We start from the raw sequence: 144,179 nt of genomic DNA, 5'->3' as shown, positions 1-144,179 counted from the left end.
AAAACGAGGGAAGCATTTTTAATAAAGATAGACATTCTTACTTACATTTTATCACTTGTGTCTTTTTTCACTGGGTTCTCTGCATTCTTCCTGTCCTGGTCTGGTTCATTTTCCGCCGTCGGTGTTTCCAATTTTTGTCGCCCATTTTCAGAAGATTCTCCCAATTAATTTACAGGAGCGCCATGTAATAAATAGTGTGATGTTATGCCTTCTGGTCCCAATTAATTAAAACTGTATTGTTTGGTTCAAATACATTATATTTACAATCACCTCCATCAACGACTAACCATAACAATATGTTTACATTTAACAGTAACGACCTACTACAACAATAGTATCTATATCATCGGGCGTTCACTTATATAAGGATTAAGCTATTGCAACATCACGCGCTGGCCTCGGTCATGGTCGATCAATAATTATATTATTTACTTTTCAATAAAACATCTTTTTGTACAGGGTGATATTATAATACCACAGTGGGACCTAACGTTCCAAAATAATAGGGAATTAATAAAAATTTATTTTTTAATTTAAAACGGTAAATTTCAACAACACTGAGAGGGGTCACGTCTCTGAAGGTTCGACCTGGACGGCGCACTTAGCGCGGTGTATGTATAACGCACAATTCAAAAAGAACTGGTATTGATAGGTGGATAAGGGTTTCGTCTCTGAGCGGACGAAGCAGAATATACTTTCTACGCTAGTTTCGATAAACGACTTATTACTGGGGGGAAGCGGAGCAAAAATAAAAAAGGTCGTCCGACGAACTGAAGGACGAGGGCAAGAGAATGCGAAAAGGAGATGAAGAGGGGGAGAAAGGGGTCGTGAAGAAAAGTAGACAGATGGATACAACTACAAGAAAAGGAAGCGGAGTCGAAAGAGAAGATGAGATGATGGAAATAATAAAACAATTGGCCTTGGATGTGAAGGATATTAAAAGTGAGCAAAGAATTTACGCAGAAGAGCTAAAAGAGTTAAGAGCTGAAAATCAAAAGCTGAGGGAAGAAAATGAAGCTATTAGGAAGGAAAGTGAGCAGACAAAGAAGCAAGTACGAGAATTAAGTACTAGACTAGATTACCTAGAGAAAGAGAAGAAAAAGGATAACGTGATCGTAACCGGTTAGGATATAGATACTGAGGAGCCAGAGATGCTGAAATTGGCTATGGGAAAAAAGATAGAAGAAACTTTACATATACAAGTAGGAATTAAATCAGCTCTTAAGATAGGAGAGAGAACATGCCTGCTGCAGCTAGAAAACCAAGAGGAAAAGGAGAAGCTAATGAGAAACAAAAGAAAATTAAAAGATTATAAAGAAGAAAGAATTTTCATAAACGATGATTTGACAATAACTGAGAAAAGAATGCAAGAGGAAATAAAGGAAAAAGCACAAGAGGCCAGAAGGGAAGGTAGAACAGTAAAAAGGGGGTTTCGGAAGATCACAATAGATGGCAGAGTATGGAGATGGAACCGCACAAAAGGAAAGCTGGACCCACCAGCAAACTAGAGCTGAGCAGCCGGGATGGATCAAAGGATAATGTAACTATGGCAATGAATGAGGACACGAAAGGATTATTAATAGGGGAAGCAAAAGTAAGAAAAAATAAAGGTCATTTAAGCACACTCCGGATAGGTTCCTGGAACATGAGAAGTACTTATGAAGCAGGCGCCCTAAAACATATAGTGTCAGTGATGAAGCAGTACAAACTGGATATCCTGGTAATACAAGAAACAAAACAAAAGGGAACTGGGGTAACAATGATAGACAACTACAGCTTTTTCAGTAGTGGTGGCCAAGACCGGATGTTGGGAACTGGTTTTATAGTTAGTGACCGGCTGCAAAGTGCGATAGTGGAGTTCGAGCCCATATCTGAACGGATTTGTAGGTTGAGACTAAGAGGTAAGACTAGAAAACTAAGTCTAATAAATGTGCATGCTCCCTCAGAGAATAAAGACCAAAATGTTAAACAGGATTTCTATGGTAATATTGAAATTATATATAATCAAATTCCAAAATATGATATTAAAATTGTAATAGGTGATTTGAATGCCAAAGTGGGGAATGAAGAGATGTACCGAAAAACTACTGGAGGTAAAAGTAAACATGACGAAAGTAACGAGAATGGGAAGATGCTGGTAGGCTTTGCGCAAGAGAACAACTTGAGAATTATGAGTACTTACTTCGACCACAAGAAAATCCACAAAGAAACATGGATCGCTCCAGACGGCAGAACACGCAACCAAATCGACCACGTCCTAGTGGAGAGTAAGCACGCGAAATTAATAACAGATATTAGAACTTACCGAGGAGCAGACGCAGATTCCGATCACATACTAATGATTACGAAATTAAGAGAAACTATCCCAAAGGTCAGAGAACAGAGAATAATAAATAAAAAATATGACGTTGCCAAACTAAAGAAAAAAGAAACCGCCGAAAACTTCCAGACAGACGTGACAGCAAAACTACTTCAGAGCGAAGAGCAAGGTGACATTGAAATGGAGTGGGGAATAATAGAAGACGCAATGAAGGAAGCAGCTCAAAAGCGGTTGGGTCAAGTTAAAAAGGGGAGCGACAAAGAATGGTTTGAAACCGATTGCAAGAAAAGTCTTAACACACGGAATGAGGCAAGACTAAAATATATGGATAAACCAAGTGAAGAAAACAGGAATGAATATGAAGCGGCGAGAAGAAACGCGAAGAAAGTGTGTAGGAGTAAGAAAAGGGAGCATATGGATAAAAAGCTTCAAGAGATTGAAGAGCATTATATTAATAAAAATGTAAGAAACTTCTACCAGGAGGCGAAAAGGAGCAGTGACCAATGTGTAAGAAAACAGAACTACTACAAGAGCAAGGAAGGGCACCTAATAGGAGATAAGCAGGGGAAGCTAAGTAGATGGGAGGAGCATTTTAGAGAGATACTTAATGAAGAACCTGATGGGAGTGATGAGGAGCAAGAGGAAATGGTAGAGGAAGTCAGAGGCCCGGCGGAAACAGTAGAGACTCCAACCGTGGAAGAAATAAGAGAAATCATACATAGTATGAAAAACAACAAAAGTGCATGCAGCAATGGTATTACTGCAGAATTAATCAAGCATGGGGGAGAAGCACTTATAACGCGAATATGTAGCCTGTTGACGAAAATCTGGGAGCGAGAGGAAATGCCGGAAGTATGGAGAGAGGCCATAGTATGTCCCATTCATAAGAAGGGAGATAGAGCAGTGTGTGAAAACTATAGGGGTATCACTCTCCTAGACGTAACATATAAGGTACTCGCCAGAGTCGTAAGAAGCAGACTGGAAAGGCACTTAAACGAGCAGGTGGGTGAATACCAGGGAGGATTCAAAAAGGGCAGATCCACCATTGATCAAATATTCGTATTGAAAATGATTCAAAGCAGTACATACGAGCAACAGTTAAATTTAAACCTCCTCTTTATAGATTACAAACAAGCTTACGATTCTGTGATAAGAAGGCGTTTGTACCAGGCCCTAAGAGTACTTGGAATTCCGGAAAAGATGATCAGACTCGTAAAAATGACCTTAGTGAAGACCGACAACAGAGTAAGGATAGAAGGAAGCCTATCAGGAAAATTTGAAGTTAAAAGGGGATTAAAGCAGGGAGATCCGCTGTCCACAGTACTTTTCAATTTCTTGTTGGAGGCAATATTGAGAGAGAGTGGAATACGAACGAAAGGTATGATCTTTGACAACAGAAACCAGGTTCTGGCCTTTGCGGACGATATAGTGCTAATGGCAAGAACGGAAAGGGAACTGCTGAGGATTTTCAAACTCTTTGAAGTAAAGGCTAAGCAGTATGGACTGAGAATTAATGAGCAAAAAACAAAGTATATGGAAATGGGACAGACCTCAAATGATGACACACAACTGAAAACTACCACAAACAATGAGAATAAAGAGTATTGCTTCAAAAAGGTGACGGAGTTTGAGTATCTAGGAGTAACGCTAACAAGTAAAGGGGAAGAAAGCCAGGAAATCGAAAAAAGAATCTCGAGAGGAAGAAAGACAGTCGGAGCCCTACACAAACTACTAAGAGCCAAAAACATCTCCAGAGAGGCAAAATTAAGACTTTATCGAACAGTGATCCAGCCCACAGTTCTTTACGGGAGCGAAACATGGGTCATGAACAAAAACCAAGAAAATATGCTGAACATCTGGGAGCGGAGTGTCCTAAGGAAGATATTCGGGGGAGTAAAAAACGATGAAGACATTTGGAGGAGACGAACAAATGCAGAGATCAGAGAGCTGTACCGGAAACCAGAAATAAGCCAGATGGTCAGAACAAAGAGACTAAGTTGGTTAGGTCATCTTGCGAGAATGGCTGACGGAAGGAGGGCAAAGGACTCGCTGCTGAGAGGGGAAGGAAAGAGGAGAAGAGGACGACCCAGGAAAAAGTGGTTAGAAGCATGTAAGGAAGACCTGCAAACAATCGGGATATCAAATTGGAGATCTGCGGCCATGGACAGGAGAAAATGGAGAAAAACCGTGGAGAAATTCCAAGCCATGGGCCTTTAAGGCCTGTTGAGCTATATTATATATATATCCTTTTTATCTCGCCTGCATACCTTTAGCCATTTTAATCGACGTTTTGGTTCTACTGGTAGAGTAAAAAAATGTTTGTTGGATGTTCTGACAGTTGTGCTTTTGCATCCCGGCACTATACAGTACTTATATTGCGCAGATTTGTTTTCCATTTGGATAAAGTATATTACACACTAAATACACAAAACTGCACTAAATACAATAACATAAATATCCAGCAAACAACACAGTTATTCGACACGCACAACTGGCAATGGCAAACTGCATTCAATGCAATAGCCCACTGAACGGGCGAACGATACGAGTGGTCTGTGACGTCAGACCCCAGCCCGCGGTTTTGAAGTTGTTTGAAACGGAAATTTTAGGCGCGGAACTTTGATCAGATGTTGTACGTACACTATTCATTGTTAAGACGTAATATTTTGAATATAACATTTTTAAACACAAATTAACCATTTTATGCAAAAAAAATTTTTCGTGCAAGTTCCCTATTGAAGGTAATAGTTGATTTTTACCTTCAGTGACTGCACCGTACAAAATAAATTGCAATTTAATGATCTATGTGCGCGAATTTTGGGAGCTCATAAATTATTAAACGAATTGTAGTCCCCAAATAATTAATTAATTTATTTTCATTTTAAGTACAACTCTCTCTAAAGCCGGTAAGTTGGGGTGATTATCTTGCGAAGGGGTTGTAGCTCAATAATCGAAATGCGCGTGATTTAAGAGTTTATTCTTAGAATATATAAGCTATGGGAATTATTTCCGCGATACGATATATTTTAATTTTTTTTTCAGCATGTTTCAAGAGCTCATAAATAGCTCGTAATTCTGCCGCAAAGATCGATTCAATATCCCTATTTTTAAGTAGTGGGGGGGGGGGCTGAGTCAGCCCACCCAGTACCGCTGAGAACAGATATCAAAAGTAACCGTTAAAAGTCCGCATTGATTTAACCCGTCTCTACTTGCCACAGCGACAGCTGTGTGCAGAAAATGGTTGGGTTCAATATGCGGTCCGCTAGAAAAATAAATGCACAGGTCACTTGCCCCGCTGGCGCAGGTTGTGTCTCGGTTCGGTTCAATTTGCGCCAGGCCTAAATGATGTCCATAGAAACACAGTTTTCGTTTTATACCGTTCGAAGACGCATGACGGTGGTTTAAGGTCCTGAATTCTGAATTGAATACCTTTCACGGGACCTAGGTATATTAACAGCAGATCATTGGAGGCAACGTTTACACTTAATGGGATGCTGTGCTTTTCATAGATGAATCAAGATCAGATTGGACGGCCTAGGATTTGGAGAAGAGCTGGTGAACGTTATCAACAATGTTGTTTTATCCTGTGAGTTCAATTTGGTCAGTGGCGGATCCAGTATCGTTAAGAGGGAGGGCCGATTTGCTAAATTTCTATGAAAAATAAATGAATGTGAGCAGGCATTTCCCTAGAGGCTCATACAGAACTTGTTACAAATTCAAGAGAGCAATTTGAACGCTCATAACGGTATATTGAGCAATGTTTGAAGACCATGTAGTGTCATTTGTTGAAGACAACTTTCGTCTGATGCAAGATAATGCTCGTCCACACATCGCAAGAATAACACGGGATTACTGGGATGAAGTTGGGGTTCGTTTATTACCATGGTCCCCAAAGAGTCCAGACTTAAATCCAATAGAGCGTGCATGGGTTATTTTGTGGACGACGTATTCGACACGTATCCATGGTGATTTTGAAACCATGAATGATTTGGAGCAAGCGGTTCGTGACAAATGAGAGCAAATCCCTCAGGCAGACTTTGCTGCCTTAATCCGAAGTATGCCGTAATTAGGGATCGTGGAGGTAATATACCCTACTAAATATCGTTTTTCATAAAAAATGTTTATATTAAAAAAATTATTTTTGTTTCTTTGCAGATTTTCAATTTTTTTTTAATTTCTTATTCTTTTGTTATGTGCTGATCTACGGCTTGAATGCATATAGGGCAGTTAATGAGGGTATTTGGCTCCGAATTCCATCCTACTACATCGATTTACTTGATATTTTCAAAGTAAGTAGGGAATAGCTCAAGAAACAAAGTCTACCCTATGTCGATGTGCGCTTTTATCTTGGGGGTGGTTCTCACCCCTTCTCGGGGGTCAAATTTTATTGGATAAAATAGCCACGGAAGAGGCTAGAGAATCTAATTCTAAGCAAAATCTGTTCCATAATTATTTTTTGAAAACTCAATACTTTTTGAGTTATTCGTGGTTGAAAATTGGCAATTTTCATTGAAAAATGATACCCTTTCGGACGGATTTTTGAGAATAACTTAAAAACTACGCATCTAACAAAAAAACTATATAAGATATTTTTGTAGCTTATAAAGAAAACAAAGAGATTCATTCCTTCATAAATCTTCTAGTTATAATACAAAAATAGATATGGTAGGTGAGAAGAGTTTGTTTTTTGGTGCATGCTCAAATCGGTGTATTCAACTTGAAATAACAGAGAAACGGTTGATTTTAGGTATATAATGGTACTAATAACTTTTGTAATGCTTGAAGAGGGCTTTAAAATGAGCAGTATTACATGTCGATTACATTAAAACTAAGCGAGATATGCTGCAAAAAATTTGATGACTAATGTATTTTAAGAAGAAATGAGAAGTATATTTAACCTCTCATCCATCAGAATTTAAATACATCGTTTTCCTTCTAAAATACTTTTTATTATAGTGTTATTTCTATGTTCAAAAAGTTGGACTGGTTTAACATGAAGGATTTTTGAAAAAGTAAAATCAAATTATAGAGCGCATTTTTAAATTTTCTTAAAAAGCTTCCTTTTTCTCCATGTAACTCGAAATGATAAGAGATGCGAAAAACAGATATAACACAAAAATGTAGAGTTTTTTTAGGTAATAATTTCTTTTTTATTTTTCATTAATGTATCTGCAATCATTTTCAAGTTACATTGAGAAAAAGGAAGATTTTTAAGAAAATTTAGAAATGTGCTGTATAATTTGATCTTATTTTTTTTCAAAAACCATTCATTTTAAACTCGTCCAACTTTTTGAACATAGAAATAACACTATATAAAAGGTACTGTAGACATAAAATGATGCATTTACATTCTGGTGGATTAGAGTTAAAATTACTTCTCATTCTCTCTTAAAACACATCAGTGTTATCAATTTTGTTTGCAAGATATCTCGCTTAGTTTGAATGTAATTTACCTTTAATATTGCTCATTTTAGAGGTCTTTTCAAGCACTACAAAAGGTATTGGTGGCATTATACACATAAAATCGACCGTTTCTCTGTTATTTCAAGTTTAATACACCAATTTGAGCATGTAGCAAAAAAACAAACTCTTTTCACCTACCATATCTCTTTTTGTATTATAATTAGAAGATTTATCAAGGCAAGTGTGTCTTTGTTTTTTTATAACCTACAAAAATGTTTTATAAAGTTTTTTAGTTAGATGCATATTTTTTTAAGTTTTGGATAAAAACCGTTCGATATTTCAATGAAAATGGCCAATTTTCAACCACGAATAACTCAAAAAGTATTGAGTTTTCAAAAAATAATTATAGAACGCAGTTTTTGCTTAAAATTAGGTTCTCTAGCGAATTCCTTGGCTATCTTACCAAAAAACTTTCCACCCCTGAGAAGGGGTGGGAACCACCCCCAAGATAAAAGCACACATCGGCATAGGGTAGACTTTGAATTAGGAGATAAGTAGAGGCTATTCCCAAAATGTTATTAAAATCCATGCAGTAGGATAGAATTCAAAGGTAATATCCTATTCTTGCGCCCATTGACTGGCGTAATAGACATAATACCTATACTGCGCGCTGCAATCTAAACCCGTTCCTCATTCCTCATGTGCGACAGTAAAATTGCAAGCAACCTTTCTAATGGGGGGGGGGGTTATCGACCACGTGACCTTCCAACTACCAAATAATTACCAGTGTGGTCGATAAACTCCTCTCATTAGAAAGAGATGCAAGGACTGCTCGCAATCTTTTTTCTCTGTCACACATGGGGAAGCCAGGAATTGCGGCGCATCATTATACCGGGTGTCCATTTATATTTTCCCCCATTTTAACAGCCTATAACTTCTAAACGGCTCAAGATAGAAATATGCGGTTTTCGCTGAAATGTTTTATTTTAGTAAAAGTTTTGTCTGAATGGATTGAACTTTTTATATCGTTTTCAAATACAAAAACAAAAATAGCGGATTTTTGAAAAAAACTTTGTTGATTTTTTTTAATGGAACACCCAGTATATTTTTTTGCAAATTGAAAGAAACGTACTTCACCTATTCAGCGATATAAAGTTTTTCAAAATCGGTTGTCAAATCACTGAGTAATTAATTTTTAAAGTGAGAGGTGCAACATGGATATCACATAACATAATATCAATTTTGTGATTTCCACATTGCATCTCTCATTTTAAAAATTAATTGCTCAGTCATTTGACAACCGATTTTAAAATTTTTGGATCGTGGGATAGGTAAATAAACGTTTTTTCAAGTTTTTAGGGAAATGACCATTTTTTATAACGCTTTTAAATAAAAAATGGCGGATTTTAAAAAAAAAACGTTGTTGACTTTTTTTATTAAAACACCCAGTATCCTTTTTTGTAAGTTGAAAAATGGTCATTTACCTATCCAGCGATAAAAAAAAATTTTAAAATCGGTTGTCAAATGACTGAGCAATTAATTTTTAAAATGAGAGATGCAATGTGGAAATCACATAACATAATATCAATTTGCTTAGTCATGTTATTTAGGTATGTGATATCCACGTTGCACCTCTCATTTTAAAAATTAATTACTCAGTGAGTTGACAACCGATTTTGAAAAACTTTAAAGGGGTGATACACACGCGAGTAAGTTCGCGAACTTATGGCTCGCGACCATTTTCGCGCGTGTATCACCGCAAGTACGCGTACTTTAAGTCCGCCGAGTAAGTACGCCGTCGATCCAACAAGTTTGAAATCTTACTCGTAACCCGTACGTGTATCACTGCCACGAGCCACGAGCCTCGAGCCATCATGTTATTGCGTTTAAAGTTACACTTATATTTTCACTAATTAAGCAAATTGCCTAAAAATAATTCAATCGTTTATTGTTGAAAGGAGACAAGTTACATTTTATACGTTTTGAGAAAACCGTAAAACACTATTTTAAGCTATACTAAATTATTATTTTTTATTTGTTTTTGAGTAAACCTAATTATTTATAGGCTGTTTTATCGTCTCCTGATGAAAATATTACCATCTTATCTATGGTATTTTGTTTGTTTATGCCTACCTTGTATTAAATTAAAATAGATCAAAAACAAGTGCTATACTTCACATCATGATTTTGACAGCTTACCACACTTATAAAAAATCAAATTACTCTTCTATTTAACAAAACCTGATCAAAAAAATAATCAAACTCTACTAAAAAACATAAAATTTCAGCAAAATTAGGTACCTACACAGAAAATAAAAAATTTAACCACGAGGACAGTTTCTAAATTTTTTGCTACCGACGGCGACCGCGATCTTTAAAACCGCGTACTTTAAGTCTGCCGTGTATCACCGACGGCGAGCCGAGTAAGTCCGCGAACTTTAAACCCGGGTACTTAAAGATTGCGTGTGTATCACGCGCTTTATATCGCTGGATGGTTGAATGACCTTTCTTTCAATTTACAGAAAAATATACTGAGTGTTCCATTAAAAAAAAGTCAACAACGTTTTTTTCAAAAATCCGCCATTTTTTTTTCGTATTTGAAAGCGATATAAAAAATTTAATCCATTCAGACAAAACTTTTGCTAAAATAAAACATTTCAGTGAAAACCGCATATTTCTACCTTGAGCCGTTTAGAAGTTATAGGCAGTTACAATGGGGGAAAATATAAGTGGACACCCGGTATAGGCGCGACGGGTGTCCACTTAGGATGTCCGAAAAACGTCTCATGTTTTGTAAAATAATGAATCTCATCATTATTGCTTTTGAATTTATTGTCAACAGTATTTGGAAATAGTGAACAGAAATCTGTATAGGCGGCGTTCAAGTACAGTGGAACCTCGATAACTCGGATTAATCGGGACCGCGGCCGATCCGGGTTATCGAAAATCCGGGTTAGCCGGAGAGCATTGTAAAAATTAATAAAATACGGTATACTTATAGATAAAGTCCGTTATAATTAAAATAACATGAAATATATATGCACAGTACACCATCTAACTTACCTATTATAGTTGTATATTGTATAGAGTATAGTATAGACAGTATAGATAGAGTATTGTTCATTTCTAGGTAAAAAAAACTCAGTTTCGGTTGTGTCAATTTCGTCTGCCATCGGAACGATGTTATGTTATTTAAGAATAGTGGCTCTTTCATTGTTTAAAGTTTAAAAGACCATTGTTCTAAAAATATTTTTTTAAAAGACAGTTGAAAATAAATAAAGGAATAAAAGGTGCCTGTTGTTTGCGATAGCCCGATAATGGATAATGAACATCGCTCTGCTGACGCTGCGTGCCATAAGTCATTTTTACCGTATAGTTCAAATTACATACACAAATACCATAGATAAGGTGTTTTCATTAATCTAAGACAAATACCCATTATCTCTCAAATATTATATTATGGTCGAAACCAATTATATTAACTATTAAAAATATCATTGAAACTCGATATTTTTAAGACATTCCAGAAGCGGCTACAGATAAAATGTTTTAACATAATACATACATTTTTATTGTTGAAATGTTTTGTATGATGAAAATCGGTCCGGGTTAGCCGGACTTCCGGGTTATCGGGGGCCGACTTATCGAGGTTCCACTGTATTAAGTAACGCAATTTTTGACCCTCCTCCTCCATGTTACATAATACCCAAGTGACCATTTTTACCTAAAATTAACAATTATGTTGCGAAAAGTACCGGAAAGTATAGTCCAAGTAATGAAGCTTAAAATAGGACAAAATCTCGCAATTTTTACAGAATGGATCGATTTGCTTGAAAATTTGAGAATAAGTAGTGGATAGTTCAAGGATTAAAATCTATTTGATTCTGAAAGGCGCTTTTACCATGGGGGTGGTTGCCACCCCATCTCGGGGGTTGAAATTTTTTATTATATTTTGGCCGCAAAAGTTCATAAAACCATTCATTCTAAGCAGAAAACGTTCTATACATTTTTTTGATAAAGTCCAAGTAATGAAGCTTAAAATAGACAAAACCTCGCAATTTTTACAGAATAGATCGATTTGCTTGAAAATTTGAGAATAAGTAGTGGATAGTCCAAGGATCAAAATCTATTTGATTCTGAAATGCGCTTTTACCATGGGGGTGGTTGCCACCCCATCTCGGGGTTGAAATTTTTTATTATATTTTGGCCGCAAAAGTTGATAAAAACATTCATTCTAAGCAAAAAACGTTCTATACATTTTTTTGATAAAGTTAATAATTTTCGATTTATTCGCTATCGAAAGTGTTACGTTTTATATCGAAAAAATCAATGGTTTTAATCAGTGTTCTGCTAATATAACTCAAAAAGTTTTTGTTTTATCAAAACAACTTTGCTTAACAAAAATGTACCCTTTAAAAAAATAAACAAACTCGTTTTTTTTTAATTTTCTATAAGACCAATAGCGATCGAGCTAAGCTTTATTATATGTTAGCTCTTCTTCGTCAAATGCTAAATATTGTAGTTTCAAAGTCAAAAGACGGGAAAACTATGCATTTTTCGAGGATACTTAACTGTTAAAACTAATTTAAAGTATTTAAAAATGCCTATCTATAGAAATAAAAAACTCTTTAGTTCAAAAATTAAGTGACTTATAATGAAAAGGATGTCAGTCCCTATTTCTTTCAGCGAAAAAGTTATCGGAAACAACCCCTTAATAATATAATAGTCTCCCGTTTTATACCACTGTGGCTTTGGGAGTATAGCAGGGTAGTCTGCTATATCTAGGGCCTACGGTATACAAGGAAGGTAACAGGACCAGTGCTACGCTTCAACCGCCTATTATTACCCCTGGTTTTACCCAAATTACTCATTTTATTCAGGCTGAGTCGACCTGGGGTCTATAAACATTTTTAAAAATGTCTAGTTGTTCTTGCCGGCGGTAGGATTTGAACTCCGTACCACCGGCACGCGAGCCAAGCACACTACCACTTCGCTACGCCGGCCCCAATTAAACGCCGGCCACCACCCTAATTAAAATTAGTCATTGATCTTATTTCGTCTTCTTTAATTATGTATTGTCTATAGGTTCTAGAAGTTTCACCGGATTAGAATGATTAGTTTTTAAAAAATGGAGTTAAAAGCGAATAACGAATTTTTGTAGTTTGGTAAAAATGCCCTTTTCTTCAGAATTGAAAGATTAGCATCAGATATACGAAAAAATGTTTAAATATGAAATTGTAGCTTATCTAATTCGCAAGAACTTGGTTTAAAAAAAATTCTATGGTAAAAATTGAGTGAGCTATTGACTTAAAACTTGTAATAACATGCAAAAACCACCTTTATTCAGTGAAATTTCTAGAAGTCTAGTTTAAGTCAAACTTCTAGAATTTATTAATAATACATAAATAAAGAAGAATGAATAAGGCGAATGACTAAAAACATCGCTAACTTACATTATTATACTTCCAATTAGATTTCTCCTTTTTTTTTTTCAAAAAAATATATTGATTTTTTCGGTATAAACCTAACACTTTCGGTAGCGAATAAATCGAAAACTATTAATTTTATCAAAAAAAAAATTATAGAACATTTTTTGCTTAGAAACAACCACCCCCATGGTAAAAACGCCTTTCAGAATCATATAGATTTTGATCCTTGGACTATCCACTACTTATTCTCAAATTTTCAAGCAAATCGATCCATTCTGTAAAAATTGCGAGGTGAAAAGCTTCGGTTCCTGGACTAGTAGGTAAAATTACATTTTTATTATTTTAATCGCACTTGCGTTTATTACGTTTTCCTCACTTGGCCTCTTGCTTACATAGATTTTTGGTTTAATTCCCTATTGTTATTCTCATGCAGTCTTCTGTTTTAACTTGTTTTAATAGAAAAATCTTAAAATAAAATAAATACTTAGTTCCTCATTTAGTAATACATGGCAATACATTAAAAAAAGGATACTCTTAACAAAATTAAAAATAAATTCACGAAGTGCGTACCTATAACTTATTCTTTCGGTACCATAGGTCTTCATCTTCAGCTAATCGAAATAGTTATTCGGCACCAGTGGTGGATCTAGAAATTTGCCTTGGGAGGGGAAATTTGTCTTAGGGGGGAACTGCCAACGAAACACCAACCAAAAGACATAAAAAGATAAACTCGAACTACCTGAAAGACATAATTAATAACTTATTATGCATTAATTTCCCTTAATTGTCCTAACTAATTTCGTTGAATTGTCTATGGTTTAAGTTTCGTGTTTCAACAATTTTTTTCTTTAATTTTGTACCTTGTTAGGGAGGGAAGAATTTCCCCATTTTCCCTTCCCTCCCACTGTTCGGCAATGAGTACCTATTCCTATCGTATCACGAGTTTTCTTGAGCCACATATTCCTTCCAATTCCGCTGCGGCCCTCGATTTTACCTTTTATGACAAGCTGGAGGATTTTGTACCGGTCTCATCGAAAAAACGTGTCCTAGGTAAAAAATCTTATAACTCACGTTACTCACGAGCGCCATTTGCTATTTAACACAGCTTCGTTGACCTGTATCGCTGTCCATTCGTCTGTATTCGGGGCATTCTTCTATGCAATCACATCTCAAACGTATCCAGGCGATTAATCTTATCAGCCTTCAGATCTCAGTGGTATGTAACACCTACCAAATATCATTTGATCGTTCTTTAACGTAATTTTTGGATTTAAGCTAGGGTCACAGAAGAATGGTTTTATTTTTTGTTAATGGAAGAAACGTTGTTCGAGCTACTTAAATTCTGTGCTGGATCTCTACTTGGTTCTAGTTGATCTACAATGTAGCATCCGAAATATTTAAAGTGAGTAAAAAAGTCACATATTTTTTAATCTATCTATAGGGAATCTTCGGACATCTTCGCGAAGTTGGCGTCTGAAATAATAAATAGGCAACTTGGAATCTCTTATGTGAGGTTTACCCTCTGTACATTGCAACCCACGTGGGAAGGGTCCTGTGATGCCTCAGGTTAAATCCAGAAATACTTTCAACATCACATCTTTTTAAAAACATTATGTATGCAGAGGCGGCTCTAGCCCATGTAGCGCCCGTGTGCAGTCGATGCCCTGCCGCCCTTTGGCAGACGCGCAGTCAAAATGGAATACTTGAATAGGTACCTACCTAGTACTAATACATTGAGTATTAAAGGGTAAGGGTATTAGGTACGCTTATAATGTAAACAAAAATCCAGATGCCAATACTGCAATATTAAATGATGTCGGGAGCCAATAGGTACGTGTTGTCTTTTTAGCTTTGCATAGAGTCATGGAAACAAAAAATATATATACTTAGAGCACTTCATTGCTTTTCAAAATATGTCCCACTAAGATGGATATACATTTGCATACGTTCAAACCAATTGGTAAAACAATTATTCCAGTCTTCAGTTGACACCTGCAAAATCGCTGTTTTAAAGACATCGATGGCTTATTCTGGCGACTGGAGTCGCCGCCCACGCATTTAATTATTGATCTTTGGGAACGTGAAGAAGTCGTTGGGACTTAGGTCGAGGCGATACGGTGGATGGTTTAACAATTCGATGTTTTGAAGCTCCAAAAACTCTATTGCCTTTTGGGCAGTGTGAGCACTTACATTGTCATGATGTAGGATGATTCGCCGTTGTGTGTTGTTTTGTCGGAGTTTCGCGATAACTTCTGGTCAACAAACGGTTATATACCAATCAGAAGTAATCGTTCTTCGATCTTCTAAAGCTCAAGCAATTGTTGCCACATGATCAGATTTTGACACAAAAGTTGCGACCATTTTCTTTGACACATTTCAAGAACGGATCACTTTTGTTGGTTTTTCCTCATCGTGAAACACCCACACAGCGGATTGGCCTTAATTTTCCGGTTGGTAGGAGTAAATCCAAGATTCATCGCCACTAACAATACTATAAACGTTTTTTGAGCTTTCTTTGTTGAACCGTTCCAACTTTTTTCGACACAAATTGACGCGAACTGCTTTTTGCTCTTCTGGAAGCAAAAACAAAAAAGGATCCAATGGCAAACCAACTTCCTAACACCCAGGTTCTTGAGGTAGGATCTTTTGGATCGAGGTCTTTGAAATGCCCAAAGATTCTATCTCCCGGTATGTTACACGACGGTCATCCTTAATTAGCTGACGAATCGCATCAACGTTTTGCTGTGTGACTGATGTTTTGGGTGGACCTGGCCTGGATTAGTCACTGAGACTGGAGCGAACACGTTGAAATTCGCAATACCAGCGGGAAATAGTTGACTTGTGTGATTCTTCATTTCCAAACACAGAAACCATTTCAGCGTGACATGGCATTTGGGATAATCTTCTCCAAAAATTGTAAAAAATTATTGCTCGAAAATGTTCTCGGCTAAGATCCATTTTTCGACCCACTTGCTACTTTCAAAAATTCAATATATCTACACGACTTGTTGTATCGCAATGAAACTCTCGATTTATATCAACAAAAGATTGAGGTTACGTTTGTGTCGGAAAATTTTATTGGTGGCTCCGTCTAAGCGGTTATATGCAAACTTAAAAGACAGCCTATCCTATTCACGGCGTTAGAACAACCCACCCAAATCTGTTAAAAATATTTTATTAAAAACGATATTTTTTATCTATGAGGTAAGGTTGAAAATTGGTTGAGGAAATTTGACAGGTTTGAGTACACGAGTAAATGTACTTTTAGGAAGGAATTGGTTAAATTGTTAGATGAATAAAAAAGAACAACTTTGTGATTATTAAAAACAATATTATTAACGAATTATTACAGGATGCACATAGTACACAACATATAATTGAGGCCATGAGAGCCAGAGTGGCCTAACTGATCAGAACATTACTTTACATAATCAAAGAAAATGATCAGAAGCTACCAATGTCCGATTGTTTTAGTAATTGTATGTTGACCAAGAATCATTATTGGTCATCATACAGTTACTAAAACAATGTGACATTGATAGCTTCTCATCATTTTCTTTGATTGTGTGAATTAATGTTCTTATCAGTTAGGCCACTCTGGCTCTTATGGCATCAATTATAAAAAATATACTTTTCGTGCTTTTGCATTAGCAAAATCTTGAATAATATCACTTAATCAATTTTTAGTCCCAAGAAATTTGACCTTTATAGGTTCCACAACCGATTTCGAAATCATTGGCGGTATGTCTTCAAACGAATCAAAATATTGGCGCCCGTCCGATGGACGCACAGCAGGGCGAGCGGCAATCTATAACTCGCGCTGAGTGCCAACGTAATTTTTCATTAATCGTTTTAAAGCATATTTTATGTTGAAACAAAGTAAAGGACCCGCTCTTTGGCGCTCGGCACCCCCAACATCCCGGCGCCCGTGTGCACCGCACACCCTGCACAATAGGTAAAGCCGCCTCTGTGTATGTACTTAGCAAATTTTAAAACTTTATAACATTTAAAGGGTTTTTATCCAAACATTTTGGTAGCCTATGCATGTACATTTACTGGAATTAAACACTGATGATGAAATTTAGTATTCCGAAAACGATCCGTACTGTGATGTAACCATTCTTATAGGGATTTTGGTGGCTCAGGCACGTACATTACTGAAATTAAACACTGATGATGGAATTCAGTATTCCGCAAATGATCCTTTCTGTGATGTAACCCTTTTAGGAGTTTTTTAAATATATCTTTTTCAAAGGATTTTACTATTTTTATTATTTTTCCTATATTATACAGGGTGATTCATTAAGAATGTCCAATCTCTGAATTGTAGATTCTAGACCTCAAAATATTAAGATTTAACCCAAATCACTTATATAAAATGTGCCTCGTTATTGAGTTACAGGGTGTTCTATTTAAAAATTTAATAACCATTTTTACCCAGTACTTTAAAACTATTTGACATATCCTTGTTATACTTTCCAGAAAGTGTAGTTGCCGTACACCCTACTAAATTATGATAAACAAACGTTTCTGACTACTACCAGAGGCGTACGACAGGGGACAGTGCATGGTTTACCCTTCTCAAATTCTACGCCACTAGCGAAATTGCTATTTTAGCACAATATTTCGATTTTCCAATACTTTCTATGTAAATAATATACTCTTCATTCGTAACGTTAAAGTCATTAGTTTTCGAGATATTTGAAGTTGAAAATGAAACTTTACATCTATTTTGATTAATGTATTGTGCCCCTTCATTTTTACTTCAAATATCTCGAAAACTAATGATTTTATCGATACGAATGAAGAGTATATTATTTGCATAGAAAGTATTGGAAAATCTAAAAATTATTCTGAAATGGCAATTCCATCAGTGGTGTAGAATTTGGAAGGTCTCAACCATTCATTTTCCCCTGTACGCCTCTGGTAGTAGCCAGAAACGTTTATTTAACATAAATTAGTAAGGTGTGCAGTACCTACAGTTGTTGGCAAGTATGATACGGTCATTTCAAATACTTTTAAAGTACTGTGTATAAATAATTTTTAAATTTTTAAATCAACATCCCTATTACATAATAGTATATTGTGCAACAAGTGCAGAAAGGTACTAATTTCTCACGAGTTTGAAAAGTTGCGGTACGAGCGCAAGCGAGTGCCGCAATTCAAACGAGTGAGAAATTACCTTTCTGCACGTGTTTCACACTATACTTTTTCTACAAGCACAGTTTTTCCTAAAAATAAAAATCACAATTTCCAAACGACGATTAATTATAATAGGTACCTACGTGATAAATTTTAAACTGTATTTAATTAATACCTACTAATCAATTTAAATTCCTTATACCTAAATAAATTGCACAGAAATCAGTTAAAAAATTAATGCACTGCCTTAATTTGTTTAAATTTAAACAATTATTACACATTATTGCCATTATATTTATGCAGTCACGTTTTTACACAAAACCTACTTCATTCGACGTCTCTTGCACAGGTTGCTAAATCCTTATTGGTTATTTGATAATTATAAAATGTTTAATAAGAATAAAATTGTAAAATAAAACAGTTGTAACATCCATAATTTAGTTTCTATGCTATAGTTAAATATAATAATTGTCTTATAGGTTATATATTTGTCTAAAGTTTAACCACGGATGTAAACAGAATATAACGTTACTCAGAATGCGGTAGTCCACGGATTTAAACAGAATATAACGTTACTCAGAATGAGGTAGTCAACTGTGCAGAAAAGAACTTTGCGGCACAGAAACGTCACTTTGCGGCACAGAAACGTCACTTTTCTGCACACTAGTGTCAAATATCTTATACTGTGAGAAAATATCAAGTTTGCTAACATAAAACCGTGCAGAAAAGTGCACTTTGAATAGTGGTTGTAGAAAAATATTATAACTATTTGAATCCAGTATTTTAAAAGTATTTGACATATCCTTATCATACTTAGCAGAAAGTGTAGATACTGTACAACCCACTAAAATATGTTAAATAAACCTTTCTGGCTAGTACCAGAGGCGTACGAAAGGGGAAAGTGAATGGTTGACCCTTCCCACATTCTACGCCACTGGCGGAATTACTATTTTAGTACAATTTTTCGATTCTCCAATACTTTCTATGCAAATATCTTTATCCATACCGATAAAATCATTAGTTTTCGAAATATTTGAAGTTAAAAACGAAGGGACACAATACATTAATCAAAATAGCTATGTCGTTTCATTTTCAACTTCAAATATCTCGAAAACTAATGACCTTAACGTTACGAATTAATAGTGTGATATTTACATAGAAAGTATTGGAGAATCGAAATATTGTGCTAAAATAGCAATTCCGCCAGTGGCGTAGAATTTGGGAAGGGTCAACCATTCACTTTCCCCTGTCGTACGCCTCTGGTAGTAGCTAGAAAAGTTTATTTATCATAATTTAGTAGGATGTACAGTACCTATATTTTCTGCCAAGTATGACAAGAATATGTCAAATAGTTTTAAAGCCCTGGGTAAAAATAGTTATTAAATTTTTAAATAAAACACCCTGTAACTCAGTAACGAGCCACATTTTATTTAAATGATTTGGGTTAAATCTTAATATTTTGAGGTCTAGAATCGACATCTCAAAGATTGGACATTCTTAATGAATCACCCTGTATAATATAATAATAAGACAACACTTCCTTGTTATCCTACTTTTACTGATATGTAGAACATAAATAATGGTTACATTAACTTTCTCCCCCCCCTTTATATGTTTGTTATTAGTTCATCTTGTTTTTATTTGTTTAATTACTCTTATTACCATCTTTATATTACCTTCATGTTAAATACATGTTATCTTCGCGTCAAGATATAAGAAATTTGGCCTGGCGCTGGTGGGATGTCCCTACCGATTTAGTATCATAATAACAAACAACAAACCCTCCAGGAGCGGATTCTCTAAAATTAAGGGGAAAGGAACAAATGCAAAATTTTGACGCCTGTCAAAATTTTCAATGTGTTTTAAATGTAATCATTTTTTTCGAATCCTGAGAAAACTAATATGTAAGTATTTTTGAAAAATTTAAACGCAGAATGAAAAATTACTTTATTACCGAGGGCCGAAAGTCCCTTGGAATGAATTAAAAGTTTCTTTTGAATGAGATATTTGAAATTAAAAATCACACTAAATTTTCTCTTAGTTTTTCACCCCTGTAACTAATTAAAATAAACATTATAGAAGTTTTCAGGGACTTTCGGCCCTCGGTAATAACGTAACGGCGTAAAGCCGAAAGTTCGTACCCATCCCCTTAACAAAAAAAATTCAAGTCTTCAAGTAGATATAATATTTTAATGGGGTTGGAATAATAAATATAAATTTAAATATTATATCATTATATTTATTACGTATTTATATCTATGTAGTTATAGGTATATTATTATGTACAATGAAATAAGAGAAATGAACAAATTAAAGAAATTAAGGAAATTAATGATAATAACAATAAAAGATTAAAAGAGTGGTAGCAAAAATCAGAATTAAAAAGATAACATAATAAAAAATAACATAGAAAATAACATAGAAAAATAAAATTTGAAGTTTAGACGGAAAAAAATAAATACAAATTACAACTCTATGTCACTATCGCTGTCATCTTCACTAGAATCGTTATCTAATGTTATAATTATTGGTTTAATATGTGAGGTTAATGTTCTGTAATGATCTTCCGTTTTTATAACATGTGAAACACAATTTTGCCACAGTGTTGGGGAAATCTTTTTTATTTCTTCTACAACATGTGACACAGATTCGCTACTAAATTTGGGACAGCAGTTGTTTCGCCGTAAACTTTCCTTAAGTTGGCTCCAGATTAATTTAATGGGGTTGAAGACACAGCAGTAAGGAGGTAATCGCAATACATTATGACTATCACGTTTGGCTAATTCGTCTATAACAAATTGTTTCTCAAACACTTTTGTGTGAAGAACTTCCAACATTTCTTTTTTTGTATATGTTTCTTCAAAGTACAAATCATTGTCATACAAAAAATCAGATAACTGTTTTTTTGTCGAACCTACACCGGGGATTTTTCTAATTTGTTCGCTGTGATAAGTTGCGTTATCCATTACAATTACACTTTTTGGAGGCAAATTTGGCAACACCTTCTTTTCAAACCATTCCTTAAACAAGCTACTCGTCATATTTTCATGGTAGTCCAGCTTTGAATCTTGAATGTTTTTTGCCGATAGTAAAAAACTTTCCCCTCCAAGCCAGCCATTTTTGGATCCAATGTTCAGAATAATTATTCGCTGACCTCTATTAATTGGATAATTGGGTGCACATTTAATAGAATCGTCTGTCCAACCTTTTTGAGCAGTATCGTGGGTATCGAAACATGTTTCATCTAGATAAAATATCGGTCTTCCTTTATCTCTAAATTTAGATATAGCATCCAAGTATTCATTTCTCCATTTAATTAGACGAGGAGAATCCATTATTGATGATCGCTTATTAATTTTCTTGTATCGAAAACCAATGTGATTCAAAAATCTTGATAAAGTTGAAGGCGAATACGTAATGGAATAGTCTTTAACACGTTGATCGTAGATCATACTAACCGTTGGAACTAAGTTCTTTGAATAGAAATTGTAAATTGCTCTTCTAATTACCTCAGCATCTTTTTCATTTACTGCTTTATGTGTAGAAAAATCACTCCGCTTTTTACGAGGTTGAATTCTATTCGTAACAATTTTCCACACTGTTGTATATGGCATCCTTGTCAGTCGAGATGTTGTCTTGATGAGGAATTTACCGTCTTCTGGATTTGGATTATCTTCTTTCACAGTTTGATAAACATTCCTAATGATTTCTTTGGCATCATCAGATAAATGTACACGTGTTTTACACTTATTACTAGCTTCACCGACTTCAGACATTTTACTTGAATACTCGCGATCTAACCTTCTATCTAAATGCAAGAAAATAACTGCCTGAATGTGCAAATGTCAAACTTAAATATGTTTGCCCCCCTTTCATAATGTTCCATAATGTATGTTTTCTGGATAAATAAATGATACTTAATTTTACCTAAATACCTATAAGCACGAGAATTATGTGTAAAGCTATAGAATAATAATTAGAGGTATATCTTATCTTTAACTAATGCTCTTTCTAATGATCCTTTAATTTTTTTATTTAAAGATAGAAACCTGGATTATCGGAAGTCCATTTTGTTTAAAGTGAAAACGATATAAAACACATTATAATCTAACTCCATAAAATTCACGTAATGAGCGCATTGGACATAAAAATTGTTTGTGATCGTTTGTAATTGATTCCAAGCAAGTTAATTTCAAATGACTAAACGAATTCGTCTACAGTAAACAAAATTTTTAATACATTGTCTAGAAATTTTAATTTTAATAATTTATTTGCATTGATAGGTAACGAGTCAGTTCTGTAAATAATATAAAGTACGGCCCTAGTAGCTGTTCCAAAACTATTGCCACCCGTCGCAAAGACAATTGAGGGATTAGTAACGTCAACTATTTATTATGATACTAAATCGGTAGGGACATCCCACCAGCGTCAGGTCAAATTTCTTATATCTTGACGAAAAGAATATTATTATCGTGTTAATTATGTAATGTAATTGCAATTAAAGCACTGAAACGTAAGATATTTATTTCATATACATCTATCAAATAATTGTTTTTCGAACTTTAACTTTATATTTTTACCGATTAGAGGTAATACGATTCATCTCTAGGTTTTTTGCAAGGTGAATAATCAATTATTATGTTTGCGTTGATTTGATTTTTTTCTACTTGAATACAGTTGATATATTATGTTTCCCAAAAATTTTTGAGGCATTAAATGCAATGGCCAATTATAATACCTACGTCAAAAATGGGACTGCAGGGAAAAGTTTTTTATTATCAATTTAAAACAGAAAGGTATTCTTCACAAAAAGTTCTGCATGGTGTCCATTCACAAATTAAACCCTTAATTTGTAATCTCACATTAATCTTAACTTCATAGTTTCACTGTGTATAATAATTGTATACTGAATTCGCTCTATCGAGATTCACTTTGACACTGACGTTAGTAATTTCTTTTTTGGGAAATTCAGTTGTCAGAAGTGACTTGAAATTACTACACAACCAACGCACCTGCTCATAGCCAATATTATTAATAGTAAACAGACATAAAAATAAATAAGTACTGTCAAAGTATAAAGACGTATTTAAAAAGTTCCTCAAAAAACTTTAAATATTTCGAAGTTTTAAACCTTTTTGAAGGATCAGACAGGCTGCCGACGAGTTTGTACAACATCGAATATCTCAAAAATAGGTATACATTTCGTAGGGCAGAAAAGTAAGTTACATTTACTCTGTGTGGAGTATGAAGGGAACCAGTCTCGTTGGAACTTTACCGCGCTGAGCAGATGTGACGTGAATTGTAAATTGTAGAATTCCCTCATCTTCCTTAGTCTCAGCATCCGTATGGCTTGCAAATTGTAGAAGCCTCGGAGGTGTAACCAGAGAAGGTTCCCATTGTTTTCATTCTGGTGGGATATGTTATATGCCATTAGAGTGAAAACTTAGTCTTTTGCTAGCAGTTGCCGCTAGGGCATCTATGCCATTTCGTTCGTTGCAATTCGGGACTGCACGCTGGGGTTTGTTTTGGTTGGATCAGGGAGAGCAGCATATGTGCCTCCTGATGAGAGACTAATAAGTTTCGAAACCGGTAGAGGTGCTTGCAGCACTCTCTGATTGGACTGGAATATGGTTCGGCTGTATTTTCGTTTTGCAACGAAATTGAAAATGGTTATTCATTTTTGATTTACATTTACTCTGTGTGGAGTATGAAGGGAACCAGTCTCGTTGGAACTTTACCGCGCTGAGCAGATGTGACGTGAATTGTAAATTGTAGAATTCCCTCATCTTCCTTAGTCTCAGCATCCGTATGGCTTGCAAATTGTAGAAGCCTCGGAGGTGTAACCAGAGAAGGTTCCCATTGTTTTCATTCTGGTGGGATATGTTATATGCCATTAGAGTGAAAACTTAGTCTTTTGCTAGCAGTTGCCGCTAGGGCATCTATGTCATTTCGTTCGTTGCAATTCGGGACTGCACGCTGGGGTTTGTTTTGGTTGGATCAGGGAGAGCAGCATATGTGCCTCCTGATGAGAGACTAATAAGTTTCGAAACCGGTAGAGGTGCTTGCAGCACTCTCTGATTGGACTGGAATATGGTTCGGCTGTATTTTCGTTTTGCAACGAAATTGAAAATAGTTATTCATTTTTGATTTACATTTACTCTGTGTGGAGTATGAAGGGAACCAGTCTCGTTGGAACTTTACCGCGCTGAGCAGATGTGACGTGAATTGTAAATTGTAGAATTCCCTCATCTTCCTTAGTCTCAGCATCCGTATGGCTTGCAAATTGTAGAAGCCTCGGAGGTGTAACCAGAGAAGGTTCCCATTGTTTTCATTCTGGTGGGATATGTTATATGCCATTAGAGTGAAAACTTAGTCTTTTGCTAGCAGTTGCCGCTAGGGCATCTATGCCATTTCGTTCGTTGCAATTCGGGACTGCACGCTGGGGTTTGTTTTGGTTGGATCAGGGAGAGCAGCATATGTGCCTCCTGATGAGAGACTAATAAGTTTCGAAACCGGTAGAGGTGCTTGCAGCACTCTCTGATTGGACTGGAATATGGTTCGGCTGTATTTTCGTTTTGCAACGAAATTGAAAATGGTTATTCATTTTTGATTTACATTTACTCTGTGTGGAGTATGAAGGGAACCAGTCTCGTTGGAACTTTACCGCGCTGAGCAGATGTGACGTGAATTGTAAATTGTAGAATTCCCTCATCTTCCTTAGTCTCAGCATCCGTATAGCTTGCAAATTGTAGAAGCCTCGGAGGTGTAACCAGAGAAGGTTCCCATTGTTTTCATTCTGGTGGGATATGTTATATGCCATTAGAGTGAAAACTTAGTCTATAGATAAAAGATTCGACGAACTTAAAAACGAAAACAAGACAACTGATATACAAATAAATGAAAAAAAAATCGATGACAGCAATCCCAAAGAAAAAAATTGAAGATACTAATAATAACATCGCAAATACAAAAACTATACCCATAACACCCACAACAAAAACAAATGAAGATTTCCCTTCCCTGCCAAAAAAGGTCGGAAAAGAAAACAGTGTGCCATCAACATCTAAGGTACAAGAACTATTTCCTTCCCTACCAAATAAGGACAGGGGAGAGACAATAGAAACAAGCGAAATTGATAATATCCTAATCACTGAACAAAACAATGAAGAAAGCACTATAAAAAGGTCCAAACCAAAATCACCCGTCATAAAACTACAAACAGTAAACAAAACAGGAACAATATTGAAAATTACTGAAACTAAAAAGATATACATACACAGACAATAAAATCTCCAAAAACGGAAGAGAAACACTCATTCAAACAAAATGCCATGAAAATTATAGAAAATTTACCCATATCTTGGAAGATTATAACAAAGAAATCAAAATTCAGTGGATCGCCTTCCCATTAGACGAAGATATCAAGCCCAAAATGGTTATTAGAGGACTTCCCTCAAATACAAAACCTTTAGACATACAAACGGAACTAACAAATAAACATGAAATAAATACAATTAACGTAACAAACATGAAGTCTAGAAAGGCAGACAAAAAATCTCTGCCAATGTTTATAATTACAGTGGAAAAAGAAGACGTGCCCAAAGCCAAGAAAATTACCAACCTTATGTACATGAGAGTAGTAATAGAAGATCTAAGAAAGAGCAACGGACCAACTCAATGTTTTAATTGCCAGGGCTTCCACCACGCCCAAAATGCATGCTTCAAAGACACTAGGTGCGTAAAGTGCGGAGAAAATCACAAAAGTAAATTCTGCCAAATTCCAGCAGAACAAAAAGCAAAATGTGGTAATTGCCAAGAGCAACACCCGGCAAGTTATAGAGGATGCCCAAAGATATCTGCCTGGGGAAGACCCAGACAAATAACAACAGAAAACAGAACACAACAACCTAAAAGAAACAATGGTCAATCGTACGCCCAAATCACCAAACCAACACAAAACCCAACAACAGATTCGACCATATTAATTTCAAAAGAACAACAAAAGGACTGGCCACGATGATAGAAGAGCTAGTCATAAAAACGGTAAGTGAAGCGATTAAAAATGTAAAAATAGCACTGAACTAAGGCACGAAACTAGGGGATACCTGAAGATAGGCTCCTGGAATTCAGGCGGCATAAGAACTAATACAAACGTGCTGGACGAACTAATAAACAGATATGAAATGGATGTCGTAGCATTGCAAGAAACTAAACAACTCATACCATCAATATCAAGTTTCCAGGATACGACATCTACAGGAACGACCATAGAGCAAATTCAGGAGGAACTGCTATCCTAGTGAGAAAAGGAATAATTCATACATTACAACATACGCCACCACTAAACACTATGGAAGCAACAACAATAAAAGTCCAGATGAGACAAGGTGAAATAAGGATCACTTCAGCATATGTAAGGCCAACAGATCCTTTAAACGACGACGACCTGAATGCGTTCCTGAACGCCAAAGAACCGACCATAATAATAGGAGACCTAAACGCCCGATCCCCTAACTGGAACGATAGAGCTACAAACAGAAACGGTAGAATACTGAATAATTATCTAGTGAACAACGAAGACACCATGGTGATTGGGCCCATCGAACCAACATACTTTCCTGGAAATGCTCTACCAACCCATTTAGATATAGTAGTGGCCAAAAGCCTAGGACTACAAACAGACATCCGAACCTTAAACGAATGATCAGCAGACCACAACCCCATACTCATAGACATAGGTACAAGGGAAGAAGATAACAAAACAACAAAGAAAAGAAAGAAAACCAAGTGGTCTAACTTCAAACGCCTAGTGAGCATAGGAATTGGAAACATTCCTACAATTGACAATCCACAAGAAATAGAGGAAAAAGTCCTAGAGCTCGAAAACATCATAAAAGAAGCACTAAGAAATAGCACTACTGAAGAAGAATATGAAATTCATATGGGAAGATTTAGAGACATAAATCAGGAAATAAAAGAAATGATAAGGGAAAAGAACAGAGCCAAAAAGAGAGCCAGAAGAACAAGAAACCAGGAAGATAAAAATAGGGCAAATCGACTGAATCGACAAGTCAAACAGGCACTAATAGACCATAGAAGCCAAAAGTGGGAAAACTACATAAAATAAATGGAGGAAAGGAGCCAAAATATGCAAGAAATATGGAGGCTCCAAAGAACTTTAAGAAACGATAGAAAACCTATTCCCCCACTACATGGAGAAAACGGGATCGTCTACACAGAAGAAGATAAAGCCGAGGTGATGAGAAGGACACTTGAAAGAGGGTGCACACTGAATTATCACCAAGACCAAGATATAGACTTTATCGAAGAAGTCGAAGAAACAGAACTAGAAACGCCCGAAGAACAAGAAGAAATAATAAATCCCACATCACCAAGAGAAATCAGTGAACTGATTCGAAAAAGTTCACCAAAGAAAGGACCTGGTCCAGACGAAATCACTAACAGAGCTCTGAAGTATCTTCCCTCGAAAGCAGTTGTGTATTTGACAAATATAACAAACGTAATACTAAGATACAGGCTCTTCCCAAATCGATGGAAGGAAGCCCATGTAATTATGATACCCAAGCCAGGAAAGAACCACATAGTTCTGCAAAATTACAGGCCGATTAGCTTACTTCCAGCAGTCACTAAGATAGTGGAGCGAGTCATCCAAACCAGGCTCCAATCAGAGACAGACAGGCTAGACATAATCCCAGAAGCACAATTTGGATTCAGAGCTCAACATTCCAGCGAACATCAAATATTAAGACTTACCGAATATATAGTAGCTGGATTCAATGACCAACAATATACGGGAGCAGCCTTTCTGGATGTAAGCAAAGCCTTTGATAGAGTGTGGCATGAAGGACTGACATACAAAATGAGAGATTATGGATACAGCGGGGCCATGACGAAACTCATCTCCTCGTACCTAAGCGACCGGAAGTTCAGGGTCCGGATAGGACCAGTTCTGTCAGAACACGGAATGCCGGAAGCTGGAGTACCACAGGGTGCAATTTTATCACCCCTTCTGTATAGCATATATACAGCAGATGTTCCAAGAACACCCGGGACATTGATTAGCCTTTATGCAGACGACACTGCAATTGCTGCAAAACACATGAACCTAGATATAGCTGTAAGAAATCTACAGACGGCATTGGATACAATAGAAGAATGGAGTATCCAATGGAAAATAGCAATAAATCCAGATAAGACCCAAGCGGTTATCTTCAAAAAGAGAAGAGATAACCCAGAAGAACAGCTAACATTGCAAGACAGACCCATCGAATGGCAAAACAAAGCTAAATATTTAGGAGTCACAATGGACCAAGGTCTAACATTCACATCACATGTCAACGCAACAGTCCAGAAAACAGCAGCCGCCAGAGCGGCAATAAGAGGACTCACAGGAAGAAGAAGCAAATTAGCTATGAAAACAAAATTAAGACTTATAAATAGCATTATACTGCCAATAATTACATACGCATCTCATGCATGGGGTCACACGAGTCAAAGTAACAAAAAGAAAATACAAGCGGCACACAACAACTGCCTCAGAGAAGCTGCAAACGTGCCCAGATATGTCGCCGAACGGTTCTTATTTAGAGACCTAAAACAAATAAGAGTATTGGATATTATGGGGGAAAAAGCCAGAACAAAATTTGCTGAGCTAGAAGACCACCCAAACCGGATCCTGCAAGAGATATTAAGGTATGATGTGTACCATAGATGGAAACACAGGAGACCCAAACAGCAAATATTAGTAAATATACAGGGTGTAACGAAAATACAGGTCATAAATTTAATCACATATTCTGGGACCAAAAATAGTTCGATTGAACCTAACTTACCTTTGTACAAATTTGCACATAAAAAAAGTTACAGCCCTTTGAAGTTACAAAATGAAAATCGATTTTTTCGAATATATCGAAAACTATTAGAGATTTTTTATTGAAAATGGACATGTGGCATTTTTATGGCATTAGTATCTTAAGAAAAAATTATAGTGAAATTTAGACACCCCATAAAAACTTTATGGGGGTTTTGTTCCTTTAATCCCCCCCAAACTTTTGTGTACGTTCCAATTTAATTATTATTGTAGTACCATTAGTTAAACACACTGTTTTAAAAACTTTTTTGCCTCTTAGTACTTTTTCGAAAAGTCAGTTTTTATCGAGATATTTTGAATATTTGTCAAATCCACCACATATTTGTATATGGTGAAGTACGATTATGGAGACTTAGTAATAATAGGAAAATTAATTTATGATTTACATTTTTAGGTATATTTTGAACCATATTAAAAAAGAAGCCACATCTCGATAAAAGGTGTGTTTTAAAAACACTGTGTTTAACTAATGGTATCGCAGTAATAGTTTAATTGGAACGGACACAACCATTTGGGGGGTTTAAAGGAACAACACCCCCATAAAATCTTTATGTAAACATATTAAAAAAGTGGCTGCAACTCGATAAAAACTGCCCTATCGAAAAAATACCAAGAGCCAAAAAAGTTTTAAAAATATTGAATTTAACTAATGGTATCACAATAATAATTTAGTTGGAACGTACACAAAAGTTTGGGGGGGTTTAAGGGAACAAAACCCCCTTAAAATTTTTATAGGGTGCACAAATTTTACTGTAATTTTTCTTTAAGATACTAATGCCATAAGAATGCCAAATGTCTATTTTCAATAAAAAATCTCTAAGAGTTTTTGATATATTCGAAAAAATCGATTTTCATTTTGTAACTTCAAAGGGCTGTAACTTTTTTTATGTGCATATTTGTACTAAGGTAAGTTAGGTTTGTTCGAACTATTTTTGGTCCCAGAATATGTGGTTTAATTTATGACCTGTATTTTTGTTACACCCTGTATAATAAAGGCTAGATAATCGTAGCTCTATCAAAAGAAAACAACTTGCTCACCTTTGGCACCTTTGATTTTTATACGTTTCAGACATCCCTCAAAAAAAATATACACAAACTTCAAAACGGCTTCAGCCACTAAACAAATCAATAAAATATTAACAATAGGCGAAAGCCACAAAAAAATATTAGTAACAAAACCCAAAAACGGGCATGAGGGGCCCACATCCTCGAGCGCCGAGTCACCGAACTGAACATAGCCCAGAGCGGGGACTCGGCGCCCGAGCAAGCAAAACAGATCGAAGATAAGTCACTAGAGATAGCGGAAATAGAGCGCCTCACGCTGGCCTGCATTGATCGGGGTAGGATTTCATATCCGTGTACCCAAGACTCCCATATGATAATCACTTTGCTGATTGAGAGCCCCTATAGCGCATCAGAGTGCTATCGGGGGTTAAGTGGATGGTCTGGAGCATTGAACCGGGGTGGAGTGATTCCTGCTTACGGGAGTTAATCCTCCTCGCCCCAATGAATGTATCACCCGAATGTCATTCTCTAGGGGTGAGCAAGTCTCTCAGGCTGGGTTAAATCACTATGCTTGCTTGCTTACATAAAAATAACATAAACCTTACGCTAATCAATAATTATTTATTTACACCATTATAATGTATTGATAACAAATGAGAAAATTATTTATTCTACAAAATCAAAATATTTTGTAAAAATAAACTTCACAAAATTTTATGAGATTAGTAGACACTCCCACTATTTCTAATAATTCTTCTTTTTTTAATGAAAGATTAAGTTGATTTTAGCAGTTAATAGTGTGAGGTAGGAATTTTTGTGTTGTATGTTTCTTATTCCGAATGTGTCAAATTGAATCTCGGTAGAGCGAATTCAGTATAATAGATATCTATACCTAATATAGTTTTATTACGAGTTTATTCAACTTCTTGCAGAATTGAATTACCCACATAACAATGATGTTCGCATCACGTTCTAAGCATATCCTACCAACATTCGTCGAAGTATATCCTTTTTAGTATATGCGTAGTACAAGCATAGCATGTACCATAAAAAACATTCTAAATTTCATGTTCTTTGCATGTGCTTCAAAGAATATTCTTGCACCGAATATACTGAGCACATTCGTGTACGTAGTATCTCGGAATGTTCGTAAAAGTTTATTCTTAGAATATACCTTAATCAAATATTCTTAGTATATGCGTAAGTATATGCAAAAATATATGCTTAACACATACTTGTATACTTTTAAAATATCTTAAAAAGAATATACTGTATGTACCTATAGGAAGAAGAATAATGTTAGCCTATAGATTATCAACTTCGCGTTAAGAATAATTAATAAAATTTAGGTATTTTGGTAGGTACTACTGAACTATCTAATTCATTTTTTTAACCGTTTTAATTGTATGGTAAAAAAGTTTAAAACTTAATTCTATTGAAGAAAAATGAGAAATTCTCGTTTCGTTTTCAATTGAAATGAATATAATACCATTTTGATTTGAGTTTATACCATAAGTATTTTTACCTATAATTTTCGGGAATCCGGAAACGGTTATTCATTGTCATTCTGATCCCTTGCATTGCATATTTTATACCTGCACAAGGGAAGGGGGTAGGTAACAAAAGGGCAGAATATGAAAATAGTTTCCAGAATACAGTTAGGCATTTATGTTTACGCTGTTAGGACGAAGCGAAGACGAATTATTTCTAGCTACAAGGACTAAAACATTTTTAAGAACATAAAAAGCAGCTTGAAAATAATAAATTCATATTGGTACTTCAATATTTCCTAAATACCAAGTAAGTAAAAGTATGTATAATGTATATGATACCTATAAATTTTAGTAATTTACATACATATTATATATATTTGGCTATTATATAATTATATAAGCAGCAGTTTTATTTTGATGTGCACATAATAACTAAATATATTACTTATATTTTATATATATATATATATATATATATATATGAAAGGAAACGGCGATTGCATTTTATTTCACTTCGACCACCACCGATATTCTACACGACGTGTTTCGAGCTCATGTCAAGCTCTCGTCAGGAACATCTAGGTGGATGGTCGAGGTGTAAGAAAATGCTTTTGACCTTTCTGGTAATAATAAAATAACCAGACTTCAGTACACTTGGTACGACATCTATATGAATTAAACGAAAAGATTTCTCTGATATACAGAAGAAATCTTTTCCGTAGCGGACGCGAAAATGTAAATTTCAAAGTCTTCATAAAAGACGATGAACGACAAAAGACACCTCTTTGTGTCACAGATTTGTCTACAAAGGCACGTTATTCGCTACACATTCTTCAATAACGGAGAAAAACCGTGATATGAAAGGAAACGGCGATTGCATTTTATTTCACTTCGACCACCACCGATATTCTACACGACGTGTTTCGAGCTCATGTCAAGCTCTCGTCAGGAACATCTAGGTGGATGGTCGAGGTGTAAGAAAATGCTTTTGACCTTTCTGGTAATAATAAAATAACCAGACTTCAGTACACTTGGTACGACATCTATATGAATTAAACGAAAAGATTTCTCTGATATACAGAAGAAATCTTTTCCGTAGCGGACGCGAAAATGTAAATTTCAAAGTCTTCATAAAAGACGATGAACGACAAAAGACACCTCTTTGTGTCACAGATTTGTCTACAAAGGCACGTTATTCGCTACACATTCTTCAATAACGGAGAAAAACCGTGATATGAAAGGAAACGGCGATTGCATTTTATTTCACTTCGACCACCACCGATATTCTACACGACGTGTTTCGAGCTCATGTCAAGCTCTCGTCAGGAACATCTAGGTGGATGGTCGAGGTGTAAGAAAATGCTTTTGACCTTTCTGGTAATAATAAAATAACCAGACTTCAGTACACTTGGTACGACATCTATATGAATTAAACGAAAAGATTTCTCTGATATACAGAAGAAATCTTTTCCGTAGCGGACGCGAAAATGTAAATTTCAAAGTCTTCATAAAAGACGATGAACGACAAAAGACACCTCTTTGTGTCACAGATTTGTCTACAAAGGCACGTTATTCGCTACACATTCTTCAATAACGGAGAAAAACCGTGAGAATATCGGTGGTGGTCGAAGTGAAATAAAATGCAATCGCCGTTTCCTTTCATATCACGGTTTTTCTCCGTTATTGAAGAATGTGTAGCGAATAACGTGCCTTTTGTAGACAAATCTGTGACACAAAGAGGTGTCTTTTGTCGTTCATCGTCTTTTATGAAGACTTTGAAATTTACATTTTCGCGTCCGCTACGGAAAAGATTTCTTCTGTATATCAGAGAAATCTTTTCGTTTAATTCATATAGATGTCGTACCAAGTGTACTGAAGTCTGGTTATTTTATTATTACCAGAAAGGTCAAAAGCATTTTCTTACACCTCGACCATCCACCTAGATGTTCCTGACGAGAGCTTGACATGAGCTCGAAACACGTCGTGTAGAATATCGGTGGTGGTCGAAGTGAAATAAAATGCAATCGCCGTTTCCTTTCATATCACGGTTTTTCTCCGTTATTGAAGAATGTGTAGCGAATAACGTGCCTTTGTAGACAAATCTGTGACACAAAGAGGTGTCTTTTGTCGTTCATCGTCTTTTATGAAGACTTTGAAATTTACATTTTCGCGTCCGCTACGGAAAAGATTTCTTCTGTATATCAGAGAAATCTTTTCGTTTAATTCATATAGATGTCGTACCAAGTGTACTGAAGTCTGGTTATTTTATTATTACCAGAAAGGTCAAAAGCATTTTCTTACACCTCGACCATCCACCTAGATGTTCCTGACGAGAGCTTGACATGAGCTCGAAACACGTCGTGTAGAATATCGGTGGTGGTCGAAGTGAAATAAAATGCAATCGCCGTTTCCTTTCATATCACGGTTTTTCTCCGTTATTGAAGAATGTGTAGCGAATAACGTGCCTTTGTAGACAAATCTGTGACACAAAGAGGTGTCTTTTGTCGTTCATCGTCTTTTATGAAGACTTTGAAATTTACATTTTCGCGTCCGCTACGGAAAAGATTTCTTCTGTATATCAGAGAAATCTTTTCGTTTAATTCATATATATATATATATATATATATATATATATATATATATATATATATATATATATATAGGCTACTTACCCATATAATATTTATTATACATATAGGTACCTATATAACATAACTAAAGTTTATATATTTTATACTTACTTTTTACGTAATATTGTAGAATGTAATAACTACATTCTCATATGCAATTAGAATATGTAAATAATATTAGTAGAACCTAGGATGAGATTGGGTGATGTTGAAAACATACTTCTGAGAAATACAGCACATCCTTGGAATATTCTTCCCATATACTAAAAATATGTGCGATAGTACATTCTAAGTATATAACTAGAAGGTATATAGCACTTCCTTGGAATATTCTTCCCATATGCTAAAAATATCTGCGATAGTACATTCTAAGTATATAAATAGAAGGTTTATAGCACCTCCTTAGAATCTTCTAAAAAGTATGTTCTTGGAATATACTGAAAAGAAGTGCGGTAGTACATTCTAAGTATATACATAGAACGTTTAAGTACTGTAATGTAGTATATACTCAGTATATGCTCTGCACATTCGCAATGGTAATTACGCATATTCTAAGTATATACTTTTTCTGAAAAGTATGTTCTATGAATCTACTAAGAACATGAAATTGTTATGTGGGTAAAGACTCGCGGACTCAACTGTACATATAGTATAAAAAATATACTGTTTTTTAACAAATAAAGAATTAAAAACTAAAAATTTATTTCTAATTAAAAAATGGAATTAACAGTTTTAATATCGTCTATTTCCACTAAGAGCATGCCCACATAACAATGATGTTCGCATCATGTTCTAAGCATATCCTACCAACATTCGTCGAAGTATATCCTTTTTAGTATATGCGTAGTACAAGCATAGCATGTACCATAAAAAACATTCTAAATTTCATGTTCTTTGCATGTGCCTCAAAGAATATTCTTGCACCGAATATACTGAGCACATTCGGGTACGTAGTATCTCGGAATGTTCGTAAAAGTTTATTCTTAGAATATACCTTAATCGAATATTCTTAGTATATGCGTAAGTATATGCAAAAGTATATACTTAACACATACCTACTTGTATATACTTTTAAAATATCTAAAAAATAATATACTGTATGTACGTAAGTACGTACCTATAGGAAGAAGAATAATGTGAGCCTATAGATTATCAACTTCGTGTTAAGAATAATTAATAAAATTTATGTATTTTAGTAGGTACTACTGAACTATCTAATTCATTTTTTTAAACCGTTTTAATTGTATGGTAAAAAGTTTAAAACTTAATTCTATTGTGAAGAAAAATGAGAAATTCTCGTTTCGTTTTCAGTTGAAATGAATATACCATTTTGATTTGAGTTTATACCATAAGTAAAATAATTTTCGGGAATCCGGAAACGGCCATTCTTGTCATTCTGACCCTTGCATTGCATTTTATACCTGCACAAGGGAAGGGGGTAGGTAACAAAAGAGCAAAATATGAAAATAGTTTCCAGTACAGTTATGCATTTATGTCTACGCTGTTAGGTAGGACCAAGTATTTCTAGCTACAAGGACTAAAACATTTTTAAGAACATAAAAAGCAGTTTGAAAATAATAAATTCATATTGGTACTTCAATATTTCCTAAATACCTAGTAAGTAAAAGTATGTATAATGTATATAGATACCTATAAATTTTAGTAATTTACATACATATTATAATATATTTGGCTATTATATAATTATATAAGCAGCATTTTTATTTTGATGTGCACATAATAACTAAATATATTACTTATATTTTATATATAGGCTACTTACCCATATAATATTTATTATACATAGGTACCTATATAACTAACTAAAGTTTATATATTTTATACTTACTTTTTACGTAATATTGTAGAATGTAATAACTACATTCTCATATGCAATTAGAATATGTAAATATAATATATTAGTAGAACCAAAGAATACTAACACACCCACAGGGAGAACCTATAGGATGAGATTGGGTGATGTTGAAAACATACTTCTGAGAAATACAGCACATCCTTGGAATATTCTTCCCATATACTAAAAATATGTGCGATAGTACATTCTAAGTATATACATAGAAGGTATATAGCACTTCCTTGGAATATTCTTCCCATATACTAAAAATATGTGCGATAGTACATTCTAAGTATATAACTAGAAGGTATATAGCACTTCCTTGGAATATTCTTCCCATATACTAAATATGTGCGATAGTACATTCTAAGTATATAAATAGAAGGTTTATAGCACCTCCTTAGAATCTTCTAAAAAGTATGTTCTTGGTATATACTGAAAAGAAGTGCGGTAGTACATTCTAAGTATATACATAGAACGTTTAAGTACTGTAATGTAGTATATACTCAGTATATGCTCTGCACATTCGCAATGGTAATTACGCATATTCTAAGTATATACTTTTTCTGAAAAGTATGTTCTATGAATCTACTAAGAACATGAAATTGTTATGTGGGTGCAAGCAAGTCGATCGATTATTTCCCGTGGAAGATTCTCCCATTCTTCTATACAGGCAATTGTAAGTTCATGATGGCTTCTAGAAGGATTCCTTCGGGCATGAACAGCTGTGGAGACAACATCCCGTGCATGTTTAATGGGGTTCTTGTCTAATCCAAATGGCAAATACCTTGTCTATCATCATCATCATCCAGCCTCAAAAGTCCACTGTTGAACATATGCCTCCTCCCCTCGTTTCCAACCTGTCTATCCTGCGCCGCTCTTATCCAGTTTTTATTTAGCTTTCTTAAGTCGTCAGTCCCACATACCATCTTTTCCTAAGAAATAAATTGTATGAAGCCATGGATGAATTCCACATCCCTGATAACCTGATAAGATTGGTTAAGGCTGCAATGCGTAAAGTTGTTTGCAAAGTCGAAATACAGGGCGAACAATCACAGGCGTTTGAAACGAATGTTGGGCTGCGACAGGGAGATGCGCTTTTGTGTCTCCTCTTCAACATAGCTCTAGAAAGGGCGGTCAGAGATGCCCGAATAGACACCAGAGGAAATATTTTTAATAAATCATCCCAAATTATGGCATATGCAGATGATGTGGACCTAGTTGCCCGCACAGCACGCAAACTAGAAGAAATGTATACCAACTTCTCAAATGCCTCAAAAAATATGAGCCTGAAAGTAAACGAGGAGAAACCTAAGATGATGGCATCAACACCCAACAATAGATCCAGAAACATCGGTCACCAATTCACCGTTGATAACTCTACCTTTGAAGTGGTGGACAAATTCACATACTTAGGCTCCCTGATCACCAAGGAGAACATCATGACGGAAGAAATCAAGCGAATGATAATCCTAGCGAACAAATGCTATTTTGGACTGAATAGACATATGAGAAGCAGAAACTTAAGTACCTACTAGTACACTTTATATATATATAATGTTCTTGAACTCCTAAGTGGAGCATAGAGCTTCAGTGAAAACGCGCCATCGGGTTCTATTTTGCGCTAGGGCCTTCACCTCATTCCAAGACTTTCCTTGACTTCTTATCTCGTCCATGATGGATCTTCTCCAAGTTTGTGCTGGGCGACCTCTTTTTCTCTTTCCTTGGGGATTCCACTCTAGGGCATTTTTTGCAATACTGGAACTATCTTTTCGGAGTGTGTGACCTATCCACCCCCACTTTCTGTATTTTATTTCATTTTCTACCCTCTTTTGTTGGGTCAGGTGTAGCAGCTCTTCGTTTCTGATGGTGTTTGGCCAGAAAATACGAACAATTCTTCGTAGACATTTGTTAACAAAGACCTGCAATTTGTCTGTAAGGTATTTTGTCACTTTCCAGGTTTCACATCCATAGAGTAGAACAGACATAACATTTGACTGGAATATTCGGATCTTTGTCCTTGTAGTATATTCTCCAGACCTCCAAACAGGGTTAAGCATGCTGAAAGCTTGTTGAGCTTTTCGTATCCTCATACGAATATCGTCTTCTGTACCTCCGCTTTCTGTTATGACACTTCCAAGGTACGTGAAGTTCTCCACATTTTCAATCTGCTTGTTGTCGATATTAAATAGCGTGTTGTTCCTTGCATTTATTCTCATCGACTTGGTTTTACCAATATTGATTTTTAAACCTATTTTATTGGCCTCAGTGGATAGTGTTTCCAATTGGTCGGCCACATCCTGGAACCTTTGTCCTAACAGGCAGATATCGTCGGCGTATTCCAGATCACTTAGGCGTGTGGTTAACGTCCATTGTATCCCTTTTGTGTCGAAGTCTAGTTTGGAGAGAACATAGTCCAGAGCTATGTTAAACAGAAACGGAGAAAGTACACTTTAGAAGACCAAAAATAATAATTTTTTTCTCAGAACCTTTATTAAAAATGAACATAAAGCTTTTTACATATTAATATCTAACTCTTAGAGAGTACAAAAAATATATCTTTTTTCATTTACGCACGAACACTAATATTGTACAGGGAGCAAAAGTCGAGGCCTCGAAAAATGATGGCGGACAGTTAATCTCAGGATTGGGATATCTGAAATAAAAAAATCGTATTGCATTTGAAAAAGAAAGGTTTCCTACGTGACAATTTACCACAATTTGACTAAATAATAAACAAGAATGTGTGTGTACTTTGTACGCACGTAAGAAGTTATACTTCTACTACATATTATGTGATTTTTAAGACTATACCAAAAATTTAAAAAAATAAAAGAATAAAACGCACACAAACACATTGAAAAATGCCACAAAGAAAAAATGATTTCTGGACGATAATAATTGTTGGCAAAAATTTTAAATACGCATTTGCTGAAAAAAAAATTATATAACAAATATACTTACAATCATAATATGCATAAAAAAATAAAACTTGCATCGGGAATTGAACCCTTGAATTTCGTGCCGCTTTGACTCGTAATCGAAGCGTAGACTCACTCGTCCAATCGCACATTATTTATCATGTGGAAAAATACCGTAACTGAACGTTTTACTGTTTGACAATAATTGTTTTGAAAATTATGTAGTTTAAATTTTGTGGAAGAAAATATAAAAATATAACAAAACAGTAAGAAAACAATATATTAGATGAAGATTGGTAGAACTTTTGTTGGTAATCAAATTAAGTATGTAAATCAAAGCATTACATACCTACTAGATAAATAAATCTACGCCAAAAAATCATAATTTAAAAATAAAAATCGAACCTAATTTGGGATTTCTCTCTAAAATCCGCATTCTTGAGAAAATAAATGTATGTATTTCAACCTAATCCAAATGTATAATTACAATATGATTATAATAAAAACTAGGTACTTACCAAATTAGAATGAGTTTTCCTTGTCCAAAATAGTCCAAAAGTCCAAAAATATAGGTATATGAAAACTATTTAAAAAGGCAGTATAACTATTAACTAACTTTTGTTTGTTGTTTCTTTTCACACAAATTTTAAAACGCAACAACCATAAATAATCTAACTACAGCTGTGCCACAGCCACCATATTGAATAATTTTTGACATGTCATTTGAACATCCAATCAGAACAAAGTTATAATGCGCATGCGCCCGGTCGCTAGGTTTTCATATAAAAATTTACTCTCTATCGCCGGTAAAGAAGTATAACTTCAAAAATAAATATTTTTTAGCCATGAAAAACTGAAGAAAAACAGGCGATTTTTTCACAAAAATTTTCCAAATTTCCGTAAAATCTTTTTTTGCGGAATTTTTCACTATCTGTGATAAATTGTCACGTAAGAAACCTTCCTTTTTCGAATGCCGTACGAGTTTTTTGTTTCAGAGATCCCAATCCTGAGATTAACTCTCCGCCATCGGAACTACTTTTTTTCGAGGCCTCGACTTTGGCACCCTCTATAATATTAGTGTACGTACACAAATGAAAGAAGATATATTTCTTGTATTCTCTAAGAGTTAGATATTAATCTGTAAAAAGCTTTATGTTCACTTTTAATAAAGGTTCTGAGAAAAAAAATCTTGAAAAAATGCTTATTTTTTTTGGTCTTCTAAAGTGTACTAGTACCTTAAGCCATTGATTATAAAGTACCCAAGTATGGGTACTTTATAATCAATGCTTAAGCCAAAAAACAAAAATAACCATAATATACAAAACCCTTATACAACCAGTGTTGACATATGGATTGGAGACATGGACCATCTCCAAGGCAGATGAAAACCTTCTGCTTATATTTGAACGAAGGATCCTGAGAGCAATATTCGGTGGCATCTGTGAAAATGTTATTTGGAGGAGGAGGTACAACTACGAGGTACACCACAGATATAAACATATATTTGGTGGTAAAGACGTAATATTACTTATAAGAATAGGAAGACTAAGATGGGCAGGACATCTAGCAAGATCACAGCATAACAACCCTCCTAGAAGAATCCTTATGTCACAAACTGTGGGAAGTAGAAATAGGGGTAGGCAAAAATTTAGATGGAAGGATGGTGTAGATAAGGATGGGAGAAAAATAGGCGCAGCAAACTAGCAACGATTGGCAATGGATAGGACTGACTGGAGTAATAGACTTGAGAAGGTCGAAGCTCTTTCATAGGGCTGTAGCACCATTGATGATGATGAAGTCGTCAGTCCATCTTCTAGGCGGTCGACCGACGCTTCTCTTGTCTTCTCTTGGCTTTCATTAAAATAACCTCTTTGTCCATCGCCCATCTGTCATTCTGGCTATGTGTCCTGCCCATCTCCACTTCAACCTGGCTATCCTTTCGATGACGTCAGTCACCTTTGTTCTTCTGATTTCTTCGTTTAAAAACGAAGAAATACCTTGTGTCTCAAGTTAATCATTAACCGCTTGAGTCCTATGTGGGCGGGCGGTAGCATCCATAAATACCAAACTTTCACCTACAGCAATAATCTAAAATGAGGTTCCAAAATCCCTGTAATGTACCTTTGTCCTGTTAGAGTGCCGTCAATAATCACCAATTTCATGCGCCCACCTGCCATAATACCTGCTCAAAACATAACACTGCCACCGGCAAAAAGAAGTATTGGACGGACATGTAGGTACTAGCTGTGTTGTTTTGTGGCTCTCGCCAAACATGAATTCGCCGGTTATAATACCACTATTTAAACAGATTCTGGTCTCGTCTGAAAACATAAAAAAAAAAACAAAACTGTTGAGGGAGAAAACATGTTTAGGTTGTACATAAGGAACTCTTATTGGTCAATATCTCCTGAAACCTGACTAAAATTCTTCTTCTTATTGTAGCCGACGATACTTTGACTCATACAGCATGCCTGAAGTATCTCTTTGGAGGGCTGGTACAGACATAGAAGAATTTATCCGAATGGAAATTCTGATTTTGTCGATCGGATAGCTCAGTGCGACAAGGGCTGAAAGCACTTCACTTCGCCGTGAGGTATGCGAGTTCAAGCCCAGCCAGATCATCGGAAAAACAAAAAGGGCTAACGCGTCAGTATAAAATTCTAAATATGAATCTGGCGCTTAGACTGGAATATGCGGGAGTCTGATCGGTCTATTAGAGAGCAACACGGCAAGGGCTAAGGGCTTGTGGCTCGGAGATATTCCCCATAGAACCCTATCGGAAGGGCGTTGACGCTTAAAATACCGGTGTATATATAATTCTGATTTACCTATTTCTTCTGTTGACCATTGCTAACTCGGTATCCCGGAAAAGGAAAAAAAATACTTACCTAACAAAATTTAAGAGGAATTAAAAAAGGAACTAATGAACTATGAATCTAACTTACATAACAACAAAATTGTAATACTCAAGAAATCATAAAATATCTTTTCGAGGCATCCAGAAGAAGAAAACCGATTTGACTACATATTTCCTACAAGCGCAATAAGTAAAAAGCAATGAATGCAAGATCATAAAGGAGGACAGACATAAACATCGAAAACTACCTAGTTAAATTAAAAATTTGTGTGAAGAATTTTTCATTTTTAAAAAATTAATAAACGGGTGGGACCGCAGACGTTCGGATACAATTAGCGTCTCTTTGCAAAGACAGTGACGTCGACTCTGCTAAGTAACAAGACATTTACGTAACACACACACTACACGTTATGGGCCATTCAAGGAATATATGACTCTCTTGGATTATCTCAACAACGAATATTTACTGTGCAACATAAGAAGTACGAAAGTAAATGGATCTAGAAATTATTTCAATAAACAACAATATAATTTTCAATTTACTTTCGTTCTTCATATTTTGCACAGTAAAATATTCGTTATCGAGATAATCCAAGAGAGTTGTATATTCATGGAATGACCTATACACTAGGTACCAGATTGGAAAAATCCACTATACCATGCCAATGGCCATAAGATGTCGAGGCATTAAGCTAAATAAAAAAAAATAAAAATTAATAACTTAAATTTAAAGGTAACGAAATATGTCAATATCACGACCCAATACACTAAAATGGAATATTTAAGACCACCTCAGAAGTATATTGAAATAATTATAATTGGTAGGAATAGTGGAAAAAATAAGAAACCAAGTCCTAATTAAAGTACAATATTTTCTCTATAATAAAAATAGCACCCTTTTATGTATAAACAGTTCTCATTACCGTTCAACAAAGGCTTTTGCGAAATGTCAAAAAATTTGGTAGTATGTACATATAAAGTAGTTTTCTAATAATTGGTTATTCCCTCTAATACGTATTCGTCTATTAATAAAATATATTATTTTTTAGAGTTTTTATGGTTTTTCTCCACAAAATATTTCCTCCTGTATTGATGCTTTAGAAAAGTGCATGTTACAGAATGCTGTGGTAAGTTCTACTTTAGTGCTTGCCGATAAAAAGAAGTCGATGAAAGCTGCTACAACCATGTCTCTTCTTCACATGGTCGCAGGTATCTTAGGAGTAGAAACCATAGGTGAGAATTAAAATGTGTCTACTTAAAAGATATATCTTCTTGTAGTAAAGTCTTCTTTATAGAAGGTTAGCTACAATTTTGGGAAATCGTTTCCGGTTTTAAGCAAACTTTCAAAGTAATGTAGGTACCATCATCATCATCAGCATCATCATCATCAGTGGGGTTACAGCTATTTATGAGCCAAAGCCTTCTTCAGAACAATCCTCCATTCGCCTCTGTCTCTGGCGAACTCTTCTCCATGCTCTAATTTCAATAGATTTTAAAATCGTTCTCTAAGTTGTCTTAGTACCTAAGTCTCGGTCTTCCTCTTGCTCGTTGTCCTATCGGCCCTCTTCGGTCAAAAACGTTTCTAACTATGCCATCTTCCTCTCGCCTGATTACGTGCCCTATCCATCTAAGGCGTGCTACCTTAATGAATTTTACAACCTCAGGTTCTCCAAAATTTCTATACAACTCAAAGTTGTAATGTAGGCACCAGCTTATAAAACTCTAGAGGATGGGTACCTACCATAAATTTTTGGGGTCACTTGGTAGTTTCCAAAATGGGCAGAGTTTGTAGTTTAAACCTCCATAAAACAATTCCATTACATGCAGGTGTCTCTTGAATGGCACAGATATTCATTAAGAAAACTTATTATGACTAAGATGATTCCTGCTTGTTTTTCGCAGTATTTTAGCCGAAATGCTTGGATGTTATATGAGCCGTGTTAGAGGTAGTGTCCTGATGCAAGAGGATGCGGCGATTACGGTTGTTTTTGTAGAGTTCAATGACTTCCTGCACACAAATGGTTATTCAGTAGTGACGGTCTTAGCACTCTCTAAGAAAATAGTGGAACATGCGCATTTGTTAAAAAAAAACAAACTCGCGGATACCTATGGTAAATGTTATGGTGGTATTTACCCTCGGTAGGGGGTTAGTCCGCAGAAATTCACTTATTCACCCATTAGTGTTTAATATAATAGTCTCCCGTTTTATACCGCTGACGCGGCTTTAGGATAATAACACGGTAGTTTGCTATATCTAGGGCCTATGGCCTACAAGGAAGGTAACAGGGCAGTGCTACGTTTCAACCGCCTATTATTACCCCTGGTTTTAGCCAAGGTACTCATTTTATTCAGGCCGAGTCGACCTGGGGCCTATAGACATTTTTAAAAATGTCTAGCTGTTCTCGCCGGCGCTGGGTTTCGAACCCCAGCCTACCAGCATGCGAGTCAGACATCCTACCGCCTGAGCTACGCCGGCCCCCATCAGTACTTTATTGTTAGTTAAATACAATGGATAGTAGTGAGAAGACACAGTGGATCTGATGACGACGATTATTACATTTTACTCTAAGCGGCAAGCAACCCCAAACCCCAAACAATAATTCCTCTGTTATTCCTCCTCCTCCTCCTAAGTGCCTTCTCTATTGAGGTTGGACAAATCAATATGGCAAATTTCTCTCTGTTCTGGGCTTGATGGATTAAGTCATTCCCTGTTGTGGGGGTCCAATCTCTGATGTTTCGGAACCAGGATTTCTTCTTTCTTCCTATACCCCTTTTACCTTCGATTTTGCCTTCTAATATTACCTGAAGCTGCTCAAATTCCCTATGGCGCATTATGTGTCCTAGTTATGAAGTCTTTCTAATTTTGATCGTATTGACCAGATGAGGACGTGTGTTCATTATTTCCAGTACTTCTTCATTTGTAGTTTTGCTGGTCCAGCTTATTCTTAACATTCGGCGGTACATCCACATTTCGAATGAATTCAGTTTGTTGACGCCATACTGTTTTAATGTCCAGGTCTCACAGCCATATAGTAATAGAGACCACACATAACACTTTAGTGTTATGTTATTCTCTGTTATTCAGCGTGCGTATATTTATTAGATCGATATGTGTTTGTTTACATTTCACTTTTATTTCTATGTCAACTGTGTATGTATGATATAATAATGTATTTACCGCTTGCTCAGCGGAATTCACTGTGTCATCAGAATGGGTGTGTGTCAGATTCGTGGTACACATCGATCGTTGTTTATTATTCAACATTCTTTATAAACAATATCGTAATTAAATATTTCGTCTCTTTTTAAAAGGATTTTGGAATTATCTGAATATTGAGTTAAGATATTGTACACACCGTTGACTGGTTTTTCTTTTCTATGTCACGATGTATCTATTCCAAATTTAAGCTGCCTGCTGTTTTGCATGGGCAATGGTCAAATATTTTTCCCACTGCCAAATGGACATAAAAAATTATTTGCAATTGCAAAATTGACTCATGCTTATGTTCAATGATGCACGAATTATGTCGATCTTCTTCAATCATGCCGAGCAGAACATCAATGTTTTCCGAGACAACAGCTGTCAATTTCCGCTAGATGGCTCGATGCAAAACTTTGAGTGTGCGCCTTATACGTTATCATAAATTAAAATGACATTAAGAGAAATAAAAAACAGACTCCTACTTAAGGGTATAGGAGCAAAATGTCGCCTGTCAAAATGTTCAATGTGTTTTAAATGTATTAATTTTTTTTCGAATCCTGAAAAAACTAATAAGTATTTTTGAAAAATTTAAACGCAGAATGAAAGATTGCATTATTACCGAGGGCCGAAAGTCCCTTAGAATAACCAAACGGTTTCTTTTGAATGAGATATTCGAAATTAAAAATTACACTTAATCCTTATTAAAATAAACATTATAGAAGTTTTCAGTGGCTTTTGGCACTCGGTAATAACGTAATCTTTTATTCTGCGTTTAAATTTTTCAAAAATACTTATTAGTTTTCTCAGGATTCGAAAAAAAAATGAACACATTTAAAACACATTGAACATTTTGACAGGCTAAATTTTGCGCCTATGCCCTTAATAGCTGTTTAGATATTTGAAAAATCCCAACAGCATGAAACAATGCCATTATCGACCTCACATATCCTAAAAACCACCGTCCAGTCGGTCTTCCCTCACATGTGTAGATATAAATAATTCGTAAAGTTACTAGCTCAATAACTCCCAAGCTACATCTCAATCAACCTAAACTGGTTATAAAAGCTCTACAAAAACAGTGGAATACAATAAACCACTGTTCTTAATATATCGCCGCCGCCTACGAAAAGTATAACTCCGAAAAATGCCGTTAAGAGTAGAACTTTCAATGAACGCCGCGAAAAATATTTTTTCAATTATACGATTGTGAAAATTATAATCCCTAATAAAGTGTTAGCGAAAAGATTCATTTTTGAAGAGTATCAGCAAAAAACATCATTTCTTTTGTGGGTCCACGAAAATTATAATTACTAAAAAGTTCTCAGAAATAATTGTTTTCGTCGGCAGAAACAGATACAGAAAGGGAAATAATTGTTTTCGTCGGCATGACAGCATGCGGGACGTCGGAGGCAGGGTGTTGAGGAGGCGGGCCCCTGTCACACAAACAGCTACAGCCCAACAACAAGAACAACAACCACAAGCGAGCCAAACAACAGCAAGAGCTCCACTCGCTGAAAGTACTGCGCCGGAACATCAGCCGGCGCTCACTCAAGCGGGACGACCGAGGCAGCGCATGAAATGGACTGTGTCCAAGGTCCCTATACCATAGGTTGTATGGTAACTTTGACATTGACAAATGAAATATTGTCATCGTGACGTCACCCAGACGATCAATTTTACGAATTGTTTGTAAACATAATAGGATACGTGGTTTGGAGGCTATATTTTGTTATTAAATATGGTTAGTGTTTTAATTTGTGTTTATATCTTGAGATATAATGTATCTATAGATATCATTAAGTGTTTTTAGTATAATAACTTAAACCCAAAACTCTTTTACAAGTGTTAAGATACATTTTAATGTGGTTGTATTAAGTACCTACTTACTTACTGGATTTTCTTTCTGCTGTATTGTATAGTAAAGGACATTCTTGTATAGAGACATTACAGTTCTGTAATGTCTCTTGCAGTTCTTCACATCAAGTTTACATCTTAGACTTATTGAACAATATATCTAATTAAGTCTATAGATAATAGATCTATTATATGTAATTGTTTCATATAAAATTATAACCAATATTGCAGCCATCTGAAGATCGTTTGAATAAACAATTATAAACTAAATGAATATATAAAATGGGGAAAATTCCCTTTATTGCACTGAAATTGTATTTTTTTATAATTTACTGTTAATGTAAAACTTCACAGGTACCTATTGAATGGAATCATAATGTTTTAATAGTTTTGGATATTATAATCCAGTACTTAAGGTAATCAGATGCTCTAATGTTAAACTTAAGGGAAAAACTACTAATTTTGATACATAAATCTTTAGTTGAATCTCTTTTTCACCATGGTTTACATGTTAGGAGGAATTGATAATAATGTACTACATGCATTATCCCCAATTCAAAATTATTATATACCTACTCAAAATCATTTAAAAAAGTAAATTGTATTCAACCCATTATTAATATACCTAGGATATTTGAATGATTTAGTCCCATATATATACAAGAAAGAATCTCTTTCTGCTTTAATTAAGTAGTAATGCTATTCTACTGCATGTATTTAATTGCAATTATATTCTATGATTTTTGTAACTCTACAGGTATCTACCACATTTTTTAAAGAATATATGAAATAGTCATTAAAAATCCAAACGTATTTTTTTTTAAATATACACATTTTCAATACATTCCTACTTTCCGAGTTCATTTCAGTGAGTGAAGTGAATGAATTTGAATGCAGCATTCTGGGTGACGTCACTCCCGCCATTAGATTCTCGACGCTGATTGGTGGAAAGTTACCATGCAACCTGTCTATTTATGAACCTTGGACTGTGTCCATTAACGAAAGCATTTTACGCTTCTATTATAAGGTGACAAACCTCGGTCAAGAAACGATCGGCTACAGACAACAGCTGTATGCCGAATTTTGCAGGGAGTACCCAGATACTCAAGTATCGGAGCAAAGAGTATCAGATCAATACCGGGTAATCGTAAGAAACAACCTTATCCCAGAGACTAGACGCAATACGATCAAAAGCGAAGTCGAACGGGAGATTAATAACCAAGAGCTAGTTTTAGATCAAGTCCCTAATGAAATCCTTGATGAGCAGATTCCTGAGATTTCCATACCAGAAACTCAACCTGACAATACACAGCAGGAAAACAACGAGTTGCGCGATAGTCTAGAGAACGAAATGGCTCGTGCCGTACAAGAGTTTAATGGAACAAATCCACTTAGCAGACCACCGCTACCACGAATAAACTCTTGTAAGAAACTAGGTGCCCTGTTACAAATTGTGAATACTGAAGTCCTACCCAATTATGTCGTAGAAGCCCACACATTGGAATATCTGCATATGCTAATCTACTGTGCAGCTACAGCAATTGCCAATGCAATGGGCGTTAAGATCAGAACACGACGGGGTACTAATAACGGAAGGACTGGTAACAGAATTGCACCCTGGGAAAAAAGACTTCTCGGAAAAATTGAATTACTGCGTAGGGATATTGCGTCAAGTCACAGAATACATAAGAGGTGTTACAAGTAGAAAAGTCATTAAAAGAGCTGAAGAAATAATGCGGAGCACTGCAAGACACTCGAGATACGATCCAGAAAATAACACAGCCCAACAGTGTCTGGATACATTAAAACATAAACTCTCCGTCTATTCAGGGCGATTAAGAAGGTATAAAGTTAGTAACAACCGAAAATGTGACAATGCACTTTTTGAGAACTCTGAGAAGGCGTTCTACCGAAAACTCAATTCCACCGTAGAAAGTGTCGACAAGTTTTACCCAAGCCAAGAAGAAATTCATGAGTTTTGGGGAAATCAACTTTCCACACCAGCTGCTTTTAACAACAATGCTGGCTGAATTACTGAATGATACGACGCACAACTGTCACCACTACGTCACTGCTAACTACGAACCATTCAAGACTGAAGAAGTCTCAAATGTCATCAAAGAGCTTCATAACTGGAAATCTCCTAGACCAGACGGAGTTCAGAACTTCTGGCTTAAAAAGTTTTGGAGTATTCATGAGTGCTTATCAACATTAATTAATCATGTTATTTCTAATCCGCAGGAATTACCATCATTTCTAACTCAGGGAACTACTTATTTAATACCCAAGGATCAAAATAACACCCAAGATCCATCGAAGTACCGCCCAATTACTTGTCTTCCAACTTTGTATAAATTGGTCACATCCTGTGTAACCCGGCGTATCTACCAACACTGTGCTCTAAACAATATCATAGAGCCTCAACAGAAAGGATGCGCTATGGGTTCCATGGGTTGTAAAGAACAGCTTATCATCGACTCAGTCATTTCTAACCAGGCATTCACTAAAAAAAGGAACATTTTTACTGCTTTTATTGACTATAAAAAGGCCTTTGATTCAGTACCGCATGAATGGCTAATAGATATATTGAAAATATACAAAGTAGATGATAACATAGTGACCTTTTTAAGGCATATAATGAGAGATTGGAAGACTAAAATTCACCTCCAAATACCTGGTGAAAACAATATCGAAACCGAAAATATTGCAATCAACCGGGGCCTATTTCAAGGAGACTCGTTGAGTCCATTGTGGTTCTGTTTAGCTTTGAACCCCCTTTCCCAGCTATTAAACTCCACTGACTCAGGTTTTAGCATTAAAAGCAATAATACTGTGGTAGCGAAGCTCAATCATCTGTTGTATATGGATGATTTGAAATTAATGGCTTCCACTCGAGAACACCTAGAAGAGATGCTAAAAACTGTAGAAACATTTTCTAATGATATTAGTATGCAGTTCGGTCTAGACAAGTGCCGTGTTTTGAATATAGTCAGAGGAAAGGTACGGCCCGGTGGATTCGATATGCAAAATGGCCAGAACATCGAGGCCATGGGCGACAACGATATGTACAAATATCTTGGAGTAAAGCAGGCGCGGAAAATTGACCATAAGCAAATGAAAACTGAGATAACTACTGAGTTTATAAGAAGGGTAAAACAGCTGCTTCGTTCACAGCTTAAAAGTAAAAATTTGTTTAAGGCACTAAACACCTACGCTTGTTCCGCGCTTAGCTATTCATTTGGTATAGTTAAGTGGACAAAAACGGATATAGAAAATCTTCAGCGAAAAGTACGAACACACCTCACAAAGGCACAAAAACACCACCCTAAAAGTGCAGTAGAACGAACGACATTACCCCGGAATTTAGGAGGAAGAGGACTTATGGATATAGGTGAGCAATTAGATAAACAAATTGCTAATTTAAGAACTTATTTTCAGATGCAGGCTGAGACATCTACTCTACATCGCGCTATCTGCGCAGTAGATGACACAACACCGATCAAACTGAGGGAAGCAGAACTGCGCATAAACCACCTTACTAAGGACGAAAAAGTGCGCGCCTGGATGGGTAAACCTTTGCACGGGCGACATCCCAATGAGGTCAGCCAAGATTATGTCGACACTATAGCGTCGAACTACTGGTTGACATCAGGAAAGATGTTCCCTGAAACGGAGGGTTCATTACTGGCCATTCAGGATCAGGTTATACCAACCAGAAACTACCTGAAATATATCATCAAAGACCCTCAGGTTCAAAACGACAGATGCCGATATATATGGATGTCAAGCCCAAGAAACCATCCAACATCTTACAGGGGGCTGCCAGGCATTTGCTGCAACTGAATACAAGGAACGGCATGACGCAGTGGGAAAAATCCTTCATCAAGAGATAGCTATCAAGCTGGGACTTCTCCAAACGGACCATCTCCCGTATTATCAATACGTCCCTGAGAGTATGCTTGAGGATGGCAACTACAAGCTATACTGGGACCGCACTGTGCTCACAGACCAAACAGTGGCGCATAATAGACCAGATCTCGTATTAGTCAATAAATTAACGAGACAAACAACCCTCATTGATGTGGCGATTCCTAACAACAATAATCTACGTACTAAATTTACTGAAAAGATCGCCAAGTACAGAGATCTGGAAATTCAAATACGGAGACAATGGAGAATGCAAAGTACCCAGACGATACCGATTATTATGTCTACTACTGGAGTCATTCCGAAGACCCTCCTCGAAAGCATAAAAAAGCTGGGTCTTAATGAACATCTTTATAAGACCATGCAGAAAGCAGTACTACTCGCAACGGCCAGATGTGTACGAAAATTTCTGGGAGATACACCTGCATACCAAGTCACCTAGGGCTCGAAAACACGGAAAGAGTCCCATCAGAGCTCAATCCTTTTGATACCGTAGGTATCTGGGATGAGTCAATTTTCCCCTTAGAGGGAGTGAGAGCCGTATGGCTAAATCTGGATAATAATAATAATAAGGAGTTTATTTTATTTTACATTTACATTTTTTTTACATATGCATGAATATGTTGGATAACATAATTAAAGAAGTTTATCTTTAAATTAATTATAATATTACAATAATCAAAAATAAAAGTCTGTCTTATATTACAACCAAAAGTTATATAGCATTTACAAAGTAAAAAAGAATATGAAATTATTAATTATTTTAAATAAATATAACTCATGGAAAATTTTATTAGTAACATTGTCCTAATATTTATATATTTTTTACAATTCATACATGTCACATTAATGCTTTTTCAAAATAAACAAAAAATCCCATTTATGTCCCGTAGGATGCGCATGGGGTATTTTTTGTTCAACAGATTATATTGTAATGGTTTCTATAATATGTATATTATTAATATTTTTTTTACCAAACTCTATTAATTAAAAAAAAGAAAAACGAAGGAATTGCCTAAATTAAAAAAAAAAACAAGTAAAATTTAAAACAGTTATAACTACTACAAAATATTAGGTTGAAATTACTTTAATTTGCATCTCTTTCAATTAGAGAATGAATAACAGACCTCTCAGTGTTTAAAATGAATGATTTAATAAATGACTTAAAAAGACCTTTTGAGTTAATGGTCGTTAAATACATTTTATATGTAACTGGCAAAAAATTGAAAATTATGATACTTAGAAAGCTTAATGATCTTTGTCCTATGGTCTTATTTTTTAAAGCAATTTGTATGTTATCGTCAAGTTTATATCTTGTATTATAGTTGTGTTGAGTTGAATGAATTATGGAGTTATTCTTATAAATATGTAAAACGACATTAAGGTGATACAGTAGCGATCAACAGGTAGCCAAAACGCGTTCCAAGATTGCGGCTGTAATTTTGAATATTTTTTCGAGATATTTGGCACACGTATTCGCAATATAATAAAGAATGGCGGTACAGAGCCGAATTTGAAAAATATATTAATATGTGGAAATTACTCTGTAATTAAATACAATATTAAAAAAACGAGCCTGTACCGCCATTAAGAAGAACACAAAAATACACTTTCTTCAAATAAACTTTTTTATCCGATGCCTAGATTTTGTGTCATTTTGGAACTACTAATGAAAGAAAAAATTTTGGTAGTTCCAAAATGACACAAAATCTAGGCATCGGATAAAAAAGTTTATTTGAAGAAAGTGTATTTTTTTGTTCTTCTTAATGGCGGTACAGGCTCGTTTTTTTAATATTGTATTTAATTACAAAGTAATTTCCACATATTAATATATTTTTCAAATTGGGCTCTGTACCGCCATTCTTTATTATATTACGAATACGTGTGCCAAATATCTCGAAAAAATATTCAAAATTACAGCCGCAATCTTGGAACGCGTTTTCGCTACCTGTTGATCGCTACTGTTTCCTCTTAAGAAAATATGTTTGCCTGATATCCAAAAGTGTTGTTTCTTTAAATAGGGAGTCTGATAGGGAGTCTGAAGTGTTGTTTTTATTATAAATTATTTTTAGGATTTTTTTTGTATTATTTCTAATTTTTTTAGATGAGTTTTCAAGGCAGAACCCCATGAGGTGATTGCATAATTGACTCTGGATTCAACGAGTGCCTGGTATACAATTTTAAGGTGAGTTGTTTTTAAAATAGTTTTCATATACTTTAATTTATACAATAATGGCCTTAAATTATTCGTTACGTTATTTATATGCATATCCCATTTAAGGTGAGAATCAATAATTATGCCCAAGTATTTAATATGATTTTTTAATTTTATTATTTTATTTTCTATTTTACCGGTCTGAAGAACTGTAAATTCGGGTAAAGTATTTTTATAGCTGCAGAAGGGAATAAAAAAGGTTTTTTCATAATTAATTGTGAGTTTTTTGTAGTCGAACCATCCAGAAATGTTTTTAAAATCGTCCTCTATTAATTCTTTTTACTGTTGCCACGTATCGCCTTGGTAAAATATTGCTGTATCATCAGCAAATCAATGATGTTTCCTTTAGTTTTTAAGTGAAATAAATTATTAATATATATAGAGAACAAGATTGGCCCTAGAACGGTACCCTGAGGCACTCCAAAATTAATTTTATTATTGTTACTCACCAAATTTCCTATTCTCACAGCTTGTTCTCTGTCGTTTAAGTAACTTTTAAACAGGTTTAAAGGTACTCCGCGAATTCCTATATCCTCCAAGGTCTCCAACAGCTGACCGTGAGATACAGTGTCGAAGGCCTTGGCAAGATCCAGAAATATACATATAGATGGTTTGGCTGAGTTTATTGAATCGTAAATTTGGTTTACCAAAGTAATTATAGCATCATTCGTAGAAAAATTCTCTCGAAAGCCAAACTGAGATTTTGACAAAATATTATATTTATTTAAATAAGCGGATAATCGTGTTTTTACACTTTTTTCAAAGATTTTTGAAATTGTTGAAAGCAGTGAGATTGGTCTATAATTTGATAAACATTTCTTGTCTCCCTTTTTGTGCAATGGAGTAATAATGGCCTTTTTAAATTCAACTGGGCATTGTCCTGTTTTAAAAATAGAATTTATTAAATCTACTAAATAAGGTGCCATTATTTCAGAAGTTTTTTTAATTACTTCGGATTTAATCTTATCTATACCTGGTGCTTTTTTATTTTTTAATGTTTTTATTAAATTTATTATTTCTGGTTCTGTTACGGGTGTTAAGAAGAATGATGCGTTGTTAATTCGGAACTGATTTTTATTAAATGTAGGGTTATTCGAGACATCTATTTTTTCTGTCAGTTTTTCTCCAACACTACAAAAAAAGTTATTGAATTCTTTTGCTATATGTAATGGATCCTTAACTGCGGTCCCATCCTCCGAAATTATTTCCTCTATTAATTCTTTATTTTGCTTATTACCACAACCTTTATAGTTAGTGTCCACAGGTGCTTGGAACTATTTTTGTTTTCTGTTATTTGTTTTTCATAAAAATTTAGTTTTGCTGCCTTAATAGTTTTGTCAACAATTGCGCGGTAGTTTAGATACTCCAGTTTTTTTGCATTATGTGTACGATCTTTGTTAAATTCTTTGTAAAGTTTATTTCTTTTTTCAATAGAGTTTATTATGCCCTTAGTTATCCATGGTTTTCTTTTAATGTTTTTACGCTGTATTTGTGTACTATGTGTTGCTTTTTGGTCCACGTCATCATCATCGAGGTGTTTATATTGTGTCCAGTCATGTTTCTGTAAGTCTTGTCTTAAGTTGTTGTAGTTTATATGTGTTATAGTACGGTCATGCTGAATTTTTAATTTTGGAAACAACGGGATAAATGCAAAAATCGCTTTATGATCAGATATAAATGTTTCATATACAGCTGCTACGATATCTTTTTCATTTTTGGTGTTGCTATTATAAAAAAGGTGATCTATGCAGCTTTTGGATGAACCACAAACTCTAGTAGATTTATTTATTAAGGATAAAAAACCATATTCCTCCATTATATTTAGATAGTTTGAAACAGTGTCGTTATTACTTTTTAAATTAATATTAATATCTCCAATTAAGATATTACCAGCAATTTTTAATTTATTTGTTTGGTTCAGGTATATCTCAAGATGTTCAAGAAATTCATCCTCGTTTACTGGTAGTGGCTTATATATTGAAGTTATTGCAATTTGTGTATTATTTTTCATACTTATTATTATTTGTATCGCACGACAAACCCCTATCGGTATTAAGTTTACTTTTAATAAAAACTACAACTCCATCGTTTTTGTTTATATTGCGCTCGCTATACAATAGATCATAATTTTCCAAATGAAACAAATTACAGTCATGAATAGAAAACGTTTCACTCAGAACTATGCAATCATAAGTAAAGGAAAGTTGGTGCAAAAATATCTTTAATTTATCCAAGTTTTTGTTTATGCTGCATATATTTTGGTGAAAAATACTGAATTTCTGACTATTTGAATTAGTATGTAAATCATTTATATCATTTATTAAATTTAACCTCAATGTATCGAAAGGTTCATGATTCACATCTCTAATATAAGGATCCATATTGTAATTATAACTGTATAAAAAGTTAAGTTAAGAAAATATCAATATCTGTTGAACTAAATCTATTATGAACTAAATCTTTTCGTTATAAATATTTTGGGAGATATAATTTTCGCGGACACGCATATAAAAAAGAATTGTATCGTCAACACTTATCAAAGAGGTATTATTTTCACTGAAAATGTATTAGGAATTACACTAATCATATTTACCAGCGATATGTGGACTAATGTATAATATATACCTAACTATACATGGCAGTGAGATAGAAAAAGTCCAGGAATATACAGGGTGTTTCATTAATAATTGTCCATATAGTAACTGGAGAAACCTTAGCACAAAATACGAAGATTTAACCTAAAACATTTAAATAAAAAGTGGTTCCTTACAGAGTTAGAGGGTGTTTTATCTAAAAATTTAAAAACTATTTTTGCTCAGCATTTTAAAACTATTCGACGTATCCTTTTCGTACTTGGCAGGAAGTATAGGTACTGTACAAACTACTAAATTATGTTAAACAAACGTTTCTGGTTATTACCAGAGGCGTACGACGGGGAAAAGTGAATGGTTGACCCTTTCCAAATTCTACGCCACTGGCGAAATTGCTATTTTAGTTCAATTTTTGGATTCTCCAATACTTTCTATGAAAATAATATACTCTTCATTCGTAACGATAAAGGCATTAGTTTTCGAGATATTTGAAGTTAAAAATGAAACGACACGGTTATTTTGATTAATGTTTTGTGTCGCTTCATTTTTAATTTCAAATATCTCGAAAACTAATAATTTTATCGTTACGAATGAAGAGTATGTTATTTACATAAAAAGTATTGTCAAATAAAAAAATTACACTAAAATAGCAATTGCGTCAGTGGCGTAGAATTTGGGAAGGTTCAACCAGCCACTATCCCCTGTCGTACGCGTCTGGTAGTAGCTAGAAACCTTTATTTATCTTAATTTAGTAGGGTGTACAGTACCTACACTTTCTGCCAAGTATGATAACGATACGCGAAATAGTTTTAAAGTACTGGGTACAAATAATTTTTAAATTTTAATCATATGAATCATATCATAAATTAATCAAAATAACTGTGCCGTTTCATATTTAACTTCAAATATCTCGAAAACTAATGACTTTATCGCTACCAATGAAGAGTATATTATTTACGTGGAAAGTATTGGAGAATCTAAAAATGGTACTAAAATAGTTATTCCTCCAGTGGCGTAGAATTTGAGAAGGGCCAGCCCTTTACCATCCCCTGTCGTACGCCTCTGGTAGTAGCTAGAAACGTTTGTTTATCATTATTTAGTAGGGTGTCTAGTAGTCGCACTTTCTGCCAAGTATGAAAAGGATACGTCGAATAGTTTTAAAATGCTGAGCAAAAATAGTTTTTAAATTTTTAGATAAAACATCCTGTAACTCAGTAAGAAACCACATTTTATTTAAGTGTTTTAGGTTAAATCTTCGTATTTTGTGTTAAGGTTTCTCCAGTTACTATATGGACAATTATTAATGAAACACCCTGTATAAGCCAAATGCTAAAACTTTTCAAAGAGAACCAAAGTGCGGAAATGACTAGGAGAGCAAGAATAGCATGGGCAGGATTTGGAAAACTTAGTTGGATACTTAAGAACCGTAAAATACCCCAATACTTGAACCAAAGTGTTCAACCAATGCATTCTTCCTATGATGACATATGGATGTCAAACCTGGCCCTAACCAAGGCAAATATGAATAAAGTAGCCACAACAGAAAAGCAATGTTAGGTATACGACTGTCAGATACAGTGCCGGTGCTAGGGTATAAGGCGCCTGCCTGCAACACTAGCATAGGCGCCCTTCGGTTTTTTAAATTGATATTTTGTATTGCACCAGCTGAACAAAAAGCTCAGTTTGGCGCTCCCTGAACAGGGGCGCCCGCCTGCAGTGCATCCCTTGCAGGCCCGTTATCGCTGGCCCTGAGTCAGATAAAAAGAGGAACGACTTGGTAAGATCAAAAACCAAAGTGGAGGACATAACAACAAAAGTTGCCAAACTTAAATGGAGCTTCGCAGGCCACACTGCTAGACAAAAAGACCAACGTTGGAATGCAACAATACAACACTGGAGACTTTACCAAAGTAAACGACCGAGAGGAAGACCACAGATGAGGTGAGTTAATGATATTAAAAGAGTAGCTGGAACAAATTGGAAATATGTTGCTCAGGATAGAGACCGATGGAAAGAGTTGGGAGAGGCCTATGTCCAAACGTGGACAATAGAAGGCTAAGAAAAAGAAGGAGAAATGCATAATATAAAGAATAGGGAACTTGCACATAAGAATATTTTTGCATAAAATTGTTAATTTATGTTCAAAAATATTATATTCAAAATATTACGTCTTAACAATTAATAGTTTATGTACAAAAACTGATAATAGTTGCGCGCCCAAATTTACCGTTTCAAACCACTGCAAAAGCGTGCGCTTGTGTCTGACGTCACCAACCATGATATTTACCACTGTTCTCGTTTGGCTAGTGCCAGACGTGGGCTGTAAAGACAATATTTTAAAATGTTAAAGATTTTCATGCATTTATAATATTGTTTTTAGTCAACGGAAATACATTTTTACCTATCTCAAATGCCAATAAATTATATTATAAAGTTATGTAAGTATGTACATTGTAGATACATATTGTACGTAGACACTACAAAAAATTACTTATAAAAAGAAAAGATGTTTTGTTAAAATATATAAATATATTTAGTTTAAAATTTAAATTTCATTCTCACATAAAGAAATAAAAAATATTTTATGGATAAAACTTTATTTTATCAAAGTTTTATTCCATTTATTTTTAATAATTGGCAGAGCCAAATAGATAAGGGGAAAATATTTACACTCCAAAAGTCTAGTGCTATACTAATCAAACTGTCAATAAGACCTGCGTCATATTCTATCAAAATATAAGTAAATTTTGAATTACATATTTAAGCCTGTATCTGCTACGCAAAAAAACTTATTTTTTTTAAATAGCATTTGCAACTGTACTTGTGCATGTGCATTGTACATTGTAACATTGGTTATTTGGTTGAGATATTGGGCTCGGTTTTCTTACAACACAAATCCAAAACGTTCGTCCCTTATAATAATAAAAATGTTCCGAATATATTTCTGGTCGTAGTATTTTGTGATAAACAAAACTAAAACCTATCATTTATAAATATTTTAGATTCATAACAAAGAAGAAAGAAATAAATAAAACTTTTAGTAATAAAAGTAAGAGTAATTAAACCCTTTGTTTAAACATGCTTATTAATAATACTTATTAGTTTTAACGCCTGATCAATTTCAGTTTGAAACTAAATAAACTGATTATGAACTATACAAGAACACAAATAATAGGTACCTTAGAATTTCCAATTAAATACGATTAAAATGGAATTAATACAATCACCAAAACAACCTTTTTTTTTAACTTTTATTTATACAATCGACTTCTACATAAGAGTTTTAAGTAAATGTGAATGAATTTGTAAATATTTTCGAAATATCCTAGCGGTTCTTTGTCGATGACAGGTAGACCCTGGGTCGTGAAGTCAGACCCGTTTACGCATCTCTGAAGAAATTTGAATTTTATAGCATTTTCAAAGCCGCGTAATAAGCGTATGAGTTAAAATATTTGTTTTTTTTTTGCATGCATGCGTTTTAAGATCATGTTACCTTATATTTTTTAATATTATTTTAATATTTAAAAATATGTGCAAGTTCCCTATTGCGTCTTTGGCTATCGAGTTCTGAGTGAAAAAAATTAAGAAAAAATTAGCAGTGCAAATTTTCTTTACCATGGTTACTAACTTCAGGTTACACCTAAAAAACAATAAGAATTCTTCCATTTTTTAAAAACGTTTTCAACATATTAGATGTAAATAACAATCTTAATTTTAAAGTTTTATAGTATGCTTATTCTGCTATAGCTATACTGTGCAATTATTTTTAGATTCTATAGATAAGACCACCACCTTGATGCAGCTTGGAATGGATTCATTAATGGCGTTGGAAATAAAACAAACCCTTTATCGGGTTTTTCAGATATCCCTGGGCATAGACAGTATATGATTGCTTACTTTTGAACTTTTGTCAACTTATGAACATAACAAAACTGCAAAAGAATGATTAGAATACAGTTTTCTAATGGTTGTCAAATAAACGCAGTGGTAGTAGCAAGTAATAGTGGCAATATTGAGAATTATTATATTTCGACTTTTCTATTGATATGGAATTTGTTTAGATTTTGTATAGAATTTGAATAGACCGATTTTCTCTTAATAAATCATTCCTATTTTTTTAATCTAAAAGAATAAAAATAAATAAATGAAAATAATACAATGAGTTTCAGTTAACCCGGCATTAGTCGCTAGGTAGTAGGTTTGTACGCGAGTGGTCGCGCGTGTGATTTTCTCTCACATATCCAACTTTTGCCTTTCTTTACAAAATAAAATTTTTAAAACAGATTTTAAACTTTTTTTATTAACTATATAATAATAAGAATATAATATTATAACATAAAATACATAATAATATGATAAGATACAAAAAAATTATCAATATTAAATCATTAAACCAATATTAATCAATCTCGGTATCTTTATAATGTACGGCACCGCACTTTACACAAGTATAACAAGAATGCTCTGGACAAATTGGTTGATGACAAGAATTACAATTTTTTTCAATTTTCTATTTTTGCAGTGAGGGCAATATTCAGGGCAAGCTGAATATCCGATTGTTCAGGTTGTGATGAGTTCGGTAATGTTATTTTGGCAATTCTTGCAATAAAATTCCGAAGGCTTAAAGTTAAATTTGGAATTGTCTAACGATTTATAAGATGAGGCTTCATCAACGATAAAGCCAATTCCTTTAAAAAGACACGACGTTCTTCTCTTTTATTATTATTACCTTTATATACAATGAGACTATTGATGCCGCCAATATTTAGCATTGAAAAATATATCTAAGGTAAGGTCGCCAATTAAGGCCACCTTAACGTTTAAATATCTGTAATATTTTATTCAGGAACAATATGGGGGAAAACTCTTGTATACGTATTGCCTAACATTTTAGCTATCGAATTTCAGGATAAAATATTTACTAAATAAATAAAGAAATATAAAATTTTAACATTAAATAAATCTGGAATATTTGGTCTTATTAGGAACTGGTAGCTTAATAAGGCCAGTTTAATTTTTTACGCAAATTGAGGTGGATAATAAATTTTAAACCTAAGAATTAAACCTAACCTAAGAATTAAAGAACAAATACAAAATTTAGTGAAAGAAACTTTTATTCATATTAAAAACAAAAATTTGTCAATACATTAAGCACACATATCGCACATTTACACACATCTAGGACAATTGGCTTGACACTGTCTACTTTTTTTATTTAACATAAAAAAATAATAAAAAGCAATATAGAGAAAAAACAGTTCCAGTTCCTTAAAAAGTATTAATTTACTATCGCTTTACAATGAAAAAATAATTGGATTATATTCATTAAGTACCATTTTAGTAATTTTATAACTTACCTAAAATTTATAAACGAACTTCCGCACCATAACAAACACGTGTCTAGTCTACTTGGCGCTGCTATGTGATACTACCGACTGAATGGCGTAGACGATTTTGACTGAGAAAGACATTTACGGTGACCTCTAATATATAATATCTATATTTAAGAAAATATTTGCAATTGGCCTAATTAAGACACTGGCCTTATTTGGCGAAACTACCTTATTAAAAAACAACTTTATCAAGATGAACAACAAGGATTCAGATCCGGAAGATCCTGCGTAGACGCCGTATTTGTACTGAGACAAATCACACAAAAGGCCATTGAGTACAATAAACCAGCATATCTATGTTTTATAGACCTGACAAAGGCTTTCGATCGCATCCAAGTCGAAGACGTCTTACATTTACTGTATAGAAGAAATATACCAATCAATATTATACAAACCATCGAAAACATCTACTTTCATAATCGAATACAGGCAAAGATAAATGAAAAACTAACGCAGTGTATACCAGTACAAAGCGGAGTCAGACAAGGTGACTCATTAAGCCCACTACTCTTTAATATAATGGACGAAATAATAGAAGCAGTACGTAAAGGTCATGGTTACAGAATGGGGAACAAAGAAATCCAAATATTATGTTATGCAGACGACGCCGCATTAATCGCCGAGACAAAAGACGATCTCCAAAGATTAACACATATCTTCAATACAACAGCCAAGAAATACAATATGATAATATCAACAGAAAAAAACAAATTTATGACATCTAAATACCCACTACGATGTAAAATCCAAATTGATGGGGAAATAATAAATCAAGAAGCAAGGTTTAGATATCTGGGAATAGATATAACCAGTTACGGAGATGTTGAAGAGGAAGTACGACAACAAAGCTTAAAAGCAAGTAAAGGCGGGATCTCTTAATGACACAATCTGGAAGAACAAACACCTACGACAAGACACAAAAGCAAGAATCTATAAAGCAGCAATTAGACCAATATTAACATACACGCCGGAAACAAGACCTGACACATCTAAAACGAGACGACTACTAGAAACAACAGAGATGAAAATACTCTGACGAATATCAGGGAAAAGTCTGTTAGATAGGGAGAGAAGCAAAAACAAGAAGATCATGCAATATAGAAGACATAAATGGATGGGTGACAAAACGGAAACAGGAGTGGAACGAACACATTAGTAGAATGACAGAGGATAGGATAGTACGAATAGCACGAGAGAAAGTCACCAAATGGACGAAGAAGTATTGGCAGACCAAGAAAAAGATGGTGCGATAACTTAAACAATTTAGGAGGCTAATATTGAAGAAGAAACAGTCTTTAAAGCCTACATACAAGAAGGAAGAAGAAGAAGAAAAAGGAAAATATATGGTAGGTAAGTGGTCATCTACATAACTAACCCGTGAAACAGAATATAGGGTTTTCATTTCATCGACCACATCCACGGCGTCTTTTATTACATTATAAAAGGATATTATTTCAGGTTTTAAGTGGTAAATACTACTTAGTTTGTTTCTGGCCGCATGGTCTTATCCTAAAGCCAATAAAAAAGTGGTAAAATAAAATTAATTTTTAAATAGAGTTTGTGGCGCCGGTGGTAGCACGATGAAAGAATTTCTCACATGAAGCGCACTGACTCAACAAACTGGTGATACTAAGTCAACTGAACTGAGTCACTATCTGAGCGGACGAGTCTATTAGATTGTCGAGGGAGGATAGTTAGGAGACTTAAAAGGAACTAAAGCGCGTATAATTTCCCGGAAAAAAAGTTGTGAGCAATTTTCTGACACCATGAGAGAAAATCTCATATAGCGACCACTGCCGGGTTAAAGCCCTGCCAACCATGGACTACTCTACTATTATATCCGTACGTAATCTATATTATACGGAAACGGGATAATCTATGGAAAACTACAGGAAGTATGTGAGAAAATCCAAAGACACGATGCTGTTATAACATTAGGCGATTTTAATGCTAATTAAGCTGGGGAAAGGAACTTTTGTAAACATATTTGGGAAACATAGTTTGCATAATGAAACCAGTCAAAATGAAAATACCAGGAACCAACGAACCCAATACAATTGGGCATATCTTGGGCATGAGATAGAAACAATATAATATATACACCGTTATTAGGCGTCAACGCCCTTCGGTAGGTATCTATGGAAGAGTATCACCAAGCCGCAAGCCCTTATCCCCTGCGCCGTACCGCTCCTACATAGGTCGATCAGATATTGTCCTTTTCATGATCATTTTTCAGTGCGTAACAAATGATAGGAAAAAGGGTAAGTCCGTGATAATACACATTTATGACATTTATTCTAACATGACATTTTAGTTAAATCTGACAGTTGTCACATTTTATTTTCAATTTGGAATAAAAACAAATCAAATGTGTTTCTTGCATTTATAAAATGGTATTTTCTTTGATTTGTATAGTCTTATAAATTATACAGATTATATTTGTAATATTATTACCTAATTAAAAAAAAATTATTTTTTTATTATGGCGCCATTTATCGACAACTAGAATAACTAGAATAAATGTTATAAAAATGTCACCGACGAAATGTAATCACCGACGTGCCTTTTTTTCTGTCACATACAATTTAATGCGTTAGAAAGAAATCGAAAAACTGTGACGCACTGAAAGATGATCATGAGAAATACTGTACCAGTTTATTTCAGACCAAGCCGTAGATTCTACAAGAATAAAAAACCGCTAAACGCCGTAAAAACGAGTGGCGCATACAATATTTCAGCTACAAAAGATCTGATATGAATATTACGTGGCGCGAAAATGTATTTTCATTTTGATGCAAAACAAAATTCTAGTTTTATTTTAAAAGATTTTTTCATAATATTTGCCCAATTTGAAGTAAAACGCGCCACAAAAGAGTAACTTTGATACAGTTTGAATTTTGAAACTCTTTTGTGGCGCGTTTACTTCAAATTTAGCAAATATTATGAAAAAATCTTTTAAAATAAAACTAGAATTTTGTTTTGCATCAAAATGAAAATACATTTTCACGCCACGTAATATTCATATCAGATCTTTTGTAGCTGAAATATTGTATGCGCTACTCGTTTTTACGGCGTTTAGCGGTTTTTTATTCTTGTATCAGGAGTTTTTCAAAGTTATTTATAAATTAAATGTATAAAGTTGAATGCAATGTTTCTCGATTACACGTTAAGCTTTATAAATGGTCGCCTTTGTCGCATTATCTCCCAAATGATCTAGTGTCCATCGAATGTATACTAGATTTTTTTTCTATTCGAAATAGATTGAAAAAAATATTGGGATGGCCGGTCAATGAACTCAGATTGCCCGTTGCCAGATCAAATTAGCGTCGTAACTACTACAACTACATAAACCATTTAGGGAATAATCGTTAATTGGATTATACTTTTATAGCTTAATAACTTCTAAACGGCTTAACCGATCTTGTTCACTAAACATGAATTTGAAACGTATTGACAAGTAGTATCTTATCCATCTAAGGTCAAGTATGATAACTGAAGATATTACAGGAATTATTGAGTTTGAAAAACCGTTTTTCCCATAAGAAATAGATTTGATCATACTTATGAAGCCTATAACTTAAAAATTAGAATTTTCCCGGATATAAGGTATACACCGTTAGATTCGTCTAGAGTCTTTCTACAAACGCTCAGTTATTGGCGTAATTCGTAGGTTGAAATTTTGAGTAATTGTCGAAAAACCAAAATTTTCAAAGTTTAGTTTTTCAGTTTTTCGGCTATACTGAGCCGTGTGTATGTCTGATTCTGACAGCTTAGACACCATTTGAAAGCTTAACTCAACGCTATTAATTTGGTGTGTTTACTGTTTTCCTGTCTCTTCTTGAACCGAAGATATACAGGGTGTTTCACTAATAATTGTCCATATAGTAACTGGAGAAACCTTGGCAAAAAATACGAAGATTTAACCTAAAACACTTAAATAAAATGTGGTTCCTTACTGAGTTACAGGGTGTTTTATCTAAAATATTAAAAACTATTTTTGCTCAGCATTTTAAAACTATTCGACGTATCCTTTTCATACTTGGCAGAAAGTGCGACTACTGGACACCCTACAAAATTATGATAAACAACCGTTTCTAGCTACTACCAGAGGCGTACGACAGGGGATGGTGAATGGTTGACCCTTCTCAAATTCTACACCACTGGAGGAATTACTAGTTTAGTGCCATTTTTAGATTCCCCAATACTTTCTACGTAAATAATATACTCTTCATTGGTAACGATAAAGTCATTAGTTTTCGAGATATTTGAAGTTAAATATGAAACGGCACAGTTATTTTGATTAATTTATGATGATTCATATGATTAAAATTTAAAAATTATTTGTACCCATTACTTTAAAACTATTTAGCGTATCCTTATCATACTTGGCAGACAGTGTAGGTACTGTACACCCTACTAAATTAAGATAAATAAACGTTTCTAGCTACTACCAGAGGCGTACGACAGGGGATAGTGGCTGGTTGACCCTTCCCAAATTCTACGCCACTGACGAAATTGCTATTTTAGTGTAATTTTTTGATTTTGCAATACTTTTTATGTAAATAATATACTTTTCATTCGTAACGATAAAATGATTAGTTTTCGAGATATTTGAAAATAAAAATGAAGTGACACAATACATTAATCAAAATAACCGTGTCGTTTCATTTTTAACTTCAAAAATCTCGAAAACTAATGACTTTATCGTTACCAATGAAGAGTATATTATTTTCATAGAAAGTATTGGAGAATCCAAAAATTGAACTAAAATAGCAATTTCGCCAGTGGCGTAGAATTTGTAAAGGGTCAACCATTCACTTTCCCCCGTCGTACGCCTCTGGTAATAGCCACAAACGTTTGTTTGATATAATTTAGTAGTTTGTACAGTACCTATACTTCCTGCCAAGTATAAAAAGGATACGTCGAATAGTTTTAAAATGCTGAGCAAAAATAGTTTTTAAATTTTAAGATAAAACACCCTGTAACTCAGTAAAGAACCACATTTTATTTACGTGTTTTAGGTTCAATCTTCGTATTTTATGCTAATGTTTCTCCAGTTACTATATGGACATTTATTAATGAAACACCCTGTATACCGCTAAAAAATATGCCGTTTTGTACCTACCAAGTCCTATAGCTGGCTTATGGGTAGTCAAAACTCACAAACTACACCGGTTCTGAATCGGCCCTCACCCCCTCTTCAAACACAGAAAAAAAAATCAGATCGGTTTAACTTTTCCACACACATACATACATACATACATACATATCCACAAACATCTTCCCTTTTTTAAATAGAAATTGACTCATATTTCTGAGCTCAATAACTTTTGAACGGTATAACCGATTTTCAAAATTAGACATGCGATGGAAAGGTAATAATCAGTACTATTAGAAGCCGCAAAGGTCGGAGTTAAATTTTCGAAGTTTTTGGGAGTTTGGGGACGAGAACGAAAAACAGACCCTAAATAGGAAGGGCCGTAAAATCCACATCCTTGGACCAAAATGGATGGTTGACATATGAGTGGATGAGTCTTTTCCTGGTCTTTAAGATGGGAGTTGGCCCAATTTTCAATTCAATCAGATTTAGAAAATCGAAAATTTCGTGTATATATAGTGTCGCGTGTAGGGGGTGTAGGTGTGCGCCACTGGCGAGAACTGCCGTTCTCTGGTAATTGAATTTTTTTTAATACTACTACCAAAGAATATTTATAGCTCCTAGAAGAAGCTTTTATATGAAACATATGGTCACGTTTATAAGCAGGCTTGTTGACGAGGGATAATGCGGCCGCAATGCGGGCGGTGGTGAGATCGCGTAAGCTCCGTAGTGGTTGTCAGGTCTGCACCTCCATAGCACCTACTCAGTTGGATCGCAAACTCCTATGCTAAAACGTTACAGGGCCGTACCTTTCTATCTATCTATTAGCCTTGTGACATCCAATATTGGACATAGACCTCCCCTTCGCTCCTCCATCTTTCTCTATGAGCCATGTGCATCCATTTTGAGCCGGTTTGGTGTTTTAGGTCATCTACCCATCTCATCTGTGGTCTCCCTCTCTTTCGTTTATATGTCCATGGTCTCCACTCTGTAATAATTTTATTCTATCTTTCGTCTTTTTGTCTAATCGTATGACCGGCAAATTTCTATTTTAGTTTAGCTGTTTGACGAGTAGCATCTTTAACTTTTGTGATATTTCTTACCCAGGAATTCCTTTTTCTATCTGACAGTCTTACGTTAATAATTTGTCTTTCCATTGCTCTTTGTGTTTTCGCAATTCTGCCCTTATTCGCTTTTGTGAACGTCCATGTTTGACATCCATATGTAAGCACCGGAAGAACACATTGGCCGTAGATTTTCGTTTTTAGATATTGAGGGTATTTTTTGTTCTTCAATATGAAGCTGAGCTTACCAAACGAGGTCCACGCTAACTTCGTTCGTCTCTTTATTTCTGCTGTTTGGTTGTCTCTATTCAATTTTATTATTTGTCCCAAGTATATGTATTCATTCACTTCCTCTATTTGATTTTGTTTAACTACGATTCTTAACTCATCTTCTTGATTTGTTATCACTTTTGTTTTGCTGTAATTCATATTTAATCCAACTTTACTGGCTTCTTGGTCTAGTTGTTGTATCATTATTTGTAGTTGTTCCTTGTCTGTGACGATAAGGACGATATCGTCAGCGTATCTTAGGTAATTTAAGTATTGGCCGTTAATGATGATTCCATATTCTTCCCATTGTAATCTCTTGAAAATGTCTTCTAGTGCTTGGTTGAAGAGTTTCGGCGAAATCGTATCTCCCTGTCTAACGCCCCTTTTGATGGGTATGGGGTGTGTAGTCTGTTCAAGTTGGATCGTAGTTGTGGCCTTACTACTGTATATATTAAAGATTAGTTCTGCATACCTGTAATCTACTCTGCTATTGTGTAGTGATTGTTTCACTACCCAGTGTTCTATGGAGTCGAATGCCTTTTCAAAATCTATAAATACCATATATATATATATATATATATATATATATATATATATATATATATAAAAAAAAGATGAGAAGTTATTGGTTTAACGACCACTCGTACTTATTACAAATACCCATATATATATATATATATACCCATATATATATATATATATATATATATATATATATATGGGTATTTGGTATTCATTTATTTTCTGAATAAGTAACTTCATTGTCAGTAGGTGATCACATGTACTGTAGCCTTTTCTGAATCCTGCCTGTTCTTTGGTCTGATAATTGTCGAATTTAGGAGTTAGTCTGTTGGTTAATATTTAGTTAACAATTTATACATAACATTAAGCAAGGTAATCGGTCTATAATTTTTCAGATCTATTTTGTCTCCTTTTTTAAACAATAGGGTGATTGCTTCATTCCAATTACTGGGTATGTTTCGTGTACTTAGTATTTTGTTCAATAATATATATAAGACTTCCCTTGTAATTTTTCCGCCATTTTTAATCATCTCCACTGTAATGCCGTCTTTTCCTGGTGATTTATTATTTTTCATTTCTCTCAGGGCTTTCTTTATTTCTGATTTGCTAATCTCTGGTTGTAGGTCAGAGTTAGCATTTTTTTATTTTAGTTTTCAATTTTTGAAGAGTTTCTTGTGTCGGTGGTTGCTTTTCTTGATATAAGTCTAAGTAATACTGTTGTGTTGTTGCTAATATTTCATGTATATCGTTGGTCTCTTCTCCCCGAGTATTTTTGATGGCATTTATTTCTGTTTTTCCCAGTTTTGGTCGTAAGCACTTCATATTCTTGTTTTGTTGAATAATTCTTTCAACTTGTTCTTCTTGTTTATTTCTCTTCTTTTATCTTTTTCTTGATGCTTTTGTTTATCTTCGAATACTCTGCTGTTGATCTCTTGTTTTGTGGAGCTAATGTTCTCCGTTTTTCCATTAATGTTTTTATTTCATGTGAAATCCATTCTTGTCTTTTCTTTCGCATGGGTGCCACTGCTTTCCCGGCTTTCAGTAATGTTTGTGTTGGAATGTTATTGATTTCGTCGACTCCTTTATTTACGAGTTGATTTTTATCGGGCATGATGTTTTTTATTTTCTCTTTATACTCTTATTTATTTTCCCTTAATTTTTCCATATCTAAATTTTGTGTTCTCTTTTTCATTTCAAGTTGCCCATTAATGCTTAGGTTTGCTCTAACTAATCTATGGTCACTACTAGTTGTAAAATGGTTAAGAACGGTTACGTCTTGTACAACAGACTTTTCTGATGAAAGTATGTAGTCTATTTCATTTTTTACTTGACCATTAGGACTGAGCCATGTCCATTTTCGTTGCGGTTTCTTATTGAAGAAAGAGTTCATAGCATATAGTTTCCTCTCTTACAGGTAGTTCATTAAGGTATCTCCTCTATTATTTCTTGACCCATATCCGAAATTTCCTATCCCTGTTTCTTCTTCACCCTGCTTTATTCCTAATTTTGCATTAAAATCTCCGATAAATTAGTGTTATTCTCGTTTTACGTTCTTCTGTGGCCATTGTAACGTCTTCATAAAATGCTTCAATATCTTCTTCTGGATAGGTAGAGGTAGGTGCATCTTTAGTGACGTTCTTTTCATTTTCATTATCATGTATGTTACGCGGTCTGAAATTCCTCTAAATGTGCTTACATATTTGCCAATCCTTTTGTTCACCATGAAGCCAACAACCTCCGTTGTTGTTGTTGTCTTCGTTACCTTTGTAATAGAGTATGTTTCCTGAGTTCAGCTGTATTCTCTCTTCACCTATCCTTCTTACTTCTGCAAGGCCCCGTACCTTTCTATTAGTGTATATATTCATTGCTACTACGTGGGCCTTTTTATTTTTCAATGACCGAGTCGGGGCTCGAACCTCGATCGTAAATCCGCTAGATTTGTCGATCGAGCGCGCCTCAGCCCACTGATCCGTCTGACCGACTACTTCGAAAAAAACTTAAAAGCAGACAATGAAAATGATCAAAACTAGACAATATTTATATTATACGGCGGAGCAGCACATTGAAAATCCGAGCTATGAAGAAGTAGTTCAAATAACAAAGAAACTAAAAAATAATAAAGCGCCAGGAACGGACGGAATTTCGGTAGAATTATTAAAAATGCAGGATCCGAGTTCTATTAACATTAATATGCACCAAGGAGCAAATGCCAGAGGAGAGGTACTTAATAAACCCTCAAAATTAGATACCCATCCATTGATTAGTTTAAAAGTTATTCTCTTTGTTTATCTCAGAGATCTTTGTTTTGCAATAACATAAGACAGAAAATAATGAAAATAGGGCAATTTTGCGTAGGCCAAATGAAAGTACAAGAGCGATACTATCAAAATGTATTAAAAAAGATAAAAAATTATTTGTTATAGTCAAAAATCCTGATGCCAAAGTTTTGAAATTTTGTAGTTTATAAACATTTAGAATAACTTTAAAAGTATTGTCTGTAGAAAAAATCTCTTTACATATTCGAAAAGTTGGTATTTTATACGAATTAAAAAAATTTAGTTCAAATGGTGACTGGTCTTGGTAAGTGAAGGGGGAGCTGGGAGCCCACAAATCCACGAGTTCAAAACTAAAAAAGCAACTTAAAACTACCTACTATCATTTTCTATATCTCGAGATATACTAAATTTTGGAGCCAGGAATGGATTTTAATCTTTCTTTTTGTTAATTTGTATGTACTTTTTGCGAACATTATAAATATGCAATTTGTTGACAGTCTAATTTGTTTAAACAATTAAAAAAAAATGTTTTCCCAAAAAGTCTATTTTTTTTAATCATACTATCATTATTAATCATACAAAAAGTTAAAGTACACTTTAATAAATAAATTATCTTCAATAAAAGAAATTACATATTACTCTTGATTTCCACGCACTATCCACCCAAATCCTCTCCCCCCCTCGAAGTTTCTTCCTCTAGAGCCACGGCAATTATTGCCACTTTTACGAAATTTGAAAACATGATGGACACCACGATGGACACAGAGAAACATACCACGTTAAGAATACTACGGCCGTCACTCAGAACGGTGACGGGCAAGTGTGTTCTCCTACCACCGCACCGCACCGTATATGTGTCGCTGTCTCTGCTTGGTGCTGGTTCGGTCCGGTTATGTATGTCCCGGCCTTAACAGTGGTATTGCCATCCAGGCAATTTCATATTGTTCCCCAATGCAAAATTAATAAACAGTTTACTGGTATCATTCGAAATTACGTGTTTAATTTTTACTCCAGACACAGTTTTGTATGATTTCTTGTTCTCTTTTTAAGTTATAGTCAGTCATCTTTTAATTTTTATACCATTTTGGTAAGCAACTTGTGGATATTTATTCTGTCATTGGTGATTGGAGATAATACAAGGCAAACATCTACAAGAAAAGTCTATGGCAGACGAAATACGCGATGGAATAAAAAAATATTCTAAAAACGTATTTAATCGGACACATTATTTACCAATACAAAAATCTTTAAAAATTACATCCAATAAATCTTCTGTGGTAACTTTCCCTAATAATTTTCCCAAATGTTTTAGTGATCGTCTTAGATGTTCCGCCATTATGACTAAATCTTGATTATGATTATCGCTACTCTTAATAAATAACCTTAAATATTTCAAACAATCAGTGAGATGCTGTCGATGCCTAATCTGGTTCATACTGGGATGCTCAACGGTTGGTTCTCCACATCTAAAGAAAAATAATGTATTATTTCTAGGTGACACTTTCAGTTTAGTAAAAAATTAATCTAACTTCTATATAATAATAAAAGTTCTTCTTAAGAAATCATATGGTTGTCTCAAGTTACAAACCAACTACCCCTATTTTTATTAAAATTAGAATAAATATTCAGCCCTGTGATGAATCACTCACGTTAAATATAACGTAAAGTTATCTTGTAAGTTAAGTTATAATCGTCGAATTGGTGTGATATATCCTATTTAACTTAACTACTTGCGGTATTTCTTGACAGTTCTTGAGTTATCTGATGCACCGAACAACCCGAAGGCACAGTCGACTCGGCGGGAAAAGTTCGCGCATCTGGTTTGCGCACGGCTGGCGGCCATTTTTTCGGTCCACAGGTCCGCTGCTGACACGATCAATTTGTGATTGTTGTTGTCAGATCACGCTTGTTTCGGGGTTACTTTGATTTTGTGTTGTTCTGTTCGGTGATTTTGTGCATTGTGCAATAATAATTATGGATATGGACAAAAAGAAAGGCAGTTCGAATTTAATCTGTGCAGCGATCAACTGTAAAAACACGGTATCAAATTTCAGCTATAGTTTTTTTCCGTTTTCCAAAAGACGAATCAAGGTAAGCATTTTTAAATTCACAATGTTTTTATAAATGTGTATGTACTTAAATGGGTAGGTACTTGAAAATTTGGTGTTAACTATGAAACTTTACCTAATCAATTATTTTCAATGGGAAATAAGCCACAATTTTACCAAAAAATGATTTTATTAACGTTTCGACGCCCAAGTCAGGTGTTATTGTCAAAATACAAAATAATTCTTGTATTCAATCATTGAAAATAGTTGATTATAAAAATGCCACAAGGAAATAGCTTCAGAACAAAACTTTACCTATATTATGTATACAGGGTGTCCAGAAACTCTACCGACAAACGAAGACAGGAGACTCCTCATATAATTTTAAGACATTTAAACCCAATTCATCTAGTCCGAAAATGCTTCCTAAGGGAGCTAGAGCTCTTTGAAGATGGCGTCTTGTAATTAGTTTTTCTTAGATACCTCCAGAACCCTTGTATTTAGAAAAACAAAAATTGGCACACACATTTATCTTCCAAAGATGCATCGATTTCATTCATCGTGAATTTCTAGTATCGGTCATAGGCGTCCGTTATGGGTAGGGCAACGGTTATTTTATCGCATAACTTTTTTATCTTTAACTTTTAAGCATTTTTGATATTGGATTATTATACTGTGAGATATTCTAGTACTAAAAGGTGCTCTTGATTTAAGTCCGTAGGACACGTCGTTTTCTAGAAAAATCGATTTGAAAATTTTTCGTCTTTTAAATTTGAAAAAAAAACTGCAAAAAAGTTTTCAAAAAAAAACAGTGTATTTTACTAACTTATACCAAGAGCAACTTTTAGTACTAGAATAGCTCATAATTTAATAATCTAAAGTCACAAATTCTTAAAAATTAAAGGCAAAAAAGTTATGCGATAAAATAACTCTTGACCTACCCAAAACGGACGCATATGACCGGTACTACAAATTCGCAATTAATGAAATCGATTCATCTCTGGAATATAAATAAACGTACCAATTTTCGTTTTTCTAACTTTTTTTTTTGAATTTTTTTTTGGAAATTCAAGAAACGAAAAATTTTGAAATCGATTTTTTAGAAAACCTTGTGTTCTACCGACTTAAAGGAAGAGTACCTTTTAGTACAAGGATACCTCATAATTTAATAATCCAGTGTCAAAAATGCTTAAAAGTTAAAGACATAAAAGTTATCCGATAAAATAACCGTTGCCCTACCCAAAACGGACGCCTATGACCGGTACTAAAAGTTCACAATAAATGTAATCGATTTATCTTTGAAAGATAAATATGCGTACCAATTCTCATGTTTCTAAATGAGAGCGTTCTGGCGTTATTTAAGAAAAACTAATTACAAGACGCCATATTTAAAGAGCTCTAGCCCTCTTAGGAAGCATTTTCGGACTAGAAGAATTAGGTTAAAATGTCTTAAATTTATCTGAGGAATCTCCTGTCTTCGTTTGTCGGTAGAGTTTTTGGACACCCTGTGTATAAAATATTGTTGAAAACGTACTTATACATACTTTGTTATTGTAGAGCTTGGAACTCCTATTTTTTGTACAAAAAAATTACAGAAATAGAGATAAAATACATAGAATACAGAGAAGCTCTTATTAGATCGCTATTAGGTCACGATATATTTTTTAATTAAAATTATACGTTAAATAAGTTTAAAGTAAATAAATTTTATTTGATACACTTATTTGAAAAATCAACACCGGTGCTGCAACATCTATTTAAGCAAAGCCGGATCTGACCACTTGGACCGATAAAATGGCGCAAGGTCACAGAATCTGTCTGACAGCTAAACAATGAAATTTATTGAAGTGCACCTTCGGGTTGTTTGGTGTCTGATGTATCAACGCAATCTTTATAACGCGAAGTCAAACGTGCAGTTCATAGAGGTATATATTAACATAGAGTGAGCCTACCTTCCGCGCTTCCTGACGACAAGATCTCATGGACTGGTTTGCGGCATCACATTTTATCGAGAGACTAAGATAACATTAAGCTTAGACAAGGAAAGAGAGAGGACGAGTAATCCTATGACCAAAAGTGAAGCCAAACTGACACCAGAGATTTTGATCATCGATGTATCTTTGGGGAATTGTTATGCATTGAGTATTTAAAATAAAAACATGAAATGTATTTAAAATGAAGAATTTGTGTACGGTAAATGTTTTATTAAGTTTCTCGTATTACGTACATATGTTTCAATACATACATATGTTTTTATTACGAATTTTAGATGATGATTTACTTTATTTTTTATGAAATTTTAACCTTCAACGAACACCCACCACTGGCAACCCATTGTTATTTTTGACGTGACCGCCATGTTTCTGGTGACAAACAAACCAAAAACCGGCTTCACTTTTGGAACGTGTGTGTTAAATGAGTGTTACCCGTTCTCTCTTTTTTCCTTGTCTAAGACATTAAGTGTGAGTATAGGGTTGTTCGGTGGTATAGGTACGGAAGGGGAGCACAACCACAGATCACCTACCTCCTCTAGATGTTTCACGATAACGCTTTGGTTAAATATGAAAAACAGCGCTTCATGCCGCTTGTATCGGAACTAATTTCAAGCGGGAATTTCAAAATGTAATTTTGGTGGGAAGAAAATGTTAGGTTAAAATATTTGTATAGTTGAAAAAAAAATAATTTGGTTTTAAAATATGCAAATTATTTTTAATTTCAAATATACAAAATACCATTTGGGAAAAAATAAGACATGACAACGTATTTTTATTTATTTATTTAATACCAGCAAAACCACTTTGTATATACTTTTTTACAAATCGTATCTTTACAAATGAAATTATTAATAGTTATCTTCCAAATACTTCTACAAAAGGGTATCTCAAATGATTGAAACATGTGTGCATCTCTACTTGTTGAGGACTTTCAACTAAAACAAAAAATTAATATAATTGATTTGATAATAACCATATTCATTTCACGTAAAATAATTTGTATTAATTATATATTTTCTGTAGGGGTTACTTGCTTGGTGTTACATTCGTTTGCTTCCCTACACCACTAACTGTAGGTTTGTTCCAACACGACCAAGAACCGTCAGATTACCGTTTCGTTACTAGAAAATTAACGTTCCATGGGTTCCATGGGAACGAAAACATACGTTCCATGGTACTGCGCAGGACAGTGATCGTTACATGTACGGTTCTCAGTCGTGTTGGAACAAACCTTGTGTTACTTGTTCTCTAATAACAAATACTTGTTGAACTCACCATGCAAATGTAAGCTAGGAATTTGATCTTCCTATGGATCTTCAAATCACATTCGTTTTGTTTCAAAAACTGTATTTGAATCCATTTTATCTAAATCAGGATTTTTTATTACTGCTAACAATCAGATTATCAGATAAACATTTTTACTGACATAAAGATAAAAACTGACAATGATGACAATTGACAAATTATAATGACACTCAGACTCAGTGATATAGAAGAAATCTTCACTCCAGGTGCATGGCGACATCTCAAAAAACGTATCATTACTAAAAATGACATTTAGTTTAGTATGACCTTGAGATACCTGCGTGAAACATCTAAAGAGAGTTAAGTGATCTGTGAGCACAACTGTCGCAGCTTTACTATGCGTAAGAGTGAAACAGCACTAATCCAAATAAAAAAGATGGTGTCGTCACTTCGCTCTTAATGACACTCTCTCTATGCTAATATATGGTGCATAATATATGGTAATATAACTCTATGGTGCAGTCATAGATTTATAATACTCTAGATTGCGCCTTACGATCTTAAAATGGGTGACGGTTGCGACAGAGATAAATGAGCCTATTTGGTCGGTAGTCTCTTTCTAATTCAAGGGGAGTATCGACGACGTCACTATCCTACTCTGTCATCGAGTATTTTAGATGGTTTGACAGTTCGAGCGGATGGCGACGAGAACTGGTCGTTTGTCTTCGGACGTGGATAATCCTGGTTCGAATCCCATACTAATCTTTACTTTTTTTATTTTTTATTTAATCAATATTGCGTTTATTAGATATTATTACATCTCTAAAATAAATCTATGCAAAGAAATATATAACAAATAAGAAAAACTGTGTAGGTACCTATAGATTTTTAAAAATATAAAAGCCAATGTTATTTTTTTTAATAAGTTAATGGTAGAATAGTATAAAGTAATTAAAAATATTCGTAAAAAATTACCAATAATTAATATCAACATAATGTACCATCGATTTATTAATTGAATCGGTCATTTCAAAAACAATACGAGTCACATATTCCTAATTTTACAGAAGAGCAAAGAAAACTTAACTATATAGTCGAAAGATGGATGAAATGGATGACATCAAAATTCAGAGTTATATTGTAGTTTTGTTCCTAATGTTTTTACTGGACTGGTGTCGTTTTTGCACACAACGTTTATCTTAAAGGAGTCTATTCCTCTCAAAAAGTTAGTTTCCCAAAATTGTGGACTTTGCTGTTTTTGAAATGACCCATTCAATTATAAGTAATTAGACATTATTTTTATTTATGAAACTATTGTTACAATTTTTTAAAAAAGTAGAAGCAAAACAAATATTCACATCATTCGAATAAGGACGAATTTATATTAATAACGAATGACTTTTATTTTACTATGCAGTTCACAAATTATGTATTCCAATATTAACTTACTATACATAGGTACATTTATTATCTGCTAGATTTACTTAGGTCCATTTTTCAGATGTAAAAATATCTAATAAACGCAATATTGATTAAATAAAAATAAAAAAGGTAAAGTTGGTATGGGATTCGAACCACGATTATCCACGTCCGAAGACCAAAGACCACTTCTCGTCACCACCCGCTCCAGCTGTCAACACATATTACTCGATAAAGTGGGATAGTCACGTCGTCGATATTCCCCTTAAATTAAAAAGAGACTACCGACCAAATAGGCTCATTTATCTCTGTCGCAACCGTCACCCATTTTAAGATCGCAGGGCGCAATCTAGAGTATTATATATCTATGGGTGCAGTTATGAGACAACTTTGTGGTTATGTAAGGATTGTAAGGTTAGGTTTATGTTTTGATTTGTTTTTAGATAGAAATATGGAGACCTACACAGAGGAGAGGAATCGAGATAGGACGACCTTGAAATTTTTGTACACAATTTTGCCTGTTTGCTTGGTTTCTCGCTAGGGCGGCGGTGGCGTAGAAATAGATGCTACTTTTGCATTGGAGTGAATGTGAAAATTTCGAAAATAATTAATTATTCGTAGTTAATATAAGATTATTGGTTTTGGTGGTTAATATTATTTAAATATGAGTGCCAAGAAAGCTTACACTAAAAGAACTTGCTTCGTACCGGGATTTATATCGAGTTATCGTTCCGATAAAAAATTCAAAAGGGAACTTAACGAAGTTAATAAAGACTTTTTATAAAGATTTGTCTTTATGTTATTTATAACGTTCGTGGATTAAACCTATTCGTTTGTATGTTATTTCCTTCGGTGTAAATAAAATTTGTGCCTATTATTGGTTTTTATTTTAACCTGAAAATTATAGTGATAATAGTAGGACGATCTTGAAAGTTTTTCTGTCGAAACAATGCATTTTTTGAGACAAAATATTTCACAAAAATTAACATTAATTTTATAAAAGTCAGACTATCGTCTGCGTAGTTTATAGACATATATTTTTATTAACTAAATTTAAACATCTGATAGGTAAGCTTTCAGAATATAGATAAATGAAGTATTAAAAAAAAAACAGTTTAAATTTTGATAAAAAGAATAATTAAAAAAAATTGATCAATAAACTTCAAATTATTTAAATAACTTTTTAAACTTTTTAAAAACAATTACGTACAGTTAAGTCAATTTTTTCAACTAACAAACTTTTTGATCAGTTACAAAGATATTAAAAAATTAATTTGCAGTTGAAATACCATTGGTATATAAATGTGGCAGTTAGATAATGTGACAAAATATTTCCGCTTCAAAATAAGCTGTCCTACATATTAAAGTAATGACAAATTTAAATTTGATGTCACATCTCCATCTACAATGGTATATAAAGAATACACTTTTTACCACACGTCGATATGTTATAAAGTTAAAATAATTTATTTTTGGCATAAAACATATTCAGCTACAATCCACCAATAAATTAATATCTAATTACGCTAAAAACAAAAATAAAATGAGTTAAATATTAAATAAGTCCATAAGAGCTAATGTATTTGTAGCACCTATTCGAACACTTGCGCCTCTAGCGGCGATTGCTGAAAGTTGAATTAGAGGTTGAAAAGTTAGCCCACAAACGATGCATTGCGTTTCCACTCCTTCTTACAGGTCTCCATAGATAGAAATCAACTGAATATTTAACGTAGAACGCTGCTTCCGGTTGTCCCAGGATCTTGTGCGGTATTTTATTAATTTAATAATTAAATTAAATATCAAATATAAAGCAGCATAAAATTAAAAATATCAAAAGCATAGACCTAAGATAACAATTAAAAATACGTAGGTAATAATAAAATTAAAACAATAATTAAAAACGAAAAATAAAGCTAATAATTTAAGAATAGAAGTGTAATACAATTTTAAAAATCATGCAAAAATCAAATCGAGTGATATAAGTTGAAATTTATAAACATAGGGATTTTAAGTAGAACTTAGAACCATACCTACTTTTATGGTTATCCTCCCATCATGTGCCATGTTCCCATCATTCTCTCGCACTCGCTCGAACTTGTACTATTTCTACATAAAGTTCTCTTTGTTAGAGAAACCAATAGTTACTTCTTTTTTAACGTTTAAGAAATAACTCATCTCATAACGGTGACAGATACGTCAGACGGAATTTACGTAGAAACTTATCGAGACAGTTATCTGTCAAAGTTATCTTAACTTTAACGCAAACGTTAAATATAACTTCGGTCATCCAGCACAGGGCTGAATATATTTTGCTTTATAGTTCAATAATAGCATGACACCAAAATTTACGCAAGCACTGAATTAGGCTGCGTCGTGAAATAATGTTCTGCTTACACAGAAGTGTAAGCTTAACAAGTTGAGCGCCATGACTTAAACCCGTGTCTACTCTGGTACTTTCCTCGCGAGTCATAGGAGACACCAGTGTCTGCTCTACATCTGAAACTTTATCGACCTGTACTGGCCAGGCAGACACACTTTAACGCGTTTAAATATAGCATGTCTGATGTTGCCTAGAAGAATAGTGAGCTGATGCTGGTTAGTACTTAGCTCTTTTTTTATTTTTATTATATTTTTTTAAATACTACAAAAACACAATAAAGATTTTAATCACTTTTTAATGAATAATTTTAACTAGATGATAAAATGCTGAAATAAATCCTTAGTTTTCTTCAACGGTGCAGTATTATTTTTAATACAAGAAACAATCTTCAGAAGTTCCTTTAATCAGAAGAAATCTCGAAGAAAAATTTAGAAACAAAAAAGACTTGTTACGTTAGTTACCTGGTCAATGGCCCACTAGATAACTCCACCATTAATGGGACCCCACCCAAATAAACAACACTATAGCCTCAAGTCTTTGGAATCAGTTTTTACTGCTGGCTGGGATCAAGATGACGCAGCTATGTCTATAGATTATTCCGGATTGTTTGACGGACAAGACAAATAACTGGTTGAACGAGAGGAGTCCCGTAGAGGGTTCGAGAAGCAGGGTAACCGTAAATAAGGAATAATTTGAAAGGTTCATTCTGAATATAGAAATTACCTCGTAAAGTTTTAATAATAAACGGGTATAGAATATACGCTTTTAATCGGGAATTTAATAAATGTATTATATAAATTATGTTTTAGTGTAAATAGTTCAGTATAAATAAATTAAAAATAAGTATAAATAGATTAACATAAAAACTAAATAAATTAAGTGTAAAATTCATTGCAGGCTGAATGCCGAAAGTAAAAAATGTAAAAAAAATAATAATTTATACTTACAAGTCTTTTAGATGCGACGAAATGCTTTCTATCAGCGTAGGAATACCAGACTCAGTAATACAGGAAATGCTCACACAGGTCTTCATGTCAACATCAATATTTTCTTCAGAGAGATCAGCTTTATTAAAAACCAATATACATTGCTTATTAAAATGTATATCACTAGTATTTGTACTTTTAAGAAGATCCGACAATTTCAATTTTTCTAAATAATCTACAAGGTAGTCTTTAAAACTCAAATCTGCATGATCATTTTTCCATCGCAAATATCTCTCCGAATCAACTACTAAAATTACAAGATCAGACTTTTCGTATAGTTGTAGAGCTCTACTAATTCCCTCTTTTTCAACGACATCTATTGAATCTGACCTGAGGCCAGCCGTATCTGCCAATACCAGGGGATATCCACCGATGTTTAAAGTTACTTCTAGAATATCGCGGGTGGTACCTTCGATAGGAGTGACTATCGCTGCTGGACGATGACCTTAAAAAAAGTACTAGATGAACTACATATTTAAAAATCATCTACTTAATAAGTTGTTTTACTAATAATATGCTACAAGACTCATAAAATATGCAAACGTAAGGTACATGCGTAAACGTATCTCAAAAGTAGCGGGACGGTCGAATATTTGACGTAATGAACACTGGATCAAAAAACTGAAAAATATTGTCAAAATTCCCTTTAAATGAGGAAACACAAAAACTAAATTTCAGTTTAGAAAATTAAAAATCAGTTATTTAGTGAATTTTGGAAATGTAGTGCTACTTCCCATCCAAATTTATATCACTTGTTGTTTTGTCTGTGTAGTTATAAAAATCATATGTGTTCTGTGTTCATTTATTTATTTATTTTAATATTTTCACAAGTAAGTGCCTACACCCTGTAATTATTTATTCAATATTAAACAAACCCCTTCCTTTTTCAGATCACCTTTAATTTTTTACAGTTTTTCAACCAATTTTATTTTGACAATCTTTTTTATCTATCTTTTTTATCTAATTACTTTTCTTATAATCCTCTACATTCATAGATTTCCAAGTGTTAGGCACCTACAATGATACTAAATAAATAACATCCCGTAGTCCTGTGACTGGGAACAATATAAACTTGAATATTTATTCCTATTTGTCATTTTCCTTACTTTGACCTCTGCCCATAGCTCAAAACATCTAAGAGCAAAGACCTTCACAATAGTACAAGTGTTTACAATAAGTCTATTTAGAACTCAGCTGCATTAATAACATTCCCACTCGAACGTTGTCTTTCTCATTACTAATACATCTTTCTCTGTTTCACAACACACATCTACCTTCAGGATCCATTCCAATTCACTGTGTTTTGACCTACGAAGCATGTCCGCTTGCCCAGTCCCTTACCTAGCTATCCTATTAGCATAAGTTGAACGTTAAAACATGTTATCGATGAACTTACAAAGCATCCTTTGTAACGGCATGTAAGTGGATCAAAATTATATAGTTTTAAGTTTTAGAAAACAGTTTTTAATATTTTTTTAATAATTTTTAAAAATTTAACTTATTCAACAAATAGTCATAAACCGCATGCATCTATGTGCGTATGCATGCTTATGAGTAGCTGTTTCTCATATGTGTGCATATGTATGTATTAGTTTGTTGTTCTGAAACGTCAACAGTTGCATCACTTTTCAAAATTTTGGGTTTCTATTTGCATTTTGATACAACCAGACAATGTTCTAACTCTGGCTTTCTTTTAATTGTAGCATTTAACTACTTGTAACGCCGACCTGAAGCTGATCTGAATAGTGTAGAGATCGAAACCGGTCGTCAAAGTATTATTAAATGATTGTGAGTAAGTCTGTGTTTCTTTACTTCATGAAAAATATTTGTTCAATATATTCCAAAATCTATCGAAAGACACCAAATAGGACCCTCTCACTCCACTCCCTGGAGGTGGGATGGAGGGTGGGGTAACTTTAAAATCTTAAATAGGAACCTCCAATTTTTATTACAGATTTGGATTCCTTACGTAAAAACAAGTAACTTTTATAACATTTGTTCGAATCGAGGATAGATGACGCTATAATGGGAAAAAACTATTCATTAAAACGCTATAATAAACCTAAAAAGGGTTTTCTTTGTAATTTCTTTCTTGTTTAAGAAGCTATTTTTTATTGCATGAACTAGTTTTGATGTTTTACTAATCCTCTCTTCAACATCTTTGTCATGCCTTCCATTAGTTTTAATTGTAGCACCTAAGGCCGCTTACAAACGAACCACTTTTTGAAGTCGAAGTCGGCAGCAAAAAGTCGAGCGTTTTAGTGTAGGAAACAAAGGTTGAACCTTGCAAAATGGACACAAGTCCGGTTTTATTTTGTTTTTCTGGTATATCAAGGGGTGCTTATTATAAGACTAACTTTTCTGAAAAAATTTCACCCCGGAACCCCCCTTTTCACCCCTTTAAATGGGGTAATTTGTGGTTTTTGCGGAACGTAGCCCTTCCTGTACCTTTTACAAAAAATTTCTTTTATAGAAATATGAAGAGGACTATATTTTCTACGATTTATTTCCAAAAGCATCTGTCTATCATCCACCGTTTAGCGGGGGTGGCGACCCAAAGTTGACAAGTTTTTAAAAAAGATGTTTTTTAAAAAAATATATTTTTCCATAACTGTAAGGGAAATTAAGAAGAAATCCTGCGGCAATTATTCACAAATAATTGATCGATTTTTTGGTATAGGTTTCACTTAAGGGTAATTGCCCTTTTTTAATTACAGGGTGTTACATTTTAAAAAACCCCTTTTTATACCATCTGAACCGTTTATGCTAGAGTAAAAAGACTTTCAGCGATGACCCATGTACTGGTGCTATTTACAAATTTGTATAATGCACCCCCATTTTTTCCCCGGAACCACCCAAAAAAAAGAAGAATTAATAAATAAAGTGTCCATGCATGGACACCAAAAGCGATTTCCTAGTGCAACCCCTGTAGCCAAAAAAAATAAATAAAATGGGGGGTTGAAAATTTTTTTTTTTTGCTTTTTGCACCATATGAGCATATGCTTCATCAATAGTGCTTTTCAAAAATATATATGGTTATTGCAACATCCCTGCGGAAACCACCCCTATCCTAGAAAATATACTGCAGAAACTACCCCTATCCCTTGGCGAGCATGTTTTTACGATTTTCTCATTACCTATTCTTTTTAAACAAAACTTATACAAGGTTAAAGACCACTATTTACTCTAAAAATTAGGTCCTATTAATTTTTTTCGTATGAGCAACCGTTACGGCACAGTGGCGCCGTAAACCTCATATATGCTTTGGCGGGCTCCAGTTTTTGTTTTTTTTTTCGTCAACCTTTGCGCCCCAAAGCCACAGTGGTGGCCCAAAATCAAATTTTGCATATTTTCGCCACCTACATGCATTTTATTGCATTAATTCTACCTTAATAGCATAATATTTAGCCTTAGGTGGTCGCTAAGCAGTGGCGGATCCAGGGAGGGATGATGGGGTGATCACCTCCCCCCCTCTCAAACCAAGTGATATTATATTCAAAGATTATAAAAATATTCATTTATTTTTATAGAAATTTAGCCAATTGGCACCCCCCTCTTAACGATGCTGGATCCGCCACTGTCGCTAAAGCATAAAAAGTCATTCTTATAAAAATAATATTAATATAATATAACTATTTCTATAAACATAAATGAATATTTTTATAATCTTTAAATATAATATCACTTGGTTTGAGAGGGGTGGGGGTGATCGCGAAAAATATATTTTTTTTAAACATCTTTTTTAAAAACTTGTCAACTTTTGGGCGCCACCCCCGCTAAACGGTGGATGATAGACATATGCTGTCGGGAAATAAATCGTAGAAAATATAGTCCTCTTCATATTTCTATAAAAAAAATTTTTTGTAAAAGGTACAGGAAGGGCTACGTTCCGCAAAAACCACAAATTACCCCCTTTAAAGGGGTGAAAAGGGGGGTTCCGGGGCGAAGTTTTTTTCAGAAAAAGTAAGTCTTATAATAAGCACCCCTTGATATAACAGAAAAAAAAAACCGGACTTGTGTCATTTTGCAAGGTTCAACCTCTGTTTCCTACACTATTTGTGGTTGTCTGTCGCTACTTGAAGTCGTAATTTAAAAACAATGCAAAACGCATTTCTTTTTCACACGGGCGACAGAAGTTGTAGTGCAGTCGAGAAAACGCCTGTGTGAAAAGAAAATGCGTTTTGCATTCTTGTTAAATGACGACTTCAAGTAGCGACAGACAACCACAAACGCTCGACTTTTTCCTGCCGACTTCGACTTCAAAAAGTGGTTCGTTTGTAAGCGGCGTAAGTATTGGAAATGGTGTACTTGTTCTATTTCCTCTCAGTTAATTTGCATATTTATTACGAGCGGTTCTTGCGATTTACCATAGTCTTCGTTTTATGTGTATTTATCTTCATACCACGTTTACATAATACGTTACTCCACGTCTGCAGGTTATTTTGCTGGTCTTCTTCTTTTTCTGAAACTACAACTACGTCATCTGCGAATGCTCATTCCGAAATGATTACACTATGAAGATTCCTGTACCCTACATGCAATTTCTTTAGTTGCGGTGTGCACTCTGTCATGATTTCGTCTATAAAGATGTTGAAGAGAGTTGGACTCATGGCAGCTCCTTGCCTTAGTCCTTCAGTTGTTTCGAATTCTGTTGATTTCATGTTTTTGTGTATTATGTAGTTCCTATTTCTCTTATATAGGGCTTTTCATTCATAGTCATTTGTTTCGAGCTTCTGTCAAATGTCGTATAATCCGTGTATATTAATATTATACACAGATTATACAACATATGACAGAAGCTCGAAACAAATGACAATCGATGAAAAGCCCTATACGCTGTGAGCTCGTACGTAGAAGGGATATTTACAAATTCGCGAGCGCCAGTAGTGGCAAGTCTGTAAACGATTACTGGAAATTTGACATAAATGTCAAAGTGATTAATTTAAAATTAAAATTAAAAACATTAATTATAAAAAGTATTAGTTTGTCAAAGCTGTGTTATATATTTTTACCTTAAATATACAATACGTTTTAAATACTGAATTTAAGTTTTTTTAATGTTCCGTAATATCTAATTATAAATTAATATATTAATCTTACCGCCATCTACACGATAATTGTGAAAGTATCCGAAGTACGAAATTCATATTTTATCAATAGAACGTCAAAATGATTAGCAAAATCTTAAAAAAATCGATTATAATTTAATTACTTTTTTGCGTTGTAAATATTAAGCGATAATAATTAAATAATAAATTTAAAAATTACCAGTGAAAGTTGATTAGTAATCCGCCAGGAGCGACACCAGCGAAGCTCACAGCGTATAGACTTTTGATGATTTCAACTAGTTTATTGTCAACACCTCTTCTTATCAAGCTGTCCCACACAGTTTGTCGTTTCAAACTGTAGAATGACTTTTCCAGGTCTATGAAGGCATATTATGTGCTTTGGTTTTAGACAGTAACGTTTTTTAGATTATTTGTTTTACCGTGAAAATATGGTCTGCTACTGCACGTTCCTTTCTAAAGCCGCTCTGTGCTTCATTTAAAGTAGTTTCTGTAATGTTTCTGAGCTTTTTTTCTACTATTGTTTCATAATATACAGTAGGAAAAATGAAAAATTACCCATGAACGAACATATACACGCTGTATTTTTCTGTCACTGTGTCACAAAAAAAAATTGGCCAACGGAAGTACATATGTAATACTTATAGGTATAAAATGTCCTATTACTGGTACTAGTTCGTTATTTTCTGGAACATATAAAATATGTGTTTAATATGATCGCTTATGGGCAATCTTTCATTTTTCCTACTATACTTTGAATGTTGAGCACAACAGTGTAATTCCTCGATAGTTGTTACAATCTTTGGGGTCTCCTTTCTTATATATCAGCAATATTACTCCTATCTCCCAATCCTTTGGTATTGCTTCTTGTTTATGTACATGCCTCTTTGAATATTTCGGCTAATTGTTGTATATCTTTCATTCCCATGTATTTCAGGATTTCCAGTGATATTGGATATTGTAATTTATATGATAATAAACTCTTTTAGATGAATTTATATATACACTTATAAATCAAGAATCTCATAGCACATACAAATCAAAACTTACATAGCAAGTTCAGAAGGCTGCTTTTTCCAACATTCGGCTCTCCCAAAATTACAGTTCTTACACCACAACGCAAAATTTCACCTTTCCTTCCATCAGCTAAATGTGTCTCAATATCTTTAACCAACTTTTGAATATCATGTTTAACTGAGTCAATGATGCCAAAGTCCATTGTTTCTGTTTCTTCGAAATCTATATGGGCTTCTACGTGGGCTACGTTGCGAATGAGAGTCGTCCTCCATTTGTTGTATAGTTTGCTCAACGAACCTTGCGATTGTAGGTATGCCTGAAAACTGACGATGTGTAAATCAAACAGGAAATAAATAATTACAAATTTATATAAAAAAGAACTTTTTATAATAGGTACCAAGTTTTTATTACCAGAAAACGGCAGTTCTCGTCAGTGACGCACGATACCCCTACATGCGACACTATATTATATACACGAAATTTTCGATTTTCTAAATCTGACTGAATTGAAAATCGGACCAAATCCCATCTTAAAGTTTGGTCTGAAGTTAGGGTCTGTTTTCCGTTCTTGTCCCCAAAGCTCCCAAAAATTTCAATAATATAAGTCCCGCATTTGCGGCTTCTGATAGTACTGATTATTACCTTTCCAACGCATGTCTAATTTCGAAAATCGGTTATACCATTCAAAAGTTACCGATCTCAGAAGTATGACTCAATTTTTATTTAAAAAGGGGAAAATGTTTGTGGATATGTATGTATGTATGTGGAAAAGTTACACCGATCAGAATTTTTCTTCTGTGTTTCAAGAGGGTGTCAGAGCCGATTCAGAACCGGTGTAGTTTGTGACTTTTGACTACCCATAAGCCAGCTATAGGGCTTGGTAGATACAAAATGGCATATTTTTGAGCGTATATATTTTGGGTTCAAGGAGAGACAGGAAAACGACAAATACACCAAATCAATAGCGTTGAGTTAAGCTTTCAAATGGTGTCTCAGCGGTTAGGATCAGACATACACACGACTCATTATGGCCGAAAAACTGAAAAACCAAACTTTGAAAATTTTTGTTTTTTGACAATTACTCAAAGTTTCAACCTAAGAATTACGCCAATAACAGCGTTTGTAGGAGGACTCTAGACGCATCTAACGATGTATACCTCATATCTGGGAAAATTCGAATTTTTAAGTTATAGGCTTCATAAGTATGATCAAATCTATTTCTTATGGTAAAGACGGGTTTTCCAGTTCAATAATTCCTGTAATGCCTTCAGTTATCATACTTGACCTTGGATGCATCAGATACTACTTGTCAATACGTTTCAAACTCATGTTTAATGATCAAAATCGGTTAAGCCGTTCAGAAGTAATCGAGCTCCAAAAGTAAAATCCATTTCACCATATAGTTGTAATGGTTACGACGCTAAGATTGATCGTGAAATCCGAGTTCATTTGCTGGCCATAATTATTAGGATGGCTGGGATATGAACTCGGATTGTCTTATCACAAGTCTGGTGTCGTAACTACTATATCATTTGGGAGAGAATACGACAAAGGCGACCATTTATAACGCTTAACGTGTAATCGAGAAACATTGCATTTAACGTCATACATTTAATTTATAAATAACTTTGAAAAACTCCTGATACAAGAATAAAAAACCGCTAAACGCCGTAAAATGAGTGGCGCATACAATATTCTAGCTACAAAAGAGCTGATCTGAGTATTACGTGGTGCGAAAATGTATTTTCATTTTGATGGAAAATAAAATTCTAGTTTTAGATTGAAAGATTTTTTCCACAATATTTGCTAAATTTGAAGTAAAACGCGCCACAAAAGAGCCTCAAAATGCAAACTGTATCAAAGATACTCTTTTGTGGCCCGTTTTACTTCAAATTTAGCAAACATTATGGAAAAAATCTTTCAAAATAAAAGTAGAATTTTATTTTCCATCAAAATGAAAATACATTTTCGCGCCACGTAATACTCATATCAGCTCTTTTGTAGCTAGAATATTTTATGCGCCACTCATTTTTACGGCGTTTAGCGGTTTTTTATTCTTGTTTATAGGACACAATATAAAAGTCTAATAAAAACAATCATTTTTCAAATCAAAATGTCAACTTTAAAAATAAGAGAAAAAGATTTCCGATACCGGGAATCGAACCCGGGTCTCCTGGGCACCGGTACCGAAGTCCGGTATATTATGAACTAGACCATTGAGATATATATTTTTGACGTACAGGTTTAATCTAAATGTCATTGCGTCATTTAGATTTCAAATAGATTAAATTTTTGTAAAATAAAACTTGTGCATCTAAGTGACGCCCCCTTATCAGATCACTTTGCGTGATGCAACTATTGGTGATGTTAAGTCACAATGACGACCTCTCGTGGATTTCGGCGGAACTAAAATTGAAGGCGTTTTTTTATTGGCCTGCTATAATGGGGGTTTTTAATGTCAAATCGTTGTTAAAATCGTTGTCAGTATTTTCGAAAATCAATAAAGTAAAAAAGTTAGTAGTCTCATCGATTAATCTATCAGCATCAGTAGAATCAAAAGAACGTGTTCGTCCAAAAGGACCCCGCACAAACCTTATGGAAAATAGGTCCCAGTGGATTTAGTTCATACTTTGGGAAAATATCCTTTGAAGCATCCTGATAAAAAGTTCTCATGGGCACAACTCAATCGTATGAAGGATTTTCAAGATATAGAGGCCCAAACTCGGAAAATTATAAGATTTACGGGATCATATTGTGCCTACGGCACAATGTGATCACGTATTCGTGTTCAGCAACCCCAAAAACCTGTAATTAATCCGTTTGCATCAATGTAGTACCAAAGACCCTCGAAACTCCAGGAGCCCCTTTCACTGACCTTGGAAACCAGGTGCTCCGGGAGTCGGTTCTGGTGGCATATTCGTGTTTCATCATCATCATCAGTAGCTCGACAACCCTTTTTGGGTCCTGGCTTGTTCTAGGATTTTCCGCCATTCTGTTCTGTTCCTTGATTTGTTCTTCCAGTGGGTAATCTCAAGTGTTTTCAGATCTTGTTCCACTTGTTCCATGTATCTAAGTTTGGGTCTTCCCTTTGACCTTCTCCCTACTGGTGTTTGCTTCATTATATGTTTTGGTGTTTCAGTCTCCAACATTCGTTCAACATGGCCAATCCAGCGCAGACGTCCGATCTTTATGGATGTTATGACGTCGGGTTCGTTGTATGCTGCGTATAGTTCGAAATTATATCTTCTGCGCCATACGCCATTTTCTTTCACCCCCTTATATATATATATATATATATATATATATATATATATATATATATATATATATGTGTGTCTAAGGATTTTTCGTTCAAACATACCTAATAAGTTCTCGTCGCTTATCGACAATGTCCATGTCTCTGATCCATATATAAGGACCGGTTTTATCAGGGTTTTGTATATTTTGCATTTGGTTTTTCTCGTGATGTTGTTAGATCTTAGATGTTTAATGAGTCCATTATATGTTTTATTAGCAATATGTATTCTTCTGTTAACTTCTTTGCTGACATTGTTATCTGCGGTAACTAGTGAACCTAGATATGTAAAAATTTTTACGCTTTCGATGTTATAGTCTCCTATTGTCAGATTCTGTAGGTTTCTTTGGCCTGTCGATTTGCTGGCCTTCATGTATTTGGTTTTTATTTCATTAATATTTAGGCCACTGTTTTGTGCCGCTCTTTCTATCGCATTAAATGCTTCTATCATTTGTACACTTTTTGTTATTATTGTTCCTCTGGTGTTGACTTTTGACTCTCTAATTATTTTCTCTAATGTGATGTTGAATATAATACAGGATAGGGCATCTCCCTGTCGTAGGCCCGTTCTAACATGAATTGTATCTGTTAGTGCGTTTTTAATTCGAACCCTGCTTTGTACTTTAAGTGTTTCTTTTACTAAGTATATGAATGTAATTAAAATGAATGTAAAAAATATAAATAAAAAACCCTCCAGTAATTCATTCATCAATTAAATGCCGAAAACCATCGAAACTCTAGAAGATGACGTCTCTTGCAGTGGCCCTGGCCACCACGTCATCCGGAGGGCAATTCTAATGGCATATTCGTGTTTTGCTATCCCAAAAACCCATGAGTAATCTGTTTATATCAATATAACGCCTAAAACCCTCGAAACTCTAAAAGATGACGTCCGTTGAAGGTCAAGGTCAAAGTGAAGGTCGCCATTGGATAGCCAGGAAAAAATCCTAGACTACTAGTACTTTTCCTTGATCCAAACTTCTACATGTTGCCAAATAACCAGTAACTCACGGAATTGGAATGCCCCGTAAATCTTATAATTTTCCGAGTTTGGACCTCTATATCTTGAAAATCCTGCATACGATTGAGTTGTGCCCATGACAACTTTTTATCAGGATGCTTCAAAGAGTATTTTCTCAAAGTATGAACGAAATCCACTGGGACCTATTTTCTATAAGGTTTGTGCGGGGTCCTTTACTCCAAATATTCTGCAACACAACACACACACATAAGAAAACTTTTGATAAAAGGTTTGTAAGCTTTTAATTAAATCTTTTGTATTAAAATTTATTAATTATATTGATTTTCGAAAATACTGACAACGATTTTAACAACGATTTGACATTAAAAATCCCTATTACTCAATTTTAGTTCCGCCGAAATCCACGAGAGGTCACGTTTTAATAAAACTTGGATATTGAGAAAACAACATACATATGTTGTTTCAGATAAATTCATCTTTAAAGGGAACATACAATTTACATGTAATTCCGCTCCACGCAGTTGGACAACAAAAGGTTGTCAAAGAATTATATCATAAAAATAAAATACTCAAGCGGGCTACTGGATTCTGAACTATTTCACCAGAATAGTCACTGAAAGTCGAATAATGTCGAATGGTACACTTCGCGTCATATAAAACTGGTACACTTTTTTTCCCAATGTAAACCTGTGTTCAGACTGACAATTATTGTTCGTGAATCACTTCGTTGTTGCCATCACAGATAACGCAATTGCACTAAATCTAAATACAAAAAAATAACGTTTAAAATGTATATTTCGAATTGTAATACATATATTTAAATTCCACACTTGTTCACTGTAAAAGTTATTTATTTTGTATTAATTTCAAGTCAAATTTGTAATTTTCCAGTGTGTTTTATTTATTCTACACAACTTAGTGCACAATTTACGAGAAACCAATCACACCTCTCGATTTGACATTAAACATAATAATTTAAAGTCATGTCAAGATTTATTATCTATCATTATTTTTGAACTGAAATATTTTCATAAATCATAATCAATGTATGGATACCTAATTGAGATGACGGAAAATTACAATTTTTTTTTAGTTTTTAGTATATTAAAAAATGCGGTCTGTCGCACAGTCCCGTTTTTACCTAGTTTGATATAATATTTTCGTTGAACTGGCAACGTTGCCCTAGAAATTAGAATGACACTTGTGACAAGATCAACTTACACAACTTGAAAAACACGATTTTCGGTTTTAAAGGCTGTATGACACTATGCATTTTCTTGTATCATTTCTAATATCGTTTCTTGTATACATTTTCTTGTATCATTTCTTGTACGTATATTTGTGCCCTGTATGACACTATGCAAGTTCTTGTATCGAAAATTGTATGAAATTCGGCAAGTGATTGGTCGAAATTTTGTTTGTCACAGGGTTTGTGTGACACAGGGTTTGTCACCCTGTGTCACGTTATGGTAGTACTGCATCTACAGACACAGCTGATTTTAAATATTTTATAAAATTTATAAACTTTTATATAATTAACATTTTAATGTTAACCAGAATTTTACGTTGACTGAGGTTGATTATTTGTGTTTTTATTTTGTTTTGATATTTGTGCTAAAATATTTGCATTAGAATTATCTTCAGTTTGATCCAAATTAGGAACTATTGTATTTTCGTCTATTAAAAAATTATGCACCATGAAACCTAAATTTATAGTTTGAACTTTACTAGGAGCTAAATGTATGGTTATTAGTAGAACAGTAGTCCATACCAAACGGTATATTAAGTATCAATAAAAGATTTATAAATAATACCTACAAAAACACAAATAAATTCATCAATACATTATCCCATTTTCATTTCAGCCGCCATTATGGGTAAGTAATTTTGACATATTAGAAGTTTTACCAGCAGGTTTTACGTTTTTGCTCTTTGCGCAGAAATTGGCGCAGTTATTGTACAAGAATCTGTGCCTGACACAAATTCTTGTATCGTTTCTCATATCGTTTCTTGTATCTGTGTATGACACTATACATTTTTTTGACATATCAGAAACGATATTAGAAATGATACAAGAAAATGCATAGTGTCATACAGCCTTTAAGGCCTTTATAATATCCTAATATCCTAATATAAGGCCTAATATCGTTTCTGATATGTCAAAAAAATGTATAGTGTCATACACAGATACAAGAAACGATATCAGAAACGATACAAGAATTTGTGTCAGGCACAGATTCTTGTACAATAACTGCGCCAATTTCTGCGCAAAGAGCAAAAACGTAAAACCTGCTGGTAAAACTTCTAAATGTCATAATGGCGGCTGACAATGAGATCATATGATTTATGTCTTGATGAATTTATTTGTGTTTTGTAGGTAATATTTATAAATATTTTATTGATACTTAATATACCGTTTGGTATGGACTACTGTTCTACTAATAACCATATATTTAGAATAACTTTGGGTTTCATATTGCATAATTTTTTAATAGAGGAAAATACAATAGTTCCAATTTGGATCAAACTGAAGATAATTATAATGCAAATATTTTAGCACAAATATCAAAACAAAATAAAAAACACAAATAATCAACAGTCAACGTAAAAATTCTAGTTATTATAACATTAAAATATTTGTTTTTAAAAGTTTATAAATTTTACAAAATCCTTAAAATCAGCTGTAGACGCAGTACTACCATACAATGTAACGTGACAGGGTGACAAACAAAATTTCGACCAATCACGTGCCGAATTTCATACAGTTTTCGATACAAGAACTTGCATAGTGTCATACAGGGCACAAATGTACATACAAGAAATGATACAAGAAAATGTATACAAGAAACGATATCAGAAACGATATTAGAAATGATACAAGAAAATGCATAGTGTCATACAGCCTTAAGAGTTGTACCAGTTTTTTTTACGCGAAGTGTACAATGTTGCCAAAATTATCGTTTTTTGTTGGAAATGATTTCTTCAACTAAAAATGCCAATCTATTTTGTATTATAGTAACAGAGATAAAAGTGATCTATTATAAATAGTAATATTATCGTAATAATAATTAGTCCATTTGGTGAGACCGCTCCCGTCCGAAAAAATTTCTGATTCGGTTTCTTTGTGGATTCCTATTCAAAAATGTCCCCTTTAAACAAATCTGAAGGGCGCCGGGCGGAATTTTTGGGGAGAAATTGTTTAAACAATTTTTTTAAACAAATACAAAAGATCACGTTTTTTTGCTCTGGGACATATATTTTTAGGTGTTCTGGGTAATTATAAACAAGAAAGGTAACTTGTAATTTTTCTTAAAAATTGATAGTTTTCGAGTTATAAGCGATTTAAAATCTGAAAAATGCGAAAATACGCATTTTCGAGGCTTAAAAACTCATATTTAAATTAGTATTTTTGAGGTTGCCAGATACTTAAATTGAAGATTAAACATTCATCTTCAAGATTCTGAAGAGTGATCGCGTCTAACCTTAATTTATATCGTTGTTTTTTAATTGTTAAATATGCGTGTTTATCCGAATTTTTTTGCCGGTGCGGCGAGCTCTATTTCAAAAATCTTCAATTTTCATCCGAAAAATATTTTTTTTAGATTCTTTGGGACATTCTAAATAAACTAAGTTTCTTGACATTTTTCTCAAAAGATAATAAGGGAAAATGAAAATGTAGTATGTCAAAGTGTGTAAATAATTTATTTCCTTAGCTGAGCGCTTTCGACATAAACGTCATCATCGGAGCTAATGGTCAAATACTAAAAAAGTACCGCTACATAGAGGTGTAAACAAGTGCATCTTAGGAATGTAAATTTGATTTTTAAATTGTGAATGCTAACTTAGTCCTCCGTACAACAGCAAACAGCAAAAAAACAGAAAGAAACGGCCACATACACGTTGCACAAAAACATATAAACTTTTTTCATGGTACGGGTGTCGATATCACCCGTCCATCCTTGGCCTAGTAACAACAGCTGACTTTGAGTTATTATTTTAATTTTAGAAATGAATACTTAATTTAAACCTGGATCATGAAGGTTGACATGATGAAAAAATTAGAAGCCTTTGAGATGTGGTCGTATCGTAGAATGCTCAGAATATCTTGGGTTCAACGCATTTCAAACAGAGAAGTCTTAAACAGAGTAGGTCAAGGCGAAGGTGATTTAACCAAGATGCTAAAAAAGGCAAAACTTGAATATCTGGGGCATATAATGAGAGGTAGCAGAGGTAAAGAAATAAGTTGGTTAATTGTACTAATTGGTTAATAGTTAACTTGCATAAATAAATTACAATAAAATTTTGGTTTGAACAGTTTTATTCATGAAATAATCGCAGCAAATTGCACTCGATCTCTAAAATTATTATCGAATTTTTGCCTTCGTGACACTTTGACATAATTTCACTCCCCTTCGGGTCGTGAAATTAAAACTGTCAAAGTGTCACTCGGGAAAAATTCGATAATTTTAGAGCTCTTGTGCAATTACTACTGAAAAGATTTATTAGGTACTACGTAGCAATAAACATTTTGCCTACAAACGGTTTACAGTAGAACTCCAATTATCCGGACTCCAATTATCCGGATTGTCAATTATCCGTTTCAGTTTGAGAAAAAGAAAAAATCAAGTTTGTAAAAAAATAATTAATTTTACTGTGATTCACTATTGTGTGTCAATATTACGTTATGTAAACTTTGTCATTTACATATTGTTGTGTATACTGTATTGTTTTTCATAATAAATACCGCATATGTTCTCCATTGTGTTTTGCTGTAATTACGTTTCTTTACCGGGAAAGGCCTTTTTCGAGAAAAATCCAATTATCCGGATTTTTTATTATCCGGATCGGGTCCGGTCCCAATTAATCCGGATAATTAGAGTTCTACTGTATTGCCTTTCGTTATTGTGTGCAAACTTTTCTGAGAAAATATTAAGGGGTTTTTTAACCGCCCAGGTAGACCGCAAGCTATAACATAATGGTGACGGTAGACTGCATAGTATAGCGGCACCAACAAATGAATAATGATAAAAGACAAATATGGAACAGGACACACTTTTATTTACTTTTTAAAATGAATGGTTTTGGTTTACAATAGTCCTTTTCAAATCCTGAAAAAACTATATATATTTTTGAAAAATTTAAACGGAGAATGAAAGATTACATTATTACCGACGGCCCAAAGTTCCTTAGAATAAACAAAAAGTCTCTTTTCTCTTTTTTTCTTCATCCCTGTAAATTATTAAAATAAACATTATAGAAGTTTTCAGGGACTTTTTGCCCTCGGTAATAATGTAATCTTTTATTCTGCGTTAAAATTTTTCAAAAATATTTATTAGTTTTTTCAGGACTCGAAAAAAATATGCATTTAAACATTAACCCGAAATTTTATGCACCCGCTCTTAATTTTGAAAATACAGAGACTTTAGAGAGACGTGACAACGCGATTCGGCTACTTTCGGGCCTTTCGGCCCGACTCGGGCGAAAGGGAGAGGCCTTCGCAAAAGAAGCATGTTGTTTGCTGCGTGTCAAATAATGTATCCTTGTTGTATTTATGGTGTCGTGTCGAACTTTTAACAGGTCCGCTATTTCAAATGTAGGTTCGAGGCCCTGTGTATGAGCTCGCTATGTTCCTTTTAAATCTGAATGTAACTGTATAACCATATAACCATGAGAGAAGTAATGGAACAAAATTGGTCATAAAAATGTGGTAAAACTGACACGAGATGAAGTATAGTTACCTGCTTTCTTTGTGCTTCAGTTTCAGCTTGAAGCAAATCTGCTAAACCCTCGACTTCAGTTAGATCTAATTTTCCATTAAAAAAAGCTCTTCTAGTAAATTCTCCTGGTTCAGCCAATCTCAAATTGGAAATTGTTCCCAATGAATCTAAGACAGCGTTGATAATTGCAACACCTCCATGAACTTGAAATTCCACACTGTCCTCACCAGTAAAACTTTTTGGACCTTCAAAAAGTATAGTGCATAAATAAGTACCTACAGTTTTTTCAACGGATCTTTGCACAAACGTGATTATTGATTTTAAAACAAGTTAAATCAAAACATTAAGTGAAACGTACGTCGACAAGTACAGTCAATGGAATTATTAGGAAATGTCTATTATCCCGTGGACGTATTTTATAAAGTTAGTTTATTAAAGTGTTTGAACTTTTTTCACTATTGAGGAGATTGATGAACTCAACATTAAACAGATTGAACACCATACCGACTATTACTAATGTAAAGATAAATATAAAAAGGTAATATACAGGGTGATTGATTCGTAGGGTAAAGCTCAATAGCTCCGCTATAGTAATAGATAGCAATAAAAGTTAATAACAAAAATTTTAGCCACCTTTGAGATTCACATTACAAAATTAGTTAGAATGTTACAGGGTGTTCGATAACACAGTGGCAGACCAAACTCATGTTTTTTTTTTAATGGAACACCCTATATTTTATTTTAAATTCGAAATCCTGTTAACTTCTCCATCACAAAAATATAAAGGTTTGTTATGTTATACAGGGTATTTACAAAGTTATAACCAATTTTATATGAAAATCGTAACAAGTTCAACTCCCTGTATAAATAAAAATAAGCAAAACAACAATGGTTTATTAATGCCATATTTTTTTAGCGTATTTTCAAAATTTTCAAGAATCATCGATATTGCTAATTTTCTTTATATCAAATACAGGGTGAGTCAAAACGCAAGTACATTATTTTCTCAGTAATTTTAAATGGAACACCCTGTATTTTATATCACTATTGAAAAGTACCATTACCGTACTTTAATTTTTAGATAACATTCCCTATGTCTAAATTTATTAGTTTTCGAGATATTTTCATTTTTCAATGGACCAGTAGCGTGGCCACCCAAATCACCAGAATTTAATAAACTGGACTGATTTTTTTGGGGTTACGTTAATAATAAAGTTTATAAAATACCTCCAACAACAAGGGATGAGATGGAAAATAGAATACAAAGTGTATTTCGATGTGTTAATTTACAAATGCTCCGTAGAGTAAGTAGCTCATTCAATGATCGTTTTTAGGCTTACATAAATGTGTTAGGAGATAATTTTGAACACCTTATGTAATTAAATATTAAAAATATTTTATTAAAAGTAGCTTCTAATTTATTCAAACATGTTTTTTTGCAAAATGTATTACTGATAAATTATGTTTCGTTCTTTATTTGTTACATTGTTACATTTACATACAAAAGTAGTGTTTAATTGTCTTCACAAAATATTGTATTTTGTGTGTTTTTTTTGTAAAATTTATTACTAATTTTCTTTGTTTATTTGTTGCATTTACATAAGAAGATAGTTTTTAATTGTTTCAAAAATGTTGCATGTAGTGGCTGTGTTTTTGTTTGTAAAATGTATTACTAATAAATTATTTTTATTTCTTTACTTGCTACAGTGTTACATTGATTACCGGATTGATAATCGGTAATCTTCAATTGTCAATTCAGTCATAGCTTACTTAAAATTTAGATAAATTTAAACACCTAAAATAATTTGCTCTGAAAAATGAAAATATCTCGAAAACTAATAAATTTGGGCATAGGGAATGTTATATAAAAATTAAAGTACGTTAATGTTACTTTTCAATAATGATATAAAATACAGGGTGTTCCATTTAACATTACTGAGAAAATAATGTACTTGCGTTTTGACTCACCCTGTATTTGATATAAAGAAAATTAGCAATATCAATAATTCTTAAAAATTTTGACAATAAATAAAAAAATATGGCATTAATAGACCATTGCTGGTGTGCTTATTTTTATTTATACAGGTAGTTGAACTTGTTACGATTTTCATACAAAATTGGTTATAACTTTGTAAATACCCTGTATAACATTACAAACCTTTATATTTTTGTGATGGAGAAGTTAACAGGATTTCGAATATAAAATAAAATATAGGGTGCTCCATTTAAAAAAACATAAGTTAGGTCTGTCACTGTGTTATCGAACACCCTGTAACATTCTAACTAATTTTGTAATGTGAAGCTCAAAGGTGGCTAAAATTTTTGTTTTTAACTTTTATTGCTATCTATTACTACAGCGGAGCTATTGAGCTTTACTCTACTAATCAATCACCCTGTATAAATAAAAAAAACCAAAAATCAAAAAGTAATCTCGAAAATAAACAAATGTTTTCGATCGACAGAACTACAAGTTGAGGTTACATAATGGGTGCGTTCAGACGACCACAGTGGCTGGACAGCTGAGTAAGCGGTAGCGTTTAGAGACGATACCGCTGGAAGTCAGCCGCTGAGAGATTTACTAAGCTTTTCCTATCAACGCTGGATACAACCACTCAGCCGATTTCTGCTGACAGTCAGCCGCTGTGGTCGTCCGAACGCAACCATTGACACTGACAATTTGTAGTTTAAAAAATATTACTTTTCTCTAGCTCTAGCTTAAAAATAAATGATTACCGGATGTTTAAATTTCATTTAAACATACGAAATAATTTAAAATATTTCGTCAAGTTCCATTTTCTTTAATGTCAATTTGTCATTATAATATAAGTATATAAGTATATTTGTATACTTCATCTAATTTACTTACCGTTGCACGTTATCCGCGTCATAGGCCGAGACGTCACATGATACCAACATGAAATATTTAGGCGGTAGGTGTGTTCTTTTTAGAATCACTTTGCCGAGTACACTGGCGTTACAGCCACTAGGCATATTTTACTATATACGCGTAGAAATAATATTTAAAGATTTCTATTAATGTTAACTTAAAAAAATACACAATAATATGTTTCATTTAATTTGTATAAATGGATTATAAAGCGTTTTTATGAAGCACATTTGTTCGGAATACACTGTAACTATAATCGAACGAAGGTGATATTTTGGCATAAATTGGTAACATTTATGGACAGTATGGACAGTTGCGGTGATTACACTTCATATTTGTTTATATTTTTTACTATAAGTATTTGTTTCATTATATTTACTGTTTTTATTATGTACTTTAACGTAAGATTATAACTTAATTCTTGTTTTCTATTTCTAAAGTTTTTATTTATTTACATTGAATATTAATTTGTTTTGCTGTATAATCCACTTCCGCAAAAATTGTGTGATGTATTTGATTTAAAATGAATTCAAGAATTTTTTGTAATTGGGCAACAATGTCAACTTAGATCTCTAACGTAAATAATGACGTGCAACGGTAAGTAAATTAGACGGACTGTATGTCAATTACCGTCTCTTTGCAAAGACAATGACGTCGACTTTGCAAAGTAACAAGACACTTACTCAACACACACACTACACATTACACCTGAGTTAGTGATAAGTTATACAATTACGTGGCTAAAGGTTCTAGTACTAAACCAAGGCCAGAATCAGAAAAAAAAATATTTGTATGTAGATTTTAAGATTATAGCCCAGTAAATGAAGAAAGAAGAAAAATGATCCAAGACTTACAAGAGTGCAAAATACCAAATAAAATTATAAGAATGATAGAAATGACAATGCGAGATTCCCAAGCAACAATAGACACCGGAAGAGAGAGAACAGAAATAATAAAAATAAAAAATGGAGTAAGACAAGGAGATGCGCTCTCAACGGTATTATTTATTTTATCATTAGACAAGATAATAAAAAGTTGTCAAACGCAGGAACTATAAATAAAAATACAGTACAAATAATTGGATATGCGGACGATATAACCATAGTAGCAACAGATAAAAGGGCATTAAAGAAAACCTTCCAAGAAATAGAAAACGAATCCAAACTGAGAGGACTGGAAATAAATGAAAATAAAACAAAATACATGAATGTAAGTAAAAAAAAGAAGACGCAACTGACAGAAATGACAATAGACGCACACAGCTTCGAAGAGGTTGAAACGTCCAAATATTTGGGAGTATTAGTCAACAGAAGAAATGAAAGTGTAGATATGAAAAGAAGAATTCAAGCAGGAAACAAAGCATTAGAAGCACAGAAATAAAAAAATTTTCAAAGATAAGAAGATAAGCCGAAATACAAAAATGAAAATCTACAAAACGACCATAAGACCAATAGTGCTATATGCTTTGGAGACATTCACATTAACAGCAAGAGAAGAAGAACAGCTGAAAATTTTTGAGAGAAAAATTATGAGAAAAATTCTGGGACCAAAGAGGGAAAACGAAGAGGATACAAGGCAATGGATGAACCACGAAATACAAGAATGGATGGGTCAAGAGAACATAGTTAGAGCAATAAAAGCACAGAGAATTAGATGATATGGACACATAATGAGAAGACAGCAGAACAATCCGTTAAGAGTTATAACCGAATGGATACCACCAGGTACAAGAACCAGAGGCAGGCCTAAACTCAGATGGAGACAACAAGTGGAAGAAGACTTAAGAAGTATGGAAATTAGAAATATAGGAAGGAAAATCAAAGAGAGAGAAGAATGGAGAAAGGTAGTGGAAACAGCGAAGTCACACCAGCAACTGTAAAACCAAGCTCAGAATAGGATGATCCCCCACAAAAAGGATCTTCAAGTGAAAACAGCTTCAGCTTCCTCGGGAGCGTATAGCTTGTAGTGTGTCAATTTTAAAACTTACAATGGGTTATATCTCACGAACAAATGCTGATATCGAAAAATGCTTAAAACCGTTTCTAGGATAGTAAGGGGGAACTAAAATGACATGAAAGAGAACTCACCCCCATCAACCTCCTAGGCCCCACGCACCACAACCAAAAAAGTTTAAATTGCAAACCCCTACTTGTGATACATCATTGAAAAGGCTGTAAAAAATGCTATCCAATAATATAGATAATAATTATACAGGGTGAAGCAATACCTGCGAAACTTTGGCTTAAATGGAAAATTTAATGAGGTTTTTGTTGAACTACAAAATTGTTAAAAATGTCAATTAAATAAATATTCAAAGTTTGTAAACATTGTTATGTAAACAATAATACAGATTATTCTCAAATTCTGCACGAACTTTGTCAAATATTGTTCTAGTAATAGCGCGACATGCTTGACTAATTCTTTCTCGCAATTCCCCAAGTGACGCAGGTTGAGTTTTATAAACAACTGACTTAAGGCCATAATAAAAATCAGGTGGCGGTAAGTCTGGTGACCTCGGTGGCCACTCAATAGGACCTGTCCTTCCAATCCATTTGTTCGGATAATTAGTATCCAACCAGTGCTTAACTGGAGCTGCATAGCGAGGAGGTGCTATATCTTGTTGGAAGTGCAGCAAATCTTCGTCTAGAGCTAGGTTGCCTTGGTCGTAAATGCTTTTTATTAAATATTTGAGCTGCCCGTAAATAACACTAATTCTGGGAGGCAAATATGAAAATGATTTCCACGCTTTCAGGTATACTGTAAACCATCGTGACAACAACTACAGCTGAATGACAGTACCGATCGTACAAATGGTGAAAACTAATGACATTAATTTAAAAGTCTCAAATAAACCAAAAATTATTGAATCTGACAAAACCCAAAAAAATATGTTTTCAACTTAAGTTTTATTTAAGAGAAAAAAGTACCGACGTACACTTATCACTCAAAATAATAGTCCGGGAGATAGCATTACAATAATACAAAAGTCATAGTAAGCCGGCTGATGTTAACACTCTGTATAATTATTATTTATACCATTGGATAGCATTTTTTATAGCCTTTTCAATGATGTATCACAAGTAGGGGTTTGCAATTTAAACTTTTTTGGTTGTGGTAGGTGGGGCCTAGGGGGTTGATGGGGGTGAGTTCTCTTTCGTGTCATTTTAGTTCCCCCTTACTATCCTAGAAAGGGTTTTAAGCATTTTTCTATATCAGCATTTGTTCGAGAGATATAACCCTTTGTAAGTTTTAAAATTGACACACTGTATATATAAATGAACGGGAAATTCGGCGATACCGTGTAATTTTCAGGGGCAACTCCGAATTGCATGATTATTTGGATTTAGGTTCTACTTACCCTCCACTTCAAAGTTGAAATTGTGCCGTTGGTTGCTTTTACTTGGGGGGTGACAGTCACCCCTTCTCGGGGGTGAAAAACATACGTTCAAGATAAGACCGGAAATGAATAAATTGACTGATTTTAAGCAACTTTTGTACTATAGAGTTTTTTACGTAAGTCAATACTTTTCGAGTTATTTGCCATTGAAAATGTTGATTTTTCGATCAAAAAACTATGTTTTCAGACGGTTTTTCGCAAATAACTCAAAAAGTAAATATTTTATCGAAAAAAATATCCCTAGCAAAAGTGTAGCTTATAAAACCCAAAAAAATGGTGTATCAGTAAAGTCTATCAATCAAATAAAAACAAAGTTGTAGCTCATGAAAAATACGTTCTTATTCGTCTAATTCCAAATCGAATATTTCAAGCTGAAATCACCGAAAAATTAAGCACTCTTCGGGAAAAACCCATTTAAACTTTTTTAAAGTGTTTATAAAAAGCTTTGTTTTAATTGTTAACAAAAGTTTTAGCATTAAAAATAAGCGAGTTCCGCTCAAAATAAAGTTGGCCCTCTTTTTTGTGTAAAAAATCATGAAAATCTCGCCTTATTTAGCTCCCCAAATGAAATTAATCGCTACCGCTTTACAAACAATTTACTTACCTATCTATTTTTTATATGATGTCAGTCTTACCGGTTTAAAGTGTTTATTTTTAAAAAGGTTATAATTGAGAAAGCTTGAATGGGTCACTAATCACGAGTGTATGCAAATTTTGAACAGCCATATCTTAACCAATTTTTGGCTTACGGAGAAACAAAATGAAACTAGCATATTTATAATAGCAAAACCTACATTTTTTTACTATTTAAGATTTTTCTTATCACTAATACTTTTTAAGTTATCTTGAAAAAATGAAATTTTTCAAAAATTGTTTTTACTATAAAACCAAATGTTTTCAAAAATAAGCACTTCAGACCAATCAAACTTACAGATCATATAAACAATATACATACAGTTAAAATAGATGGTAAAGCCAAACGATTAATTTCATTTAGGGTGCTAAATAGAGGGAGGTTTTCACGAAATAACTCGAAAAGTATTGACTTACGTAAAAAACTTTATAGAACAAAAGGTGCTTAAAATAAGTCAATTTATCCATTTCCAGCCTTATTTTAAACACGCGTTTTTCACCCCCCGAGAAGGGGTAAATGTCACCCCTAAAGTAAAAGCAACCAACGGCACAAATTCAACTTTGAAGTGGAGGGTAAGTAGAACCTAAATCCAAATTTTCATGCAATTCGGGGTTGCCCCTGGAAATTACACTCCGAAACGGTCATTTATTGGGCTATTAGCAATAAGTGACAATGTGTAAGAAAATGAAAACAATTCACCGTGCTCTGAACTGTCAAAAAAAAAACTTCAAGCACGAAAAAGTCAGAAAATCAGAAAAAAGTTAGATGAATTTTTTCTCTTGAAGAAATACGTTGTTTCTAAAAGTTTTCACTCACAAGAAACAATACTTTGTTTCTCTTTAAGTTTTACATATTACTTTATGTAAAATAATAGTTTTTTACTGATAAGAAGCAGTACTTCGTTTCTTCAAGTTTTTATTCTCAAGATAACACAATACTTTTTACTACCACCTGACTCCAGATACTCCAAGAATTATACTGAAAATTCTCAGATTGGACAACCTCACCTCACCCTCCACTCCCTTTGTGATTTAAAGACGAACTTTTTTTCCGTTTTATTTTAGTAAGTTTATGCCACGGACTAGTCAACATATCTGTAAGTTAATTTATTGTTCAGCTAGAATATTCTAGCTATTAAGTTCAGCTAGAATAGGGTTTTCAGGTTTTTTCATTTAACTATATATTTTTTTGTCCTCTTATTTACTATTATTTTGTTTTTCTCATTTACAATATACAATATTCCTAGTTATACGTTTTTTTTTAAATTTATCTTTAGCTTTAGTGAAATTATATGTCAGCTCATTTTTCTCTTTAGTACCTTTGCCATCTACAGTATTTTCTTTTGAGGCACAATATTGATATTTCGATATTAAAGCAACAGCTCTTCTATTTACGATCCTGCACCAGTGCTTGTACATATCTAAACCAAGATCTTTTTAAGATTTTTGGACACTTGGTTAACTCAATTGTTAACACCGGAAGTAATCAAATAAGAGAGCAACAGTTAGTCCTTCTAACAATTATGTTTGAAACTAAAAATTACAATGAAATGTACAAAGAATAAAAGTTTAAATAATATAAAAACCATTTTCAAGTACAACAAATGCGCCAATTTCCCTGAAAATGATAAACGTCAAAATTATGAGTAAACGTATCAAAAACATGCCATATCGCTTATCCTTGTTTAACTTATTGTGGTTTCTATGGACAAGCGGCTTAATTTTGCTATACTATGGTTGGTTTTTAAACCACGAGGAGTAAACTAAAAAGACAGATTCACATTCAAGATAGTCACTAGAAAAATCACCAAATACATCTTCTTTCTTGGTTGATCTTTTCGGCCTTTGACGGAAATCCATAAATATTATATTATACTAATACGTCGATAAAGAGTTCGAAAAACCACTGTATATTTTATAAAAGCAGACTAAAAATCTAAAAATTAAAGGAATAACGCAGGAAACACAAAAAATCGCCGATATAACTTAATTAACCTATGAAATGCCAGAAGTATCAAAATTTAATGAATGTAATTAATGTCAAAATTTCATAACAGTGGAGTAAACTCACGGTGAGTAAACTTGTCTGAGGTTGGACCAATTACAAACAAGCATTACGGCGCGGTAAATTTGAATTACTCCTCTTGGTAGACCATAGCTTCTGTGAGTAAAAAAGAGACCTAATATAAAAAGTAATTCGTGAATCATTTCACTCATGTGCAAAGATCTGTTGGAACAACAACTGTACTTAACGACGTTCTACACCTTCGTTGCGGGGTATGCCTCTCAGAGGAAAAGGGGGAAAACTTATATGCAAGCGAATGTTGGTAACAATGCATGTATAACAAAATACTCAAGTCATATGTTTCAAGATTGAATACTTTATAAAAATAAATTATAATAAATTACGGAAATTACGGAATTAATTATAATAAATAAATTAAAAATAAATGGTACGGTAAACAATCCGCATTTTTTAATATGTTATTCCTTAAAAAAAAACCTTTAATTTAAGCACAAATAATTAAAAATCGTAAGTTTGGGTCAAAAGTTATTAACTTCTTAAGAATTCTCATAAGAGCCCATGTTAAAACTTAACTTTGACAGTTAATAGTAATTAAACGGCACGGTAAAACAATTTTTAAAAAATCAAGTCTTAGTTTTTTGAAGTAAACTATAACATACTAAAATTTCATGCAAATCCTTAATTCTTTGCCGAAGGTGTAGAACGTCGTTAATGTTACTTTGTTTTACAACTATGTATAATTATTAATAATATTATATTTATCAATGGAATGTAATTTTTTGGCAAAATTATGTACAAGCAATTAAATTTACCTGGAAACCACAATACCAACCCTTTGTCAATCACTTCTCCATTTATAGGGTTCTTAATACTTTTTAAAATAGCTGTTCTTGGCATTGGAGTTGATGATAAACCAGTCATTAATTTAAGGGCTGTTTCAGAATTTGAACCAGATACCCGAATTACTGCAACACCACACTTACCATGACCTAAAAATCATACTAAAGTAATAGATCATTTTATGAGATAAAGTAATAGATCATTTTATGAGTATGATAATAGATCAGACAATACATTCATTCAGACTGTTTAGTTTTCAATTTGATATATACCCTATACATGGCAATACTGCTTCCCCGCTTCCCACATAATGCATGTGATTCGCGCCGATTCATTCAGTCATTCTATAGTGGCAATGCAACTCCTCATAAGCAATGTGGCCAATTTTAGCGCTTCCTTCAGCGGCATGATACAATAACTAAAGATATGACATGGAGTCGGTGGGCGGGGCCTATGTAGCTACGTCACTCTGTGAGTAGAACAGCATTAAATTCAGTGTTGTCGTATAGTAAACGTTGTTTATTTTTTTTGTTTAAGGTGAATTTTACTTACAATTTGTTAAACTTTTATTAAAAATGAGGTGTGCCGTGTTTGGTTGTAATGTGGACAATCAATTTCGATCGGTTTCGATACGAATATCAAGTTTTTAGTTTCCCAAAAGACAAAAAAGTGCGATGTGTGTGAAAACAATTATGTAAACGTAAACGTGCAGACAATTTTGCTCGTATCTGTTCAACACATTGTAACAGCGACGATTATGAACGCAATCTGAAACACGAGCTGCTTGGATATTCTCCTAAAAATTGTCGATGCCTTAAAAAAGAAGCTATTCCATCCCAAAATTTAGCCAAAGCGGGAAAAGGCAAAATGGATTCTGGTAGAGAGTAACTAACTATTTTTAATGGGAAATAAGCCACAAGTTTACTAAAAAATTATTTTATTAACGTTTAGACGTCAAAATCGGATGCCGTTGTCAAAATACAAAAAATATTAATGGATTAAACAAAAATGCTGTTGCTTAGTAAAAAATTCTTCTAATAATTTATTTAATCAGACTCATTTATATCGGTAATTCAGACATATATAATACATTTTAAAGGAGAAGACTTTAAAATGATATTGCCAATTGTTAATTCGATTACATGAAATCAACTTCAACTCAAGAATATCCGTCACAGAAAAAAATCATAGCATGTGGATCTGTCTTTAAAAATACAACTACATGCAACGGTGACAGTAAAATTCTCGCGTAGAGATTCCATAGTAAGTAACGAGGGAAAATCAGGAAAAAACTTTGTGATACTATCCCGATATCGTCAGTATTAGGTCTTACTTTAGTTTACTTTCAAAACTAATACCAGATTCTAATATAATACGATAATAATAGTAAGACCTAATACTTACGATGTCATGATAGTATTACGAGGTTTTTTCCTGGTTTTCCCTCGTGATTTACTACGGAATCTCTAACGCGAGAATTTTACTGTCACCGGTGCATGTGGTTGTCTTTTTAAAGACAGATTACATGCTATGATTTTTTTTTTGTGGCGGATATTCTTGAGTTGGGGTTGATTTCATGTAATCGAATGAACAATTGGCAATATCATTTTAAAGTCTTCTACTTTAAAATGTATAATATATGTCTGAATTGCCGATATAAACGAGTCAGATTAAATCAATTATTATAAGAATTTTTTACTAAGCAACAACATTTTTGTTTAATTCATTAATATTTTTTGTATTTTGAGAACGGCATCCGATTTGGACGTCGAAACGTTAATAAAATCATTTTTTTGGTAAATTGTGGCTTAATTCCCATTAAAAATAGTTAATTACAAAAATGCCACAAGAAAATAGCTTCAGAACGACAGTAGAGAGCAACGCTGAGTATTATACAGTGTAATATACATATAATGAGACCTATCTTGCCTAATAATAAAAAATCATGTTTGTAATTGATTTCTATTATTAGATTATGTTCTCAATAATTATATTTGATCATACTAAACAAAACAGCACTTCTCGAAAATTTCACAACTGATATTAAAAGCTAAAATCCCCAATCATAATGGCAATGCATTCGAAATGTCAAGGATTTACTCACAACGTGACGTCATGCGCGACCTGAACGAAATTAGGAACGCTGCGTGTCGTATCTTGGGTTATTGTATCATGCTTCAGCGGGCTATATCTAATCCAACACTAAATAGACAGCATGTCTACAGGATGATTCATTAAGAATGTCCAATCTCTGAGTTGTAGATTCTAGACATCAAAATATTTAACACAAATCACTTAAATAAAATGTGGCTCATTACTGAGTTACAGGATGTTTTATTAAATTTAAAAATTCAATAATTATTTTTACCCAGAACTTTAAAACTATTTGACATATCCTTGTCATACTTTGTAGAGATTGTAGGTACTGTACACCCTACTAAGTTATGAAAAACAAACGTTTCTGGTTACTACCAGAGGCGTACGACAAGGAAAAGTGAATGGTTGGCCCTTCCCAAATTCTACGCCACTGGCGAAATCGCTATTTTAGCGCAATATTCCGATTCCCCAATACTTTCTATGTAAATTATATACTCTTCATTCTTAACCATAAAGTCATTCGTTTTCGAGATATTTGAAGTTGAAAATGAAACTGCACAGCTACTTTGAAATGTATTGTGCCCTTTCATTTTTAACTTCAAATATCTCGAAAATTAATGATTTTATCGATACGAATGAAAAGTATATAATTTACATAGAAAGTATTGGAGAATCTAAAAATTTCACTAAAATAGTAATTCCGCCAGTGGTGTAGAATGTGGGAAGTAACCAGAAGTACCAGTTATGGTAGTAACAAGAAACGGTTATTTAACATAATTTAGTAGGGTGTACACTACCTACACTTTCTGCCAAGTATGATAAGGATATGTCAAAGACTTTTAAAGTAGTGTATACAAATATTGTTGTTAATATTTAAACCAAATCACTCAATAAAATGTGGCTCCTTATTGACTTAATTAATTTAAAAATTATTTGTACCCGATACATTAAAAGTATTTGACATATTCTTATCATACTTGCCAAAAAGTGTCGGTACTGTACATCCTACTAAAATATGTTAAATAAACGTTTCTAGCTACTACCAGAGGCGTACGACAGGGGAAAATGAATGGTTGAGCCTTTCCAAATTCTACGCCACTTACGGAATTGCTATTTTAGCATAATTTTTAGATTCTTAAATACTATCCATGTAAATAATATACCATTCATTAGTAACGATAAAATCGTTATTATTTGAGATATTTGAAGTTAAAAATGAAAGAGCGCAATAAATTAATCAAAATAGGTACCGTTTCATTTTCAACTTCAAATATCTCGAAAACTAATGACGTTGCCGTTCCAAATGAAGAGTACATAGCATAAAATAGCAATTCCGCCAGTGGCGTAGAATTTGTAGACACTGTCCCCTGTCGTACGCCTCTGGTAGTAGCCAGAAACGTTTATTTATCATAATTTAGTAACGTGCAGAGTACCTACACGTTCTGCCAAGTATGCTAAGGATATGTCAAACAGTTTTAAAGTAAAAACAGTTGTTATTATATTTGTTTTTAAATAAAACACCCTGTAACTCAGTAACGAACGAGCCACATTTTATTTAAGAGCCACATACTTAATGAATCACCTTGTATATAGGCATTCTCAATGTAAATTTTGTGGAACGCTATACTGCACAAAGTGAGTATAGGCCGGTCTAGTTAGACTCAAAAATAGGAGTGAGGTTACAATAATTACCATCAAGCTGAAAATTGGCAGGATTGTTCAAAATATTGGCAAAATAAATAAAATGTAAAAGTCCTCATAAATCCGACCCGAGCTAAAATATTTACGCGGGGTCAAAGGTCACCAAATATGGTTTTTAGCGATTGTCAGCGAAACGGTAAGTTTTATCATAAAATTCGTTCTAACAAAAAATGTAGATTATATAATTATCTATAAAAAATATCCTAATACTTTTTTCCTAAGAGCCACCGTTTTCGAGATACAACGATTCAAAGAGTTGAAAGAGTTCTAATCGCCATAATATGTATTAGTACACCACGTATATACATCACTGAAGCTGTAATAACAAGTAAACATAATATTCTATCGGCCAACTTAACTTATATTACACATAATAATATAAGATATTATAAAAATATGATAATGATTCTACTATATAGCTTGCAGTCTACCGAGGAATGCAATGTATAAGCTGTATTATATTACAGTGACAACAAAAAATCTTTACAAAGTGAATTTAACGCGAAAATAATAAGAATTATTTCAATTTTACGGCTTATTCCCAACAAAAATAGTAATTTGATATGACAAAGTATTAACTTATAATAATTCTTCTTACTTATGCGTCTTATTCAATTTGTCAAGATGGGTTTTGTCTGAATAAACACGTTCTATCTGTACGTCGGCTAATCTAATCACCCTACCTATTCTTTTCTCAGAAGGGTTTGAACATAATAATGAAAGCCAACTTTCTAGGCAAAATGTTTATTGCTAAGGCCGAGGCCAAACGGGCGATAATTTACGGCGCCGTAAGAGCAGTAAACCTGACGCGGCATTGGTTGACTAACTCCTGTCTCATCTCCAATTGGTGGAGGAGTTAGTCAACCATGGGTTTACTGCTGTTACGGCGCCGTAAATTATCGCCGTGTGGCCTTTCGCTAAGTACTAATGAACATTTCAATATACAATAAACTTTATGCAAATTAAGTTTGTTTACTATTATGCAAATTACACCGTAATCTTCCTGGGTGGAAAAATCCTTCAGGTAGATGACGTAATGATAATTGAAACAGCCATAGAGCAATTCAATTTAACAAATACAACTATTGTTGTAGGTGAAGATGTAAACTTGCTCGTATTACTCACTGCTCGAACTCCAATCGAAAAAACTATCTTTTTTTTAAACCTGGAAATGCTCAACACCAATCGGAAATATATCCATCGAAAAGTTTATCTAATTTTGCAAAGTGTCAAAATCATATACTATTTTTACTCGCAATAACTGGCTGCGATACGACATCGGCATTTTTCAGGAGGGGTAAAACGACTGTTTTTAAAAAAACTAATTCAACTCCACAAGAAGCTATTTCCCACGGAATTAGCTTTCTTCTCTCTATGCATGGAGCGCCTAAAAAAACTACGTGCTTAGATAAGTTTCGATATGCATGTTTCTTTAAAAATACTCGAAATAAAAAACAAGTGCAGTTATCTTGTCTTCCTCCAACCCCAGCGGCTGCTCATCAACATCTTTTTCGGGTATATTACCAAGTTCAAGTGTGGCTTGATTATCAGCTAAACCCAAAAGAGAGTTCATTAGAACCAATTCAAACTTTACTCCCACCTGCGCCGGAAAAACTCCTGAACACAATTTTTTGCAACTGTAAAAAGGAATGTAGCGCTAAATGTAGTTGCAAAAAAGTTGGATTGTCTTGTTCGGTAGAATGCACTAATTGTCAAAACGATGGACAACGATAGGAAAACGATAGGAGCCATGCGATGTGTCATTATTAGGGCAATTTACTTGCACCCAGGATGAAAAGAAGAAGAAGAAGAAGAACTAGAAGGTGAAGAAGAAGAAGAACAAGGAGAAAAGGAAGCAGAAGTATTAGAAAATTATGAACCAGTTGGATAAATTTCCCTTTTTTTAATTTATACCGCTTTTTATAACTTTTATCATTTTAACCCTTGCTAATATCAATTATTCAATGGCTTCAACTTCAAATTGTCAGCGGCCGTGGAGTAACGGCATATTCGCTGGCCTCATATGCCAGTGCACGTGGGTTCGAGCCCTGCCAAAGACAAACCATTTTCATTTCCAATAATGACACGAGCCGTCTCATCGTGCCTCGGAGAGCACGTTAAGCCGTCGGTCAGCTGGGCTAGTGTACATCGGCACTAGTTACTTGAAACAGGATTAAAGATGTAAATGGCGCCAGAACTGTCCGAAAGGATCTCCCTGGCAAAAATGCCATACGATATTATTATTATAACTTCAAATTAAACAGAATCATAACAGATCCGTGGAATAGGCCTACTGGGGAAATCACGTTAATAAACGCACTAAGTACACTACCTCGAAGGTGATGTGGAAACGTGTGCGCATATTATGACAATTACAACTTTTTGAATCGTTGTATCTCAAAAACGGTGGCTCTTAGGAAAAAAATAAGACATTTTTTATAGATAATTACCCATTCTACTACAGCGAAACTTACCGTTTCGCTGAAAATCGCTAAAAACTATATTTGGTGACCGCGTAATTTTTTTAGCTCGGATCGGATTTATGAGGACTTTTTAGATTTCATTTATGATGGTATTTTAAACATTCGGATGTGTAAGTTGACCGGAGTAGTATGTTAAAATAAGATTGACAATAAATAAGGTAAGGTCGCCAATTAAGGCCACCTTAACGTTTAAATATCTGTAATATTTTATTCAGGAACAATATGGGGGAAAACTCTTGTATAGCGTATTGCCTAACATTTTAGCTATCGAATTTCAGGATAAAATACTTACTAAATAAATAAATAAATATAAAATTTTAACATTGAATAAATCTGGAATATTTGGCCTTATTAGGAACTGGTAGCTTAATAAGGCCAGTTTCATTTTTTACGCAAATTGAGGTGGATAATAAATTTTAAACCTAAGAATTAAAGAACAAATACAAAATTTAGTGAAAGAAACTTTTATTCATATTAAAAACAAAAATTTGTCAATACATTAAGCACACATATCGCACATTTACACACATCTAGGACAATTGGCTTTATTAGGACACTGTCTACTTTTTTATTTAACATAAAAAAAATAATAAAAAGCAATATAGAGAAAAAACAGTTCCAGTTCGTTAAAAAGTATTAATTTACTATCGCTTTACAAAGAAAAAATAATTGGCTTATATTCATTAAGTACCATTTTAGTAATTTTATAACTTACCTAAAATTTATAAACGAACTTCCGCACCGTAACAAACACGTGTCTAGTCTACTTGGCGCTGCTATGTGATACTAGCGACTGAATGGCTTAGACGATTTTGACTGAGAAAGACATTTACGGTGACCTCTAATATATAATATCTATATTTAAGAAAATATTTGCAATTGGCCTAATTTAGACACTGGCCTTATTTGGCGACACTACCTTACTAATTCTTTATTAAAAAAAACCAATCTAAAATTCTGAAATTTGCTGGAATTTCACAGATGAATTAACATTTATATTATATTAGGGTGATACGTATAATTTTTGAGATTTAAAAATATTTAATTGTGTACTAATAAGTCATTGTGGTGTCAACATGTGGCTTTATAAATAAAACTTATCAGATTAGTGTTAACTTTGATTTACTATCAAATTATCAGATTTTTAAATAAAGTGGTTTAAAAATAGAATACTAGTATATAATAAATATAAATGTGTTATAATATTTATATTTATTTATAATAGGTAAATATAAATTTATATTTTTGTTATCGAAGAATGCTGCAGATATCATGGGTAGACAAAATTATCAGTAGTAATTGCACAAGAGCTCTAAAATTATTGAATTTTTCCCGAGTGACACTTTGACAGTATTAATTTCACGAGCCGAAGGCGAGAGAAATTATGTCAAAGTATCACGAGGGCAAAAATTGCGATTATTTTATGAATAAAACTGTTCAAAACCAAAATTTTATTGTAATTTATTTATGTAAGTACAAATTAGTACAATTAAACACACAGTTGTTATAAATATTTTACGGTTGAAAGTCATCACTTTTATAATTTTTAAAACATTAATTGTCATTAACGTCACTGAATGTATTTTTTCAGAGCAACGAAGGGCATCTGACGTAATATACTTGACGACGGGAAATTATCAAAAATTATCAGTTTAATTTAGATTGCTGTAGCTTTCTATTGGTCAGAATTTTCTATGAATGAAATAATCAATATTATAGTTATTAAGGTACCAAGGGTATTATAAAGATAATAACGCTTGAGGTCAGTGGTGAATAGACCGAGGGCCTTGGGCCCGAGGTATTTACGTTGACCGAAAGCGTTATTATTATAATACCTGCGGTGCCTTTAACGTTTAATGTCCGACTAAATTATTCTTTATATGCAAAAAATTTGAATGAATTTTGAATTAATTAGTTTTCAAATAAGTACATTTACCAGAAATAGTCGTAACGTAATAATTGTGGTAACCATAGTTTTACTTAGAGTTTTATTTGTCAACTTGACAGTATTTAACTCGTTATTTAAATTTAATAGGCCCTAGGGCGTTATTTTTCAATAACACGCTCTTGGGCGTTATATCGTACTTAATAGACTTCGAAATAATGTCATTATTTGACAAATAATAGACCAGTCGGACATTAAAGTCATTAATAGGGTTAATAAGAGGGAAGAAATTATATAGACAATTAAGAGGCGGAAGTTTGAATATTTAGGTCATATAGTAAGAGGTCCTTGTTACAGTCGCTGCGTTTGACTACAGAGGGCAAAATAAAAGCTAAAAGAGATATAGGAAGAAGACAAACCTCCTGGTTACGAAATCTAAGGGAGTGTTTTAGTCTGAGCTCTAACCAACTATTTAGAGCTGCTGTAAGTAAAATAAGAATTGCCATGTTGATATCCAATCTTTGATATAAGATGGAACCTTAAGAAGAAGAGATATATGTTAAAGCCCTAGTACATGTTTGGTCAACTAGTTGGATCAATAAGTTGAGCCAATAAACTCAAGTAAGAACAGTGTTTACACTTTGGTGGAGTTGCTCAATCTGCATTTGCCTTTCGTGGTGGTCCTTTGATATGTACACGAGAAAAATTATTTATTTATTTTTATTCTATTTATCAACGGGCAAGCCCAGTTACAATTAATGTTAAACTTACCACTTAAACGCATTATCTTAAAAATAGGACATTTTTGATGTCTTTTATTTCTTAAGCCTGTTGTCCGATTTTATTGATTTTTTTAATATGGTATATAGTCGGTTCGCTAAACTCAGACACAACTGGCTAGTGATTTTAGTAAGTAATTTTGCCAATTTGCTAAAATTGTCAAAAAAATAATTACTAAATAGTTAACAAGAATAAAAACCGCTAAACGCCGTAAAAATGAGTGGCACATACAACATTAGAGCTACAAAAGATCTGATATGAAAATTACGTGGCGCGAAAATGTATTTTCATTTTGATGCAAAACAAAATTTTAGTTTTATTTTAAAAGATTTTTCCATAATGTTTGCTAAATTTGAAGTAATCGCGCCACAAAAGAGTTTCAAAATTCAAACTGTATCAAAGTTACTCTTTTGTGGCGAGTTTTACTTCAAATTTAGCAAATATTATGGAAAAATCTTCTAAAATAAAACTAAAACTTTGTTTTGCATCAAAATGAAAATACATTTTCGCGCCACGTAATATTCATATCAGATCTTTTCTAGCTGGAATATTGTATGCGCCACTCATTTTTACGGCGTTTAGCGGTTTTTTATTCTTGTACCAGGAGTTTTTCAAAGTTATTTATAAATTAAATGTATGAAGTTAAATGCAATGTTTCTCGATTACACGTTAAGCTTTATAAATAGTCGCCTTTGTCGCATTATCTCCCAAATGATCTAGTGTCCATCGAATGTACACTAGATTTTTTTCTATTCGAAATAGATTTTAAAAAAATATTGGGATGGCCGGTAAATGAACTCGAATTGCCCGTTGCCAGATCAAATTTAGCGTCGTAACCACTACAACTACATAAACCATTTAGGGCCAGTTGTTCAATCAATGGTTAACTCATGGATTAAGTAAACCATGATTAAATTTAATTCAAAGATTATTTCTAAATTAGTTGTTCAATGCAGGTTAACTTTCGGATTTATTAAACCTAAACACTGAAGCGGTGACAATGTTGCCAGTTATTAATTAACGGCTTGAAACAAATTTTATCATGAAAATTGTACCGAAAAATGTGTTCTGTGGTATAAACGATGGCGTTCATATTTAAAGTTAATGACTTTTGACGCAGTGACGCCACCCTGTCAGTGACTATTTTCGTGTTTTAAATTTAAATTTCAAAAAATGGAAGAAAATAATATTAAAAGAAAGAGAACTGCGAACTTTACAGCTGATGAAGAAGAAATATTAATATCTTTTGTTAAAAAATATAAACATATTCTCGAGAATAAGAAAAGTGATGCAGTTACGAATTCCGAGAAAATGAAAATCTGGGAAAAAATAGCCAAAGAATATTCTAGTGTAGTGGGCTGTTCAAAAACAAGTTTATGTTGAAGAACAAAATACAACAACATGAAAAAAAAATGTTAAGAAAAAATTTGCAGAAGAAAAAAGTTATTTGAGATGTACAGGAGGAGGGCCATCAATAAAAGTTGATATTTCCAATACAGACAACACAATCAAGGAAATGTTAGGAGATACTGTCACTGGATTTGATTCGAACTATGACGCCGACTCAGACATACACAATCTTGCTAATGATATTGCCACAGAAGAAAATATTCAAGAAGAATTCATTATAGAATATGTTGGTGGTAAGTTAATATGTTAATATGTTAACATCTGTTTTATTAAAAAATGATTATCCCATATCGTTTATAAATAAGGAATTGTCAAGATTGGATCGAATGGAACAGAACAACTTAGAACGGGATCCTACAACATTCACAAGAAATAATACGAGGAAAATATCAATACCATATGTAAAAGGACTATCCGAGAAACTTAAAACAATAGGAAATAAATTCAACATATCAACAACATTCAAAACAACAAACACATTGAGATCTATTCTATCTAAAACTAAACCTAACAGTGAACAAGAAAGAACAAAGAATTGTATTTATAAAATACCTTGTGAATGCGAACAATTTTATATAGGTGAAACATCAAGACCATTACACGTTAGAGTAAATGAACATCAGTCTTATATAAAAAATAGAGAATTTGATAGATCTCAAATATGTCAACACGCATGGAATAATGAACATAGAGTTCAGTGGAGAGATTCAAGTATAGTCCTAAAAGAAGCAGATAGTAAAAAGAGAAAAATCAAAGAAGCGGCTCTAATTATGCTAAATGAAACCAATTGTGTCGCAAATTCCTCGGTAGAATGCAGTAGGATGTGGTTACCCATATTAAAGGAGGAAGTCAATAGAAAGAAAATACCACAATTAGTAAATCAGTAACATATCGAGTTAGTACATATTTAGTATTTTAGTATTATTTAAAATTTAAAATATCAAGTCAGAATTTGGTATTAGTTTTGAGAGTAAACTAAATGTAAACCCAAATTCTTACGATGTCGGGATAGTATCACGAGGTTTTTCCTGGTTTTCCCTCGTGATTTACTATGGAATCTCTAACGCGAGAATTTCAGTGCCACCGATACATTTAGTTGTCTTTTTAAAGACAGATCACATGCTATGATTTTTTGTGGCGGATATTCTTGAGTTGGAATTGATTTCATGTAATCGAATGAACTATCTTTTAGTAAAGTCGTCCCAGGAACGCAACTCATCAATATTGGCAATATCATTTTAAAGTCGTCTACTTTAAAATGTATAATACGTGTCTGAATTGCCGATATAAATGAGTCAGATTAAATAAATTATTAGAAGAATTTTTTACTAAGCAACAACATTTTATTTATTTAGTATTATTTTGTATTTTGACAACGACACCCGACTTGGGCGTCGAAACGTTAATAAAATCATTTTTAGGTAAAATTGTGGCTTATTTCCCATTTGAATATACTTGATTATAAAAATGCCACAAGAAAATAGCTTCAGAACAACATTAAGAAACCGGTATGGGCCTAGCGTTTGTCAAAATTTTAGGAGATTGGAAACTTTGTACGAGAAATTGGCACACTGTCAAAATTCAATTAAATTTTTAAGACGATGTAGAGACAACAATTTAATACCAAAAGGCTTGAGGTTACGGCCAGCATACTCAAGCAGAAGACTCCAAAATATTTTACATAGAGCCAGTGTGTCAATGATCCGGGAAAGGTTACAATTTCATAGATCAAATTTATATTTTATTGAACAAGACATCGTAAGTATTGAAGATTTGCTTTACGGAATGATATCAAATTCTGATTTTGATCGAATTATTTTTAGTTTACACATAATTTATCAAAATTCATATCAGAAACAAAGAAATATACATTTAAATAAATTTAATATTCTTTTAGAACAAAATAGTATACATACTTTTGATAACCTAAATAGAAATAATGACATATTAGCGACAGTTGTCAATCTATCAAATAGACATTTAAATGCAACGGAAAATTTGGTATTGTCAAAAGGTTTAAACTATGCTGTCACTCATCCATCTATTCCAAAATTAGACATAATTAGCGCAGTGGAAAAAATATCCCAGTGTTTACCAACTCATGAAAAAGAACAATATAGGGTACTATGCAAACTTGAATTGGAAAAATCTAATAAAATTGAACAGAACATCAACAAAGAGGAAATAAAAGTTTTAAAAACTTTAAAAAATGATAACTCCATAACAATCCTACCAGCGGATAAAGGAAATGCAACTGTAATAATGGATAAAGTACAATATGAGGACAAAATTACAGATCTAATTACAAATGAACCTTATACCAAATTAACCAAGAATCCAACGAAGACACTGGAAAACAAAATCTATAAAACTTTATTCAAATTTAAAAATGACCTAACGTACTATCAAAGAAAATTAATGACACCTCATTACAGTAAGACACCACATTTTTATGGAGTACCGAAAATTCACAAAGCAAATATTCCACTTAGACCTATTTGTAGTACCATCAATTCTCCTTGTAGTGAACTATCAAAATTTTTATTAAATATTATAAAACCATTTGCAAATAATAATGACACATTTATAAAAAATACACAACATTTTTTAAACAAATTATCAAATATTGAATTTATTCCAAATAATATTTTAGTAAGTTTTGACATAAACAGTTTATTTACAAATGTGCCATTAGATAAAACTTTAAACATAATCAAAACGAAATTAGAAAATGATAATACATTAACAACTAGGACAAGACTAAATGTATCAGCTATAATGGAGTTATTGACATTATGTACTAATAATACCTATTTTCAACTAAATAATGAATTCTATAAACAAAATTTTGGTCTCGCAATGGGCTCTTCTTTATCTCCATTATTGGCTAATATATTTATGGAGGATTTCGAAACTAATATCATTTCTAAACAAAATTTAAAACCCACAGTATGGTGGAGATATGTAGATGATGTGTTTTCCATATGGCCTCATAGATCGGAATTGTTGGATACGTTCCTGAATATTATAAACGATCAAGAAGAGACAATAAAGTTTACAATGGAAAAGGAATACAATAACACCCTACCTTTCCTAGATGTTTTGGTCTCAAAGAAGGATACTGGATATGAGACTCAAGTGTATAGAAAACCAACACACACCAACAGATATCTCAATTACAAATCAAATCATAACATCAACGTTAAAAAGGGAATCATTAAATCCTTATATGATAGAGTCAAAATTACTTGTTCTAACGAAAATTCATTTTTAGAAGAAAAACAATTGTTAACATCTGTTTTATTAAAAAATGATTATCCCATATCGTTTATAAATAAGGAATTGTCAAGATTGGATCGAATGGAACAGAACAACTTAGAACGGGATCCTACAACATTCACAAGAAATAATACGAGGAAAATATCAATACCATATGTAAAAGGACTATCCGAGAAACTTAAAACAATAGGAAATAAATTCAACATATCAACAACATTCAAAACAACAAACACATTGAGATCTATTCTATCTAAAACTAAACCTAACAGTGAACAAGAAAGAACAAAGAATTGTATTTATAAAATACCTTGTGAATGCGAATAATTTTATATAGGTGAAACATCAAGACCATCAGACGTTAGAGTAAATGAACATCAGTCTTATATAAAAAATAGAGAATTTGATAGATCTCAAATATGTCAACACGCATGGAATAATGAACATAGAGTTCAGTGGAGAGATTCAAGTATAGTCCTAAAAGAAGCAGATAGTAAAAAGAGAAAAATCAAAGAAGCGGCTCTAATTATGCTAAATGAAACCAATTGTGTCGCAAATTCCTCGGTAGAATGCAGTAGGATGTGGTTACCCATATTAAAGGAGGAAGTCAATAGAAAGAAAATACCACAATTAGTAAATCAGTAACATATCGAGTTAGTACATATTTAGTATTTTAGTATTATTTAAAATTTAAAATATCAAGTCAGAATTTGGTATTAGTTTTGAGAGTAAACTAAATGTAAACCCAAATTCTTACGATGTCGGGATAGTATCACGAGGTTTTTCCTGGTTTTCCCTCGTGATTTACTATGGAATCTCTAACGCGAGAATTTCAGTGCCACCGATACATTTAGTTGTCTTTTTAAAGACAGATCACATGCTATGATTTTTTGTGGCGGATATTCTTGAGTTGGAATTGATTTCATGTAATCGAATGAACTATCTTTTAGTAAAGTCGTCCCAGGAACGCAACTCATCAATATTGGCAATATCATTTTAAAGTCGTCTACTTTAAAATGTATAATACGTGTCTGAATTGCCGATATAAATGAGTCAGATTAAATAAATTATTAGAAGAATTTTTTACTAAGCAACAACATTTTATTTATTTAGTATTATTTTGTATTTTGACAACGACACCCGACTTGGGCGTCGAAACGTTAATAAAATCATTTTTAGGTAAAATTGTGGCTTATTTCCCATTTGAATATACTTGATTATAAAAATGCCACAAGAAAATAGCTTCAGAACAACATTAAGAAACCGGTATGGGCCTAGCGTTTGTCAAAATTTTAGGAGATTGGAAACTTTGTACGAGAAATTGGCACACTGTCAAAATTCAATTAAATTTTTAAGACGATGTAGAGACAACAATTTAATACCAAAAGGCTTGAGGTTACGGCCAGCATACTCAAGCAGAAGACTCCAAAATATTTTACATAGAGCCAGTGTGTCAATGATCCGGGAAAGGTTACAATTTCATAGATCAAATTTATATTTTATTGAACAAGACATCGTAAGTATTGAAGATTTGCTTTACGGAATGATATCAAATTCTGATTTTGATCGAATTATTTTTAGTTTACACATAATTTATCAAAATTCATATCAGAAACAAAGAAATATACATTTAAATAAATTTAATATTCTTTTAGAACAAAATAGTATACATACTTTTGATAACCTAAATAGAAATAATGACATATTAGCGACAGTTGTCAATCTATCAAATAGACATTTAAATGCAACGGAAAATTTGGTATTGTCAAAAGGTTTAAACTATGCTGTCACTCATCCATCTATTCCAAAATTAGACATAATTAGCGCAGTGGAAAAAATATCCCAGTGTTTACCAACTCATGAAAAAGAACAATATAGGGTACTATGCAAACTTGAATTGGAAAAATCTAATAAAATTGAACAGAACATCAACAAAGAGGAAATAAAAGCTTTAAAAACTTTAAAAAATGATGACTCCATAACAATCCTACCAGCGGATAAAGGAAATGCAACTGTAATAATGGATAAAGTACAATATGAGGACAAAATTACAGATCTAATTACAAATGGACCTTATACCAAATTAACCAAGAATCCAACGAAGACACTGGAAAACAAAATCTATAAAACTTTATTCAAATTTAAAAATGACCTAACGTACTATCAAAGAAAATTAATGACACCTCATTACAGTAAGACACCACATTTTTATGGAGTACCGAAAATTCACAAAGCAAATATTCCACTTAGACCTATTTGTAGTACCATCAATTCTCCTTGTAGTGAACTATCAAAATTTTTATTAAATATTATAAAACCATTTGCAAATAATAATGACACATTTATAAAAAATACACAACATTTTTTAAACAAATTATCAAATATTGAATTTATTCCAAATAATATTTTAGTAAGTTTTGACATAAACAGTTTATTTACAAATGTGCCATTAGATAAAACTTTAAACATAATCAAAACGAAATTAGAAAATGATAATACATTAACAACTAGGACAAGACTAAATGTATCAGCTATAATGGAGTTATTGACATTATGTACTAATAATACCTATTTTCAACTAAATAATGAATTCTATAAACAAAATTTTGGTCTCGCAATGGGCTCTTCTTTATCTCCATTATTGGCTAATATATTTATGGAGGATTTCGAAACTAATATCATTTCTAAACAAAATTTAAAACCCACAGTATGGTGGAGATATGTAGATGATGTGTTTTCCATATGGCCTCATAGATCGGAATTGTTGGATACGTTCCTGAATATTATAAACGATCAAGAAGAGACAATAAAGTTTACAATGGAAAAGGAATACAATAACACCCTACCTTTCCTAGATGTTTTGGTCTCAAAGAAGGATACTGGATATGAGACTCAAGTGTATAGAAAACCAACACACACCAACAGATATCTCAATTACAAATCAAATCATAACATCAACGTTAAAAAGGGAATCATTAAATCCTTATATGATAGAGCCAAAATTACTTGTTCTAACGAAAATTCATTTTTAGAAGAAAAACAATTGTTAACATCTGTTTTATTAAAAAATGATTATCCCATATCGTTTATAAATAAGGAATTGTCAAGATTGGATCGAATGGAACAGAACAACTTAGAACGGGATCCTACAACATTCACAAGAAATAATACGAGGAAAATATCAATACCATATGTAAAAGGACTATCCGAGAAACTTAAAACAATAGGAAATAAATTCAACATATCAACAACATTCAAAACAACAAACACATTGAGATCTATTCTATCTAAAACTAAACCTAACAGTGAACAAGAAAGAACAAAGAATTGTATTTATAAAATACCTTGTGAATGCGAACAATTTTATATAGGTGAAACATCAAGACCATTAGACGTTAGAGTAAATGAACATCAGTCTTATATAAAAAAATAGAGAATTTGATAGATCTCAAATATGTCAACACGCATGGAATAATGAACATAGAGTTCAGTGGAGAGATTCAAGTATAGTCCTAAAAGAAGCAGATAGTAAAAAGAGAAAAATCAAAGAAGCGGCTCTAATTATGCTAAATGAAACCAATTGTGTCGCAAATTCCTCGGTAGAATGCAGTAGGATGTGGTTACCCATATTAAAGGAGGAAGTCAATAGAAAGAAAATACCACAATTAGTAAATCAGTAACATATCGAGTTAGTACATATTTAGTATTTTAGTATTATTTAAAATTTAAAATATCAAGTCAGAATTTGGTATTAGTTTTGAGAGTAAACTAAATGTAAACCCAAATTCTTACGATGTCGGGATAGTATCACGAGGTTTTTCCTGGTTTTCCCTCGTGATTTACTATGGAATCTCTAACGCGAGAATTTCAGTGCCACCGATACATTTAGTTGTCTTTTTAAAGACAGATCACATGCTATGATTTTTTGTGGCGGATATTCTTGAGTTGGAATTGATTTCATGTAATCGAATGAACTATCTTTTAGTAAAGTCGTCCCAGGAACGCAACTCATCAATATTGGCAATATCATTTTAAAGTCGTCTACTTTAAAATGTATAATACGTGTCTGAATTGCCGATATAAATGAGTCAGATTAAATAAATTATTAGAAGAATTTTTTACTAAGCAACAACATTTTATTTATTTAGTATTATTTTGTATTTTGACAACGACACCCGACTTGGGCGTCGAAACGTTAATAAAATCATTTTTAGGTAAAATTGTGGCTTATTTCCCATTTGAATATACTTGATTATAAAAATGCCACAAGAAAATAGCTTCAGAACAACATTGGTGGTAAGTAATACAAATAATATTACATAAACAAATTTTTTGATTGATCTCACTGAAAAAACTCAGCTTCAAAGTAGTTACTGTACAATATATTTTGAATTTTGGGCAATATTATATGTATATAATTTTTTTTTTAGAAGCTGAACCCACAGTAAACTCAGAAGGAAGTTGTGACAATAGCACGAATGAGTCAATGAAGAGTACTTTAATGCCAGAAACTCCCACCACCAGTTCAAATTGGTCAAAATATAATGCTGCAAAGCTCAAAACGCCAAAGTCCTTAGAGTTGAAATTAAAAAATGATGATAAAAATATTCAAAAAAAAATTTCAACCTGGGCTTTAGCCAAAGCCGATTTAGTGGAACTGCAGAAAAAAAGTTTTCTTGAAGAGCAGCAACTAAAACTGCAGCATATGCAAGAAAAGCATGATTTATATATGGCGATTCAAAGGGAAGAATGGGAAATTAAAAAGGAAAGACTACTTAGCGGTCAAGAAAAAAATGTTTAAATAGTAAATGTTAATTTAGGATATTTAATGTTCATTTTTTAAATGTAATATATTAAAAAGTACAATAAAAGGTTGCAAATATTTATTAAAGCATCTAAACCAATACAACAGCTGTTATTATATATGAAAACATCACTAGGAAAATGAAACAAATTAATAATAAAAAATGAGTTTAATTTGAAATGCAATTTTATTCCAACAACCTTGCAAAATGATTGTGTATTATTGATAACCTATTTGTGTTATTGTTCAAAAGTCTGTCATTTTGTTCAAAATGTACATTATTATTTGCATTTAAATTTGCTGCCAAATCTTCTTCAATTATTTCTCTTAAGTCATCTGGTACTTGTGGCTCAGGAACATTAGTTTCTTTTGCAATGTTATGAAGAATTGCTGTGGCAATAATAATTGCTTCTATTCTATTTCTTTTTACACGTAACCCTAAAGCCAAGATAGGAAATCGTCTCTTCCATATGCCAAAAAATCTTTCTATGGGATTTCGTGTCCTTATTTGTGATTCGTTAAATAAATGTTCTGCCGGAGTTCTTGGTTGAGTTAAAGGGGTTATTAAATATTTTCTAATTGGGTATCCGCTGTCTCCAACGATTAACGAGTTTCTGTACAGGCCAGCTTCAAAATTATATTTAAGTCTGCTGTTATTAAATATTGTGGAGTCATGACTAGATCCTGGCCAACGACACACAATATCCTGTATCTTCAAATGTACATCACAGAGAACCTGGACATTAAAAGAAAAGAACCCTTTACGGTTTCGAAATATCTCTGCATCATTTCCGCCTGGTGACTGAATCTTAATGTGTGTACAGTCAAGAGCTCCTATACGTACATTGTGGAAATCGACTTAACTGATAAAATTCAAAGATCTTCGAATTAACTTCCTCTTCAGTACTAGGCATTTTTATAAATATTTTATACAAATTAGCAATTGCGTCTGACACTCTATGGATTATTCTACAAGCTGTAGATTTGTCGATACCACAAAAGTCTGCTACGGTAATTATCATGCTTCCTGATGCATAAAATCGCATAGTAAGCAAAACCATTGTCTCTGGCATAACTGCGTGATTCCTAAAAGTGGTTTAATATATATATATATATATATATATATATATATATATATATATATATATATATATATATATATATATATATATATTTTAATTAACTACATATATTATAAAAAGCTTACCTATTGGTAGGATGAGCTATCCTGTGTCTTATGCGATCAACAAGCATAAAAACTGTTTCCTTTGGTAAACGGAATCTATTCAAAAACTCGTTATCTGACCATTTATGAAAATGGTTTTTTTCTTACCCGAAAAACAGGATTTTTTCGTAGAGGAAAAATTATATTAACAACAGCCAAGAAATCTTCGTCCTCTGTGATATTTCCATCACCAAAATCAAAGACACCATTATTAGCAATAGCCATAATTATTATAGATATGAAATGGATATGGATTATTAGTGAAAATCTTATCTATGACTGCAAAGTAGCAATAACAACACAATATATTATAGTGCAATAACTATGATTGTTCTAATCTGGAATTTTCTTGACAATTCATTTAAAACCAGAAAGTAAGGTTACAAATCTCTAGTTACCACCGTTAATCCTTCGTTTTCGGGCGATTAAGATAATCTCTGGTTAACAGATGGTTAAGTGATAAACTCGCATTGAACAATGCAATATTAAGTTTAATTAAAGATTATTTTTAATCTGAAGATAATTTCCAATTGAACAATCGGCCCTTAGAGAATAATCGTTAATTCGATTATACTTTTGTAGCTTAATAACTTCTAAACGGCCTAACCGATTTTGATCACTAAACATGAGTGTGAAACGTATTGACAAGTAGTATCTGATGAATCTAAGGTCAAGTATGATAACTGAAGCTATTACAGGAATTATTGAGCTTGAAAAACCGTTTTTCCCATAAGAAATAGATTTGATCATACTTATGAAGCCTATAACTTAAAAATTCGAATTTTCCCGGATATGAAGTATACACCGTTAGATTCGCCTAGAGTCCTTCTACAAACGCTCAGTTATTGGAGCAATTCGTAGGTTGAAATTTTGAGTAACTTTCGAAAAACCAAAATTTTCAAAGTTTAGTTTTTCAGTTTTTTGACTATACTGAGCCGTATGTATGTCTGATGCTGGCGGCTTAAACACCATTTGAAAGTTTAACTTAATACTATTGATTTGGTGTATTTGCGGTTCTCCTGTCTCCTGTTGAAAAAACCGTTTTTCCCATAAGAAATAGATTTGATCATACTTATGAAGCCTATAACTTAAAAATTCAAATTTTCCCAGATATAAGGTATACATCGTTAGATGCGTCTAGAGTCCTCCTACAAACGCTGTTATTGGCGTAATTCTTAGGTTGAAACTTTGAGTAATTGTCAAAAAACCAAAATTTTTAAAGTTTGGTTTTTCAGTTTTTCGGCTATAATGAGCCGTGTGTATGTCTGATCCTAACCGCTGAGACACCATTTGAAAGCTTAACTCAACGCTATTGATTTGGTGTATTTGTTGTTTTCCTGTCTCTCCTTGAACTCAAAATATATACGCCCAAAAATATGCCATTTTGTATCTACCAAGCCTTATTGGGGCAAACTATGGGTAGTCAAAAGTCACAAACTACATCGGTTCTGAATCGGCCCTGACCCTCTCTTCAAACACAGAAAAAAAATTCAGATCAGTTTAACTTTTCCACATACATACATATGTACATACATATATATCGACAAACATTTTCCCTTTTTTAAATAAAAATTGAGTCGTATTTCTGATCTCGGTAACTTTTGAATGGTATAACCGATTTTCAAAATTAGACATGCGTTAGAAAGGTAATGATCAGTACTATCAGAAGCCGCACAGGTCGGAGTTAAATTTTCGAAGTTTTTGGGAGTTTTGGGGACGAGAACGAAAAACAGACCCTAAATAGGAAGGGCCGTAAAATCCACACCCTTGGACCAAAATGGATGGTTGACATATGAATGGGTGATTCTTTTCCTGAACATTAAGATGAGAGTTGGCCCAATTTTCAATTAGGTCAGATTTAGAAAAGCGAAAATTTCGTGTATATATAGTGTCGCGTGTAGGGGAGTGTTGATGTGCGCCACTGGCTAGAACTGCCGTTCTCTGGTAATAACTACTAAATAGTTAGTAATTTTGCAAATGTTAGCAAAAGTAGCAAAAACAAAAAAAATACCTACTAAAATCACCAGCCAGTTGTGTCTGAGTTTAGCGAACCGACTATAGCTTTATTCTTCAAGACTATCGATGTAATAATATTGTTGCCAAACAGAGAAGTGTCATTGTATACCGGGTGTAACAATGATAGTGTGTTTTTTCCTCAAAGTTTGGAACATTCTCTGGAATATTGTAGCGTATAATAAAAAATATTGAAATTAAAACTTAACTGTAGCCTTAGGGTTTCTTAACATTTTGCTTTTTGATTCATTCCCTTATATTGGATAATAACAAATTTAGGTACTTTAACAACTAGCAACGTTCTTTATCAATACAGGGTGTTTCTAAATAAGTGCGACAAACTGTAAGGGGTAATTCTGCATGAAAAAATAATTACCGTCTGCTTTATACACATATGTCCGGAAATGCTTCGTTTCCGTGATACGGGATGCTGAATTTTTTCTTACAAACTGACGATTTATTTATTGCTCTAAAACCGGTTAAGATATGCAAATGAAATTTGCTAGTTTTTAAGGGGTTAAGGGGTAGTTATTGCGCATTTTTTGGCACACAAGTAAGAATTGGCGTGCATACCGGTAATATGACCGGGTAATATGACCCATATGCACGCCAATGGTGAAAATGAAATTATTAATTGTATGCCAAAAAATGCGCAATAACTACCTCTTAAAACCTACTAAATTTCAATTGCATATCTCAACCGGTTTTAGAGCAATAAATAAATCGTCAGTTGGTAAGAAAAAATTCAACATTCCGTATCTCGGAAACGAAGCATTTGCAGACATATGTTTATAAAGCAAACGATCATTATTTTGTCATGCAGAATTACCCATTGAAGTTTGTCGCACTTATTTAGAAACACCCTGTATTGATGAAGAACGTTGCTAGTTGTTAAAGTACCTAACTTTTTTATTGTCCAACATAAGCGAATGAATCAAAAAGCAGAATGTTTAGAAAGCCTAAGGCTACAGTTGCATTATTTCAATGTTTTATATACGCTAGAATATTACACAGGGTGTAACAGTTGTAGGTGCACTGCTAGAGGGCGTAATTGAATATCAAAAATTAAAAATCAAAATTTTACAAAATTTGCCTAATTAGAGCGCACTGAAAATCCGATTATCGTATTCTTCATAAAATTCTGCGCATATTTTATTTCACAAGTTTATGTCTACCTTTGCAAATAAGAGGTGGGGTGAGTGGGAACCTTGTTATGAAAAAATGGCTGTAAGTCCGGTTCTACTTAATCGAATTTTGCAAACTTGGTCTTGTTGGAAACAGCTCTTTTTCGTCAATGTAAGAATTATAATTTCGAAACAGCCTAATAAGTAGTATGCCAGCTAGGAGGCGTTACTTAATTTTTGTTCAGAAATCTAGTTTTCTTTGGAAAATATTAAATACAAGTATGCATTTTAAATCCTGTATTACAAAATTAGACCAAATTAGCAACAGAATAGCGAAAACCGCATGTATATTTCTTTTTTCTATCTCGAGATATCTTAAGAAACGTGTAAATTTTGGGCATAACTTACTGTCAACGGTAAACGAAGTTAAGAAAAAGTAGTGTGCTATGGAAAAAACAAAGAAACATTTTCCAGATGTCAACGTATATGATTAACTAAAACAACAATAAGACAAACAACACTATAAAATATAACAAAGAAATAAAAACAACTACTTAGTGACGCCCTATATGTTCAAATTATTGCCCATCATTTTTGATGCAAGTATTTGCTCTTTCAAGAGAAAATTGAACAGCAATTTAAATTTCTGCTCTCGAAATGCTTTGAATGGCGTTTCATATTCTCTAGATCATCTTTTTGCGAGTAGCAGGCCTAGCTACAAAACAAGGTATTTAATCCGTTGCTATAAATAGAAGTCTAAAACAGTTAAATCTGGTCTGGCCAAAAAATAGGCTTCCACGTCCTATCCATCTATCAGCGAATGCCTCATCTAAAAAAATTCTAACTACTCTGGAGAAACGCGCGGGACAACCATCGTGCTGAAACAACATGGACTTACTGCTGGCGGTACATCTTCCAGAACAAGAGGCACCATTCCTTAAAAAATTTAGATAGCGTTCACCAGTAATAGCATTATCGATAACAAAGTGTTCAATTATCTGACCATCACCAGGTTTAACTGTTTTAAACTTTAATTTATGGGGACGGATTAAAGACCTTTATTTTGCAGCTAGGACCACTACTCGAGAATAGATGGTTCAGAAAATACGAAACGCCATTCAAAGCATTTTAGCAGAAAGAGCAGAAATTAAGACTACTATTCAATCTACTCTTGAAAGACTCGAAAATGATGGGCAACAATTTGAACTTTTAGGTCGTCACTAAGTAGTTATTTTTATTTCTTTATTATATTTTATAGCGTTGTCTGTCTTATTGTTGTTTTTATTAATTATATGCGTTGAAATCCGGAAAATATTTCTTTGTTTTTCCATAGCACACTACTTTTCCTGAACTTCGTTTAGTCCGAAATTTTAAATTGACGAAAAAGAGTTGTTTTTGACAAGACCAAGTTTGCAAAATTCGATTTAGCAGAACCGGGCTTACAGCCATTTTTTCATAACATGGGTCCCACTCACCCCCAGCTCTTATTTGTAAAGCTAGACTTAAACTTGTGAAATAAAATATGCACAGAATTTTATGAAGAATACGATAATTGGATTTTCAGTGCCCTTTCATTATTCCAGGCTTTTCCCGAGGCAAGTTTTGTTATAATTTTTTTTCTCAAAGCTGGGCCCAGAGCACGCCAAATAGAATTCTATTTTGCTGACGTCACAAAATAGAATTTCATAATGGGAGAATCGACTGTTGCTAGGCAATGTGACGTCACTAAAATAGAATTCTATTTGGCGTGCTGCTGTATAAACGGTTCCTGAGATATGGCCGAGAGCCATTCTTATTGGGACCCCGGTACATGTTGACCCAACTAGTTGGCCAAATACAGGACCTCGTTTAGGTCAAATGACGCCCTAGGCAATTCTCTAGTCCTAGTCCATCAAACATGTACCATTTTTGCGAAAAACAAATGCAAGCAAAATTTTTTGTTTAAATAATAATGTTAGGTGCTTCAAATAATATTTAGAAATGAGTTAAAATATTCTTTATTTTACATCAAGCATAGTGTTAGATACATATTACTATTATAAGTATGTTTGAGCGTTTTGACCTGTGCCCAATGCATGAGTTAATCGCATGATACATAGAAATTTCCTTTTTGTAGGCGCGCCAACTCGTTCGATTTTAAATGAGAGATGCATTGAAAACATTATTTAAACACTATGTGTTTATAGCTTTGTTTAACAATAACCGGTAATCAAAACCGGTATAATTTGACATGAACTTTCAAATGCGGTAAGCAGAATTGCTATTTTATTTTTTAATCAAAAGTTCAAAAAGATCAAAAAATCAATTTTTTTAATCATATCATTATTGATCACAGAAAAAGAATATTTTAATAAATAAATTATTTTTATTAAATAATTATTTATTGAACATAATTTATTTATTAAAGTATACCTTAACTTTTTCTATTAACAATGATAGTATGATTACAAAAAATGGATTTATGAGAAAAAATTATTTTTTCAAAAATTGTTTAAAAAATTAGACTGTTTATTAATTAATAAATGTGTAGACAAATTGCATATTTGTTATTTACACAAAAGTACATACAAATTAAAAGAAGAAAGATCAAAATCCATTGAGTAGATCCCTAGATATAGAAAATGTTGCTTTTTTAGTTTTTGAACTCATGCATTTGTCGGCTCCCGCCAGGTAGCTGACAACTTTTTTAGTTATTGTTGACCTATAGGATGAAAACCTACATGTTTCCTGCCTAGAGTTCGCGTCCGCTTTTTAATTATTAATAACTTATTGCAATCAGCCTAATGGATAAAGCAGCCCTGGCCAAATATGTACTGGGGCTGTAAGACTAAGAGCCCCCGCAGACTGCAGACTTTTTATCGTCCGATAGTTTGGTCGGCTTCTTAATCAGTAGAGAGGTATGCAGATGCGCACATTACACCGATTCAGTCTCGACCGACAAAAAAGTTTGATGGGCTTCCCGAATGCATTCAAACTAAAAAGTCGGCCAACTGTCGGCCGACGGTTTAATCAGTATTGGCTAACTAGGAGTTGCGCACACACGACGATTGTTTATCGGTCGATAGTTCAATTCTCTCCTAGTTTTGGTGTCCAATACTTGTGCCGAGCGAATAGTTTTTGAATATTTTTCGAAAAAATGGCATCGTCTAATTCACAATCGTTCATTGTAGAAACCTGCATGGTCCAATTAGCATGACTAGTTCATTGAAGCTGACTAAGATCATCCTATAAAAGGCGAAAATCTTTTTTGGGAAATCAAGTAAACTGCTCGTCAAAAGTTTTTTTTTTCTGATTCTGGCCTTGGTTAACTAGAACCTTTAGCCACGTAACTGTATAACTTATCACTAACTCAGGTGTAATGTGTAGTGTGTGTGTTGAGTAAGTGTCTTGTTACTTTGCAAAGTCGACGTCATTGTCTTTGCAAAGAGACGCTAATTGTATCCGAACGTCTGTGGTCCCTCCGGTGAGTACCGATCCCACAAGGACAGAAACTATTTTCATTTATTAATTTATAATAAATGAAAAAATTCCTGAGCCTGGTGAGATTCGAACTCACTACCATTCGGAACTTTCGATCCAAAGGTTAGGCGCTCTTACCACTGAGCCACAGAGGGGGTTCGTCAAAAGTTCAGGATATAGAAAATTATGCACATTTTGATTTTTTCGTGAACAAATTAAAAGATTCCGATAATTTTTTTTATTATTTTAGATTTTTCTTTAGTATTTACATAGCTGTGCAAAGGTTTACTAAAATATATTGTTTGTACTTATACCAGGTGAAGGAACAGAAATTTTTTTCTTATGTTAAGTTTGTGACACACTGTAGGGAGGATGAGGGACAAATGTTAGTATACATCGGAATCGTATTGTAGTCTTATATTTTGTGAACATTTTGTTTTTTGAATGTCCCTGGATATCTTTAGAAATAAAGAAGATAGATAGTTTTAGCCTTTAACATAGACCATATTATTCAGTAGAAGAATTTCTTAATCAATAACTAAGAAATTACTGTAAGTACCCTTTGTACGAGTAGTATATTTTTTATCTATATTTGGGTGTCATATGCAGCAGCCTAACTTTTAAACTTATTAGTTACTAAGGTAGACTATGTAATTTGCAATTTATTAAAATTTTTAAATTTTGCAATTGATTGTTTCTGTTTACTTCATTATTATTATTTTTTTTGTGTTTTATTGACAATTTACGTAATTTTAGTAAATAATTGTATTGTTATTGTTTTGTTTTCGTGACTTTTCATAAGCATTGTCGATAAAATTGTACAATTTTTCATGACACTAAAGCATATTTCTAGTTCTAATACTGACATGTGTTTTAACTGAAACAAAACTAAATTAACAATAAAAAATAACAGTTATACTGAATTCGCTCTATCGAGATTCACTTTGACACTGACGTTAGTAATTTCTTTTTTGGGAAGTTCAGTTGTCAGAAGTGGCTGGAAATTACTACACAACCAACGCACCTGCTCATGGCCAATATTATTAATAGTAAACAGAGACATAAAAATAACATAAACCTTACGCCAATCAATAATTATTTATTTACACCATTATAATGTATTGATAACAAATGACAAAATTATTTATTGTACATAATAAAAATATTTTGTAGAAATAAACTCCACAAAATGTTATGAGATTAGTAGACATTCCCACTATTTCTAATAATACTTCTTTTTTTAATGAAAGATTAAGTTGATTTTAGCAGTTAATAGTGTGAGGTAGGAATTTTTGTGTTGTATGTTTTCTATTCCGAATGTGTCAAAGTGAATATTAGTAGAGCAAATTCAGTATAACAAAATGTTAAAAACAGAAAGGCACATAAGGTAAATAGTTCTTATCTACACATATAAGAGTTATTTGTCGACCAGGTAAGCAGTATGCACAGCGCAGTATAAGAGAGACGAGATTATTTAATGGAAGCTCTATGATGTTTTGAAGTGAAATTTCCTTGAGCATAAGTACGGATTTGGTGTCTACGTGGAGTCTCTTTAAATATCGAGAGGTACAGTACACCGATTTTTTCTTTAAACACTCTTTTCCTTTCGCACTATATGTAGGAAATAATTTCATCTTAGTGGTATAATACGATATGGCCTCCTCATGTAGCATGTTGTCAGTTAAAACACATATTAAAGAGTAAAACCGTCTAGTTTCTTTGTTATTAAAGATATCAGAGATATTAAAAAAATAAAATATTAGACTACAACATAATATCGATGTAAGGTGTCTCAAACTTTTGTTTCGGTTAAAACAGATGTTAAACTTCAAAAACCGTATATTTACTTTTTTTCTTAAGATATCAGGGACATTCAAAAAACCAAATGTTCACCAAACATAGGACTACAATACGATTCTGATGTATACTCATATTTGTATCTTGTCCTCCCCACAGGGTGCCTCAAACTTAACATAAGAAAAACATTTCTTTTCTTCCACCCAGTATAAGTACAAAAAAGAAGTTTGAGTAAACCTTTGCACAACTGTGTAAATACTAAAGAAAAATCTAAAATAATAAAAAAATTAGGGGAATCCGTTAATCTGTTCACAAAAAAGTCAACAATGCTACTCACTTCAACAGTCAAATACGAACTTTAGTAATAATCATTCGAGAATAGTTGATAGACAGTTGTTGCTAGTCTGCGCTCCCTTCACCAACCCGACTGTTTAGTTGGCTCGGTATGCGCACTAACAGCCCAACCTGACCAAACTATCGACCGATAAAAAGTCTGCAGTTTGCGAGGGCTCTAAAACCTTCATATGATGAAAAAAATTTATAAATTTAAAAAAAGATCTACAGAAATTTATCTAGATATACTAAGTACTTCAATACAAGAAAAATGCTGTAAATACTGATACAAATAACAGGATAATTGGATGGTAGGTTATAAAACTGAAAAAAGCTCCTGAAGTCATTGAAATTGCTTAATTACTACCAAAGAACTTTTATGTTTAATTTTCTGGTTGCTAAAAAATATAAACTCACCAGCACAATTAACCGCCACACTTGTATTTCTTTCAATTTTACCTTAGTGCCTTAATGAGGTTGGGATTCAAGTTTTACCATGGCCAGCATGTAGTCACGATCTTGACCTAATTGAAAACTGGGACCTCAAAAATGGATAAGAGCACCAGCCCCTATATCCTTCAGAGACCTCAAGGGCTGCGGTAGAGGAGTGGCACAATATCCCACAATCTGATATCTAGGATATCATGAATAGATGGCCTAACTGGCTCCAAGAAATTCTAAGTGCTAGAGGCAGCAACACATATTATTAATACTCATACATTTTTTTAATTATTAGACTATGATTTTCAGAATTATGTTTTTCTGAATTTTCTTCAAAGATTTTTAAACATTGGATTTTTACTAAGCATCCCTTGATAAATGATATTTTTTTCGATAATTTTATTGTTTTCTTATCCTCAAAGGTAGGTAGTTTTCACTGTATCTTTCATAAAATGTCCAAGACTGACAATTTCTGTAAATTAAAAAAAAAATCAAGGTGGGTGGTTAATTACCCTGGTGAGTGTATTATAAAAAAGTAAAGCAGTTTATTTTTTCTTTTTCTCAGCCTTCTTTGTGATTCTAAGGTCTTTCCAATTCTTGTCGGATGTTATTTATTATTTCCCAGTTTTCTAGTCAAGAGACTAATAAGAAAGAATGGTTTTATCACCAAGGGATTTTTTGAGTTTAATGTATTATGAATAATTTATAATAAATAATTGATGTGTTATTGTAAAAATTATGCTTACCAGAGGATAATGCAAAAATTGTGTCGGATCTTAATGAATAAATATTTCTCTTTGTGCAAGAAAGGATACTTTTACAAAATTTAAATAACATATTAATATTTTGTGGTAAAATCAAGCATTCCAAATATTATTATGTACATCTAACACAGATTCTTCTGATGTTCCTTCCAATGCTATTTATATTCTGTTTTTGAATTATTTGGTTTTTTTCATGTTTTAAAAATATTATATTCCTTGGAATCTTGAAAATTATTTGAAAAACAAATATTCAAAAATAAACAGAGAACTTAACCCAACCTCACTTTTCGAACAGTTAACAACATTTCCCTAGTTCCATGTCACATATGCACAGAACACATAATACACCAAAACTTGGATAGACTGTGGTTCCATCCAATGGCGTTCCATGTTCCATTAAGTAGTTCCCAGGATCATCCACGGATGTGCAAGGAATTGACAATTAACGCATATACAGGGTGTGTGGTTTTCAGGTATTTATATATTAAGTTTATGGAACTGCAAACCAACCAGTATTAAAATACGATTTCTTGATAAAATTTGTTAGTCTTGATGTATCACGGGAAGTGTTAAGTAGTATTACTCATTTTATTCATTACGTTTTCTATCATTATGTGGCGTCCGTGGTATAGTAATAATGGGGCTTCTTCTAGTGTTCCGGTAAAGAAGAAACATTTATCTGCCCTAATAACACAAAACATTCCAGAAATGTTCCTAGAAGGTACACACAAGACATTGAAAACATTCCTGGAATGTCCCCAAAAGCACACGAACGTCCCTGGAAAGTCCCAGGAAAGTGCTGTGTCAGCATTTTAAACATTCCTTGAATGTCTTGTTGGAACATTCCATGAATGTCTACGAATGTTCTTTGAACATTCACAGTATATTGTTTAGACTGAATGTCTTGTTGAAACATTCCATGAATGTTCTTAGGACATTCAAAGTATATTTTTTAGACATTCTCTGAAATATATCGTCAGTGATGTGACAATACCTCCTATATGTTTTTTCATGAGTTTTGCAGGAGACGAAAAACATTTTTTACGGTCACCTCCTGTTTTCATACGTAAGTTTTGACTTGTTTTGTAGTAAATAGATAGTTGAATTTACTACAAAACAAATCAAAAAATATATGAAAACACGAGGTGGCCCAAACAAGTTTTTCATCTCCAGCAAAATTCATGAAAAAGCAGATAGGAGGTATTGTCACATCACCGACGATATACCAGAAGTACAGTAGAAAAAATGAAAGAATACCCATGAACGAACATATAAAACACGCTGTATTTTCCTGTCACCGTGTCACACAAAAAACTGGTTAGTACAAGTACATGTAATAATTATTGTTACTTGCACTGGACAATTTTCTTTGTGACACGGTGACAGGAAAATACCGCGTGTTTTATATGTTCATTCATGGGTATTCTTTCATTTTTCCGACTGTATATGTAGCCATACCAAATAATACATCCTTGATAAATATAAACATTTTTATTGCACAAAATCTTGTCATATATTTTTTACATAATCATCACTACGATTATGATTCATTGTATTGAATTGTTCATTAGAATTACAATCTGGTCATAACTCTGACCAATAAGCAATTTTAATTTAACCTAAATTACTACTGTTCCTTAAAATGAAGAGCTTACCCATAGCGTCTCTTATCTAATCTAACAGGCACACAAGCACTATGCTCTGCTTTTCTAACCGCACTATTCTAACATACACATGCACACAAGCATTATACTCTGCTTTTCGCTATCACTCAAACTAGTTCAAAAGGCTTTGTCCTCTTCAATCTTCTAGTTTGCCCAGTAGTATCCAGGAGCTGGATTTCCTCAATATTCTTGTTGGTACTTACGAAGTTGTTGCTTGTGACTTCCAACTTTACTCCAACTTTAAAAACAAATCCAGCTGTAAAATATTTATGTGCCTGAAGGCTTTTGTATGCTTTCATCTATAATATCTATAATAGTAATTTGGTGGAATGCACTTTATGGTAAAATCCAATTCTGACTGAATTGTATATGGATCTAAATCCCCAATTATTTTCAGCTTCAATAAATATCTAAAACAATAAAAGAAATAATGTTATTGCTTGCAAAATTCATCAATATTGATAAATACCAGAGAAAAATGAACATTGATAAAAATTGTTTGCCCTACCTTTCTCCAAACATCTGGTGTCTCCAATAATAATTTCCTTAAATAATCACTTTGCAGTGTGGTAAAGTTTATAAAGTTCACAAAATACAGCAAACGAAATCCAAATGAATCCAAAATATGACGATAAACAGTGAAATGACGAAATGAAATGATATTACAAAAATAACCTCTGTAACCTCTATGCCATGCCAACCAGAACCAGAAGTCACGTGGTTTGGATTGCCTAAATAATACATATACACGCGCAGCAAATTTGAAAATGAATGCAAATTGAATAGTAAATGGCCTCTCTTAAAATATAGGACATTGGTAGTATGTTCATAGAATGTCTTGTGGTAACATTCCACGAATAACTTAATCAGATATTCACCGAATGTTCCTTGAATGTCCAGTACATTCAAACATTAATAGAACTTTGATAGTACATTCCTGGAATGTTTTGTGTTGTTAGGGTGTAGATGCAAAGCAAATTGTAAAAACTATATACAGTACCTTACTTAAAAGAGTACTTGACACAACTTCCGCTACGAGTGAAATATGCGATTTGACGAAAATACCTCTGACCACAGTAAAAAGAATTACATCAAACCCCATAGAAACAAGAAAAAAACGTAAAGATTTCAGTTCCACCAAATGTATGGACGAAGTCGATAAGGACTTGATACGTCGAAAAGTCTATACCATATACGAAGAGCAACGCATACCTACATTAAGAGCTCTGAAGCAACGGCTCAATGTTGACGAAACCCAAATAAGCTGTAGCCTCACCAGCTTATCCTTTCGTTACTCGCGCCAACTTTTTGTGATCGGATACTCGCACACGGTGCAGGAGACCGGGTCCAAAAATATGGGTCAGCAGTGTTTTAAAATTATTTTTTTTTACAAAATTGTGTACGATTAAATTATTTAATGAATATATGATCATATAATTTTGTAGATATGCGTTTGTGTTCACATTATATTACTTTAATTAAAAATTTAATAATTTTCATTGTTATCCATTTATATGTATATACAAAAACTTTGGAAGTGAAAAAAAAATTGAATATGGTTAAATTTGTTTACTAAGAACTTTAGATCTTAATTCAATACACAAAAAAATTAAAAATAAAGAGTAATTGTAGTAACAAAAAACGTTATAAAAATTATTTAACGTTTTTAAAACATGAAATACACAATGGTGTCACATTCATTGGAACAATGGTGTTCCAAACACAGATATTTTGAGCATATTTGGAAGTAAAACTTTGTTTTTCTATTTTTCTTCCAATCACAAACAGCACAGCGATCTGAAGTTCCTGGTGTTACGACTGGTACTTGTTCTGTTGGTAAACCACATATCTCCCTAAACCTCATTCTGATGGTTCTGGGTAAGTTATATATTTATATTTATATATATAAATATAAATAAACTAATCTATAAACATTGAAAATACGGAAAAGATCTTAAATTACCTTACTAATTAAAAATATCGATGTGTGATCCAAACACAAAAATTGGTGCACAAATACTCGCACACGGTGTACGGGACCGTGTTGCGTAATAACAAAAGGACAGTACTATTTTTTACACTGCGAACTGACTTTACCCACAGTTGATTGACCACTGAAGAGTTATACGAAGTAGCCATTCAAAATCCCCACTACAAGCAGAGTTACAGGAATTTATTTACAGGCCCGGTCTCCCACACCGTGTGCGAGTAACGGAGGGTTATGGACAATTTTGAAAAGTATGGGTTTTCGATATCGTATAATTGACAAAAGACAAGTAATTATGGAATCTCATAGATTACAAAAATGGCGTTATGAGTACCTATATAACTTCGATAAGAAAATTCCGTTCTGAAAATCGTCCGATAATTTACCTCGACGAGACATGGTTTGACACACATTCAACGCGACCTAAAGGATTTGCCGATCCCTCTGGTAAATGTAAGACAAAAGCTCCGTCAAATAAAGGGAAAAGAATAACGATTTTACACGCTGGATCAGAAAATGGTTGGGTTCCAAATGCCCTGTGGCTTTCTGCAAAGAACATTAAAGACTCCTGCGTCGACTACCATGAAGATACAACGGCAGAACTTTTTGAAGAATGGTTCAAAAATAATCTGATGCCAAACATTCCTCAGAATTCGCTCCGAGCGTTAACAAAGTGTCAAAGCAAAATCGACCGACCTGCTCATGGTGGCGGTTTTTTGAAATTTTATCAGGACGCTTTGTGTATGTTTAAATGAGACATTTAAAAAAATGCCGTGTCACGCTAGTGATATGTATTAATATAAACAGAAAATAAAAACGCACTTAATCTGATATAAATTCTTCACTTTTCAATATTGACTATCAGTTTGATTTTGTATACATAACCTCACTATCGCAGTTTATGTCAATAAATCTTTATTAACGAAAAAGAAAATATTTTTGTTGCACTATAAATTACAGTATAAATTAATAACTAATGAATTCTAACAATTGTATTCGGTTATTATCACTACAAAATAAAATATTCAAGTTTAACGAAATAATCCCATAAGACTCAATGTTAAAACGTCCTTACAAAATCTGAGGGAGAGATTAAATGTCCAGCAAACGACGGCAATGTTGCCAGATTCCTTTTAGCGGGAATTTTAAAATTTTATAGTCTAATGCAATTTGACAGTTCTGTTTTCTCAAGTCAAAAATCTTAACCTTACTTTTACAAGTGATTAGGATTATTATTATTTTATTTACATGTAAATTAAAACAATAAATATTGTACTGTGTCATAATTTAAAACTCATTATGTTGCAGTCTTTTCCAGTTGATAAAATTGCAATTCAAAAACTTTTAGGTATGTAACTTCCACATTATTATTTATTTTTTAAGTATTAAGGTTGATGTTGATATCAAAAATTTAGATTTCAAAGATAGTTTTATGTAGGTAGATATTAATAGAGTAATACTAGATAATAGAGTAGATACAAAGTAAGCTATAAGTAGTATAACTGCCCCATGTAATCACCTGTTGTTTTTTTTTTAGATTTGCACTGTATGGATGGCACAGGAAGAAAACAAAAGTACAAGAACATGAAACATCTTATTATGAATGTATATGTATGTGATCCTCAAAAAATTATTTTACAAATCAAGATAGAGAAAGAGCTTTAAAATCCCAAGGATCCTGCAAAATGTTTATTTGGTGTACTACTCGAATAATAGTATCTAAAAATATTGAAACTGATTGTTGTGCAGTAACATATTTTAAAACACATTACGGGCATGAGGATGATATAGAGCACTTACATAAATACCAAAATCAGATAAATATCTCTTCAAAGTTTATTTTGAGACTTTCTTCAAAAATGTAAGTAAAATATTTGCATATCGATGGCGGAAAGGCAGGACTTGGTAACTGAAAAATTTTTATAACATGAGTTACTTCAGTTTTCGCTTTAGAATAAGTGTATCGGCAGCTATTAAACAGCGGTTACAGCTGGGAAAGTTTCCAGAAGGCTTCCAAAAGGCTTTCCCAGCTCTAAAAGCTGTTTAGTAGGTGCCGATACACTTATTCTAAAGCGAAAACCGAAGTAACTCATTTTATACAGATTTTCAGTTACGAGGTCCTGCCTTTCCGCTGTCGATATACACAATATAATTTAAAACAAGAATGTTACCACTAAACCACTTTTTAAATATTAATCATGAATATTTACTACATCAAACTAGTGTGTTTGATTCTCCTATAGGTACTTATATTTTACTTTTCTAGTAAACTTCAGACTGTTCAGGATAGCATAATAGCATAGGAGACGAATTAAAAAGAATTAATTTACTTACAAGATATCACAAACATTAAACTCTCTTATGGCATTGATTTGAAAGATGGATTTATGTACAATGATGATGCAACCAGTGTTTATTTTTGGGTTGAATGCTTATAGACTCATGTCCAATATTATTTTACAAACAACAGGGCATACTAATGGATATTCATTCTGAATTTAACATTTATGATTTTTGTCTTATTTTCCTTAATGCTGTGCCAAAAGGAAATGTTAATTAAGTTTGGTAAATACTTTATCACAATCGATGGAACTCATGGGCTCAATTCCTATGACTTTGAACTTATGACAGTATTAGTAAAAGATGAATTTGGGAATGGAGTTTGTACTGCTTTCTTATTTTCAAATAGAAAAGATACCTACAGTAGAATGTCAATAATCCAGATTAATTGGGACCGGACCCCATCCGGATTATCGGAATTACCTCAAAAAAGGCCAGTATACACATTAAAGTACAACAAACGTTTTAAAATTTTATGTTTTCTCTTGTACAGTAAAGTTTTTAGAGGTGAAATTAATCAAAACTTTTTTTTATGTTTAAACACTGTGTTGTAAAATTAATTTATAATAGCACCATGTGTACAGTAAAAATATTCAGACACTATTTGGGCTTTTAAAAAAATGTGTAAAATATTTTTGAACTGCGGTAGAGGTTCGTTTTTCGCAGGGAAGTTTTTAATTTATTTTAAAAGAATCACATATTTTTGCTAGATACAAATCTGGATTATTGACAGTCCGGATTTTTGACGTCCGGATTATCGATGTTCTACTGTACTTTTATTTACCAATTTTTTTAAATACATGTCTGTGTTGGTATTATATGTATAGTCAAATGTTTTCATATCAGTGACACCTTTTACAATGCCTTGTCAAATGTAATGGGTATTGTTCCTAATAGACTGTTAAGTGCCTGGCACATAGATAGGGCATGGCAAGTAAATCTTAATAAAATATCTGATTCTGAAAAAAATCCTATTATGTATACAAGATCTATTAATGATGGTTTAGAGAGTATTAATAGCTTCTTGGGTAGACTTCTAAGTGATGCAGATACATACAATTTTAGTAAGTATTTCCAGTAGAACTACTGCAATAGCATCCAACAATGGGCCTATTGTTATAGGAGGGGGTTGTGGAATTAATACCAATATGACCATTCAAAATTTTCATAAAATTTTGGATAAAAGAGTATACTTTAGTTGTTATCAGTTAAGCTTAAAACTTGGCACTCATGGAGAGCTATACCATAATATATAATAGGTATATCTCCTATTATTACATCTCATATTGTTCACTACCGTAGTAATGAGTGAACCTGCATACACAGAACCATAATAATATATTATAATTCGTGTATGTAGGCTCACTCATTACAATAGTGAGCAATATGAGATATAACATATTATAGTATAACTCTCTGTGCATGACCAGATTAACACGTTTGGTGCCCATCTCAAACAAGCTCCACTTGGCTGGTACTACATACTTAATCATTTATTTAGTTACACAGTACTACTCACATAAGTTATGCATCGTCAGTAGCTTCGGTAAAACCTTCGTGATGCTACCCATATGTCATGGCCACTGAATGTGTTAAAGCTTGTTAATGTAGGAGAGTTATACTAAAATATATATCTTATATTACTTTAAATAGAAAAAATATCTTATTTAAATTGTATCCATGTAAGTTTTGATTTAATGAAATAAACCTTTTAATCAAAAAAGTGTTGTTTACTTGTGTACACCCAGCAATATCCTGATCATAGATAAATAATATAGTATTACCGGATCCTGATATGCAGACGCCAATAGGGCTTTTCGTCGACTGTCATTTGTTTGGAGCTCCTGTCATGAGTCACATAATATTAATGTATCTACGTCATACGTCTTTGGTTTGTATCATTGGTATATACCAATAACATACGACGTATATATATTAATATTATGTGACACATGACAGAAGCTCGAAACAAATGGCTGTGAATGAAAAGCCCTATTGAATAGTGCATTTCATTGATTGTCATTTGTTTCGAGCTTCAGTCATGTGTCACATAATATTAAAATATCTACGTCATACGTGTTTGGTTTGTATCATTGGCAATACCAATAACATATAACTTAAATATATTAATATTAGACAACACATGACAGAAGCTCGAAACAAATGACTGTGAATGAAAAGCCCTATATCATGTAAATACAAGTCATAAAGATGTCTTTCTTCGGTTAAAATTTCCCAGCCTAAAGACGTCATTTATGTAACTTCTTAAGCTGTCACAAAATGACTGCAATAAGAAAATAGAATTT

General features: G+C 33.5%; 1 protein-coding gene and 1 long non-coding RNA gene across 5 annotated transcripts; both read right to left on the bottom strand.

Moving 5' to 3' along the window:
- Positions 1-71,556: 71,556 nt before the first annotated feature.
- Positions 71,557-136,174, bottom strand: LOC114342914 (tRNA modification GTPase GTPBP3, mitochondrial). Of its 4 annotated transcripts, XM_050656429.1 has the most exons (7): positions 135,865-135,990; positions 135,095-135,590; positions 106,263-106,439; positions 96,529-96,752; positions 86,547-86,829; positions 80,392-80,875; positions 71,557-71,824 (listed from the first exon to the last, which is right to left on the bottom strand). In XM_050656429.1, the coding sequence occupies exons 3-7, from the start codon at positions 106,369-106,371 to the stop codon at positions 71,584-71,586; spliced, it is 1,341 nt and encodes a 446-aa protein (XP_050512386.1). In that variant the 5' UTR covers positions 106,372-106,439; positions 135,095-135,590; positions 135,865-135,990; the 3' UTR covers positions 71,557-71,583. The 4 variants fall into 4 exon arrangements, with proteins under 4 accessions (XP_050512386.1, XP_028149518.2, XP_028149520.2 ...); XM_028293717.2 differs by lacking the exon at positions 135,095-135,590 and having other exon boundaries at positions 135,865-136,174; XM_028293719.2 differs by lacking the exon at positions 135,095-135,590 and having other exon boundaries at positions 106,263-106,451; positions 135,865-135,993.
- LOC126888300 (uncharacterized) lies at positions 75,167-78,168 on the bottom strand. The gene is made up of 2 exons (XR_007699498.1): positions 75,676-78,168; positions 75,167-75,335 (listed from the first exon to the last, which is right to left on the bottom strand). It is a non-coding gene; the product is annotated as an uncharacterized LOC126888300 (long non-coding RNA).
- Positions 136,175-144,179: the final 8,005 nt, after the last annotated feature.

Source organism: Diabrotica virgifera, chromosome 7 (assembly GCF_917563875.1).
Source record: "Diabrotica virgifera virgifera chromosome 7, PGI_DIABVI_V3a".
Lineage (NCBI taxonomy): Eukaryota > Metazoa > Arthropoda > Insecta > Coleoptera > Chrysomelidae > Diabrotica > Diabrotica virgifera.
This window is presented reverse-complemented; position numbering and strand designations above follow the sequence as displayed.

Excerpts from the sequence above, each read along its gene's own strand:
- LOC114342914 (XM_028293717.2), bottom strand. The coding sequence starts at position 135,955 with ATGTTATTTAAATTTTGTAAAAGTATCCTTTCTTGCACAAAGAGAAAT. Across the intron at positions 96,753-106,262 it reads GTTGGTATTGTGGTTTCCAG|GTCCAAAAAGTTTTACTGGT; the intron begins GTAAATTTAATT and ends TACTTTTTGAAG. Across the intron at positions 80,876-86,546 it reads CAGCCTTCTGAACTTGCTAT|GTCATCGTCCAGCAGCGATA; the intron begins GTAAGTTTTGAT and ends ACTTTTTTTAAG.